Source organism: Babylonia areolata, chromosome 4 (assembly GCF_041734735.1).
Source record: "Babylonia areolata isolate BAREFJ2019XMU chromosome 4, ASM4173473v1, whole genome shotgun sequence".
NCBI classification, from domain to species: Eukaryota; Metazoa; Mollusca; class Gastropoda; order Neogastropoda; family Buccinidae; genus Babylonia; species Babylonia areolata.
In genome coordinates this window covers 50,078,539-50,181,038 of record NC_134879.1, presented here as the reverse complement: position 1 = coordinate 50,181,038, position 102,500 = coordinate 50,078,539, and the positions used below count along the sequence as shown (strand labels likewise).

The window sequence follows — 102,500 nt, the reverse complement described above, 5'->3', positions numbered from 1 at the left end:
CGGGAGTGAAATCCATGCGGAGGAAACCTGGAAATAGAAAGTGCATTTTCCATGTGATCTGGTTCTGTAGGATGGAATTTTTAAAAGACGGCCATCACCTGATGACCGGAGCCAGCGAGATGCGAGAGTAGAAATGCAGAAACTCAGAAAAGTAAGGAAACGTGCCAATCATAAATTTGTAACACAGGAGAGAGACTTTGTACTCTATTCCTTTCTCAATGAAGGAGAGATGTGATATGAGCAGATTTGGGAGAACGGAAGATAAGCCATGCAGCATGGTGTTGGACTCTCTGAAGTCTAGATAACAAACACACAGATGCCTTGAAATCTTCTTTCTCTCCTAGGTGCAGTTATTTATGACATATTTATATATCTTTCTACAATGATGGTATCATAAATAATATACATGAGTTCAGAGGCTTTGTGTGTATGATGCATAAAATAAGAAGCGTGTGTGTGTGTGCGCGCGCGCGTGCATGCATGCGTGCGTGTGAGTGTGAGTGTGTGTGTGTGTGTGTACAATATGTTTACTGTAAAGATGAATATGGGGTGCTTTTGCTGCTGAATTGTTGTTTGTCAAACAGTTATGACTGTACGCAAGTGCACTTTCTCTTACATATCTATGAGTGTATGTCTGTGAGTGTATGTCTGTGAGTGTGTGTGTGTGTGTGTGTGTGTGTGTGTGTGTGTGTGTGTGTAAATGATTGTGATGGCCAGTGCATCATTGTATGTGCATGTTAATCACTTAATCATCATGACATAAGAAAAGAAAGTTGCGAAAGACTACTGAACATGACTGGGTAACTTGTAAATTATGTATACATTGATCAGTTGATACTTGATCTTCGAACGCAAAAAACAGAATGTCTAAGTAACATCCGAGGGAAAGAATTTATATATGGCATGTTTGACTTAAAGCTGTACTGAACAGCAAAATAGACAAAAACAGCAAAAAGTCCTAATCTATAGCTGTGTGCTCAGTCAAAGCAATCTGCTTGGGTATAAAACACAAGCCTCGCGCTGTGTGTTTGCTTCTTTCGTTCAGTGTGACAGACGGCACACCTGTCAATTAAGCGCCTCACTCTGGATACCGTTAGATCACATGTGTTTTATTATTTGGAAGCAGCAATAATAGCTTTTAAAACTTGACTTTTAAGACTAAGAATTAATCAATTAAATGACTAAGAAGACGTCTGCTGTGATTTCGTTGTCACTAAAATAACTCGGTCTCCGTTCGAGACCTCTTCGACGTCTACATCACATCATGAAATATCATTTAAAAAAAACAACCTCACCTTCTGCCCAACTGGAAGTACTTTGCTCTTGCGTTTGAAAGACGGCGATCGGCGGATTTTCCTTTGAGCTTTATCCATGACAATGTGAGGGCCCGGTTTACCCTCACAGAAACATCATCACACACCGATTCTGAGACCACATCAGTCTTTGAATTTCGAACTGACTGTTCTGTGAGCAATGTGTTCTGCGAGTCCGAAGGCAGCTTCCTGTGGACTTGTAATATGGCAGACGGTTGGTTCGTTGTGTGAGCACGCTTCACATCTACTGTTCGATAAAACACTTCTGTTGGAAGTCAACCGTGCCATTACATGTACCGCACATGGTATTTCATTGCTGTCTTATAACGTCACTGATATTTTTCGCATCGTCTGCAAAGGAATGGTGACTGTTCAATGACTTTTCCTGGCAGATGGTCCGACACTCAACCAATCAGATTGGACGTTACTTACATCTGATGGGTTTATATGACGTCAGATAGTGGGCGGTACTTCTGTCCTCTGTTCGCTGGTGATAGGTTAAGCTGAAGTGTCGTCTGCTGAGCCCACTCTTCCTCACTTTCAATATTATTTCTCAGGGAAAATTAGTTAAGATTTTGTTTATGCATTCTGAATAAAATGTTAATATTATGTGTTACACAATAGCTATCGATTCTCAGAGTATTCACTCATGTGTTACTGTCAGGAAACAAAGCATTAGTTGCCATCACAGTATATGATCATGAATCAGCCCCAACCGCTCCCCTTTTGGGTGTTTGTTTTTATGCTTTTTTGCTTTTTTGTTGTTGTTTTTTTTGGTTTTTTTGTTCCCATTTTTACGCCAAAACAGTGTCCAAAATTTATATTCAATTAACAAACACCAATTTTCTTGGTCGATCTGTTCTGTATAAGATCATGCACGTTCCCGTACGCTCTTTCGTCAGGTTTTTTTTCTTCCAAAGAAGGAGAACCAGTCCTTCCAAAACATTCCGCATCTGTCATTATCTCCCTTATATGTCCACAGCGCTCATTTTGCAGAGTTTTGAATGTGTGTGTGTGTGTGTGTGTGTGTGTGTGTGTGTGTGTGATTTCAAGATGATGATTATGCTTTTTTTTTATCACCAATTTGTTGTTTGCATTTCAGTTTTTGTGTGTGTAATACCAATTCATATCCGCTATACACCAATAGGGGTTAAAGGATCGAAAAAAAAAAATCTTCTTGATTCTTGTGTGTGTTCGAGAAGAAACATAGGGACAGACAAAGATGCATGCTGTGTGCAGTCTGCGTGCTTGCGTAGTCCTCTGTTAATGAGAGAACAAATTAGTGGGATTTGTTCACTCACATGTGAAAACAAAAATGAGTGTGTAATCACCCTGTTTAGGTTGTCTGTGTGTGTGTGTGTGTGTATCAGTGTGCATGTGCACATGCATGTGTGTGTGTTCACTAAACTTTAATGCTTTAAAAATTATCCAAGACTGCCTGCTTTGTGATGCCATTTTTTTCCGAGATCTTCACATACATATTAAATCTTGAAGTCATCACCAAGAACAATAATCCCTGTGCTGGATTAAGCTGGTGTCATAATGTGATTCCTGAAGGCCTCCCCTGTCTTGTTTTGCTTTTTTTCCTAAACAGTTCTGTACAGGTTCTATACCTTAGCTCATTGAGTTCGGTAATGGCGCCTGGTGGGTAAAGGGTGGAGATTTTTCCGATCTCCCAGGTCAGCATATGTGCAGACCTGCTTGTGCCTGAACCCCCTTCGTGTGTATACACAAGCAGACGACCAAATACACACGTTAAAGATCCTGTATACCATGTCAGCATTCGGTGGGTTATGGAAACAAGAACATACCCAGCATGCACACCCCCGAAAACAGAGTATGGATGCCTACATGGCGTGGTAAACATGGTCATACACGTAAAAGCCCACGCATATACATACGAGTGAATGTGGGAGTTGCAGCCCACAAACGCATAAGAAGAATGGTTTGAGTATGTCATAAACTATGGGTAACGCATGAATGGACATCATATAAGATTAACAAATATCACACCAGAAACGGTGAATTAGAATAGCTGCATCAAAAGCTATCAAGAGTGTGTGCATGCATGCATGTGTGCATATGTGTGCGTGTGTGACCCAACAAATGTTTATGAAATACTTTTGCATAACTAATCATGTAAATTCTTTGTATGGAGCTTGTTCTCTGCAAAAAAAAAAAAAAAAAAATCCCAGAAACTCACATACTGAACTATTGATTTTCATTCACTGACGAACACTGAGCAATATTACATTTTCTAGAATCCAGCCAGGCTCTGAGTTCAATGCTAAATGAAAATGAACAGATTACAATTTCTCACTGTTGATCTACATAGCAACTTCTCACAACTGGCCTCCTGTAAGTACTAGCCAGGGCTGATAAATGCAGAATCTGATTTTGTCAAAGACTAGACTTAATAGAAATCATCTTGAAGTTGAAATGTTTTTACTGTGTGTATAGGAGAGAAGGGATTCCAATGATATATTTCAGTCAGAACACTGAGAAATGAAATACTGTATCATTCACTCATGAACTTTCACACCAACCAAACAGAATCTCAGCAGAATGTTTCACTTTTATTCATGTTTGTATTATCATTATTTACATTATTATTTCTGTAACATTTGACAGATTATGAATGTATTTGTACATCTCTCTTTTGTTTAAACAAGAATGTGCAAAAGACCAACACAAAGTTATTGCATTCAGTCTCATACAACAGTCTCTGGCAACAAAGCAGCAAAATGCAAAGCTCACAAATCACTTCATTCATATTGGATGCAACCCAGTTTCCCAGACAGCAAGCAACATACATGTGTCCCAGTGTCTCACAGCAATGAGGGACACACACACATCACACAGTAATCACAAGAATCATTCTGCCACCTGTGCCAAAGTCAATGTCATTATTACATGTAAATGCCAAACAATGCTGTCATTACTTTCAAATGCCGAAGTCAATATTACTATTCCTGCCTGCAAATGCCTAGCTTAATACCACCATTATAATTAAGACAGTCATGTCCGACAATGACCATCAGAACAATGCCATAATTATCTGCAAATACCAACGTCAATGTCACTATTTTGCAAGCGCCAAAGTCAATGTTGTTATTACCTACAAACAGGAATCACTGTAATTATCACATGCCCAGAATGGGGTCAAAGCACTCCCCTCCACTGTCATCACTGCCTGCAAATAGGAATCACTGTTTATAGCAAAATGACTGCTGTGGAAACAAGCACTTGCCTCTCCCTTCATTGTTGTCCACTAGTTCATTCATTCACATATACGAGTCGTTTCATTTACATAACGTTCCTGAGGGAAAAGCAGGATGACAAAAAATATCAGAAAGTCCTAGATTCATGTTCCATATCTAACACACTAAATTGTAGAACGGATTAACCGCTGGTGGTGGTGGTGGTGGTGTGTGTACATGTTTGTATATGAAATTTGCTTGAGTGTACTACTGGTGCTCAATGGTGGAGTGGTTTGTGCACATGTGTGTGTGTGTGTGTGTGTGTAGTGGGAGAAAAGTAAATATTGATGCATGTGCATACTTGTCTTGTAAAGAAAATATTCTTACATAATAACTGGATGACTTCAACGTTGTGTATCATCCAAAAATATATACACAAAAATACACCCACAAATATTCTGTTGATCTTCCATGGTGTTATTTCTTCTTTGAATGAAATTTCAGTAAACTAAAAAAAAATGCCATGAATAAAAAAAATCTTTTTCTGTATCTCTTTTGATAATACACATATAAAAATATCACATTACTAGAGCCTTTCAATAACAATTAATAAAATATAGAAATATTTAGGCAAGTTTCTACATCAGTAACTCACATAATTTTATGCAGGCTACAAGTATTTCTGCAATAACTGTTAGATGAACCTTTTTTCTGATGAGGATAATTACTATTGACAGCTGCCACATGCAGAAAATAAATGAAAGAAAATTCAATAATCATTATAGTTCATCTTCATGTTTTATGTGGACTCAAGCTGAGATCAGGGCTGTCACCATAATGGCCATCGTGTTCTTCCATTTCTTTTTTTTCTTCTTCTGAATATGAAGTGGAAATTTTTCAATACAAACCCACACAGGTGTATGTTGTATCTATCTTCAGAAATTTCAAACAAACAAAAATGTGAACAAGCAATGTATATATGTGCAAGTATATGTACCTCAAAGGAAATGCAAAACTATCCCTTATGCCTCACACCAACATTCATTCCACTTCTGTTCACATTATTCACATACTTTGTCTTATAAACTGATGAAAGACTGAAAGTATGTGTAAAACATATATATTTCAAGTGAAGTGATTATTTATTTGAAAATGCAAATGCAGTCTGGATAAATAATTTTTAAAAATCATGCAAGTGAAAATGTACAGGAGTGAAAACACTGAAATAGTTACTAAAAAAAAATCCACTATCAACATGTAAGCACTGTAACTGCATCTGGATGATTTTCATTTTTTCAAAATTTGCAGACACTTGTGAATGGTTTTATCCTTTGTAATTTAGTGTTCTTTCTTCTGTCCTGATTTTTCACACCCAACATGCCTGTGATGCATAAATATGTAAACTACCATTTACAGGTGTCTTTTCTGCGTAAATGTATCTATATGGAAATATACCTAGACAGAGGATTGCCTTCCTGTTTGCCTTGATATATAATAGTAGTTTAATTATCCAAGTTTTACACTCATGTTCTATATTTTAAAAACAACAAACAAAATAACTAAAATCACTGACAAAAAATACTTTCAAAAAGCACACAGACACACGCACACACATACATGGCCTGTGCTCAAAAATAAGTTCTCTCTTAACTCAATGGCACATGTATAAATGTGTCTTAAGAACCTTTGCTTTCATGACAATGGAATTTAATGAAACAAACTTTGACACCTGAGCAATGTTAGTGCACAGGATTTGATGAGTTAAGAGATAACATGCTTTTGAATACAGGCCATGTGTGTGTACATGCATACACATGCACATACACATGCTTGAATGTGTGTTGTGTCTGTGTGCAGGTGTACAACACCACTCCCCCCCACCCCCTAATTACTTTTCTCACCCATTGTTGCTGCTCCTTCCTAACGTGCCCCATCTGTGGCACTTTTCCCACCCTGCACACCCCAGGTCCTGTACGATCTGCCATATTCATTCCATTCTTGCACAACCCAAGCGGAACAGTCCACAGGGGGCTATCAGTGTCAAGCTGCCAAAAGGCCAATCCTGGGGAATAGTCCCCCATGGCCGCTGTTACTTCAGTGATGATCGGCTGTGCAGTTCTAAACATTTTGATATGAACTCATCATAGGCATGAAAGCGGCAGTGAAACTGAAACTGAAGCAAGGATCACCTTGAAAGCTTGGAACAAGGCGGGAGAGCATAAAAAAAATGTTTCCCCTGACAATTCATGAGAAATATTTTCCCATGTAAGATACTCCCCCCCCCCCCCCACCCCCGACAATAATTGATATATATGTTTCCCATCCTTGACAAACAAATAAAGGAACACCCCCCACCATCCCAATGATCAAAGAGGAGACTACTGGAATACTGTCTTTGCCAAGGGGATCAATTCTGGTCAGATATTGCATGAACAGAGTGAATCTGAGCCAGGAGATACGGACACATTCAGTGTTGGTCAGAAATTTGAGCAACACCCTTTTAGACACAATGATGCATGACATGGCACTCAATTCTTGTGATCTTCCTATTTGTGCCACAAGCATGCTCAGCTGTGGTTATCAGCCAGTTGTGGATGAAATTTAAAACAATGATGGGGTTTGACCCCATAACCTCCTAAGTTGTCAATCCATTGCACTGACCAATACACTGACAAAGCTGGTGCACACTGAACATCCATGTTGCACCTCAGAGTTTAACTGACTTTTATCGTCAGATGTAATATTTCAAAAACAACTGAGTGAAGTGTTAACTCACTGACTCAGGGTGAATGCAAACAATTGTCATTAATGCCTCTGTCTGCTAATGTCTGTGAACCTGCATATCCACATGATAAACACTGAACAAAATCAACCACCAAGCATCCTGAACATTACAACTGGTCTTTGTACATGCGCATCTACAATTCACATCCAGTGTGTACTAGTTGCACACCAGAGCAATGATAGTCTGTGTGTGAATACTTTGGTAAACTTTATTTAACATAAACTGAACGACAGACAAGATTTATTCAATAGCATTCAAAACTTTGCTGAAATGTGCAAAACCAAATTCAAAATAATAAAACAAACAGTCCAACACATTTTGTATATCCCAAAATTTCTGACAAGTGCCACAACTAAAGTCATATTCTTCCAGAATGTAATTTTCAAAATATAACATGTATATCAAATCTAAAATGATTGTTTTGATACCTTCAATGTTATTCTTAATATGTTTTACTGATGGAACATATGTGGGTGTTTCATTTACCCAGTTCTTTGTGTATTTTTCAGAAAAAATAATCCTAAAAAATGCTTTTGTAAATACTGAATATCCAATATCTTTATTAATTCCTGAATATTCCTTTCAATTAGTTCTGAGTGAATGACAGGGGTGGTGGGACATGCAGGTTACAGACAGTTGCAATCAATTATAAAAACATGTTTAATAAACATTGATAAATAACTAAAAGCAATTCAATCTTCTGCCGGAATACACTTGAAATTCTCTTTCAATTTTGTACAAATTCATGCAAAATAATTATCAAAAGACCTTTGAAGGTAATGCTGTTTTAATTATTACATTCTATACACTATGCACAGACACTCTAAGAGTCTTGGTCAGTCAATGGGGATCAGTCCAAACACTACAAAGAATCAGTCATAGCATTACTCAGCACCATACTGCACGGAAAACATAAACAATATAACATCATAAATCATTGTCTATTGTTGATTACTAACAGCTTATATTAAATTTCCTGTAAAACTTAACATGTAATGTCTATAATGCTTCAACAGAAGTACTAGCATGAATAAATCCAAACATAACTCTGACAAACACGTCAGTTATGAAAACCAAACACCTGCAACTAATCGACAGTCTGAAAACATTACATGCTCAACATCAACTGTCCTCAACTTAACTATGCTCAATATAACTGTCCATGCAATCAGTAGCACAGACATTTCAGACAGAAATCCAACATCAAAATGTAACGGCACTTCACCAGAGTCTATGTCCACAGAACAAAGTCACACACAAATTTGTGCTTTCTTCCAAGACCAAGCCATCAGTCAAGTCACATTAGTTCATTCACAACATTATGTCCATTTCACCCATCACTGTTACTTACACATGCATCCAACATCACTACAGGTCTGGCACTCAATGTCAGATATTTCTGAAAGTGAGAATGCAAAGGGACAAAAGAAAAGGAAACGGAAACAACAATAGCAAAAAGGTTGGAACAGTGATGCAATATCTGGCACAGAATCTATTTTCTGTTTCATTTAAGTCTAGTAAAGTGAACATTCTATATTTTCTTGCCAGGAATCCAACCACAAGGGCAGACTTTGTGCTGCTTCAGTGTTGCTCAGGACTAACTGTGCTGAATGATTAGAAACAAGACACCACTCCACTGCAGCCCCTTCTGGATACTTGTCAACTCTGTCACACTGTTTCACTGACAATCCCCTATGTGGCAGGAGTCAAGACCACCACTATGTTCAAAGAACTAACACACACTCAGCATACAATCAACTGAAGTCAAATAGAAAACAGCTACCTCTCAGAATACTTCTTACAGCTTCCTACTGACTTGGCTGCATTGGGCCACATCTGGGAAGAAAGCACCTTTTTTTCTATTAAGATAACTACTAACTCACAGAATCCTTTAAACCTGATTCAATAAATTAAAAGGAGAAAGACAGAAAGAAAACTGAGAAAGGACATGAGCACATTTACAGTTCCATTGCAGCACCCAATCCTAGGAAATCTCTCAGGCTCAGACATCGACCATTCTGTATATCATTTACTCCATGAAGGATAAAAAAACAAAACAACAACAACAAAAAACAACCGAACATCAACATTTCATTCTCATTTTCAGTTTCTCAAGGGGGTGTCACTATGTTCGGACAAATCCATACACACTACACTACATCTGCTAGGCAGATGCCTAACAGCAGCTTAACCAAATGTCAGGCCTTGAGTGCACGCTTACATGTTTGTGCACCTACCAGAGTGGATTTCTTTTCACATTATTTTGCCAGAGGACAACACTCTAGTTGCCATGTGTTCTTTTTCAGTGCTCCAAGTGCAAACTGCATACAGGACCTTGGTCTCATCCAAAAGACAAGACACTCACTTTGATTTTCCAGTCAAACTTGAGAGAAAGGGCGAGAGCGGAATTCAAACTCACACCCTCACTGTCTCTCTGTACTGGCAGCTGAACATCTTAACCATTCTGCCACCTTCCTTCTTGACAATAATATAACTGTATGTTCATACATACTATACCAACTTAAATACAACCATGGTCATACACAATACATTAAAACAAAACTCAAAACTGGAACATACACTGATACAGCCAAAAACTGCCAATGGACAACTCAAACTTCGTGGGCACTGCAAAAAAAACAACAACAAAAACCAGAAAAAATAAAAGCACTCTATTATCAGATCCATAACAATACCACCCACAATATTTGATTTCTAACAGGAGGGAAAAAAAACATAGATAAATATGCTGATGGGGCAGAAATGGGAATAAAACAAAGTAAAAGGGAGTGAGTGACAGGAACTGTGTAAGGTGGGGAGACTATTCAGAAATAACTGAAAACAGCCCCTGGCATTTCCACAAGACATTCAGTAAAACATTCAAGCTGACAATTTATACAACAAAATCTACTGAACAAGATATACACTAATTCTAAGCAAAATCAAAGGCTGATCAGTCTGGAAGCAATGAAATACAAAGCAAAACAATAGCACATCTCCAGCAATGTAGATCAGGGACATTTTATTCAACAATTAGGTGATAATTTATCTAAAGGAAAGGTTAACAGTTGCTTTAGATCTGAACAGAGATACTTTACATCCCTAACCTCACATAAAAATATAATTTTCAATTCTTCCATTGGGTTCTGAATGCCTTGAGAACCCCTTGATTGCTTCAAATGACATTTGCACTTTTGCAGTAATGGGATACAACTGATAACACACTGAATGAATTGCCTTCCTTGTGCCACTTTTTTGATGTTTAGTATTTGTCAGTGTGTGTGTGCAACCACTGATCTTTGCCGAGATTGAGTGTTTTTGTAGTTGGTAGTATTATCTGCGTGTATATCCCAGCACCAGTGCTATGTTATGTTGCTTTTTTTTTTCTTTAACAAAACTATGGAAGAAGTGACAATATATCTAACAATTTGTGTGATCATTTCGCACTTGTTGAAAGTGCTAAAGAAATATACAAAATGACAATCAGTCTTCTAACATGATAATAATATGAGAATGATTCTGATAACACATCTGTTTAAGCACAGCAAAAGAGCTTTGATATGACCATGTTCTTATCAACACAAGCAGTAACAAATCATAACTATTTCCTACATGCACAAGCACATTTTGCTGGGAGAAAGAGACAAGGACTGAAAGTATAGATAGGCATGGAAGTTATAAAGTAAAGGCAGGAGTAGAGAATGAATCAATGAGTGCCGGTGCAAGTATTTCTGGTGGACTTGACATCTAAATGCGTCAGAATTCTTCTGATTTACTGGCCAGATAGAATAAATGAAGGAGGACTGTGGGAGCAAACAAGATGGTAGCCTGCAGAAGAAGAGTTCCTCATAGGACACTGGAGCACTCATGACGCTAATGTGGGTCTGGTCTGTCTACAGCTCTGTGTCTTTTACCTTGACCACAGAGTCTTTCTGATGAAGCCCATCAGGCAGAACATGAAGAAAAAACACAGAAATGAATTTAATAAATGGACAGTGTCTGCAATTTTTATAATATAAATATATCACAACATACATATATATAATGGAAGCAATCCGGCCAGCTATTGTTTTCAATGTTTAGGCTTCTTGCATTCCTCAGGGAGCTTTACTGCTGTAATAAATTCCATTTCATTTTGGAGTAAGGGGAGAGGGGGACAGAGAGGGGAGGTACCCAAAGTTAATGTTCAGCTAGAACACAATATCTGTGATTTCGTGCCTGGAGTATCTTTTCTTTTTCTTTTAACATACAAATGCTCAAATAAGCAACTGCCTTTAGAGATAGCATGTGCAACGTAATTGAAAAAGCATGATCTGAACACCTGAACTACATGCACTATGTTGCTGTAGTCATATATAAACTAAGCAGATGGTAACTGAATTTTTTATATTTTATTAGATACACGTTTTCATCCAGCACTTTGCTTGTGACTGCTTCAAATATAAATATTTTTTTATTTAATTAGCTGTGTTTATTATTGATCATATGTGTACATACAACATAAGTGTGTGTGTATGTGTGTGTGTGTGTGTGTGTGTCACTGTGTGTAAGAGCCACATGCAAAGGTCATCTGGATGCCTCCCTGGTGTCCTGAGAGACTCAACACTAAAGCAAAGCAGTATAATTTATATATTAAAAAAAAAACAAAAAAAACAACAAAACCTACTCACATCCATTCACTTTTACTTGCAATGCTCTTCATTTTAATAAAGAAACCATGTCCCATAAAAAGCCAAAATGAAAGAGAGAGAGAAAAATTATCATCAGTATTATCATTATTGTTGTTGTTTATGGATCAGACATATATCAGGCACTACCCAGGTAGGCAGCCTGTTGTGTAAATGACCCCGTGTTTGTAAAACGCTTAGAGCTTGGTCTCCGACTGAGGATAGGCGCTATGTAAGTATCCATATCAATCAATCAAAGTAAAACTCAGGACCCAACTGAAAAAGCAAACACACACAAAAAGAAATGACCCACAATGAAAAGTAACTTTTTTTCCTTCCTGCGTTCTGGGTTGATGATACAAATATTCATGAGTACAATCTGACTAGCTTCAATTCTGTTGTTTGCAGATACTTAAAAAAAAGGGGGTGTGGGGGGGGGGGGCAAACGATCATACATAAATATACAGCACATCTTCATGACCAAAGATCTGGGACGGGTGTTGTGCATGTATGCTGCAAGCTCGCTGAACATCATAAGCTAACAACACCACTGAATATTTTAAAAAGCCAGTGATATAAACATCAACTGTCACTTCAGTTTCTTTGATTTAACCTATCTTTCTGGTGTTTTAACACCCAAGGGGTTAACACTTCTGGTGTTTTAACACCCAAAGGGTTAACACTTGAGGCTACAGATCTAAAAAATTATTCAGTTCAAATGAAATTCCAAAACTAGCCGATTTCTTTTACTTCTTTTTTTTCTAAAGACTTATAACAATTAAGCATTACACAAGAATATCTATTTGGAGCAAAGGACAAGTTATATGCAAAATCTTTGATACTTCAGTCTCATGACATACATTGCAATAGTTAGAATGCCCAGGTCAGCTGATAAATATTGAAAACATGAACTTTGGTATATAAATCATTTCCAAACCACACCCACAGCTCACAAGTTTCTCAGGACATTATTGCATGCTATACTTCCATGGATTATAAAAGAATCCCCCTCCCCCTCCTCCACCCTCTCCCCCCCAAAAAATCATATAATAATCATATTTAATAAACACACTCACCATGACTCACAACAAATACACCACATTGACTTTCCTGCCTTGTACACAAACACCAGTCAGGCAACCAATCAGCCACAGCATCAGTAAAGATGCTCTAGAGCTGGAAGAAAACAAATCACCACTCCATGACCACAAAGAGCAGAACCGCATTTCAAGGGGGACAACCTGGAAGAGAGCCAAGGGGTGTCAGTCCACTTGGTTACAGACTCGAAACACCCAGCAGCACTTGCAGACTTCAGTGATGAGTGGCTCAAGACCAGGAGCCTCCATGCAAACAAAGGAAGATGCCATCAGAGGAACCCATGAGGTCAAAGTTTCCAAGAAACCCCAGAAGCGAGGAGAGAGTCTCTCACCATCACCTGACGGGACAAGACAGCAGAAACCCCTTGCCATTGTGGAGCCACAGGACAGACAGACAGACCAAGCCATCTTGTTGAAGGATACGCATAGCAAGTCAAACAGCTGAGATGGAATACAACTGCAACAAGGTTCACTCCTCCAAGATTTATGGACAGAGTCCCTGCAACTAGATGGATTTGGTCGCTCCAAACAGCCATGGCTTCCACAAGGACCTGCAAGTGAGCCAGGTTCATCTAAGGTTGATGCCCCTATCCCTCAAACAGAACCACTGCTTCCTGATGAGTTTCATGAAATCCAAGAGTCTGGGGACGGCCCAAAAGGGACGGCCCAATACATAATATCCACAAGCCCAGAAGAAATTTTATCCACTTCCATCAAATTAAATTACATGTTTTGCCTTTAACACTTGCACTCCTGCCAACCAATACATTACCAGTCAAAATATACGATACAGTTATGTACAGATTTAAATGCAGGCTCACCAACACTCACTTGCACTCTCACATTCCCTTTCCACACACAGGGTTCACAAGATTTTTCTTATCTGAAAATCTTAAAACTTTTCTTTAAAAACCTTTAAAACCCCAATGGCAAAAAATCAAAAACTATCTTGTGACACATTTTTGTCATACAAAGGTAAAAAGTAAAATAGCTTTCCACTCATTTTCTTGCTTTTTCAAAACCATCTGGCAAATTCAGGCTCTGAAAACCATGCTTTGCTGAATATACATCCAGGCTTAATTAATGTTACTTTTTTGCAAATTAATAGCCATGAAGTATGTCAAGTAAGTCGCAAGCAAGAGGTCAAAAACCCGGACAAAAGGGACAATATTTTGTATGCTGTTTATGCCCCTTCCATGAATCATCATCTGTGACATGAATGAGAACTGCTGTTTTGGTCAGAAAAATCGTTTCGGGATCAGTTTTCTAAAGTAATTATTTCAGTTTCAAATCCTAATTCTGGAGGATATCTTTACTTCTGTGCATCGATAAGAACCAGTCTTTGTTGTTGTCTTTTTTTTCTTTTTTTTGGGGGGGTGTGGGGGGAGTTAGAGCTGGGGGGTGTGGGGGGCGGGTTTGTTGTTTTTTGGTGGATCTGTAAAGAGAGCCAAAACTGAAAAAAACAACAACACATTTTACATACCTTGGTCATTATTTCGAGACTTTCAATGACTTTTGAAAAAAAGGTATGAAATTCTTTAACAAATTTTTTAAAAAAACCTCTTAAAACCTGTATGAACCCTGCAGCTACAGATGCACACACCCACACACACACCATACACACATACAGACATGTATATTTCCATGTTGTAGTTACCATAGCACTTCCAAATGAGAACAGCATAAAGGGGTTGGGCATTAAGATCAACTAAAGAAGAAAAGATAATAATGATGAAATGCCACTACTTAGTGCTATATAAATTAGACAATAAAAAGCACACAAGCAAATAAATTACGTAAACAGACTTTGTATAAATATATAGTATGCAGTTGAGAGAAAAATATACACTACAGAGAAAACAATCAGGTACTGAAACAAATACCAGTGAATAAATAAAGAATTATGGTAATCAAATGAATAAATAAATATATGTAAATGTCTTCTCCTATGTTTAAATAGAAACATAAGTAATAATTACAGTTACTGAATCTATAACAAGTAAACAATTCAATAAAATAAAATAAAAACCTTATGACGAATGCACAAGGGACAAATTATAAAAACCAGCCCATGGCTCCAGAGAATTAACGAACCAGCATATGAATAATGAATGCAGATCAGAATTTTTTCCCCCCTTAATTGTGGTACATAACAATAAATTATCACAGACAATCAGGAAGATTAGAAATTCCAATGGCATCATCACCGATTCAACACAAATTCTACCAAAAGCAAATTAAGTGAAGCAACATTACTGTCTCTCAATAATGTATATATGTATATGAAATGGCATCAAATTAATCCCCATGCATCACCAATTCGAATTAGTCCTTTTGTGGATTAAAGAAAAACAGTATATATTTTCTGTACCTCATTCTCACCATCACAATCTTCATCCTTTATCTTCTCTCAAACATCTTTTTCCCATTCTCTCTCTCTCTCTCTCTCTCTCTCTCTTCCCTCATCCTTCTCTTTCTCTCCCACTTCCCCCATCCTCCCCCCAATTCCTCTCTGACTCTTCTCTCCAAACAAATGAAACTAAAACCACACACACACACACACACACACACACACACACACACACAACCCAACATTTAACAGGAAAAAAACAAAAACAATAAAAGGTATATCACAATCAGTAAACAGTAAAAAGATCACAGGCAAGACAACAATAAAACATCCAACCACTATCACATCTCTTTCAGGTATACATGTGGAAACATATCCTTGGAATTGATGGACACTCCACAATCACAATCCCTTTAGTGCGTGGGTACACACAATGTTCAGTACAGCAAACCTGCTGGAGCCTCCACGTGAAAAGGGATGTCCCTCACCCTGCAGTCTCCATCCACTTCAAGTCTTGAAGACCACCAAAAATGCACATATAGAAACCAGGAAAGAACAAAACAAATCACTACCTCAGGTTGCTCCCATGAACAGGAACAGCTTCCTGGTTGAGAATCACAAACACCAGAGGTTTTCAGAATGGTTTACAAGCTGGTGGGGAGGTGGTGAGCAGCTCCCAAGAATCTTGGTGACACAAAGACCCCACATGTAGGCCTGTGCACCTGCCTCAGCATCAAGTGCTGTGCTGGACTGAGCTTGCAATCACCCCTCCCCTCCTCCAAAGTGATGGAAGAAAAGGCAGGCCAAGCAAAAGGCTCAACCCGTGAATGAGGGGGGATATCACTCGAGCTCAAGATTACTGCGGTGGATAAAAGTAAAGCAAAACTTTACAGCACACGTCAACCCGAAACTCACCTGGGATATCAATCCCAAACCTAAGCTCAGAACAGAAATTGTGAAATAGGAATGAGCAACAGACTTGGCCAACAGAGACAGAGGAGAATGAGAGATTTAATAAAACAAACAAACAAAAAAAAAGACTCTACAGAAGGGAGAGAGATGTAAAGGGTCAGGAAAACAGCTCGACTTGAGATGTGGGCCAGACAGGGGCAAGGCGCCATCCTTTTTGAATCATCCCTTTCCCTGTGATACAGCCATTACTTTGAAAGTAAACCAATTGACTGAACTTATTGCAGAAAATCAGAAAACGAAAAACTCAAGTGCAAGATAGAAGACAAGATCAACAGAAGAAAACAGCCACTGAAGATATAGGATGCAGAAGACAGAGCATATGCTGAGGCAGACAGGCTGTTCCAGTTTGTTTTTCTTCCAGTCCTTCTTATCTGGACCATCCTTATTAACACCTTCATACACTGGTGTTTATGTGTAAGGCAGGAAAGTCAAAAGCTGTGGCATATATTACATTTCAATAATGTCATGAGTCACGGTATACTACAAAACAATAACACACAGTGTTTTTCATAACACCATTCAGCACAAAAGATGAAAGAAACACACTCAAAACTATAAACCAAATCATGCAAGGCTACTGTATAATCATGTGGAAGCAATACTTTGTCTGTCTAATGGGCTACAAAATCACATGTTCAACAATACCTGGCATGCATCATCCCTACAGAAACACAGCAGCTAATAAAGGGCTTTTAAAAAAAAAACAAAAAAAACAACTCATCATTGAATGTTTTGTATATATGTGTGTACTTAACAACAAAAAACAAGACTTTCAAGACTCACTTGTGATATCTGCACTTCATCCAATAAAGCAATCATGAAAGAGAGAGAGAGAGAGAGACAGTAGATTAAAAAAAAATGTATTCTGAATAATTTAGAAAAGAAATTCTTTTTTTCTTTTTTAAGGCACCAGAGAAGGACGTTTGGGTCTGAAGTAGACTTACTCACAGCGCTAAAAAATGCATGGCAACTGCCAACCAAAAAGGAAATTTTCTATCTAAAATTACATTTAAATAACATACTTACCGTGACCCAACTAGTGCAGACTCCGGCAGGGGTCTGACATTCCTGTCCTGTGCAAACTATCTGCCTATGCGGAGAAAACGAAAGTACTACAGCCGATAACCTCCCGAAAGTAGGTAACCTCCCCTTTGTCCCGCTAGCTAGCACCCTCTTTTGACGGCAATATGCCATCACCAGCGCAGCGAGCAGGGAGAACAGGAAGCGGGGAGGACGGGAGGGTCTTAAATTTGGGTCACGGTAAGTATGTTATTTAAACGTAATTTTAGATAGAAAATTTCCTTTTAATTACACATACTTAACCGTGACCCAACTAGTGCAGAATAGCGCGACAAGGTGGAAGGCTCGCCTGTTCTACTGTCTGTGTGCTGCGATGGCCTGTTGTGCAACTACCACTGAAGCGATGCCTCTTGAGCCATCATCCCGCAAGTGTGCAACGTCTCTCAGGTAGAAGTCGATGAAGGTAGCATGGTTTTTCCAGTATGCAGCATCCATGATGTCTTGCAGCCGTGCTGAGTGCGCTAAGGCAAGAGAAGACGACCATGCTCTGACTTCATGTGCTCTGGCTGAGGAGGCATCAAGTCTCAATCCTTCTGTTCTATCGCCAGTGCGCTGCGATGGCCTGTTGTGTGACCACTGCAGAGGCAACACCTCTTGAGCCATCATCCCTAAAGCGATAGAACTGAGGTCCGCAGCTGTATTGTGGGAGAGGTCTGTGGACCACAGCTGTGCTGATAAATGTAGCGCAAAGAAAATCGGGTAGGTGTGTTGAATCCACACTTTACTGAGAGCCCTTCGAATCAAAGGAAGGGAAGGAAACACATACCCTATAGGGTTGTCTCACTTGAGCGCCGTTGAGCGTCAATGCAAGGAGGTACACATGTGGTTTGATCTGCTGATTCCACATCGGTTGTGGGCTGATAGTGGAAGTGTTATATGTGTTTAGAAGAAACTGTGGCACGAGACAGAGGTAAGCCCCCATGTTGGGCTTGCCTTAGGCGTGACAGCCAGATCTGTAGAGCTCCTCCATGAGAGTTGACAGGCAATAGGCACTCCCCCTCCCCCCCCCCTTTTCTGTTGTTGCCAAAAAAGACAGCACTGGCATGTTGCATATGCACAGAAGGGCAGACATTTGGCAACAAGAGACTTGAGGTCCCTGGTGTCTCTGGGACCGGGCTGTGTAATTGCCCAGGTAGGTACCATCACGAAGGGGCATGCGGAAGGCTTGGTGGCTTCTCTACCTGAGTGTGGCATGTTGGACCAACCTGCAGAAAGTTGTCGGCAGTCAATGGCTGGGTTGGATCAGGCTGTGGGAGTGCACTTCATGTGCCCACAGGTCACTGAGTCTCATTCTGTGGTGGAATTCCTAATGGAAGAGGGTTTCCATGGGGAAAAGTTTTGCTGAAGGTTCTTTAGTGAGAAAGGGGAGCAGATCCATGACAGACCTCTGGCTGTGTGTGGTGCGCACTAAGTCTGGGATGGAGGAAAGTGGCTGTAGATGAGTTGTACTGGCCATTTACATCAAATCACTGATCTGACATGCGTTTTCAGCATGGCCAACAGAAAAGTGAGAGCTGTATTATCAGCGGTTTCTGAATTGCAAAGTGAAATCATTAGCAGCTTAGTCCTTCATGAAGGACTAAGTCTCTCAGACTAGAAGTCAAAGTGCACTGGGACTTAGTGCTGTAGCCTTGAGGGCTAACTAGCCTTGGGGATCCGTCCCAATGGTGAGTCCAAAGGCCCTCTTGACCGAGGGACTGGGGATGCAACTTGGGCAAAACACTCTGTACTATAAATTGTATAATCAGATTCCAGCCCGAATAGTCAGGACAGCAGTTGCCTGCTCTGCTGATCTGATCGTCATTGTCATACACGACTGATTATCATATACTGGTCCTAGGAGGACACCAGTCAGCATGGGTAAATCAGGAAACAGCTGCTGTGTGCTTGAGGGATGAAGGTGTCCACCATGCAGGTTATGTTGAGATATAAGGGGGCTGGAAGGAGATGACGAGGTCTTGTGGAGCAGCCATGTGTCTGAAAGACATGGTGCTTACTTCCGAAGTGACAACAAAGTCATCCTCTGACAGGCCCTTGACTGAAGGCTGAGGCTCCATGATGGGATAACCTGCCTAGGCTAGAAACCCCTGGAAGTGTCTCGTTGGAAAGACCATGCTTGAGAAGGAATGCCCCTCTGTAACCACAACAGTGGTTGTGTGTTGAGGCTGAAAGGATCGGGCAGGGAAGACCAAGTGCAGAAAGTGCTTTCGAACGCCAATTGTTTGAGACATCGATGCTGGATCTCTGTTCAAGCAAGGTGATGGGGCGAACTAATGTGCTTGAATGCAGCATCTGCCGTGTCGGTATGAGTGGGCAGAAAGGTACGTCCCTGTGGGTAATGAACAGTTCGTTGTGCTTTGTGAGACGCATCCGTCCTCGTCAATATGCCATTCTCCCGAGTGTAGAGGGAAACAATTATTACCCAGGCCTTCTGCTACTGGTGAGAAGTGTAAGAGATGGACTTCGGGTGATTGTCTCCTGCCCAGTGTGCAGTTTTTGGGCCCGCTAAAACTTCGAAAGAATGAAGGGCACGCATGTCCGGAGTGGCACCTCTAAGTTGGACTGCCTCATCCCTCATTGTACCAGGTTAGGGCATCTCTAGCCCTGTGGGTGATTGTTGTAGGCGAATGAGTTGGGTTGCCTTGTCCCTCCATGCACCAAGAGAGGGCATCCCTAGCCCTGTGGGTGGGAAGGAAGTGTGTGTGGGTCCCTAAGGACCAGCCACTACTGATATGTGAAGGAGCATACATTCAGGTGTGAATAAGGCAGTTTTGTCTGTGAGTGCAGTCGTCCTCCAAAAGCAAGGTAGGGATGAATTTATGAAAATGAATACATATATGTGCAATGGGATTATAAACTTCTATCAACTCAAGTGATGGTGTCAGGAATATGCCAATGACATGACAAGAGATCTAGTCACGAGAAATAAGCGGCTGTGTAAGCAAACATGTAGCGTGCACAGATATACCCAAGAAATGGGTCAATGTGCATAATCCGTAATGGGAAGGCATCTGTGTATGCACCTATATATAAGAGATGTACATACACATATGAATAAAGTGCTAGTATGTAGACACAGAGAGATCTGGGCATGTGAACAGAATGATGCAATTGCAAGTGTGTCTATACAGCATGCTATGTAGGGAATCTCAATGAATAGATGTCTATGAATAGAGACAGAAATAAAATTGTACATGTTAACATGAAAGTCGTATGAACCTATCCCGTAAGCGCACACACATGTGCATACCGAGGGATAAGTATACATTTATAAGTGTAAATAGAAATGTGTCTAAATGTAACAAGATATGGTGTGTGTGTGTGTATATATATATATATATATATATATATATATATATATATATATATATATATATATAAACACACAATTTTTTTTTTTTTTTTTTTGGGGGGGGGGGGGATAAGAAATCAAAAAGAATAGATGGGGAAATATTGTGATTTATTTCCTGTTAATGTGTATAAACGGAAGAGAATGGTAATAGGGATGGTTGCCTGCAGAGGACTGTGTGCAAGTGTGGGGGGATGAAGAACCCCAAAGTTCAGTGGCCAATAGCCTGAGAAACAGCAAGAAAGGTGCAGATGCCAGAAAATACAAAAAAAACTTAGCCGTATGAAGAGCACAGGAACAGGAGCCATGATGGCTGCCGGAAAAAGAGGACGCTAGCTAGCGGGACAAAGGGGAGGTTACCTACTTCCGGGAGGTTATCGGCCGTAGTACTTTCTTTTCTCTGCATAGGCGGATAGTAGTTTGCACAGGACAGGAATGTCAGACCCCTGCCGGAGTCTGTGAGACCCCTGCCGGAGTCTGCAGTAGTTGGGTCACGGTTAAGTATGTGTAATTAAATTAACATTTAAACTGTTTTCTTTTTAGGGCTAAAATTTGGTTACTGTACTCCAGATGATAACACCGTTTAAATCCTGTTATTTTTATGTATCCTGATTATTTCTAATGATACTTTTATGTTCACAGTAAAGGAGACGTTGTCACCGCCCGAGTCACACCGCCAACATGTAGCAGTTTTCTCATATCAGCGCAGACCTGCCTACAGGTGCTTGGATTACCAAAACTCAGTGAGAATTCCTTTTAAAAATGTTCATTCTAGTTAATTACGTATCCATTTCAAAATATTCATTATGCAGTAAACATGTTGATGGTGCAGTCAGTGTCGTATGTGTCCTGTCCAGAATTTATATTTTTTTTCTTTTCTCTTAATTGTGAACAAGAAAAACAATATCATGCAGTCTTCAAAGCCAAATATATGATAAGAGCCCAATTATAAATTTCTGGATTAGTAGTCTCAACGAAATAAACCATACATGATTTGGAAATATGGCTTAGTCCATAAGACTTACAACCTACTATTGGACTGACTGTAAAGATTTTTTCCCCACTTTGTTAATCCAAATTAGGTATTGTCAGATAAAGTATTTCCAGAGAAAATCAATTTCTTAAAGTTTAAAACAGTCACACACACCCCATCCCCCCACAACACACGCAAACAAAGACAACCAAATACCAGATTATAACATGGACTTACTTTGTTTACACAACTTCCAAGTGAATCAAAAAGCTGTGCTCACTTAAGCATTTGTCAATGCCAAACTACCAAACCAAATAAAGCAAAAACAAAACACCTATTCAAAAAATATATTAAAAAAAAAAAAAAGAATGGCAAGACCAGCAAGACCTTCAAGACTCACATGTAATGCCCACTTTACTTTATACAGGTCTATAAGCTTTCCCTGTCGTTATTGATTATAATTATAGCACCCCATGTTTGACCATGACCTTTGACATCTGACCCCAATTTTCAACAGGGATTATGCTGTCACCATGGCAAGTTATTAAAACAAGCTGGATAGAACACTGATGTAAACCAGAGTAACACATGACCTCTTTGCTTTTACAGTTTAGCCAATGATGACCTTGACCTCTCACCCTGCTTGCTAATCACATAAAGGGGATGATTAAAAATGTCTAATTAGTGTTCCTATCATCCTAGTAAGTTTGGTTTCTATATGTTACTTGCAGCAGCCAAAAAAAAAAAAAAAAAAAAAAAAATTTCCAATGGTAAAAACCTACTACTACTACACACACACACACACACACACACACACCAAGATTGAAACAGAACAAAACGCTATTGAAGAGTCTGTTACACTTGCCCCATAAAAAAATGTGGAATCCTATTGAGTTTTCTTTGGATGAATTAGACCTTAACCCCCCCCCACCCCACCCCCCACCCCAAATCCTGGATATTGAAAGATACTGTGAACAATAAAACAAATTCATCATGAAAAACATATTGTACCATGTCCATGTGCAACTGAAAAAAGAAAGAGACAGAAAAAGAGTGAGAGTTTCAGGAAAGACTGAAAAAAAAAAATCAGCATAGTAAGTGTCACATCTAGTTTTTCCCTGTAATTGTAAAATGAACCAATCCAGCTGTTCAAGACAAGCACAGACAGATATTTAGGACTTTTAAAAAATAAAATAAACTCTCTGTTCTTTTAATATTTTCCACCTTAGAAGTAAGATAATTTCTGTCTGATGTCACAGACACAATGACTATTTCCATTTCCTTGAGGCATTTACCAGCAATCCTTTTCCTTCAAAAGGCTGAAAAAAGTTCCAGATAAACAAATGAAGCCAAGATTTTTTGGGGGGGGGCGTTGGGGATGGGGTTGAGGAGGTTTTGTGTGTATTCTTCTTCTGACTCTGAAATGTGAAAAGGGGTTGGAACAACAAACGAAGTAATATGTGCATGAATCTAGAGATATAACATTATACTGATATAAATACTTCACCCTTTATCTAATATATATATATAATGCTTCCTATAAGAACAATAATCATCTTTATGATATTCTTCTCTTTTAATGATTACTAAAAAAAATTTATGTAACTGCCAACTAATCATTATCCTAGCTGACTCTCATCTTCTGATGAGCTGCAGTATTTTGTTTTTGAAACAAATCTTGCAGCATGTAGTCAGATAAAGTCCTTTTACAGAATTTGATACTTTCTGACACCCTGACTACCTGTTTGGTATTTCTCTTCTATTTTTGGCTTATATACAGAAACATTGTTCACGGTCTTTATGCAAGAATTTCTAGAACAAAAATATCATTTTATTTCATAATCACTTCTCAGATGGTTCCTGAAGTACATATAATATTACATTAAAAACTAATAGTAATACCATAACAATTATTAACCGTATACAAATTATGGAACACAGCATAAAATGGATTTGCCTCACACCAGATGTATTGGCGAATACAGATGTATGACATTTATTTGATGAAATGGAAATCAAGATTCTGTCTGCAACCACAAACACCAGCTCACATTTACCCCACCCAACGGTCTGATGCGTTATTTTCAGGAGTGAACCACATTCAGTGAAACAAAAGCACACAATCTTTCATTTCAACATGGAAAACCTTTCTAGCAAGCTTCACCAGCAAGTAATCTTTCATTCTCTTTCTTTAATCCTCATCACTTGAATCATTAAGCACACAATCTTTCATTTCAACATGGAAAACCTTTCTTCAGCAAGCTTCACCAGCAAGTAATCTTTCATTCTCTTTCTTTAATCCTCGTCACTTGAATCATTATTTGCTTGCATCCTTTTGCGGAAATAGCGACTCGCTCTCTTCAGGCGTTTTTTGAACTTGGTGAATTCATTCCATACTGGCTGCGAACTATCTCCATCAGAATCCTGGACAGGTTCTGAACCGTACGTTTCACACGAACTCTCTCTGTTGACAGCAGTGCCAGAGTTCTGGTCATCAGCACTGGCTGTCTTGTCTTCAGGCGGGGCAGCAGAAGCCCCTGACGTGGAAGCTGTTGGTTCTGGGTGAGCACTGGAATTGGAAGAAGGAAGAGAAGGCAGGTGGCCTGAATGACCTGGTCCATCAGACTGCTGGAGGTAAGGACCAGCTTCATGCTCGAACCCCGTTTTGCCTTTAGGGACTGATGAAAGATGGTATGACACAGCATGAGACGTGCTAGCACCACAGTCAGAAGACTTGACATGGTGGGTAGCTTTATCATTAGACACAGCTTTACCACCATCACAGTGATCATTCAAAACAGACTGAGCTTCCTCTTTAGAACTGTTTGAGGCCTTTCGGGCCCTCTTGTGCTGTGGAGAGTCGTCCTCACCACTGTTGTCTGTGTCACTGGTCACTAGCCGCGTTCGAAGTGCCTGCAGTCGCTTCAACCTGTTCACCGTCCTCTGCTGCTGGCTGCTACGTGACCTCAACAAATGACTAACATCCTCCACCTTCACGCTGGAGCGCTCAGCCTGGTCATCAGAGTCTGACTCTGAACTGGACGATGACAGGATGTTGGGGTGAAGGGTCACCGAGGACCGCATGTTCCTGTGCCGCATTTCAGCGGCTCTCATCACCTCCTTTCGATTCTGTGCAATGATTTCAGAGATGCTTTTCCTGTTCCTGCGCCTGGTGGAGGACCCTGATCCAAGCTCCAGCAGATCCTGACCGCTCCCTCTCACCCTTTCACTTTCATCATGCGCATCCAGCACGCGGGAAGCATCTGTCTCCTGGGCAGCCATGACGCTGGCAAACGCCAAAGTGAAGGGCGAGAACTCATCCGAGGAGTCTGAAACATGGCCGTCAGCATCGTGCTGTGCCGACTCACTGTCGTGACCGTCAGCAACAGTCTGCTGGGCCCTGCGGGTCACCTGCAGGATGCTGTCGTACAGCTCTATCTCGTTGGAGGACAGGTCCTCCTCTGAGCTCCAGTACTCCAGCTCCCTCTGCACCAGGCTGTCAAAGAAGGCCATCATGCGGGGGTCCTCCTCCACTGACTGGGAGGAGTAGTCATGGGACATCACCAGACCGCTGCGCAGCACCAGGTTGATGTACTCTTCATGTGTGTAGACTGGTCGCTCCGTGAATGCCTCCTCTGAGTCGGAGTCAATGCCACCACTGCCTTTCTGCAGTGGAAATGGACTCCACACCTGCAAGGAAAAAAACAAACATTTTTGTACTGCAGTCTGAGTGTGAGGATGGGGAGAGGAGGGTGTGAGTCTGTGTGTCTGTGTGTGCACGCGCATGTGTGTGTATGTGTGTGTGTGTGTGTGTGTGAAGAGATGTCAGTCTCAGTGTCTGTGGTACGAGTGTGTGTGAGAGAGACAGAGCCTGACAAACAGACCTGACTACCAGAGTGAAGCAACATCAGCAGAACTCTCACATCTATGCTGCCTCACTTGGTCATCCTGTAGAAGTGTTTTGTTCCTTACAACCTGTGTGTGTGATACGGATATGGTTGCCTGTCAACACAAGTAGGCCAAGACACGCACCTGTGGGAGATCTGCTGTGTGATATCAGTGACTACAGAAGGCACACTGTTGCAAACATTATAGCAGATGTCTAATACTATGCCATTAAAACAAACACACAAAATAGCATGCTTTAAAAAAAAAAAAAAAAAAACCAGCAAGGTTTACTTATACTATTCACAGTAATTGTTATTACATGTATTCAGAAAAGATCATTTTCAAATACCACTCAGCCTATCATCTCTAATACTCTATTTTGAGGGGATATCCAGTTTTCAATCTTGGCCATTATGCTTAAATTTGGAGGCTTTTCTTTTTTCAGTTTACCTGCTTATAATCAAACAACAAATAAACATCATGAATCATTCAAACTTAAGTAATAATATTACTAAACCAATGCTGCTGTTAAAATTTACAATCAGTAACAAAGAAGATTGCCAAAGACACCAACGCATATGCTGACACTGATGTTTTTAACTTGACAGTTAAAAGAACAGTCATTCCAGTGTCACAGTATCAGTAAAAAGAAAAGAAAACACCACATGTTATTTGTGTCTGCAAGGGAGACGCACAAGCATTTACCTTTAACTGTTGATTCATAAAATCAACAGCCTTAACACAGCACTGTCAGACATAGCACACACACACACACACACACATACAAACACACACACACACACACAATTTTTCTTGATCAACATACCTTGATGATTTTCTCAACACCTGAGGAGATAATAATGCCATTCTGATGATTGTACCTCACTTGGTTAACAATGGATCGGTGCCCATGCAGGATCATGTGCGCTTCTTTCATGTACACTCCTGTCAAACACAAAGCAGTGATGGAAAAGGTGTGGACTCTGACAACAAATGGTGAATACACAATCTCTCTCTCTCTTCTCTTTCTCTCCATTTTTCTCTTACACACATCACCTATGCTATCCATCAATTTAATGAAATAATAACAACATTAATAACAACAATCACTCATCATCTTGAAAATTAAAAATTAATCAGTGATAATAATAATCATAACTACTAATCACTAACCTCTGATTTGGATGAATTTATAATAGTTCATAAAAACAAATTTTATACCGATCCCATGAAGCATGGATATTCAAAATGAAAACAAAAACAATGCGACTGGTTCTACATAAACTAAACCCTGTCACACTCGTGTCAAGGCTTCATTTTTCTCTATACATTTTATATTCATTCAGTGTATGCACTGTGACTGCCACTAAAAACAAATTTACAAATGAAATCTAAGCACAGGACCAAAAACATCCCTAAAAATGGACCTTTTGATTTCCCAACCAGACTTTGCTCTCGTTTACTACACTTGCTCAATGTAACAGATACTATTATGAGAGTTAAGATAATGTCTTAAATTACATTACATGTTATCATACTGATACAAATACTAAGAAAGACAAGGGAACTCAGTCAGTATGCAATCTGAGTAGTTTCTTAGGAATTTGTTACCAGGCCACCTAACCTTAGCAAAATTGTCATGCAAACTGTTTCCTTTCTTCAATTTTTTTTTTTTTTTTTAAATCTTTATAATTCTTTTTCCACCATAGGCTACTTCAGACTAGATCAAGGTGTCGAGTTGAAAGAGCTGTTGTTTTACATTGTAACAAAGCTTGACAGCTTCAGCCAACATTCCGCCCATTACAACAACAACTAACCTCCACCCCCTGAGTCGGAACAAGTCCATTTTGTTGTTTTGGCAGAAACCATAGCGTAAGCTTGAGAGTGTAGAGTCTAAAATATTTGGCGCTGTGGAGAGTTTTTCACACAGAAACTCTGCGGTGAAAGAGTTAACTGCATCAGCAAACTAACAGAATGCACTGGCAATAAGGAAGCAAAGGGGAGGTAACCTACTTCTGGAGGTTATCGGCTGTAGCTACTTTCGTTTTCTCCACATAGGGGGGGTAGTAGTTTGCACAGGACAGGAATAAGACCCCTGCTGGAGTCTGCACTAGTGGGTCACTGTTAAGCATGTGTAATTAAAATGTAATTTAACAAGTGTCCTGCAAAGCATACTTTAAGACCGGATGTAAATAATAAATTAAAAATTAAAAAATGCTCACTCTGAGACAAATCATCTGGTATTTTCCACATATACAAATTGAAGTCATCTGATCCAGACAGCACATACTGAAAAAAGCAAAACATAAAAACATTTATTATAATCAGTAAAAGTCTTTTCAATGACACAATAGATATTAAAACAAAATACTCCTTATTCTCCAACAATGAAAAGGATTTTTTTTATATACATGTATATGAAATCTGATACCAAGACAATAAAAAAAGAAAAGAAAAAACCCACATTTCACTGAAAAGAAAAAACAGAAAGAGTATTTATGGAAAAATTAAATGAAAACAAATAAAATCACGAAAACAGACATTGATTCATTAAATGCAATGCTGAAGCTGTTTTTCTTCCTTCTTTAAGGAAGCACAAGATTTTTCCTGTGTCCTAGTTTAGATTATAAACCCTGGGTTCACTTATCCCTACTCTTAAGCCCATTTATCAGTGTTATTCCTGACATCGTATGTAAGTTGTTGTTTTTTAGCCCTTCTCCATATTTATCATGCATCAGTGTGAATACAATGTTAATTTTTTATTGTTTTCTTCCCTATCGTCCCATTTAATTCCAAGCCGCTCAATGTAAGTTCCCAATACACAGCCACACCTGGGTTCATCTGTCGCAATCTCATTTCAGTATAAAAAAAATATCAAAATAATTTCTTGGTAGGAAAATGTATCAATTTTTTATCTAACAATATTGACAAAAATTTAATAAACACGGGAGAGGTGAGGGGGGGAGCAAAAAAATGCAACATTTGCTTTACTTCTGGATCTAAAGAGAAAAAAAAGACTGAAAACACACCAGGTAAATCAACTGCCAGCATGCAAATGAACTCATTCTATCATCAATATCACAACTCCCCTCCAGATTAAAAAAAAAAAAAGGAAAAAAAAAAGAGGAAAGTATGACTAAATTCATACATAGATAAATCAATGAGTAAAAATATAATAGTGCAAGCAGCTGGCTGAAGATGGTTCACCTCATCATTGGGACCAGCAAACGAACAGCTCTTCATGGTACAGGAGTTGTAGTAACCATCGTGATCCAGATCACACAGGGGATTTGTGCTGCCGAGCTCATATAGTACTGGCGGAAGACGTCGCCTCAGCGCCACCAGATGAGTCCCTCTGTTGTTGATTCTCACACTCATGCAGCTCTGCTGCAAGTATCGGCCTCCGTATCGCATCAGACAACTGCACAAAAACAACCAAAATCGGTCTCCCATTTCATGGCTCACAACTAGTACACAGGTACAGAAATTCACTGTTTAATATATGCACACACAAACAAAAAAAACCAAAAAAACCATACACACAAATAATCTGAAGATGAGTATGTTAAGAAAGTATGTAAATAGGAAATTTTCCATCCCCCCTTCACTGCACACACCACCATTCCGATGAAAACAAATCATTAAGGTTCACTTCTGAATCAGATACTCAAAATGCTAAGGGTACACAGAATCTCTCATAAACACTCTCAGTACCCATCCCACCTATCCACACAGAGGCACAGAAATTATTCAAAAAATAAACACACAAACAAAAATTGTTCTTGTCCTTTTCTCTCTCTCTCTCTCTCTATTTTTTTATTTTTTATTTAAAAACTCTTTCAATAAGTACAATCCTAAATATGTATTCTCAACACCAGATTACAAAGCCTGAGCTTTTAATTTTTTCAAGACCCCACTGAACTAAAACACACCACTAAACCATAACCTGATAAGCTTCTCAAATTTTCAGTTGTTTCATTCAGCCAAATGCCACCCTGATCATGGAAAGGTGCAAAAAATCATCAATATCATTCTTGGACAAGAAACTGATATATATATATATATATATATATATATATATATATATATAAATATATATATATATATATATATATGATTTCACAAAATGCATGTGTCAAAAATCAAATTACACCAGGGCCAACATATCCCACCCCTCTCCCACTTTATTCAGTTTGGTGTGTGTGTGTGTGTGTGTGTGATTCTTTTAGTTGGCTTCCTTTTGTATCTGTCATTTAATCTTGTTCATGAACTTTCTGAAACCACGACAGGTCAGTTCAGTGATTGGTTCAGTTCAGTTCAGTTGCTCAGGGATGCGTAACTGCTTTTGAACAAATCCACATATACACAACTCCGAATCTGCTGCAAAGATGCCTGACCATAAATGTAATCCAACAAGCTAAGTCAGACCTTGATGTAAAAAAAAACAAAAAAAAACAAACAAACAAATAAGTAAATACAAATAAAATACAATATAAAATATGAATAAATTAAAAAACAAATATAAAAAATAAAACAAAAATAACATCAATAAGTTCAGTTTGGTTCAGTTTAGTTAACAAGAAATTAACAAGAGAGGAAAGGCCTTCATTACTAAGCTGTTGCTTCATTTGTTCTTAAACCATTACAAAGTTCCTGAAGGCTTGCACTGATAATCACCTGCGAGGCTTACGGATATCCCACAGCCCAACTCCTTCTTTGGCATTAGCGGTGGCAAGAAGTCTAGGTTCAGCAGGATTATACATCACAGCATGCATTGACGACGTGTAGACTGCAAGGACAAATGGGTCTGAAACAAATGGAAAGACCATAATTTTCTGATATTTTCTTCCTCCGCCCTGGCCCATGAGCCTTGAACATGCATGCATCTTATTCACGGATCGTAGTAATAGAATAAGCATTTTCTTGCATGTATCAATATTTTGCTTGCATATGGTCAAAATACAAGATCTGTGAAAGAGAAAAAAATGGGGTAAATTTGTGTTGTCAGGAAACAGTTGAAAAGTGATCAGACTTTTTTCTCCCCATTCCTCTTTATTTCTCTGTTCTAAGTACACACACACAAAAGCTTATGACAAAAATGTATGAACACTTTTTATGGTCAAAACTAATGAAACAGTAAAAAATAACCAAGAATCACCTGAGGATGCAGGTTCTCGGGTGTCATAAACAAGAACTCGGCCATCATCACAGGCACTGGCAAAGATCGTTTCATTGTTGGGGTCAGTGGACAATCCATAAACCGCTTCATCGTGTCGGAACACATCCTCTGTTTCACCACTGACAGACACAAAATACTGTATCTAAATAAAAAAAATCTACAACAAAAATCCACAAAGTGACAAAGATACACTGCCAGTAAATAAAAAACATAATGATTTTAAACATGGGTACACTGTTATCTCTCTTGAACTCAAGGGATGCAATTTCCATGTACACTTCAGTTCCAACATGAATTTCTCCCCTCACCTCACCCCCTTTTCTTTCTTCTCCATGATCATTTCATCACAGAGCTAATGAATACAAGACAATATAACTGTACAATATGGAAGTCTTTTCTTTAAAACTACACAGTAATGGGAGGATGAATTATACTAAAAAGTAAGTGCAAGATGCTTTCCAAAATGCAAACCAAAAATTAATCTCAAGATGTTTTCCAGAATGTATAATGTTCAATAAATCTTGCAACCATTCTGCTTCATAATATTCAGATGTAATATATATTTACCAATGAAAAAAAAAAGTGCAATAATTATTTTTCAATTACTTCATTTATAAACAATCATGCATCGCTGCCAACTGGAAAAGGGCTAAGAGTGGGGTGTTTTACTACTGAGTTGGCTGCAAATTTTGGCCAAACAGCAAAGTTTGCATCAGTCTGAAATGGTACAGTATATTTGAAATGGCACAGTATATGACAGCAGATGCACACACAAAAAAAGGTCTTCAAAATTGTGAAGTCAGCCGAAATCAGCAATATGCATCATGTTTCATCAGTTATATAATCCATTCTATATATTAAACAAAAATGCAATTGTCTTGAATGAATAAGTAGAGAAAGATAAACTATGCAATTAAATAAAATACTTGCACTAGTTACAATGTGAATAACTACAATAAAATGAATAAATAGATCACCAAGTAAACTTCTTCATAAAAAGCAAAAACGTATACACATCTTCTTACCTTTCAATATCATGTAAAACAACTTGCTCGTCATTCCCTGAAAAACAAAAACAAAGAAAACATGAGCGGTAGGATTTAGAAACATGATGAATTGATGATGATATAGATATTCATTTAGCTCCTGACCTCAGTCAGAGACCAAAGTAAAAGAGCTTTACAATAACAAACACAGTCACTTGCACAAAAGGGCCTGGGATCTGACATCTCAGTTTTGGTGGGAAATGCAGTTGGTACTGAAGATGATAACAGGAATCATATGGGACGTTCAATTTCTAAAAAGAAACAATGAAAGAATTCAATGACATAAAAAGGGAACAGACTTTTGCTTATTTTATGGCAGAACAATAATGTTTCTTTTTAATAAAACTGCAGAAATCAAAGTAGATGAATATGAAAACTTGTTTCTCAGTGTATCACACAATTCCATCAGCACACACATTTTCATGCGATCCATCAGACCTGGTTTCAGAAAATATTTTGTCAAAACAATCAGGAGTGGGTGGAGAAGAGGTAAGATAAAATAGTCTTACTATTTTACAAGCACCCTTAGTTTTATACGAGCTATTCAGGTAACCATTTTAAAATGATAAACATACATTGCCTATGCAGTTGTTCCACAATAAAATTTCATCAGTCAATTGACTGGAAACATAATTCTGTGTGTGTGTGTGTGTGTGTATGTGTGTGTGCGCGCGTGCGCGTGCGTGCATAGGGGTGTATGTGTAACATCCAATCTATTCACTTTCAGAACAAATTAAATTAATTGTAAAAACTTTCTTAAGTGATCAGCCTGTATCAAACTGACAAAAAAAGACCTTTTAACAAGATGATTTGTTTAAAATAAATAAATAAACAAACAAACGGACAAGGTTCAACCACACACACTCACCTCCAGAATAGATTTTTGTGTTTGACTTGTTGATGGCGAGACAAAAGATGTTGCTATTGTGCTCTCCTTTCATGGGGACGGGCTCTCCAATGTCTGACAAAGCCTTCTCCACATTCCACAACAGTACACGCCTATCATCTCCACCTGGTACACAGATGGGGAACATATGTTCAGCAAACATCTAGAAACCATTCTGCAGTGTATGGATTTTTTTTTTAATTCATCTACCATATCCTCTGCTGCTCCTATGCTACCATAAGTAACAGTTTCAAATAAAGAAAACCTGTCTAAATATCTTGCACGATGTATGCTGCAGATGTTACTTCATAAGTTCATTTGAAATGATTGCCTGCATCAGCAAGAAAAAAAAAATCCTATGACCCTACCATATAAAACTGTCAATGGAATAAAGCTAATAGCAATACAAATGGCAAAAAAGATTACATTTGTCTGCCTGTATGTGTGGCTGTAATAGTTGTCTTAGTGATTTCATGCAGGCACTAAAAGACTTATCTCTTTAATACTGACTCCGGTAACTAAGAAAATCTCCACGTTTCACTTTTCACCCATCAAAAGCAAAGTTCTCAGATTTGAACCCCTAAACCTTCAAACCTTAACAGTAAGGGACTGATATGTTCAAAATATTGAGATTATACACACACACACACACACACACACACACACACACACAAGCACAAAAATGAAATCTCCAATTTTTTTTTTAATCTGAAGAACGTTTTCACAGATGAATGATGTACTGTAAAAACTGATGTATTAATGGTTTAACTGTGATGTATTTATGTGATGTATACTACTTTATCTCTTGTGTTCTCCCAGTGCTTTCAACCGTATGTTTGTTCATGTCTGTCTGTTGCACACCTACAATGCAAGCTCCACGTAAGTGCTGAAAAGACAATGAGACGTCACGGCACCATCCCTTCTTTTAGTAAGATGATTTCAGTCCATCAGGATAGTTGGTCTGTAGCTGGTGGCACCAGAATTTCTAATGTCTCTTCCTGATAGTCAAACTGGGTGTGTGTACCTGTACAACACATGTCAGTCATGTCATGTCCTCTCGTGTTGAAGTGTTTGGCCACCATCATGTCTTCTTTTTTTCTGTCTGTCTGTGTCTCTGTCAGGGTCCTGGTACGTGCTTAGGTCACCATGCCTGATGTTTGCACACTGCATATGTCAGTAGAATCTTTTCTGTACAAAGTGTCTGTCCTGTTTCACCAACATACTGCACTCTTTCACATTTCTGACAGTCTATGAATATGATGGTTATGTTTGATTATTAACATGTCATGTGGCCCCAGATAAAATAATGTGTTGTTTATTGTTGTTTTTAAATGTTTGTGTTTTTCTTAGATGATTCTGATGCAGTACACATCTTGATGTTTTGCATTTGAAGTGGGCACTGTGCTTTTGTAGCAGCTGTTGAGGTTATTGTTGACAATTTGTAACTTGTGTTTGGTAGTTTACTGGGCATTAGGAGACTTTGCAAATTTCTACAGTTTCACTCTCTGATCAGCATGCTTGGGGGATCAATGAGATCTCTTGTCATTCTTGAGCTGGAATGCAGAACTGGCATGTGTTTTTCAGCCAGACTCCCACTGGGGGTTTTGAGGGTTATATGATTACAGGCACACATTCATAGACCTTTTTCTCTTTATATTTGAGAGTTTCTCCTTTTTGTATGACACTGAGATTAGTTAGAGGTTGTTGCTGTTTTTCATAATAAAAACTGAATATGCAGTACACTCACGATATGTGTACAGTCTAAAATTATATAAAATTATATATAGTTTTTCCACTTAAGTTAAATCACAATGCGGAAAAACATATTGCCACCTGTATGGCATGACATTAGAGAAGAAAGCATTTCCTTTTTTTTCTGTATGTACAATTTTTTTGCCAAGAAAGGTTATGAATAAGAACTCTAAGCTTTATCATTCCTGTTTTGATTTCCCCCATGAATATGTTTCGACACAACTGTTGTCACAAACTAGAAAATTGAGTGTAAGAAATGGAAAGCCGTGAAATACCTGGAGTCAGTGAGTGTGCGTGCGTGTGTGTGTGTGTGTGTGTGTGTGTGTGTGTGTGTGTGTGCATCTGTAAGTGTGGGCAATCAAGCACTCATAACACATATTTTCCCATCTGTGACTGAACATTTTCGGTGCAGTTCACCAATTAATTACTGTCATAAGCAGAGAAAAAAAAAAGGCAATAAAGATAATCAAATAAAATCAAAGTAACAATGTCTAAACTTAGATTAGCAACAACATCAACAACAACAACCAAAAAAAAAATTTATCTAAACATACAAAAACGTTATGACCAGTATTTCTCATTTGATGCTGAATTGGGTCTTTGGACAAATGCCAATTTGAGTACATTTCTAACACAGAATCAATTCATTTATCTGAATTCAAATGTGTGTGTCCTCATTACTCATGGAGTAAAAGCTCGCTCTGTTCAAACTTGTCAAATGTTGCTTCCAAATCTCAAGGGAAAAGCTCAGAAACTTGGGAATAATCTTTCCGATACAAGTGACTGAAACTAAAGTAACCTACTACTTTATTGTGTATATCATCACAGAAGCTGTGACAATCCTATCCTGAGGCTGAAATTCCACAGACCTGAAAAATCAATGCAAAATTTGCAAGCTAAATTCTCACTAAAAGAAAAAAATTAACCTTTTTGTCATTGCTTAAATCCAGACCCAAATTTCACTAAAACTTTGCACAAAGTAACTTCAATGCAAAACTAATCTTTCACAGGAGGATGCAAAACTTTTGACTTTCGCATGCAAACTTTACCAATACTTAAACAGATCCCTGCTCGACTAAGGCAGTATTCCATGAGATTTCCATGAACCAGACCGATTACCTGAGCAAATGGCTTCTTTGTCACTGCATGTAATTCTTGAACAGATCCTCCGTCAAAACCAAGTTCCTAGATCTATCAAGTTGCTGTAAGCAACCTTTCATTGCCTGGGCGTCAAACTGTTGTTCACTCTAAATCGATGCCTCCTTTTTGCTTCACTTTTCTTCCTCCAACAACAGGACTTCATTTAAAATTCTCTCTTTTTTGACACATATTATTTGCTTTTAATGTTCTGGTGCCATGATTGCAATCAAAACTGGCAAGTAAATTTCATGTCAATTCGTGGACGATTTTTTTTTTTTTCTTTTCATGCAAATTTTGTATGAATTCTTCAAAGGCAAATTTCGCAAAAAAAAATTTCAGGTGTATGGAATTTCACCTAAAGACTTGCAGAGCTGAGGCCTTTAGACTGAAACAGCCCAACATTCTAGGTAACAACTATGTTCATAATCATAGCTATCACTTGCACTTGATTTTATTATATATCTAAGAAACAACACCATTGCATCTTACATATCCTTTGATTCCATACTGGTTTGCTTTCTAATGCGTAATTCCATAACGTAAATTGAAATGATTGTGGCTGCGACCACGTACCTCTCAATGGAAGTCTCATTTGTTCACATTGCTTGTAATCGGTCTGAGACTCGCTCAGCATAGTGAAATAGGCGATAAATTCACACCTTTTATTTTCAATACTGATTTTTTTTTAAATGGGACTGATTGCTTGAGTTGTTTTAATCATTTATTGCCCTTTTTGTGGCAGTAACACAGCGGCTAAAGCTCCATCAGGTCATATGAAGTCGTCCCTGTGAAACAACAGATCGAGGACACCATTTTCACAGAATGACCATGTGATGGGATAAAACAGAAACTTAATAAAACATACTAACAAACTTTTCGCTATGTTTCCTTACCTGAGACAATGTAGGACCCATCATTTGAAAATTCAATGGCGTTGACACAGCCATAATGAGCTTTTAAATCGCGACGATACAATGATTGTGCCTTGGCAAATCGTTCTTTCATGAGAACATAGGGAGATGCCCAACCAAAATTTTCTGCGCGTTTGGTCAAGAAACATAGAGGGTTATGCATTGTATAACACCTCTTAGTCTTTTCGTTGTTGCTCGCCATTATTTGCTGCTTTTACGTTTAATCTGTCTTTACTTTCATGTAAGACAACATAAATAACATGATAGACCGGAGACAACTATCCACCTAACCTCCTTCGACCATAACAAAATCGCCTTTGACATCACGCGAGAATATTGGAGTTTGCCAGCAGACGACGGTTTCCAACCACGATCCCCCGCAAATGTCTGTTACCAGCAGAACAAAAGACAGTCATCAAAAGTGTTTACTTTCTTACTTTCTTTCTGACGTGCTGTCAGTCTTTCTTTCATTTTTTTAATATATATATATATATATTGTTAATATAGACTTTCCGCTTATATTTTGATAGCGGATTAGACACTCCGCCACCTTTCCTCACCTCCGCTCCAATCACAACGGGGAAACAACCCAGAGCATGATCTTCTTCACACTACATACACATGTCCTTTGTGTGTGGTGAGGGTGGGTGTGTTGTTATTGGTGTTGTTTTGCTTTAACGGGACATACGGAAACAACAGCTGAAACTCGACATGGTTTTAGGGGGCTCAGATGCAAAATGACTCGATCAGTATATATGTTTCAGAGCAGAAAATAATCATTAAGATGCGACAATGTTAACATGTACAAATACTACGCATAGTTTGGAAAAAAATAAAATATCCACATTTTATAAACACTGCAAAAAGGGGAGCAAATGATCTTGCGAGAAAAAAGCACTCGTGATCGGCAATGAAATACTTCGTTTAAACCAAATACAACCTAGCAAATTATACATGTATGGTATGAATCAGATTGATAACAGAAATGCAAACATCTGCAAAGCACGCTTTAAAAAATGCGTAGGTATTGTAAAAAATATATATATTTTACTCAAATCGGCACTGACGAATTCCAGTGGCTTAAAGAAGGGATATTTGTGGTGCCGAAATGCTGTCAAAACATATTTTGCTCAAACTTACGAATTCCAATGGTTTAAAGAAGGGATATTTGTGGTGCCGAAATGCTGTCAGACATTTCGTGCCATTGCATACCTATAACTTAGGTGTACACGGAAAGCGATACATGAGAAGAAAGTTTAATCATTTACATTTTGATTTTATCAGGAAGTGTTTATTATCTGACAAATTGATGAGAAATAATACGGCCCCTTGTAAAGGGAGATAACTTGTTACCTATTTTACCCACTGGCAAACCTTCGGCGATCGAGTCACTAAAGTCGTCTGCTATGCTGGCCCAGTGAAGATTGTAACCAACCCGGCTACATCAGTAATTCATTTCAGACTAGATATCGCCCTAATAGGTTTACCATTCAGTAATGTTACATTTGTTTCCTTGAGTGATGTGACAGTTAATTACTGACATAGCATTTGACTGATTTGACCCGGTCATCATCAGTTCACGCGGCATAATCAAGTTAATTACCTCCACGAAAGTGTATCATCACAAGTCACTGGGGATGTAAACTGCTTTTGACTTTTTAGACTTATTATGAAGTAGTCTTGTTGGATTAACTTCACTTTAACGGAGTCAACTGAATAAAATAGGTATTTTTCTGTTATTGTACTGTCATAATTATATTCATTTCAGTCACTTTAAATATTCACCGCCTTTGATTCCACCCTCCTCCTACAAGGTTTCCCCCAGCTCGGACCATTCAACCCCCCACCCCTCCTCTATATAGCTCATACCCTTAAAAAGATAACATTAAAATCATGTGTGAAAATTGATACTTGAACAAACTTTGTCAGTCTACATCATTGACCACTCCGGTGGCTTATTTTCGCAGTGTCACGTTTCTCAAAATGTGGGTATCTTATTATTTTCCCAACTATTCGTCGTATTTGTAAACGTTAACGCCGGGACAATGAACACTGAAAATCTCCCAACATTCTCTCTAATATACACAGGCTTTCTTCCACAACTGATGAGGTATGTGAGTGTATGCATACCTACACTGTGGGAGCAACAGGATATTGGAACGTGCGGATGTGTATATATATATATATATCTTTGTATATATATGTGTGTGGGGTTGGGGGTGGGGGTATGGGTATGTGTGTGTGCTTGTACAAGTAAGTGTTCATGTGTGTGTGTGTGTGTGTGTGTGTGCCGTGGAAGCTTCGATACGTAGCCTAGAAATGAGTGTGTGGAGGAGGGGGTAGAGGAGGTGTAGGGTAATGTGTGTGTGGTGTGTGTGTGTGTGTGTGCGCGTTGGGATTCATGTACGTTTATGTGTATTTGACTGTGCTTTCATATCTGTGAAACTGCATGTTTGGTGCATATCTGTTGTGCATGTGTGGGTGTATGTGTGAATGTGTGTCTTCATGTTTTACATTTATTTGCTTATTTATCATCATTGTTGTCTTATTTATTTATTTATTCATTATTATTATTATTATTACTACTACTACCCCGACTGACGACTGATGGGATGTTTCAGGAAAAGAGTCATATATTGGGCGCTGTTCACCAGCCAGGAGCAGACCCGACCTCCCGGCCCAACCCCTCTCTTCAAGTTGCTTCGGGGTTTTTTCTTTTATTCTTTTATGTTGTGATCTTGGACTTCAGCAAGGCCTTTGATACCGTGCCCCATGACAAGCTCCTCCGTCCACAACTGAACTGCAGCATTATGGAATCACAAGCCCAGTCCATAGGTGGATCTCAAGCTTCCTCACAAAGAGAATAATGTGAGCAGTCCTGGAAGGAGAAACCTCGGAGGAGACAGTAGTCGAATCTGGAGTACCCCAAGGCACAGTTCTTGGGCCCCTACTTTTCCTATGTCATATAAATGACTTGCCCGAGGTTGTGAGCACAAATTCCAAAGTACGACTGTTTGCCGACGATCGCCTACTGTACCGAGAAATACACCAGACCACATCTCACTCCAAGAAGACCTTGCCAAGTTAGAGAATGGGCTGGAGAATGAGGAATGAGTTTTAATGCCAAAAAATGTTATGTTCTTCCAACCAAATACTGCTCGTCTTTCTACTACAAACTTGATGGGGAAATCCTCCAACATGTGGATCAAAATCCCTTCTACTGACCTGGGAATACAGATTCCAAACACCGCTCGACCTTGTACTACTGACAAACTTGATAGGGGAATCCTCCTTAATATGCGGATCAAAATCCTTACCTGGGAATACAGATTTCAGCAGACTTAAAATGGTCCACACATATCACAAACATCTGCAGGAAGGCAAGCCCCACTGGCGCTCGGATTCCTCAGACGAAACTCGTCAAGTTGGGCAGCTGTCCTCAAGAGTGCCGCCGTACTAGTGCAGCCTACATTTCGCTCGTTCGATCTGTCCTAGACAACGAAGCCACTGTTTGGGACCCGTACTTGGGAAAAAAAAAAAATCAGAACAGACTTGAGCGAGTGCAGAGACGCCGGGCAGCATGCTTCATAAAGAGGGATTATAAGTCACCGGCAAGACCCAGGATGTGTCACCCGGATGCTCCAGGAGCGGTTTGCCCACACTGCAAGAGCGAAGGAAGCAACAAAGGCTTGTCACACTCTTTAAAGTGATAGAAGGCCAGGTTCCAGCTCTATCACCTGAGGAATTCCTGACCCCTGCAGACAAAACCAAGAGGAAGATCAAAATGAAGACTTACACAGACTATGTGGCAGCCAACATCATCGCCAGGCACGTGCACAACAACAGCTGTGGCTACAAAGCAGTACCTCAGACAAGTTCAGAGCAGTATAAATGCTTATTATTTGTCAGGACAGTAGCAGACTGGGACAAACTGGAGGAGGAGGTTGTACAGGCACGCTCCGTCGCCGCATTTTCTGCAGCACTGGGGAAGGCGGCTTTGGCTGCCTCCCGTGAGTAAATCACCCCCCCACCCCCCACCCCCCCACACACACACCCCACCCCATTTCCCCCACCTTGTTAGTGAGATGCAGCGCTGCAACAGGACATCTTAATTGAGCTCAACTCGGGGTGTCCGTTGGAGCAGTAGACCCCTCCCCCCACCTCCACCCCCATCCCCAGCCTACCCTGCCAGGGAGACACAGTGCTGAACCAAGACATCCTAGAGAACAACTTGATATCAACTGTGTCAGTTGGAGAAGAATATAAAGTTTTCTTATATATATATATATATATATATATATATATATATATAGTTAAGTGAACTTATATATAGTTAAGTAAATATAGATGAGGACAGTTTGAGCTTAAAACAAAAATAAATAAATTCATAGGCTAATCAAGCCATGTGCTCCCATCACCCGTTGCGACGATAATCTGCAAAGGTTCTAGCAAAGGTTCCTGATTACAGATTCCAGAGATTGATCGTCTACTCTTTTCTTATTCTCTGTTTGCTGGTCTAATCAGCTTCTTCTTTTCCAGAAATCAGGTCTTGATTTAAAAATATATATATATATTTTATTTTTTTTTTTTTTTTTTTTTTTTTTGGGGGGGGTCATTTTCTGGACTTGATGATTGGCCACTCTCAAGTTGCTTGTGTTTCGTGCCTGTTGGAGTAAGGAATCTGCCCTTTTAATTTTTTTTCCGGTGTGGATGGATTAGTCCGAGCTCAGACTTTGACGCCTATTTCAAACTGAAACTGGTTTGATACGGATAGTTTTGACACTCCTGTCAGTGACTCAGTTCGTGTCACGCCTTTCGTTATCTTGTGTCAACCAATGTTTTATTTCTTCGACGTGTTGTTGTTGTTGTTTTTTTGTTGTTGTTTTTAATTGGAAGAAGCTCAGGTGGAAAGTTTGAATGAGAACGTTGTGCTGGCCGCGTATGTGTACTCAGTGTAATGTAAATATACGGTGGACCACAAGAAAAAGAAGGAAAGAAAAAAACAGGCCACATAGGTGTAGGTGTGCAATACACAGAGGTGTCTGTCCCCACCTGCACGGCGACACACGCCTGACCTGGCGAGATTTCAAACGAGACAGGTAACGTCCATGTTTGGATTCGATCCAGCTCCTCGGAACCCGGAAATCAACTTTCTTCGAGGATTTTGTTTTTGAAACTCTTTTTTCTCTCCTCGTCATGTGAAAGACCTGAAACTTTAACAATGACTTAAGAAAACGGCAGTGAAGACAGGATTCAAATCGTGACCGTGTAGTCACCGTGTTCAAGACAAAGAAAATGAAAACAAACGGAAGGCAGACAACGAACTGTTGAACAAGCTAACGGCGACAGCTGACTGTCAGCAATTGTAAACGATGAGTCGGGCAGGTAGAACTCGGTGTGATTACTGCCCTGGAATCACTATGCTTGTGTTCGTTTTTATTACGCTGTGGTTTCCTGGTGCCCAAGCATACAGACCCTTCACCCCTCCGCCCCAAACAGGAAACAAACCGATCGTGTCCAACGGTATCGTCTACTACCTCAACCACATACCCGCTCACTGCCGAGAACCGCTCGTCATAACGTACCCGTCCGGAGGTATAGTACAAGGAAAACGGGCATTGCTGGAAAGGGACAATCCCCACGTCATCTACGGTAACATCGAGATCCCGCCAGATGCCTGTCTGTGGATTGAACCAGGCTGTGTGTTGAGGTTTGGTCCGGGATATGGGATCATTGTCAACGGGACATTGATTGCCAGGGTGAGCAGAAATAAAAGGGTTCTGGAGGGGCATGAGCTCAGAAAGAAAATATGTAAAGAATTTGATTTGATTTACTGTGGATACTTATATAGCGCCTAACCTCAGACTGAGACCAAGCTCTGAGCGCTTTACAAACTTAGGGTCAATTTCACAACAGGCTGATTACCTGGGTGGAGCCATCAGATGGTTGCCCATGGTTGCTCATTATTCGTTCCCAATGTCATTCATTCAGATTTCAGGCACACACACATACACACTCAGGAATGTAACATTTTACATGTATGACCGTTTTGTTTATTTGCCCTGTCACGGAGACAACCATACTCCGTTTTCAGGGGTGTGCATGCTGGGTATGTTCTTGTTTCCATAACCCACCAAATGCTGACTTGGATTACAGAATCTTTACTGTGCATATTTGATCTTCTGTGTGCGCATACACATGAAGGGGGTTCAGGCACTTGCAGGTCTGCACACTACTTATATGTTAACCTGGGAGATTGGAAAAATCTCCACCCTTTTATCCATCAGGCGTGGTTACTGGGATTTGAACCCGGGACCCTCAGATTGAAAGTTCAACATGTTAATTACTCAGCTGTTGTGCCCTGTACAAGGAAAACACAACAAAAAATTATGTACACACAATGTATGCACATTGTATGTATTATATATTCACATACATGCATGCACATGAGCCATTTTGGTTTGGAGAAAGGCACTATGGGACAAAGAAAGCTATTGTTGTCATTGTCATGAATCAGTAGCACAGTTAGGGAGTTATTAATTGGTGCCCGTAAAAAGGTTAAAGGTCCCATTGCCTTTTACGTCCATATTGGGGCAGTGAATTTATAAAAATACCCACTGTGTCATGGGCTTGTTATGAGAACTTGGAAGGCAGGGTCCAGCCTTCTTCTCCCACCATTTTAACCTTCCCCAACTGAAGTGGGGTACTCTTTCACACTTGGGTGGAGTGAGAAAATTTGAAGAAAAGTTTGTTTTCCAAGGACACACAATGCCAAAATGGGTCTTCAAACCCTGATCACTGGTGAACACTAGATCAAAAGTCTATGGCATAACTGATACTGCCATGGCACTTCCGATGCACTGTATGTGTTGAACCAGAATAGGCACCACTGAATACCAACCGAGTGTCTCGGCAGCAGTGCAATGTCTCCTCTAGTGTGTGGCCATATTGGAGCCATCATTGAGAGATCTCCATATTGACTAGGTATTGCTGTGAATGGGGAATTTGGAATAATTGTTAGGGGGAAATGCCACTGAGACTGTGTGTATGAAAGATCAGCATGAGGTAAAAAAAAAAAAAAAGCAAAACATAAATGTGTACATTAAATCTGTCTATCCTTTCGGTGATCAGTTGGTGATGTGAACATGAATGAGTACAAATGCGACATGTAAAGTATGTACCTATCCACCATGATTTACAACTTGTAGTTGTACAAACTGTGCAAAAATGGAATATCTAGATAATATTAGGTGGCTTAATGGCAGAATGAATATGGATGGTAATGCATGTGAAAACCCACTCAGCATAACTGAACATTGTTTATGAGTTGAGCACATCAACACTGAACTAAAAAGACCAAAAAAAGTTGGACACAAAATTTGGAATTAGTATCCAAAAAATTGAAATCTCTCTCCACGTTTGATTTTCGGCACCAGTTTTGACACTTATATAATTTTATTTTCAATGTTTTGACAGGGCAGCGAGGAGGATGGCGGTCGTATCACCATGACGAAGGATCGGGGGGAAGACACTGGTGCTCCAACAGGGAACTGGTCATATAATGCCCGTTTGTCTGGTGGCAACACAACACAGGATGGACGTCTGGACCTGTTGTATCAAGGCAAATGGAGAGCCATCTGCACCAATTACCAAAAGTAAGAGAAGAGAATGGGTTAGAGAAAGAGACAGAGGCATGTGATGTTCACACATACACACATGCATGCACACTTGTGCACACACAAACTTGTGTGCACGCGCACACACACACGCACACACATGCACACACATGCACACACACACACAAACACACACACATACTGGTGACAACACACACTCCCATAGTCCCAGTGTCTGAACCAGTATAGCGGTATGTTTATAATTTCTTTCACTGTCAATAGGAAAAGTACCGAACTGGTTTTTGTTAGCAGTTAACAGCATCATGAGCATGGTAGCCTCCATAGATCTGCCAGCACTTACTACTCTGACAAGAAGTAACTTTAGGTATTCATATTGTTGGGCAATTTGAAACTCAGTTCACTGCAATGTATGAGTCCTAGGCATCCAGGGTCAGTTTGAGACAGTTCATATTTTCATGGTGGTTAATGAGAAGAAGGATGGTGTTAATGATATGATGCCATTGAGCTCTGTTCTGGCTTGAGACTGCTCGTCAAGGATGTAATCTACATATGCTTTCTGTAATATTGTACCTTGATGTCAACCAGACCATATATATATATATATTATGTATGAAGTTCAAAAATTTGAGTAGTGTTCACACAAGTGAAGTGATTTGAGTCATGAATTTTTCCAGTCTTAGTCTTCCCATTTCACCCACTAACATATGGCAATAGCCCAGCTGCTAGAGCATTGAAATGTGAATCTGAGGATCCTGGGTTTGATCTTGGTATTGGTGCCTGGTGGATAAAGGGTGCAGACTGGTTTTTCTGATCTCGCAGGTCAGTGTGTGTGCTGACTTGTTTGTGCCTTCATCCCCATCATGTTTTGTATGCAGAAGATCAGATATGCATATTAACCCTTTTACCGCCAGTCAGTTTAGAGTGCAAAATTCCCATGTGCTATAAACACAGAAAATACGGTGTCTGAGAATAGCTGGGGATCCCCCCCCTGTGATGTGTAGAAAATATGGTCTATGCGACTACCGAACTTAGGTAGCAGTAAGTTCATGGATAACAGACGCATGATCTGGTCACCCTTCAGCGACATGGGTCCTCTACCTAAATGTGAGTTTGGCAGTGAAAGGTGATCCTGTAGACCATGACAGTCTTTGGTGGGTTATGGAAACATAAAAATGTTTAGTGTGTGTGCATGTGTGTGTGTGTGTGTTTCACAATATTTTATTTATCGTGGCTTGCTTTCTTTTTCCTTTTCAGTTTCACAGATATTGATGTAAACGTGACTTGCCGACATCTGGGGTTCCTGAAGGGGAATTTCACGTACCACTCATTCTCTCGCAACCTGACGGATTACATGCTGTGGGAGAAGCCGGGCTGCACCGGGAGTGAAACCACCTTGTTTGAGTGTCCAGGTGTTTCCAGGATCAGAGCTGGTGCTCACATCTGTGGTGGGTATACCATGCAGCAAGGACCAGGGGAACAGTCATTTATTCCATGAATCATGTGTTCTTGGAAGGTGGCAGAATAGTTCAGAAGCATATCTGCCAGTACAGTATCTGTGATGGTCTGGGTTTGAATCCCACCATCACCCTTACTCCTGAGATTGACTGGAAAATCGAACTCAGTGTCTAGTCATTCAGCTAAGAGGATAAAACGCGCACTAAAAAAAGAACCCATGACACTGTAAATGCTGTCCTCTGGCAAAATTCTTTAGAAGAGAATCATTCTGTCAGGTACACAAATATGTGTGCATGCACTCAAGGCTTGACTAATTCGCAGGGTTATGCTGCTGGTCAGGCATCTGCACAGTGACGCCTTCTTGAGAACCTGAAAACTTATAAAACTTAAAGGCCCGCAAAGCGCTCGCGAAAAAATCCCTGGGATATTAATTAAAATGCAGGCTCACAATTGGACAGTTTTTTGCCTGACCACTCCTGCTCTGGCTTCACTGAACCTATTTCATTCTGCAAGACATGGGAAAGAAGTCTGGTCTGTTGATATTGTTTACATTGAGCAGCAGTGTCCCAGTACCACTGTTTACTCTCACCCACGCACACTATGCCTCATACCAGTTTACACAACGGTCAGAACCCGAGCTCCCATGCCCCCTTCTACCCACCCCTCTCACTCGCTTTCTCTCTATGCTGGTTTGAGAAAAAAACAATAATGTTGATTCTGCAATACCTGTAAATGAAACTTTTTCAGGGGAGTGTATGTTTTTAATTTTCTTTTTTTTTCTTCTGTCCGATTATGAAACATTAGTGGATTACTTCAAATGAAAAGCTAGATATTTCTGTTTTTTCGTGTGTGTTTTTTGTTATGCTTTTTTTTGAGAGACAATCCTTTTTTTTTTTTTTACTAAGTTTTTTGATTGATAGATTGAGAGCGGATTTCTCCATTTCAAACAATGAATGCCACATTTTGTTATTAATCTTAATAACTTAAATACATGGTCTTCGTCTGTCTGTCCCCGACTGTCACACACACACACACACACACACACTCGCTCACTCGCTCACTCTTCACTCACTTCCTCTCATTCTTTCTCACATAGACAAACTGAAATTCCAGACATGAGCGGCCAGATGCCCTGTGACTTGGCTGGCAGGGTTTTAGTTGTCAGTGTGTTTACTTCAGACTGACGGCGGCTGCTAAACTTAGAACCCACATGAAGCGTATATGGACTGGACTGGTCAGACTGACAGCGCAAATTTCAAATTCTGAAACTCGCTAAGCTGAGAAATTGTGCAGTAGATTTTTCATTCAGAAGTTAGGGCAACATAAAAAGTCTATTTGTTCAAACTTATAGCTGTGTTTGTGGCCTGGCGGTATGTTTATTTCTGTGATGAAAAATTGATGTGGAGCTGTCATTTTCCCCACAAAACCCGAAAAGGAAAAGCTGAAGACACACCTCTTTTTACATAGGTTTTTTTTGCAGGTCTTTAAAGTTCAACTGAAACTGTGTTTTTGGAATAAGTGAAGAGAAAATATGTCATTTTGTCATTGAATGACTAAGGTTTTCAGTCAGCTGAGTTGCATGGTCTTTTTGTCTGCTTTGTTTTTAATTATTATTCTTTCTGATTCCATTAATTCATATATAAGATTTGGTGAGATTAGATCAGAAGTATAGACAGAAAGAACATCAATGATAATGGAGAAAAAAAGTTTTTTTAACAAGTGCAGGCAAATAACATTTGAGTGCCTTCACAATTTTATAACAAAAATTATACAAGTAACAGTAACCGCTTTTTCAGTCTCAGCCCTCCCTTTTATTTTGAAATATGAATTAGGCCTAAAAGTATAAGGTTACTGATGTGAGTACTGTCAGAATGTCACTGTTCTTCTTAACTTAAGGTTGGCAACAGTTCTCTGTTATAGTATATTAAATGAAGTTAGACAGAATGTACCAGCAGCGACCTCCACCTTCATGTTCATGAAGTGAAAGCGAGGCTGAAGTTAGTGACAAGATGGCGGAGGAAGCTGTGCTGGTTCTCTTCAACTCGGACACTGAAGACAAAGATTTTAGTGGATTCAGTGAGCAGGGTGACGTTGAATAAATGTGACTATCCCTAAATTATGGATCTTATTTTCGTTGTGTCTATTTATTATTTTTTTGTGGCACTAGCAGTATTTTCGCTTGCTTTTCTTTGTGTTGTTCCCGCTTGTGTTTATTTCATAACCTACAGTATCGACAGCTTTTCTGTAGTATCAGTATGTGTTCCCATACCAGAAATAAGTGCGGCTTATAAACCGGTGCAGCTTATGTATGTAAAAAGTTCAATTTTTTCCAAAATTTAGTGGGTGCGGCTTATATACCAGTGTGCTCAATACACTGAACTTTACAGTAGTCAACACCTGTTATATTTTGCACCTGTGTTTTTTGTGTCAAATACAGATGGACAGCAGGTTGTGGGGTTTGAGTGTGAGGGATTGCGGCCCGGGCTGGCTGTCGACCACTGGCGCGGCATTCAGTTCTTCAACTCATCATCTCATGATGTGCAAAAGGGAAGTAACATCTTTCAAGAGGAGAGCTGGTCATGGTTGGAGTATCTGGACATTTCGTACCCTGGTTTGGACACCTACCATGGCAGGTGTGTGTGTGTGTGTGTATGTGTGTGTGTGTGTGTGTGTGTCTGTGTTTACATGTGTGTGTGTGTATGTGCACATGTGTTGGCACACATGCACTTGTGTGTGTGTGCGCGCACACACAGTCATGTGTGTGGGTGCATGCGGGCGTGTGTGCTTGTGTGTGTGGGTGCATATTTTTCCTTCTCTTTCACTGTAAAAGTTTGGACCTGGAATATTGTGGCTTTTGTGTATTGCATTGATTTGAATCATAAATACAGAGTGAAATTTTACCAGTAATGATAGCGCACAGTTTATTGGGGACTGATATGTCCCTCCAAAGATCACAAATTCATCAGTAAAAATAAAATTGTTCACATTTTTCATGAATCAGAGCTTTAAGAATAGAAAAAAAAATTGTTACTCTAAAAATCAGAGGTCTGCAGTGATATTATTTGTATATCTGCTAACTTTGACACGGAGAGCATGATGAACCACAATCGTGGCTCTGTTTACATAAGGTCCGAAACTGTTCGGCTATACTCGGTAGTCTTCGTAAAACTGCCTCGTTCTGGTGTTACTGCCTCCCTGCTTGTGTTTGCACAAACTTTGACTGAGTTTACAAGTGCAGATCTCCATACTTTTTGTAAACAATGAGTGACACTGAAGTTGACAAAGCTCAGGAAATAATGACCTTGTCACCAGTGATTATTCGTTTGCTGACAGGGATTCTGGTGAAAATGGCTTTGTTATTTTGACACTTGGGCATGCTGGCTTGCTTGTTTTTCATTCAGTTTTGTGTCTTCAGCTACAACTGGGGGGTGGGGAGGGGTGGTAAAGTGGGTTAGGCATGGATCTATTGCAAACTCTTGACCAAATCAAGCTAGAAAACTGGGAATTATTTTGATTTAAAGCATTCTTGCTGCTTTTGAAAGCAACATGAGCTAAAAGAAAACATTTATTTCTGTTTTTTTCTGTGATTGCATAAAGTATTGTAGATGTGCGCACGCGTGGCATCGGTGGGCGTGTCTCAAACAAAGAACACAATGCTTATAATTTCATTGCTTCAGTTATATTCATATCATGATTCTGCAGCCAGAACATTTTTTTTTACAGTTTAATGCCAATTTTGAGATTTTGACTCTGTAAAAGATGTGAAAATACCTATAAACATTGCGGTTGATGTTTTTGGAAAATAAGTGTGCAAAATTTGTTGATTATATCCTATGGAATATCTCCAACTACATACAGCTACAAGGTACAGTCTTTTTCATACTTTTATCTGATTCTTCATTCACTCTTCTTTCCAAAAATGTATAGGTTTACCTATTTATTCTTACTGATAAGCATACAAATACCCAAAATCAGAGCACAGATAGCGGAGGCAAACTATCCCTTTGTTTTAAGCATGATTTCTGTATGTATGTTTTATTATATCCAGCACTTTGAGAGTTGAAATGAATACTATTTTTGAAGTGTCATGTGTTGTACTTAAGTCATAAGAATGTGTTACTTCTTCCATATTAATTATACATCATTACATGCCTCTTTTTTATTTTTTTATATTTTATTTTATTATTTTTTTACATAGTATTTCTGGAAGCACACTTATTCATGTGTATGGGCGTATCTTTGTGAGCATGTGTGTGTACGTGTGTGTGAGTGTGCCATTGTTAGGTATGTGTGTGTGCATGCGTGCGTGTGCGCGCATGTGTGTGTGTATGTGTGTGAGTGTGCATGTGTGTGTGTGTGTTTGAGCATGCACACACAAACAATGAAATATGTTGGGTTGTCACAGAACATCTGAGCCAGACATTTACTACCCACTGGCAGCAGTCAGCGCCAGTCCTTTGGTGCCGTTGATCAACAACGTCACCATCAAGTATGGTGCATATGACGCTTTCAACTTGACAGAAATAACAGGACCCATCCACATCGCCAACAGTTCTGTACACAAATGCAGAGGTACATATATGGTGATCAAAGTAATTTACACTTTCATAGTGTGCTGTTATGTGCACATTTTGTTTAGAGCTATCCATCACTTTTTGGGGGGATAAAAGAAGTTATAATAACTGAGACAGAGATACTTTGAATATGTTTCTTCTTCAATTTCATTAGTGTTGTGCCTGTTTGTTTGTTTGTAGTTCTCTTCTATCTTGGAATGAAGTGAGTACATTGTTTACACAAACTGTATTGACTAAATCTGAAGTTGTGAATATATTTCTTCTTTGATTTTATGTGATCAACATTTATTTGAAGTTGATTCTGTTATGGTTGTTGCCCACTTGGTATTTTGCATTTCAATAAGCCATTTGTAACAGGACATAGCTTACTTATTTAATCCTGTGCATGACCTGTGGTGCATAAGGCTACCACCACAGAGCTTCACTGCTGCTTACCTTTTTCTGTCTTTGATAGCTTCTTCCCAGTATAGCCGTTCTCCTTCGATTCTTTTTTTTTTTTTTTCTCCAGGAAGTCACTGTGATTGTGCCAGTTTCCTGTCTCTACAGCTGGTGTTGGTTTCTGAGACACTCAGAGTGTTCTACAGGATGGAGTTGTCAGCCCAGCCCTATATATTTTAGCCTCTTGTCCCTGAAGGGCTGGTTGATCACGCTTTTTCTGTCCTCCACCCTTTGACCTGTCTTGCTTGGGTGGCCATGTCAGGAGCAGGAAGCTCCAGCCAGCATCTATAGCTCTCCAGGTGATTGAGGCATGCAGTCCCCCATCCCCTATCAACATCCGCATCAACTTGGTGATTCTGTGGAGAGAGAACTTGGGTCACTGGATCTTTAGTGTCTTCATTGGACTGAATATCATATTGTGGTATTCTTTGAAATGGGCCCAACTCCATAAACCTTAGATATTGGTTTACACATGTACACATATGAAACAGCTTAGGTTTTCATGTTCAGTGGTAGAGAGTATATTGTGAATCAAAAAAAAAAAAAGAGAAAAAAATCTAAGGCGAATGTTAATCATTTTTACATCTCACTGGAAACATACTAAACAGACTTGAATTGGTCAGTTGATTTGTGTTGTGTGAGAAATGGGGAGTAAAGCCTCCCTTGCATGGACAGATTTGAATATGAACAACTTGATGCCTTTCTGTTGGTCAGGAAATGGAATCTTCATTCAGACAGGTGAACAACTTGATGCCTTTCTGTTGGTCAGGAAATGGAATCTTCATTCAGACAGGTGAACAGCTTGTTGCCTTTCTGTTGGTCAGGAAATGGAATCTTCATTCAGACAGGTGAACAACTTGATGCCTTTCTGTTGGTCAGGAAATGGAATCTTCATTCAGACAGGTGAACAGCTTGTTGCCTTTCTGTTGGTCAGGAAATGGAATCTTCATTCAGACGGCAGTGGGCATGACCCTCATCAACATGACCCAGGTCACAGAGAACTGGGGAGATGGCATCAAGTTCTACATCAGCAATCTGACCATCCACGACTTTCAGCACAACTTCTCCTATGCTTCTGGCTTCTGCTTCCAACCGGACCTGGATCGTCAGATGTTCCCTGTGTTTCAACACTTGGATGCCGTTGCCCCAAATGGATACAGAAGACTGTCAGGGCGTGAGTGTATGAGGGTGAGTGTCTGTGACGTTTCTGTCATTCAGTTAGTTGTAAAAAATAAAACAAAACAAAAAACCAACAAATAAAAAGGGTAGTGAGTAGGTGGATAGGGGGCAGTATTTACCCAATAATGTTAGCCTTGTGTTTCACAAAAGTTATCAAATCTGCAGTTTGGTGTATTGTATTGGTGTGTATAGATTTTGTTTTTCACTTCTGTGTCCTCATGTACTGTTTGGTATAATTCTTTATTTATATATATATATATATATATATATATATATACACTGTTACACTATTGTATATATGTATGTGTGTATTGTTTCTTTTGAGGTGCTTAGACCCCATTATATGGGGAGTTTGTACCATATAATACTCTACTGTATATGTCTTGTTTTGTATGATACACTTAGAGCCCATTACATTGGGAATTCATGCCATATAAGCACAATATTATTTCTGGCCAAAGAGATCCAAAATTGGTTTAAATGATCACAATGGATGGAGTTCCAGCATTGCTAGTACAGTTGCTGTATGTAGGTTTGTTGTTCTGGATTAAAAAAAAAAAAGTTATAAAGCATCTTATTTGATTGAGGATAGATAAATTTGCATGCATGCACAGTTTACACCCACATGTACAACACACATGCACACAAATGCATTCATGAAAATGTACATAACTGGACACACACACACACATGCAAACATGGACACACTTATGCATGTATTTTTACAGCAATCATTGCTCCATTTATCAGTTTGTATGAACATATTTTAGAAACAATTTCTGTGTTATATTTTACTTTATTTCATTTAAAGAATTTCATATTAGCACATTTAAAATAGATTCTGTGTAATCATTTCGGGGGGATGTTTCACTGTTGCAGCGCTTCTCCACCACCCTGGACAGAAATGTCAACCTTCATTTCCTGATAATGGAGAGTGATCCTGAAGCATCTGGGAAACTAATCGTGTATGATGGAGGCGGAAGTCAACAGAAAATTGGAGAGTACAAAGTGGCTAATGGGTCATTTCCACAGTCTGTGCGCACCATGACAAATGTCATGACCATCCACTTTGAGTACCGCCTGCCACCCAGAGGATGCAAGACGTTTCAACCCTGCATCAGGTTTCTCTTGAGGCTGACGACAACGTATGGTTAGTGTGTACATGCTTGCTTGTTACTGAAGCCTGCGTTTTGGCATAATGCTTACAAGACTTGATTTATTCCTTTAATGTTGGTTGCAGATAGTTTCCTGTGTGCCAGTGAGCATTGACACTTAACATCAATTGACAGTGTGTACAATTCATTTTCTGATACATGGCTGCATAAATGATCAACACAAAGGATGGTTTAAAAAGAAAATAACAACTACTCATCTGTAAAAAACTTGTGAAATCAAGTCCAGACAAACTTGAAGTGTTCGTTTAAATTTGTGAAAGTATTATCTTCTGTGTTGTAAAGATATCAATGCACATCTATAGATTGCTAACTGTGTCATAAGTTCTGTCTTTAAGAATGTTGTTTTTGAAATCATATTCACAAGCAATGCAATTTATTTATCCAGAGTTCTTCAACAGTTCAGGGTTATCAATAACACCCAGACTTCATATCTAGTTTCCTGAATACTTAAAAAAAAACGAGTAGTTATGACATCTATCTTTTACCTGATGTGTGGATGCTCTTAGAAATATGTGAGGGAGGAGCCTAGGGTTGAAGATACTCTAGGTGGTAACAAAAAACAGTTTCCTGAAGCCTTTGTGTGTATGTTTCCAGGTACTGAGGAGGAATTCCGGCTTATCTACTCAACTATCAATGACAATGTAGGTTATGGCGTCAACGTTCAAGACATGCGAAGCAAGGTGTTCTTCAACACAAGCGAGGTGTCCAGAAATCAGTTTGGTGCAGGTATCCGAGTGTACAAGGGTGCAGGTGAAATTGTCATCAACAACACCATTTTGGAGGGCAACACTGCGGCCGGCATAAACATCACTTATTCTGGTGGCTATCAGCTTATCAACAACACTCAGCTGATCCGTAACAAGGGTTATGGGGTTATCACAGAATACCTTCAGTTTAACCAAACACGTGTCGAGTTCATGCAGAAGGTGGAGATTGTGCGAGCAATGTTCCTTTTCAACGAGCTAATAGGTCTGAGAATGGGGAACTACTGTCGTGGTGGAGCGATTCTTGTCAACGAAAGCCATTTTTCCTATAACCAGGATGAAGCCATCGAATACCTGTCTTGTAACATATCCACTGGTATGAGTGGTCCCACCAATTTCAGCATAGCTTTTACTGAGTTCAAAGGAAATCGTCGCCATGCAGTTTTGATGAAGCCTCTTTTGAACACAGTTGGAATCATCACCAACTGTTCCTTCTCCAATCACAGTTTGGGAGTGATACGGATTGACAATGGCTATGATCTGCTCATCAGTAAATGGTACAGAGAATTTCCTGTTGACTACAACATCTTTGAGAACACATTTCAGGAAAACAGAGGGCGATATGCAGTGTACTTACGCCTAACAGATGGCTCTCCCAAGCACAGAATGTACTTCAAGTTCAACACTCTCAAAAATAACTACATTCAGGAATCTTTCATGTACACCAATCCTCGCAACCGTGCCAATGCAGTGGCTGTGATTTCATCAGGAAACGTTGAGTTCAAGCGTAACATTCTGGCCAACAGGGAGCACTCTGTACGGGAAGTGGCAACACACCTGTTAGACCCATCAGTGACAATCAATGCTGAGGAAAACTACTGGGACATAGAGATTTACCGACCGTCTGACTTTGAGGTGGTACACATGTCAATCTTTGACCAGGATGATCGATACAACCTGGCAAAAATTGACTACTTCCCGGCGCTGAAGATTGACCGGGTGTACGAAGACCAGCTGACCCATGAAGTTCCAGAGTAAGGTTTTGTTTTGGTTGGTTCTTTTGATTTTTGTCTGTCCTTTTTTAAAAGCTTTTTTCTTTGAAGTTTTATCTGATTTGGTTTGATCATTCTTATTGTTTTTCCTTTTATTCATTCATGATAGATTTGTTTGGGTTCACTTTATTTTGACCTGTGCAGTAGATTGCTTGTTATTTATCTGTTTCTTGTTGTGGCACAATAAAAGTGCAGGAACCTCTGCTTTTATTCCAAGTGTAGAACAAATGTGTGGGCTGGGGCTTAAGAGAAAAACATTTACATGTTACATTGATTTAATAGTGGTATGATAGTTGACAGGTCAGAACGTGGGACATTTCATGCGTTATGGAATCATAGATATGTGCAGCATGCACCCACCCTGAGAACAGCGTGCAGCTGAGACATTTCTAAGATTTCTGGCTAGCTGCTTCATGGTCTGAAAGCAATGAAGAAGAGAAAACTGATGTAGAGCTGTCTGCTAGTGACAAGGACTGGTTTGGATCTGAATCATGATGTTGCAAACAAAATCATGAATTTCCATTTCATGGAGAGAAAAAAAGTTGATAAAAATTGTTGGACCTGTTCTTCCTAAACTTTAAGAAATAAGCTTTAATAGAACATAGACATTTTGTAGTATTGTACCTTTTTTCCTTCTGCCCTTAAACTTTTATTTCTCTAAAATTTGAACACAACTTATTTACAAATACTTTGATTTTGATTCCTAAATTCCCACTAAGAATACCTTATACATGGCTACCCCCCCCTGCTCCCCCATCTTTTCAGTGAACTTCATTTGGGTGGGCAAATACATGGAACTTCACATTAATATCATCAACTAACAAGGATTTGCTGTGTGCAGATACAGATGAGATTTTACATGAGACAGCAACAATATGTGAAACTTTTAGGATAATGTCAATCGACTGCTTCACAGTAATACCACTGACTGACAAGGATTTGTGCTGTGTGCAGGTACAGATGGGATTTTGCTCGAGAAGGCAACATCATAGGGGGTCTGCTAGACGACAATGGCTTCACGGGGTCGCAAGGCCAGACGTATTACGTGGACCGGGACATCTACGTGTTTCCAGGGCAGACTGTCACGCTGCAGAAAAGGGTCACCTTGGAGTTTGCTCCCTCTGTGGGCATGGTGGTTCATGGGTGAGCTTTAAACCAGAGAGTTTTTGTGTGTGTGTGCGTGTGTGTGTGTTTGGTTGTAACAGAAATCTGATTTTTTTATTTTTTTATTTTTGCTTTAAGAAATGTTGGTTCCTTGTTTTTTTTCGTCTTCAGTTCCAGTTTTGGAGAAAGCCCAAGCTTGATTAGAACTTATGTTGAATTATGGTGTAGGTGTGTGTGTGTGTGTGTGTGTATATATGTGTGTGTGTGTGCATGTATGTGTGTGCATATGTGCGTGCATGTATGTGCATATGTGCATGCGTGTGTGTGCATTTATGTGTGACATATATGACATTGTTTATTCGCACTCATAGCACTAAAAGAACTATAACATTTGACACATAGTGTCATTCTTTTCTTGTCATAAAATGACATAAGATCTTTTGTGATTTTGCATGTGAGTTACAACACTGTGAGTTACAACCTGTTGTATTTATGCGCATGACAAAATAGTAAAATAAAAGTAAATTATGTACTGAGCAGGGAAGAGGAAGGGAGCTTTTGGGATTGAAATATTTCTGATTGTGAAAGAGAAATAACTGTATAGATGTGCTTACATACTTGAACATCCTAGCTTTTGCTCAAATGTTTATTTTCAGCCGTTTGAAAGCAGATGGAGAGAATGCTGAAGGAGCAATTAACTTCAAAATGTGGACAGACCCTGATTTGTTGCCGCTTAAGAACCGCACTGCCTCAGTTCGCCTTTCCAATGGGTCTGACTTATATGAAGGTCGTCTGGAAGTCTTGATTGATGATGAGTGGGGAACAGTTTGCAGTAAGGTAAATATAGTGCGTGTGTTTGTGTGTATATGTTTGTGTGTATTTGTGTGTGTGTATATGTTTGTGTGATGAAGGAAAAAAAGGTTGGGGAGAGAGAGAGAGAGAGAGAGAGAGTACTATCAGTGTACATTGAACACATTCATAAGTGAATTGATACAGCTATACAGTCAGAATCTCACTGTATTAACAGTGCTTCACTATTGAAGAACAGGTAGTCTTTTCCATCACTTCCATTTGTGTGTCAGACAGCAGACAGTTGACTTCCCTTTAAAGTTTGCTTGGTGAGCTAAAACATTATTCAGGTTTCTTTTTGGCATATTACTGCATGGAGGGATACGCTGTTGGTCTCCAGACGGGATGTTCACTGTGCCTTCATGACCAAGCAACCTGTTGTTGTTAGCAGGAGGTATAGGCTTAGTTGATATGAAACATTTTGTCAGAAAATAACAAATAGAACTCTTTTCTGCTTTATCTTTTCTCCAATGATAGTTGTCGTCATGTTCACAGTCAAACTGACATACACTCAACTCTTGTAAAATTAGTTTAAAATATGCCTTATTCTACTAAGGCTACAAATAGAGATTTGGTCTGTGCTTCTGTACATGTTAGGAGGGAGGAAACCTGCTTGCATCTGGTGCTCTCTGCGACAACATTCTTTTCGTAATAAGCTTGTCACTTTGAGGGATCAGGAAAGTCTAGAACTACTAAGCATAGGCGCTTTCGTAGTTATACTTGTAGGATCCTAACAGTCACTTTTTGCCGACAATGAAGAGACAGGTCATCATCACTCAGCTGTTCCAGATCTGTCAAGACCTAAAAGAGACCCTCCCATCAGTTGTGAAGAATCAAAAGGAGGAGTCTGTTCTGTGCAGACTGCGCACAGGGCACAGTTTTCTTAATCATTTTTACTTGTTAAAGGGGGAGGAGGCCCCTCAATGTAATCCCTGTGATGAGTCTCTCACAGTGAAACACATGCTCATTGACTGCTGGGATCTGCATGATGTTAGACTCCGACATTACATGGCAGATTCTCTGAGACCTTTGTTTTTTGATGTCCCTCCATGGGAGCTATTGGACTTCTTGAAAGAAGTGAACATTTTTTATTAGATTTGAATGTTTTACATTCTGGAAGGTTTTTTATACTGTTTGAATGAAAAGCTTGAAGCAGTGACTGGTTTTTATTGTACTTTTTTTTACCCTTGACTTAAAGCAGTTGTTAGTGTGGCGATAGCCTTGAGATGGCCTTAGAGGTCATCAAGGCTGTAAGCACCATAATTTAGTTTTTGAACATCTTTCTGTCTTCTCTGGGACAGGGCTGGACAGACAGAGAGGCCTCCCTGGTGTGCCAGCAGCTGGGGCTGATCTACTACCCTGACCAAGGAGCCTCCTCCCTTCGGGTGGTGGCTCCCAAGGAGATGCGTGTGCTGATGGCCTGGGTGGCGTGTGACGAGGCCGATGAGGACCTCACTGAATGCCGAGCCATCCACGCCCCCGATATCAACTGTGACCACAACCAGGATGTCTACCTCCGATGCCAAGAACCTACCTGGGCAGGTAAAACTATGGTGAATGTATGTGGTGGTGTGTGTGTGTGTCTGCATGTGTGTGTGTGTGTGTGTGTGTGTGTGTGTGTGTGTGTGAGTGCTTTGATTTCTATGCAAAAATTTTCTACTAAGGTGTTGTTTTTTTTAAGCATTTATTGTGTTGGAAACATTGATTGTATTTCCAGCATAATTATATAGTCTGAAAACTTACTAGCTGTGGCAAATATTCAGTGTAGTCATTGGCTTGTCTCTCATGATAAACAGCTCAGTGTTTTTAGATAATCTTTATCAGCATCACTGTGTTTTTTTTATGCAAGAAAAGGATTAAAGGCATAATGAAAAAATGCAGTGGAAGCTGATGGATTGTAAAATTTATAACAAACACATAGATATGAAAAACAGATGGTGATAACTTAATTGCTTCTGCTATTATTTTCTGTTGAAAGGTGTGACATTGGCTGCCACTGCTCGCAACAGTCAGTATGATGATACGCAAATCCGAGCAGTGAACTTTGAACGAGCAGGTCTGTTGGACGCAGAGACCATGAGCTTCACGCCTGCTTTGCGCATTGATTACAACTTCTACCAGATAACAGCAGTGTCCATTACTGACTCTCTGTCTGATGGGATCTGCATCAACTACATCCATCCTTTTGCAGAAGTCCGTCTGGAATCTATACAGGTAGAGCAATAGTTTTCTGGAATGATTTGTATTTTCTGGTGATGGGCATGTGTCATAATGTTGTAAGTTATTTTATTCTTATTTGTAATTGAAATACATTTTAGATAGAGATACTATGCTTTTTGTAATAAGAATTGATGTACAAATTGTATATCTGAGGTATTTCAGAACCAGGAAATGATGTGAAGTCCATGAAAGACAATATTATATGTGTAAAACTGTTCTTGTGCCAGTGTCTTTGCAAAGCAACTGGTTATACTGACACTTTGAGAAGCAGGCTTCTATATCGTGTGCTGGTTGAGAGTCAGCTGGTTATACTGACACTTTGAGAAGCAGGCTTCTGTATCATGTGCTGGTTGAGAGTCCTTGTTCTCTTTCATTGAACATGTACATCACAACATATTCTACATTTTACTATATTTTAGAGTATTTATTTAACCCCTAGGCTGCCTATATGATGAGATAACTCGTCATCACCAGCATGTACGCTTCGCTGCCACAATGGTGAGATAACTCGTCATCGAAATAATCAGACTTTCCCCTGGTTTGCATTCAGTTCGTTGACAAAAATGCTGGTCACTTTAGCTTGGGGAATCTTTCTAGATTCTATTCATGGCTAGAAACCCGATCTACATCATGAGGCAGTCCTTTATTTGAATGTTTTGGTTGGGTCACTGTTGTGTTTTGCCTTGCTCCTTTCCTCACTCGCTCATCAAAATGTCGGACTGACTCCGTGCTCAAGACAAGCGATTGTGGTGAACTAAATCAACCAAGATTGCTTTCTTTAGCTGATGTTCAGAAAGAATTGAAGCATAAATTCGAAGGAGAAGACAGTGATGAACATTTATAGGACAATTTGATAGAAAATAAAGGGAGCAATCAAGAGAGTGGCCAAGATACGACTATCAGTGAGTGATGCCAGCTGCACAACCATAGCAGACGACACAAACTAACTGAATTATTAGCAGGACACAGTGTGAGCAATTTTCTTGGCACTCAGCCAACGCGGTCTGATGAGAACTGGATAAAATGATCATGTAAGAGGGGTGAAGAGGAGGGGGGTGGAGACTGAGGACTGAGGGGGTGTGGTCTCACATCCATATTATCACTTGGAGAAGTCACAGTGCATTGTGTATCTGTCTCTTTTCAACAAATTTTTATTGTGGTTGTTCTATTATGATTTTGTGTGTGCAGATATCCATTTATTGTGATGTTTTAGTGCAAATTACCTGACTAATGTTTGCAATGAACAAGTTGAAAATGTGACAAAAAACAAAACACTGATTTCAAAACAACAGCATGTCACTAAAAATATATAAAATGGGAAAACATTACGTGTTTGTATTCTTTCTTCATTTACCTTTCAGAAAATACATACTTTTATGGGTCTTTCTCAAATAACAAAGAGCACAGAATTTTTTGAAAATTTATACCTGTTTTTTGTGAAAAAACCCTGGCAAATAGATTTCACTTATTTTCCTGGCAGTGAAAGGGTTAAATGTTTATTTACTTATTTGTTTATTTTCTTTGATTACTTTATTAATATTTTCATTTCATGTTAATGTTGTATACACACCTAAGGAAAGTTCTCAAGGCCTGACTGGTGCGCTGCTTTTATGTGCAGATCAGGCTTCTGCTTTTTCTTTTCTTTTTTTTTTCCTATGCAGATGTGGTGTAGCATAGTATGGATCAGTCTGCATGCTTTGACCCCTCCTTGAAATTGAAACTGTACATCACCATTTGTAATGACAGTGTTATTGTTGTGAGGTTTGTTCATTACACCCAGACTGAAAAAAAATGCTGTTAGGACATTTTAAACACTTTATTCTATTCAGCAAGAGGCGACAGTACAGAGAGGTCTTAACACAAAGAGAGTGAGGTTTGGAAGTGCCGGGAGGGGCCACTGCATGCAAGGAAAGGAGTAGTGAGGCAGAGACAAAGGGAGTGGTACTGTTAGCATGGGAAGGGATGGCAGTTTACCTTCCTTGACCTGTGGTGCCAGAGTTATTTTTAGGGCTACTGTAGTCCATGTGCTGGCCAAACTCCACAGTTAACTACAGGTTAAAACTGGGTAACCAGAACCAGCAGGCTTGTTGTGCTTCAGATCTATAGTTAACTACAGGACAAAACTGGGTGACCAGAGCCAGTAAGTGTGTTGTACTTCAGATCTATATTTAACTATAGGACAAAACTGGATAACCAGAACAGGTGAGTGTGTTGTACTTCAGATCTATATTTAACTATAGGACAAAACTGGATAACCAGAACAGGTGAGTGTGTTGTGCTTCAGATCTATAGTTAACTACAGGACAAAACTGGGTAACCTGAACCAGTAAGCGTGTTGTGCTTCAGATCTAAAGTTAACTACAGGATAAAACTGGATAACCAGAACAGGTGAGTGTGTTGTGCTTCAGATCTATAGTTAACTACAGGACAAGACTGGATAACCAGAACCAATATGCATGTTGCGCTTCAGATCTAAAGTTAACTACAGGACAAAACTGGGTAACCAGAACAGGTGAGTGTGTTGTGCTTCAGATCTATAGTTAACTACAGGACAAAACTGGATAACCAGAACAGGTGAGTGTGTTGTGCTTCAGATCTATAGTTAACTACAGTGGTGCGATGGCCTAGAGGTAACGCTCCACATAAGAAGCGAGAGAATCTGAGTGCACTGGTTTGAATCCTTGCAGAGTCGCCATTATTTTCTCCCCCTCCACTAGACCTTGAGTGGTGGTCTGGGTGGCGCTCTCAGTGTAGCGACACGCTCTCCCTGGGGAGAGCAGCCCGAATTTCACTTAGAGAAATCTGTTGTGACAAAGAGACAAAATGGGTAACCAAAACTGGTGCATGTTGTGCTTCAGATCTATAGTTACAGGACAAAACTGGGTAACCAGAACCGGTGAGTGTGTTGTGCTTCAGATCTATAGTTAACTGCAGGACAAAACTGGGTAACCAGAACCAGTTAGCGCGCTTTGCTTCAGATCCACAACAATCACGGCCACGGTGTGGTGACCCGCTACCCCCGCCTGCACATCAGCCATTCCAATGTGACCCGAAGCGGCAAGGCGGGGTTTCTGTATGACCCCTTCTTCAGCGAGTATGAGGCTCTCAGTGTTCGCACCATGATCCATGAAACACGGCGCAGCTTCATCAACGACAGCGGCGCACTGAGTATTGGCAACGGGGACATGACCTTCCTGCTGTGTCCTCCCGGGACGGACGATCATGAGGACAGGGTGTACACCAAGGAAGTCAGCACAGCGTCCAACACCTACCGCATCGTTGTGCAGGTTTCTGAGTTTCTTCTCTTTGAATTAATGCCCGGTCATGTGTACTTTGTTGTTATCTGACATAAGAAGTTATACAGTGGCCTCATTCATTTATCATATGTGGTAATTGTTTATTTGAATTAAGGATAAATTATATTGTGTCCTCATTCATTTATCATATGTGTTAATTGTTTCTTTAAGGATTATTTGTAATTGTTTCTTTTGATTTAGGATTAATTAAGGATTCATAAAAGATTTGAATTAATGCCCAGTCATGTGTACTTTATCGTTACTATCTCACCTGAGAAGTTACATTGTGGCCTCATTCATTTATCATATGTGGTAATTGTTTCTTTAAATTAAGGATAATTTGTAATTGTTTCTTTTGATTTAGAAATAATTAAGGATTCATAAGAGGTTAGTTTCTTGTGATTTAGGATTAAGGATTCATGGGATTCACAAATTCTAACGTCTTTGCCTCCAGGCTCTAAATGTAGATGCATGTTAACAAGTGGCTTGTAAAGAAAAATGATAGAAATTTATATAGTTTTTTAAATATTTTTAATAAATCAAGTACAGAGAGAGAATGGAAAGGTTTTACAGAGGGTTGAACATGCTTCAAATCAGTCCCAACTTGGCTTTTTTATGTTTGGGGTCAGTACAAATGGTGGGAAAAAGAATATGTAACATTTCATTTGTCACTGTTTTTTAAGTGGATGAACGCACAGGTGATTATTAAATCTGAGATTCATCTGTGTTATAAAATATTAAATGTTAAAAAGTTTCTCTTAACATGGAATGGCGGTTAAATTTTCTTGACAATTGTTTAGAAAAACAAAAACAAAACAAAAACTATAGTTTGACCCCTCCTCTTTACTCTTTCCTGTTAGAAAGTCAGCTTGGAATTGAGTTAGGTGCATTTGAGAGATGCCTCACGCACTTTGTAATGGTAAAGTTTAGTTTATGGTAGATATGCTCACTGTTATATGTTAAACTTTGGTGTTCTTCCTTATGTTGCTTTTCATAGATCCTGGATTTTTTTCCTGTACGGGAGATTGAAGAAGTGACCATATTTGATGCACCCAAAACTAGTATCGGCCCCAGCACCAAACGCTGGCACGTTCCACAAGACCTGGTGGACTTTCCCATCATGTCAACAACAAGAACAATCACTATCCAACTTAGAGTCAGAGGGATACGCTCTGGTCGTCTGGCCTTTGCCGTCCTGTCACGTGAGAAGTTTGTCCTTTACTTGAAAGAAATAGGTTTATTTCATGATCATGAGGTTTGTCCATTACCAGAAAGGAATAGGCTTATTTTATGATCATGAGACTTGTCCATTACCAGAAAGGAAAAAGTTTATTTTATGATCAAATTTGTCCATTATCAGAAAGGAAAAGGTTTATTTTATGATCATGAGGTTTGTTCATTACTAGAAAGGAATAGGTTTATTTTATGATCATGAGGTTTGTCCATTACCAGAAAGAAATAGGTTTATTTCATGATCATGAGATTTGTCCATTACCAGAAAGGAAAAAGTTTATTTTATGATCAAATTTGTCCATTATCAGAAAGGAAAAGGTTTATTTTATGATCATGAGGTTTGTTCATTACTAGAAAGAAATAGGTTTATTTTATGATCATGAGGTTTGTCCATTACCAGAAAGAAATAGGTTTATTTCATGATCATGACATTTGTCCATGACCAGAAAGGAAAAAGTTTATTTTATGATCAAATTCCTCTATTATCAGCAAGGAAAAGGTTTATTTCATGATCATGACGTTTGTCTATAACCAGAAAGGAATAGGTTTATTTCATGATCATGAGGTTTGTTCATTACCAGAACGGAATAGGTTTATTTCATGATCATGAGATTTGTCCATTACCAGAAAGGAAAAAGTTTATTTTATGATCAAATTTGTCCATTATCAGCAAGGAAAAGGTTTATTTCATGATCATGACGTCTATTACCAGAAAGGAATAGGTTTATTTCATGATCATGACGTTTGTCTATAACCAGAAAGGAATAGGTTTATTTCATGATCATGAGGTTTGTTCATTACCAGAACGGAATAGGTTTATTTCATGATCATGAGATTTGTCCATTACCAGAAAGGAAAAAGTTTATTTTATGATCAAATTTGTCCATTATCAGCAAGGAAAAGGTTTATTTCATGATCATGACGTCTATTACCAGAAAGGAATAGGTTTATTTCATGATCATGAGGTTTGTTCATTACCAGAAAGGAATAGGTTTATTTCATGATCATGAGGTTTGTCCATTACCAGAAGAGAAAGGAATAGGTTTATTTTATGATCAGATTTGTCTATTACTAGAAAGGAATAGGTTTATTTCATGATCAGATTTGTCGGTTACCAGAAAGGAATAGGTTTACTTCATAGGTTTGCCCATTATCAGAAAGGTATAGGTTTACTATGATCATAAGGTTTGCCCATTATCAGAAAGGAATAGGTTTACTTCATGATCATAAGGTTTGCCCATTATCAGAAAGGAATAGGTTTTTTTCATGATCATGGGGTTTGTCCATTTTCAGGAAGGAATATATTTATTTAATAAAATTTGTCCATTACTAGAAAGAAAATAGTTTCTATCATGATCTTGAGGTTTGTCCATTATTAGAAAGGAATAGGTGTATTTCATGATCATGAGGTTTATCCGTAAGAAAGATACAGCTTTATTTCGTGTTCAACGGGTTTACACATTAGAAAGGAGCAGTTTTATATCACAGTCTTTGTTGCTATCTGGAAATGATTTGACCAAAAACAAAAGTTTGTAAATGTCTATACATTTCTTGTCCTTTGGATCCCAGGATGTTAGATTTCAGTTTCAGTTCAGGCATTCTGCACAGATTTAGGCAGACAGAAGTGCAAACTGAATTAAGGTATGCAGTTCTGTGGCTTAAACTGATTTCTTAAACTTATAATTTTATGATTTGACAGGTGTGGCATATGCGGTAAAAGGGCTTATGAACAGTAAATTATAATATTCATAAGTATTTGAGTCTTTCCAGTATTTACTTTTATGTTTGGTAATGTTTTATTTTGGTGTCATACACTGTGTCACTTAAACTTTCTACTGACTTCATGAATGACATATTGTATTAAGAATTAACTAATGGTTTTTGCAGAGCAAGCAAGCACAGATGCTCTGGTGCTGAATACCACAATCTACAACAGCACTTTTTTGCATAATGGACAAGGCATACAGACCAAGCACTACAACAGCCCTACCAACAAGAGGTTGGAAGTCTTCCATCGCTTCCGTCTGGAATCGATCACGTTCTTACAAGTCCATGTCCATCACAGCAAGAAGGAAGCCATACACATGCCCAGTGTCACCAAGTTCACTGATGACTACATCCCTACTTATGAAGACATGACTGTTCCTGAAAGAGTTGCCACCATTCGCTACAACATCTCATTGTGTAAATTCCTGGGCAACAAAGCTGGGATTTTAGCAGAGCATAACCATGTAGATTTTGCCAACAACGTCTGGCACTGGTACATTGGTGATCTCACAACCTTTGAAAACACTGAGCATGGTGGCGTGGAAATTGAAGTCCCCAGGGTGAACGATTTCAATGAGAGGATGAAGCACAAGGTGACTGTCAAGGAGTGTATTTTCAAGAATAACTGGGACTTTGCTTTCACTATCAAGGGCTACTACGCCGATGTGCAAATCGAGGACAATCGTTTTGACAACAACTTGTGTCGCCTGGGTCTGGTCAGTGTGTTAGGCATGGAAAAGAACATGAGCTTGGTCAACAACAAAATGTCCAACAACGTGGGACGCCACATGCTGGACATCAATATCCTCAGTCACTCAGAGTACTCCGCACCGGTCCAAGGGATCATGGAGAACAACACCATACAAAACAACAGGTACGAGGGGCTGGATCCTCCTGGTTATGCAAACACTCCTAAAACGTTTGCTGTGGCTTTTAAAGGTGTACAGAACATGACAGCCAACAGAAACCTTTTCAGCAATCCAGATCTGGACTATGAACTAATAGCTGGAGTCACCGCTCTGTCCCTGGGAAATCCTGTGAACGTGAGAGAGAACTACTGGGGGAGGACTGACTACAGTGGTATTATGGAGAGGATCTTTGACTTTGATGACTGGAACAACTACGCCATAGCAGATTTCTTTCCGTACCTGACAAGTGCAGATATTAATTCTGATCTTTCTTCAGGGGACCCGGTGAAACCACCTCTTGACACTGATCGTCTGGGAGGACGAGTTTTGGAGGATGAAATTCTGGCCTACAAGGCCACTCCATATATTGTTGAAAGAGATCTGACCATTATGCCGGAAGCAACACTCACAATATCTGCTGGCACTGAACTCCAGTTCCTTCCCAATGTGGGAATCTTAGTTTTGGGTCGACTGGTTGCAAAGGGGCGGGAGTATAACCGTATAAAGCTTAGGCCGGTGCAGTCAACAACTGGTCCTGGTATCCCTCAGAGAAAGAAACGAGCTGCAACTGCCACAGTCAGACTGATGGGGGATGGCTCACTGTTTCAAGACGCTGGGTTCCTGGAACTTTTCAACACTTCCACCAAGACATGGAACATGATGTGTGACAGTCAGTTCAATGAAAAATCGGCAGAGGTTGTTTGCCGTCAGCTTGGCAAGGAAATAATCAATGTCAGGGTCAGGTTCACCCATCTCTATGACTTCTACATCTACAAGGAGCCCCAGTACTTCTTGAAAGAGTTCTGGTTCGAGTCATACTTCTGTCGTGGTGACGAGACAGATTTGCGACAGTGCATCACAAGATATAACTACAACATGCAGCAGTGTATTCAAGCAGCCAACTATACCTTCATTACGTGTGGGGAAAGAAACCTGGAAGCTGGGCAGAAGTACTGGGGGAACGTTAGGTTTGCTTCCCAGTCCTATCAGGAACAGCCACTTGAGGATGACATCGGCAGACAGGAATCTGTTCTGGAGTACGTGGACATAGAGGGTGCTGGCATGCTGCATGGAGAGAAAATAGGAGCTGTTCAGACCACCTATGTCTCTCCACGCTTTCAGCACCTCAACATCACTAAGTGTGCTGAGAATGGCTTTGATGTCATTGCTCCACGCAGCATCTTGGACATGACCCATCTGAATGTCTCCAACAATTTGGGCTTTGGATTCAATTTCCTTGTCCTGAATGGAGAATCCAGTGAAAGAGACTCATCATTCCTGTTACTTGGTCCAAGTACAATTCCATATTATGTTTTTGGATTGGTGGAGATGTGTCGTATGGAAAAAGAAATTGTGCTTGACACAAGAATGATTCTGTACTACAAGTATGGACCGACTGTGAGGAACTGTGTCAAGATCATCCGTGGTAGTAACCCTCACAGCCGCATTGGTCTGCGATTCCTGCAGATGAACATGTTCCACGAAGACTTTTCACTCAATGTTGTTGAAATATTTGATGGCTGGGAAATCAACCATTCGTCAATGATGGCTGAGCTTATGGCCAACACAAGCAGTGACAGTCTAGGACACCTCTATAAGAGTAGTGGCGACACACTGACGATTCATCTTCATGCCTCAGTCAGCCATGGGACATATGGATTCATTGCTGAGGTTGTTCACATTCCTTTGACGGGGCTAACCTATCCAGGTAATTTCTGTTGTTGTTGTTTTTTTTATTTGTCTCCATTACTGTTTGTCTAAATTTGTAAAGTTGTAATACTTAGCTGATTATGAAGATTTAGAGATGTAGTGTGGTTTTATTTGAAACAAATAAAATTAGATGAAATAGTTACCATTCCCTGAAAGTTATTATGAAAGGATTTATTAATTGAGAATGGACATTTCAAGTGTTGTTTTTTTTTCATTCATATCTTGATTTTAGCATGCAGAGTTAAAGACTCAGATTACATATAGTCTCATATGTACTGGCAAGGTGTGGAAACAAAAAATAAAAGTGCTCAAAATATCAAACTCACCTAAATCAGTAGAATGTATAAAACCAAAAAAAAGTGCTCAAAATATTAAACTCACCTAGATTTATAAAACTATCATATTTAAATGTAATTTTAGATAGAAAATTTCCTTTTGTGACCAACTTAAGGGTACAAAACATATTTTACAATCTCCTCAATCCCAAAGCCACAAAGTAAGTCTGACATTGACTGCTTCCGCCATTACATGTTGATAAACATTTCTGTTCTGTAATCAGCATGCTGGCCAGGTTCATAAAATAGAAAAAATGTATAATTTTCTTGTCACAACAGATTTCTCCTCTACTCGGGCTGCTCTTCCCAGGAAGAGTGCTACGTCACAGCGCCACACTTTTTTTTCTCCTCATCTGCAAGTCTTGTCTTTACTATCAAATCATGTTTTTTTGCAGGAATTTTACCTTGAACAACCCTTTTGTTGTTGCTGTGGGTTCTGTTACTGCACTAAGTGAACATGGGGTCTCAGTTTATTGTCTGATCTGAATGACTTGCACGCAGACCACCAAAGTCTCGTGAAGGGAGAGAACATACTGCCCAGTGTGGGATTTAATCCCATACCCACACATTCTCTCACATCCTAGGGCATGGTACTACTAGGCCAACACTCCACTATGTGTGTGTGTGTGTGTGTGTGTGTGTATATATATGTGTGTGTGTGTGTGTGTGTGTGTGTGTGTGAATTTCAGATAGCAACTACAAGCACACTTTGTCCAAGTCCATCTCCACCAGGAACCAGGATGGTGCCTTGCAGTACAAAAACGTAGGCGAAGTCAACCCATCGTTTTTCGTTGACCATTGTTGGATGGAGGACAATGGAGTGGCCATCCTGAACCTTACCTCACCACCAACCATTGACATTTCTCTGCAGGTGTGCTTTGTCTGTGCATTGTTGGTGTGAGTTTTTAGATTTGTCACTTGTTAAAACAAGGTGCTGCAGCCAAATATTTGGCTAGGTGTTGGACTTCTGATCCAGTGATCTAGGTTCAAGGCCCCTTTTCAGCGTGATATTTTGTCCTTTGGAAAGGCACTTTACCTCACTCCACTCAGGTGTGAATGGGTACCTGACTTCAGTAAGTGAAGGTTGAAAAGGTGGAAGGGGAGAATTGGGACCTTCCTTGACATGGTGGATATGATTTCACTGGCCTAATGGCCTTAAAAGGCTGTGGAACCTTAACCTTTTGTAACATTTATTGCAACATTCACATGACACACTGGAGCAGATTGGAGGATTAGCTTGAGATGTAGGGTCTGACAGAATTGAGGCGGAAGAAAATGACTTTTTGGATCAGCAGAAGACAAATGTTTTCACTTTTCAGGGAACCTTGCTGTTCCGTTTTGCGAGCAACTTTGTGTCCCGGAACAAAGGAGGGATGTACCTGTCGTTGCACACCAAGACCATTGCCACAGCCCTGCGCGGCAACATCACCAACAACGTCTTCAGCTTTGGCACCAACGGAGAGGCCCTCAACATCACTGGCCATTATTATCAGCGGTTGTACATTTTCCAGGTGGGTGCTACTGCTGTTTCTATATATAATATGGGAGTGCTGACAGCGGTGGGAAACAAAAATGAAACAAGCTGGAAAAAAACAACAGATTGATCAAATTACCTCTTTTTTGTTGCTGTTGATTTAGTAAAGATGACCAGAAAAAGTTCACTGGGTTTTTTGTGTGTGTGGCTTTCTTTCTTTACTATTTTTTAATCATTCAATATTTAATTACAAAATTACTTGATTGGTCTCTTTATTTTTTTTTTCAAGTGATTTGAAGATTATACCAGGCAGCCATACTTCGCTTTTGAAGGGAATCACAACAGTTAACCCTAAGTGTTTTCTTCTGTTCACACAACTACATCTTCAACAACACTGCGGGAGACTAGTGTTTTTTTCTCCTGTTCACAGAACTATATCTTTACCAGGAGACTAGTTAACCTTGAGTGGTTTCTCCTGTTCACAGAACTACATCTTTAACAGGGGACTAGTTAACCTGGAGTGTTTTCTCCTGTTCACAGAACTACATCTTTAACAGGAGACTAGTTAACCTTGAGTGGTTTCTCCTGTTCACAAAACTACATCTTTAACAGGAGACTAGTTAACCTTGAGTGGTTTCTCCTGTTCACAGAACTACATCTTTAACAGGAGACTAGTTAACCTTGAGTGGTTTCTCTTGTTCACAAAACTGCATCTTTAACAGGAGACTAGTTAACCTTGAGTGGTTTCTCCTGTTCACAGAACTACATCTTTAACAGGAGACTAGTTAACCTTGAGTGGTTTCTCCTGTTCACAGAACTACATCTTTAACAGGAGACTAGTTAACCTTGAGTGGTTCCTCCTGTTCACAGAACTACATCTTTAACAGGAGACTAGTTAACCTTGAGTGGTTCCTCCTGTTCACAAAACTGCATCTTTAACAGGAGACTAGTTAAACGTTAGTGTTTTCTCCTGTTCACAGAACTACATCTGTAACAGGAGACTAGTTAGCCCTGAGTGTTTTCTCCTGTTCACAGAACTACATCTGTAACAGGAGACTAGTTAGCCCTGAGTGTTTTCTCCTGTTCACAGAACTTCATCTGTAACAGGAGACTAGTTAGCCCTGAGTGTTTTCTCCTGTTCACAGAACTACATCTGTAACAGGAGACTAGTTAACCATGTGTGTTTTCTCCTGTTCACAGAACTATATCTTTACCAGGAGACTAGTTAAGCCTGAGTGTTTTCTCCTGTTCACAGAACTACATCTTTAACAGGAGACTAGTTAAACGTTAGTGGTCTCTCCTGTTCACAGAACTATATCTGTAACAGGAGACTAGTTAAACGTTAGTGTTTTCTCCTGTTCACAGAACTATATCTGTAACAGGAGACTAGTTAAACCTGAGTGTTTTCTCCTGTTCACAAAACTACATCTTTAACAGGAGACTAGTTAAACGTTAGTGGTCTCTCCTGTTCACAGAACTATATCTGTAACAGGAGACTAGTTAAACCTGAGTGTTTTCTCCTGTTCACAAAACTACATCTTTAACAGGAGACAAGTTAAACCTGAGTGTTTTCTCCTGTTCACAAAACTACATCTTTAACAGGAGACAAGTTAAACCTGAGTGTTTTCTCCTGTTCACAAAACTACATCTTTAACAGGAGACAAGTTAAACCTGAGTGTTTTCTCCTGTTCACAAAACTACATCTTTAACAGGAGACAAGTTAAACCTGAGTGTTTTCTCCTGTTCACAAAACTACATCTTTAACAGGAGACAAGTTAAACCTGAGTGTTTTCTCCTGTTCACAAAACTGCATCTTTAACAGGAGACAAGTTAAACCTGAGTGTTTTCTCCTGTTCACAAAACTACATCTTTAACAGGAGACAAGTTAAACCTGAGTGTTTTCTCCTGTTCACAAAACTACATCTTTAACAACACTGGGGGAGACTGGTTTACCCTGAGTGTTTTCTCCTGTTCACAGAACTACATCTTCAACAACACGGCGGGAGACTGGCGGGACGTGGTCCACATCCAAGACGTGGTGGTCAACTACACCTACAACTACCTGGACAACAACACAGGCAACTACATCCTCGCTACTTACAACAGCAACAACCAGAAGGCGCAGCAGGAGTTCACGCGGTCAGGCTTCCTGCGAAACAACGCCACGGCCCTTCTGGAAAGCACTATCAAAATCGGGCGAGGACGACCTTTCTTTGAGAACAACTACATTGTCAACGAAGACAACGACTTTGAAATGGAGACGTACCCGAAAGTCGAGTGAGTTTATGCCACTGCTTTTTAGAATCTGTTGAGTTATAACTTTTACTTGTTTTATTTTATTTGACATTTGGATTCCAAGACAGTCTCAATATATTCATTGTTCTTTTGATTATAAAAAATGCAAAGTGAACAAACTATTTTGCTGATATTTATAAACAAAATATCTTTTTTTTATATTGTTTTGTGCTTTTTTGTGTGTGTCTTTTTTACTTGCAGTCCAGTTTTAACCTTTGAGACATTTTTTGTATTTGAATCATTGATAATTTTTCTTATATTTACTGAATCATCTGTATATCGTCATTTAATTGATGTAATTATTACTCATTTTTTACGTTTATTTGCCAATGTATTAATTTATTTTTCATTTAAATCATAATGGTTTGATGAACAATTTGTGAGGACTTACATTTTCTTCACTTTGTTTGACAGCACAACAGATAGATCCATCAGTGCCAAAGATAACTGGTGGGGTTCTGAGCTTCGCTCGTACATCAACGGTAAGATCTGGGATGAGCTGGACGACAAGCAGATGGTGGCTGTGGACTTCTGGCAACCCAAGCTGGACAACAGGACTGTGGTGGATGAAGGTACGCCTTCTGTGTGTCTTCTGGGACTGAGCTTGTGCACATGTCTGTATGGGGCATGGCTGGCGTGCTGTTGTTGCCTGTGTGTGTGGGAAAGAGGAGGAGGGATGATAAGTGGGTACGTATGTAAGCGGATGAGTTAATGTGTTGCAAGAAATGACTTTGCATTTTTTTTTTTTTTTTCTTTTTCATTTTAGTATTAACGACTTGTGATTTTCTTACCTAGCCAACTTTGATGCTGTTGATTAAGTTAATGTGACATATTTTTTCATCAGCAGATATGTTACAGAAATGATTGCATTTCATATGTTTAATGTTACGTGTGTTTGAGGCAAAAGACAAATTTCTGCAAGTTTATAGACAATTAAGTTGTTGTATCTTGTGTCTGACACAGTGCTGTCTGTGACTGCTTCCTTTTTGTCCATGCCTTACTCGGCGTTTGTTCTGGTTTTCAAAATGCTGATACCGAAATACTTACATCTCCCGATATTTTACCTTACCTTGAATGATCAGCTCCAGAGATGACACATATTTTCAGCTCTCCACATGCACATATTCCATTCCTCCACTTTTCAGTAATATGTGTTATTTTTGTTATTTGAAAAAATTGTAATTGTGTTAGAAATTTTCATTCCTTCAGTTCTCCTGTCTCTTCAGTTTTCATCCAGCTGATGTGTAAATGAGTGTTGCTGCTGTCAGTCTAATGGAAAACTGGAAGTACCTTAGAAAATGTGGTGATTATTTGCAGGCAAGTGTCCCCCAGGTTGGAAGGTGGATAATGAGCGGTGTTATCGCTTCATGGGGGGTGCTCTCCCCTACTACCAGGCCCGAGACTTCTGCAGGGTAAGTGTCTGAAAAGAGTTTGTGGTCCACATGTTCAGGAAGAGGATTGTCATTTCTGAGATCGGTGATTTATCACAGATATGCTTCATCGCTGAACATTGATGTGTCAGTTTTTGATAAATCTACTCAGAACTGTTACAATTTTATTTGGTCTTGATTGTGGAGAGTTGCAGCCCATGAACGAAGAAGAAGGGGGAACAAATGAATCAGTGCTAAATCGTTCTGTGTTCAGGAAATTGGGGCGTTCCTTGGAGAGGCTCGAGGCAGAGAGGGCTTCTACAATTACCTCTTGCGACTGATGCGAAACACCAACAACCCTGAGGAAAGAGTGTGGGTCATGTCTGAAGTGGGATCCAGCCGCTGCAGTGCCCTTGAGTACTCTTATATTGTGTATGAGGAGGACTGCTGGAATTTGCTGTACCCTTTCATCTGTGAAAAAGGTTGGTGATTACATTATTTGAATGTTTGTTTTATATACATGCCTGTATGCTTGAGCACATTGATTGTGAAATGGAAACCTATATGTACATGTCTGTATGCTCAAGCACATTGATTTTGAAATGAAAACAATTTTCATGTAGCCACGTGCATGCAGTCTCTTTTCCTGCTTAACTTTTGATTTCATTTCAAGCATACTGCAACATTAAAAATACAAACAAATAGTAATGTTGGCGTCTGAAAATGGATGACTGGTTGACTCATTCACATCATCAGCCTGTACGTTCAGTTCAGTTCAGTTTCTCAAGGATGCATCACTGCGTTCAGACAAATCCACATATGCTACACCACATCTGTTAAGCAGATGCCTGACCACCAGTGTAACCCAATGCACTTAGTCAGGCCTTGAGGGAGAATACAGTACAATAAAAGAAAGAAAAAAAAGAATAGATAAATAAACAAGTAAATAAAAATTGAAATAGAAATGAAAAAAAAGTAATTACAAAGAAAAGAAAAGAAGAAAAGAAAAGAATAATACTATGGATGATATTGATGCTAATATAAATGAATGATAAATAAACTCTGTCAGTAAAAGGGGGAAAATTGGAAAGTGAACAGGCATCATATGGGAGGGATGGGGAGCTTATCTAGGGAGATGTTGTTGGTGACTAGGAATAATTCAATATCAATACAGTTACTAAAATGAAATGTATCTTGATGAAAATTGATGAAAACAATCAATGTGATGTGCATATGAATGTGTGGGCAGAATGACCATGTACATTTTCAGAGAAAACATGATGAATGTGTTATTGTTTTTGCAAGTCGAGAGAAATAGACTTGAGAAAACAAGAGTCGGGAGATATGGAAGGATGGGGTTGGGGAGAGGAAGGAGAGAGATTCAGAGACTGCAGAGAGAGATGGGAGTAGGAGGGTGGAGGGGATCATGCTTGTTCCACAAATTGACAGAAACTTTCTAGAATTTGAGCAAAAATGAACATTCAAGCTGGAGCACCTCTTTGTTAATGTTTTAGACCAACTGCAACTTGAAAAATACACACTTGTGCCCATTGCCCGTAGATCATGACAGATCGTTCCTCACCAGTCCCCTCTTTGAGTTATTGCTTGCTTGCTTTACCATATAGAAAAAAAATCCTTCGAGGGCTGGATGTTAAAAAAACAACAACAACATTGTCTTGCTTACTCTGTTACCCTACTCTGTTAGTAGAATGTGTTCAATGAGATTTATTCTATGCCCAAATGTTGTGCCTAATATCGATCAGTTAATGTTTTTTTTTCCAGGCATTTGGATTTACTTTCAGATTTCTCACAGGCTTCACTTGCATGAAGCAAATCAACACACACACACTGTCTGCAAAAAAAGCAACAACAGTGTTGTGTGCTATTTTCTTTTCCTCTGATTTGATCTGATTGAGAATGCAATCATTCTGTTCTGGTCTCTGTTGTCAATAACAGCAGAAGTTCTGTGTTTTTTTGTTGTTTTTTGTCCAGCAAGTTGCCTTTCTTTTGGTGGAAATTGTGATGACTAGGTAATGATGTATTGATTTGGTTAGTATTAAAACATGATCTTTAACTACACACACTTTACCATGACCCACAAGTGCAGACATGGGCAGGAAGTCCAGTTTCTGTCCTGTGCAAACTACTACCCGCCTGTGCGGAGAAAACGAAAGTAGCTACGGCCAATAACCTTCCAGAAGTAGGTGGCTGGTCCTTAGGGACCCATACACACTCCCTTCTCACCCACAGGGCTAAGGATGCCCTCTTTTGCTGCAAGGAGGGACAAGGCAGTTCAATTTCTTTTCATACGCTTATGCAGTTCCAGAACTAAGCATGATGCCAAGGCAAATGGATGCATTCTTACTCTGAGGACAAACCCTTCATTTATTAGATCTCTGACTTCCCTCCACAAGGCACTCTGAACACCCCTCTCATGCACAAATCATCTCTCCCAGATTTTATTATAGAAGCTTCCTTCCTCCTAAAATATTCTCTGCTTGATTAATGAGAAGAACTCAAGAAGATAATTGAAAAAAAGCCAACAATGCCACAGAACTGTGTATGTGTGAGTGTGTTGTGTGACTGTCATCACTCAAACATGGCAGAAATGACTTTTATAGAAAATATTTTTTAGACGGTTCTGCTCATTTACTACAAAGCTCGTGAATGCATTATCCTAAGAAAGCAAAATTTAAAAGATTAATTTAAAGTAGGTTTTTGTCATTTACCTTTTTTTTGTTGTTACTTATTTGCTGCAGATCCCTACCTATCTCCCCCTGGTTGGTTGGAGTCGTCTGTACGAGCCATGACCATTGGCATCGGTGCCGGCATTGGTGGAGTTCTCATCTTAGTGGCAGTTATTCTGGGTGTCCTGTGGTGCGTCAAGTCCAAACGTCGTGAGAGGGAACGCTTTGAACGCACCGCTTCTCTGCGCTCCTCGGTCCGCTCCTCCATGCGCATGTCCAAGTCAACGCTCACGATGCTCTCTGAAGGGCACTCTCGACGCCGAATCAACGAGATTGACATCAACTCTGAGGCGTCCTCAGGGGCAACTAAAGCGTCCAGAGTAACTGACGGTCTGAATGGAAGTATTGCCAGCCTGAATCAGGTCCAGAGGAACGGAAGATACCCTGCTGCTGACCGGAGCTTGGGTGATAGACGAGGTGCAGAGAGAAACCGGTGGCGCGAACGTGAGGAAGAAAGAGAATATGCAATGGAGAGAGAACGAGACATTAGGAGGGGCAGGAGGAGGAGGGAAGATGAAGAAGAAGAAGACAGCCGTGAAGATAGGAGGAGAAGGGAAGAGAGCGAGTCTGAAATTGACAAAAAAGAACTGGAAGACAGTGAAGAGGATGACAGCTTCGATTCTGATGAAGATGAGGAGGAAGGAGAGGAGGAGGAGGAAGCCCAAGCAGCTGCAAGAGCCCGGTCAGAGAATCGTCTGTACCACAACAATGGTGTTCCTTTGCCAGGGTTGGGGCCAGGTGCCCGGCGACTTGCACGGTCCCGTGATGATGTTTATGATAACCAGTTTGTTGAGACCAGCCCCACAAAGAGCAAGTCCCTTTCCAGCTTCAGCCAGCCAGCTACTCCGGACGAGTCTCCAGCAGGACATATCTTTCTTCCTCGCCACTCAGACCTTCCTTCCCCACCACCGACACCACGCTCACAGAGAGCTTCTCCACCCATGGGACGCCAGAATCCTGCTCCCCAGGTAGCTGCTAAACCTTCTGTTCGACCCAAACCCTCAGCCACACCCACCTACCTGCATCCAGCTGTGGGACAGCTCCGGCAGTCCCCTGTTCCCTCTGAAGGATCTGTGCTGTCGGCAAGTGGCCGACCTTCACCTCTTCCACGCAAAAACTTTGGAGGAAGTCAGGGATCGATTCCACGAGAAATGCCCTCACCTTATGGTGCCAGCAGAAATCCAGATTATGAGAACCAGGCAGCACCCTTACCACCCAAGCACAGCATGGGTAGCCGAGAGCGTTTGCCCAGGTCACATGACACATCCTTCAATGAACCCTATGACTACACACCCACCACTCCACGCATGAGTCCCTCCCACCGGCTGCCAAACCTGCCCCGATACAGCCCCCCTCTGCCCATGGAAAGGCCGCCAGCATATGACGAGAGTGATCACTATCCAGCTTACTCCCGGTATGAACCAGACTACAGATCTCATGGTCCTGCAGACTCTTACATTCCTTCCCAAGAGCCCCCTGAACAGGATGTTCAGTATCTGCCTCGCAGCCAGCCTCACAGACCCCAGTTTCACGGCAGCCGTGATCGGCTTGGAGGTAGTCATGATCGACTGGACGGCAGTCGAGAGAATTTGAGTGGCAGCAGAAATCGCTTGAACCAACCCTACAGTCCAGCTGCATATACACCAAATGTCCTGTATCTGGGCAGAAATAATGGCGATGGAACACCACAGAGACCAGAGCACCTGGAGACAGAGATATAAGATTCTCTTAGATTGTGTGTGAGAGAGAAGGGGAGAGGGAGAGAGAGAGAGATGAGATTAGGAATGAAAATCTGTAAAGGTCAGATAGTGCAGTCGAAATCCTTGCTTCTGAATACATATCATATGCCACTGAAAATAACATTCACATTAAACAGAGTTGCACCAGATAAACACTTTTATAGTAGAATGGCATGGACAATTTATGCTGTAGTAAAGACCATGGTTTTTTTTTTTTCCTCTTTGTATGCTGTTGAAATGAATGAAAAGGGTGGGGGAGAAAATTTGCAAGTAAGTGTGCAAGCGCTGATGTGGAGTAATATATTTAAGCAAAATGTGATTGGTATATGATTATGTTCTAATATTATGAATAAACTGTACCTCAGTGTATGGCAGCAGTTACATGCATTGCAATTTTAATAAAAAAAAAAAAAAACAACCTGTAAACCTCCTAAATGATAGTTATTGAAAGCAGGTTACAAAACAGAAGGGTTGTGCTTTTCTTGTATAATCATGTTAGTGAACTGTTATTTTTTAATTATTTTGAATTTAAAGATCTTGAATAGGTTCATAATCGAATTTATTTACAATTCAGGTTATTTGATCTTTGTGAATCATTGTGTATTTGAGTTTAAATTTATTGTAATCAACCAGAATAATGCATATGGACATGCGTTTAAACATGTTACAAATAAAAAGGTGGCAGCAGCAGCATGAAAATAACTGGCCTTTGTTGTTGTGTGGCTCTTTCTTTCATTTTTAAAGATGTTTCTTATGCTGGGTATATTATTTTACATGTCATTTTATGATTACTTAGAATTCTGATGGCTGCATATATCGAGAGAAACATGCTTTTATCGTAGCTTAATACTGAAACAGTATTGATTTCAAGTTAAGATAAATCAAATTTAAATTGCATATTTAATTACACATACTTAACCATGACCCAACTAGTGCAGACTCCGGCAGGGGTCTGACATTCCTGTCCTGTGCAAACAAATCAAATTTAAATTGCACAATTCCTGGGATAGACCAGTTTAACTCTTGTTATATTTAATTCATCTCTGATTATTTTGTTAACTTATTAACTTGCATCTTGGTATTCTTTATCAAGTTGTTGCCGTCATTGTTGGCAACATCAGTTACTCACCTCATTCATTCCTGACATCAGTTGTAATGCTGAGTCACCTTCATCCTCATTGATTTGTAGTTGTAATCATTCTCTACTTTGATTGTAAGATTGCGTCACAGTGTAGTCATCAAGTTCCAACTGTATACTTTGTATGCATTGAGAAAAAAGACTCATCATTATCATTAATATTGTCATCGTCATCAAAGTTATTGCTGTTCTTTGCACTGTTGTGAGACAGCATAAACTTCACCATTTTTTAAATAGTATAAACCATTGTATGTACATTTGTTGCTCGGACGTTTATCATAGATTTTATATATTCGTCTATGCTAATTTTATGACTGATCTCTCCAGTAAATGTTGTAGTCCACAGCACAGCGAATAATGAACTACTCTGAACATTTGAATTGTGAACGTGATTGTGTAAACAGAGACGTGAGGGGTGGGGTTTGCTCCTACAGTATGCATTTGTGGCAAACAATCACCAGCATTAGGAAGTCTTTCAAACATTGACTATGGTGCATAGATATTGGAATGCTGGATGACTGTGAAGACCTTGACAGAATAGGAAGAGAAGAAAGGTGTGGCAGCTGGGAGTCCTTATGTGACTTATTTTCCCCTTTTTTTGTAAGGATACATTAAAATGGATGATGAATAGTCATGTTTATTCATTTAATAACTGTAAGGAGAGGGCTGGTCATAAAAAAACAACTGGCCAGATTTGTCCATCTTTTTTTGTATGTGAATCTGGGTCTGACTTTTTTCTGCAATGAATTTTAGATTATTTTAAATTGTGATAGAAAACATCAGTTCATTGAAAGAAAACAACAACAACAAAGTAACCTCAGATCCTGTCAGTATGAGCATTAACCCCTTCAGTGCCCAAGGATGGAAATTTCCATCCCTTTCCCGTGTGCAAAAAAGTGCCCTGGATGGAGGTCTCTATCTGTCATTGTAGGAATTTTCCTGTTGCAAAATCATTAAAATTTGTGATATTGTCATAACTGGATAGTATGCTCATTTTCCTTTCAGAAATTGTAAGTTATATATATGCTTTCTTTCAGTAGTTTGCATGCTGGAGTTTTAAGAAAAATTAAAACCCTCCATTACCAATACATCCCTTGAGCATAAGCTAGGCACTGAAAGGATTGATACCTATTTCTATGCATAAATCAGTGTGTAACATTCCATGGAATTACGCTGTTCACATGGCTGCTTATACAAGGCCTGGTGCTTGGAGTTTTTAGCTCATGGATTTTGAGTATGTGTTTACTTTGTGAAATCTTGATTATTTTTAGTGTGTGTGTGTGTGTGTGTGTGTGCACTTCTGAGGGATGATTCAGTGATTTGACTGTGCTGCTTGTATTTGGTGAACCAGAAATAATAATAGTTTGATATAGTGTCGCTGTTTTTCTTTATTTTTCTAGTGCTGAAGATGTATGGCTTTTTTTTTTCTTTTCTTTTTTTATGGTAGAAACAAGTTTATCAACATATCAGAACATTCATATCAAGATGCACTATTTTGGATGTCACAGCTTTTCTCTGAGTACTGTTATTCAAACATTCCATGGATTTTTTTTTTCTATTGCCTTGAAATCAATGCAATAAGGCTTTTTTATTCTCTTGTATACGTGTACACAATGTACAAAATGTGTGTTTTTTGTTGTTCTTGTTAAAGATGATTTTCAATTTTGTACATATAAATTGATGAAATTGAGATTTTTACACATGCATGTATATAATCTTATGTCCAATGAGTTGCCTTAATAAAACCAGTATATATTACAGTTTATTAAAAAAAATCAGTGAAAGAAATCAGTGTTGTATTAGAAAGGCGCAACAGCTGAGTGGTTCATTTGACTTTCAATCTGAGGGTCCTGAGTTCGATTCCTGGTGACGGTACCTGATGGGTAAAGGGTGGAGATTTTTCCATTCTCCCATGTCAAAAGATGTGCTGACATGCTAGTGCCTGAACCCCCTTCGTGTGTATATGCATGCAGAAGATAAAATATGCCCATGAAAGATCCCATAATCAATGTCAGTGTTCAGTGGGTCATGGAACAAGAACATACCAAGCATGCACCCCTCTGAAAATGGAGTATGGCTGCCTACAGTGTGGGGTTAGAAACGGTCATACATGTAAAACCCTTGTGTACATTAGTAAACATGGGAGTTGCAGCCCATGAATGAAGAAGAAACTGTTGTATTAATTCTTTACGTCTACACTATCTGGCAACTGTTTTGTACAGTTTGACAAGTTCTGTGATAAACTGGGTTTACTGTGCTTGTTTGTAAAAATGATACCTGAATGAGAGAAACAAATTTGTCAAAACGAAACAAAATTTTATATAACCATGGAAAAGAAATAAGTAATTACATACCTTTTTTTCTTCACCCAGCCCTGGGCCATAAATCAGAAAGATGCCAGGCCTAACAGATGCGTCTTGGTTCTGAATAAGCCATGAAATTTGGCCTCCAGAGCAAACTCGTAGGCCTAGTTTGCATCAGTTTGACATGGTTCAGAATGTGACTTGAAACTAAGGGAGATAATACAAGTGGAATCAAACTCTCTCAGTGAGTTTAGAAAGTACAGGCGATGCCAATATTGGCAATTTACAATTGATCAACAAACTATAGAAATAAAGAATGGGAGGGTTGGGAAGGGTGGGGGTTGTCTGGCAAGGACAATTACAGTTCGGACAGAGAAGTAAAACAAATGGAGAAAACACACACACCCACAGATCAAAATATATAAAATGGAATACCTTATGACCTTGACCAACCAAGGCCATATAGAAAGATCACAACCAACAGATGTTACTGGTGCCTTTTTCTTTTTTAAAGTAAGTTTATCGCCTTTTTGGTTTCTTTTTTTAAATAGGTATATCAAGATTCCTCAAGCCCCACTGACCTCTCAGCAAAAATATTTAAGTACTGTTCACATCACCAAGCCTTGATACGAATTAAGATTAGATGCCTGCCATTTTATATCAACCAATATCTTGTTTATATGAACTGCCTTCACAAGTTTATAAACATCTTTTTTAATATAGAATCTTAAAAATGTCAGTTTTGCATGATTGGGTGTGTGTACAAAGTATAATGCAAACGTTTCATATACAGCATGTCAAGATTTTGTAATAAAACAGACTTTCTATGCATGTTTGCAAAGTGTTGCCAGCAAAAGAAAGAGACCGAGAGATTGGGATGGTATGGGGGAAAGTCTTAACAACTGAAGTGTGTGCTAGTCTATCATCCACACACCAGCAGTGAGATTTAAAACTTATTAAAGTTATAAAAAGATTTTTTTTTTTAATTTAAAGGTGAAAAAGTCATCACATTTTAGATAAAGTTCCAAAATGTTTCCACAATTCATTTTTACTAATAGAAGTAGCAAAGAGAAATTAACTGTTTCAAGTACCAAAGGAGATGGGTTTCTCTCTCCCACAGTGATCAAACCATATAAATGTTTCCAATTCATACAATACTACAATCAAGAAAATAAAATAATAGAAATAATGCATTGTGTACTTTACAAAATCATGGTCATGATAGATCTCATGAGATATCTCCATGCTGTTTAAAAAAAAAAAAAAAAAAAAAATTCTTTCCAACCTCACTTCTCAAACACCTGTAAAATCATGAAAAAATAATCATTGTCTGACTGGTTGAAATTGGTAAAAAAAATTTTTTTTAAGTAAAAAGTTCAAATGAGAAGGAAGAGCAGAAGCCTTTTTAACAGCCACACTTAGAATTTAGAAAACTGGAAAATTGCAAAATCATACACAAACACAGACACAGTAGAAATTAGGATACATACAAGTGCATATCAATATAAAAACTTGTGCATAGTCACACATGCACACACTGCATGCACACACACACAAGTTCTCTCTCTCTCTCTCTCACACACACACATTTGAACAGAAGCCACATATATGTGGATGGGGCTGATGACTAGATCTTCAGGTAGATGGTTGTTGATTGCACAATTCTATTTATCAAACTGGATTTGTTCGATAGACAGGGCAGTGACTGCTTTGGGGAAAAAGCTATTGGCGAAGCGATTGGTTTTCGTCCTTAAACTTCTGTACCATCGACCAGAGGGGAGCAGTTATCGATCAGTTTTAACCAAGCCCAGTTGTAATAAAAATGATCTGAATTAAGAGCAGAACTTCCATACTTCCATTCAGAGCACAGATCTATAAACAATCTGTAAATTACTGAATAAATCAATATGTGAAATGTTGAAACAACCAATCAGACTCTCTGTGCCAAATGAACTTCTAATGTGTGATCAAAAAATATATAGCTTAATATTAAGATTGCACAGACCTCCAAATAATATGTTTAACACGCACATTCGCTACACAGTAATATTCTCTCTTTCAGTCTTTGTATGGGTTCACACACAATTCACATTCAGTTCCAGACTGAGTCATTGATCTTTATTTCACTTGTTCCATACTTTCAGTCAAAATTTCACATACAATCAAAAACAAAATTAACAAATTTGCTTACAATGTTGTCATGATACAGTCTGACAAATCCATTGCAATGACAAAAAAACCCAATAAAAAACAATGTTGTCATGATACAGTCTGACAAATCCATTGCAATGACAAAAAAATTTTAAAAAAGAAGAAGAAAAAAAGCATGATACAATAATAATGACAGTACAAGATTCTCTTTGTTAAAAAGTGCTTTGTTTGCCACGGCTCCTTTCATGGTTGAATGAAGTCTGCTGAGTGCACTAGTCTAAATGGACATTATCAGAAAATGGAAAATAAAGATTTCATGAGACAGAAACAATTGAGCTGCCAGTCAATGATTTGCAGCTGGATGCAAACTTATTAAAACCATGGAATGATTATAACCCCCCCTCCCTTCCCCCCCAAAAGTTTACTTTTGCAAATTTAAAACATGCTCATAATCCTTAAAAAAAAGAATGTCCTCATAGATAACGTACACCATCATCAAGCTTTTCTGTTTTATTTGTTGTTGGCTCCGTTTTTTAGGGGTTTTTTGTTTTTGTTTATTTGGGTGAGGGCTTGGGGGGATGGAGAGGAGGGTTAAAGTAAGTAGGAAGGGGATGAGATACAATTTCATGCAACACACACATCAGTATAGACAGCATTCACAGGAAAGAGAAGCCATAATACATGGACCTTGAAGAAAAAAAATGAAGTTTACTGTGTAAAAAAAGAAAACATCAAAAACCACATGCCAACCCATACACACTTCTCAAACAAATTAATAAAGCACCCACAGCAGCTTACTCTTCTAAGGTGGCACAGAAAGTCTTCTACAGTGGCTTTCTCTTAATTTTGTTTTCTTCTCCAACCTCATTAAACTTAGCCTGCCATGGCAGTATTTTGTAAATTCAAACATTGACTAGAATTCATGGAATGGTTCTGAAGGGTTAGAGTTGAGTGCACACTGGGATACATAATCAAAATGGTCAATGAACCCTGGGGTTTTCCTGGTCTTCAGTAAAAAAAGAAAAAAAAAAGAAAAAAAAAAGATGTCAACAGACTCTGCCAGAAGCAAGGAAAGAAACAGTTCTCCTTTAGACAGTTTCCAAAAATCATCACCATGGAATCTGTTGACTGGATTTTTTTTTTTAATGATAAAAAAAGAAGAAAATAAATCTACCAATACAAGAGACTTATACAAGACAAAATTCAAACAACTCCTGACATGCGCCATAGCTGAGTTTCTAGAGCAATGGATTTTCAACCTTGGGGCCTTGGTACGGAGGGTAGAATCAGCATATGATGGAATCTTTCTTATCTCTGAGGTCAACTTATGTACAGATGTGGTGGTGCCTTTATCCGCTTTGTGTATAACATACATGCAGAATATCAAATAAGCATGCCAACGATCCCACAATCCACGTCAGTCTGTCACAGAACTTTAACATGTCATACCCAGAAGTACAGTAACCATTTATCATTCGATCACTAATCACCCAGCTTGTCCAGCCCTTAAAAATGTTTTTTTTAAAGTATGGCTGCTTACATGGCGTGGGGAAATGAAAGTCATACTTGTAAAAGTTGACTTGATACCAGCATGGACGTTTCAGTCCAAATATGCAGAAGGAAAAGAAGACATAACTCTAGCTGGAGGTGAACTGAGCATCCTAGTGAGTTACTGTCACTCCCTGGTTTGAGTTGGCAGAAGAGACTAATATGAGATGATAGCTGCCAAGATTACTGTGAAACAGAACAAACTTTGCAGGAGGCTAGATTGTACGTGAAGGCATTCTTTCACAAACTGACAAAGGATATTCTATGTATCCATTACTTCACTTTATGTCATATTACTCTATAAATTGCTCTGAACTGACTGAATCTTATGTTTCACTTCATAATCGCTTTAATTAAACAACAAATCAGTGCTGCCAAAAAAAGGCAATTTTTCATGTGGAAAGCAAATTATATGCACCTGCACAAATATAACATTTGTTTATTTTTTTTAAGTGCATTAAGCTCTTTGTTCAATGGTAAGCTCTTTGTTCAATGGTACAGATCAAGCATTTTATTACAATTCCAAGACTTTTCCAGACACTGAAAGGCAAAAGTGCCAAAACATATTTTCTAAGAATTTTCCAGCCTTGGAAATGGTTCTCTCATTTTTCCAGGTCTTTTCCGGACTTCCATGACTCATACGCTGCCTCTAGAAGGTTTAAAAAAAAACAACAACCCCAAAACACTAATGTGTATACAAATATGTATATATACAAGCTAAGCAAAATTGAAAAAAATGACACACACACCCTAATATGGCATACAAATCAAATGTATCAATAAGCCTTTGTCTTATTAATAAGTCAGTATTTATATCTGGCACAATACACACTCTTATCAGTGCATCCTGTATATGGTCCACACTCACTCAATTCACTAAAAAAAATTTACTTCTTGTGTAAAGTCTTAGTTATGCTCAAGTTTGGTTGTCGATACTTATGACGTTATGTGCACGTGTGTGAGTGTGAAATTATGCATGTGTGTGTACCTGTCTGCTTAATAATGTTTTTTTTCTTTCTTTTTCTCAGCATCTGGCTGCTGTAAAGAAAGCAAACTGAAAAGACTTTGGCATATATCATGTTAGTAGTTTGTTAGCACCGTTTGTTTTCTGTTAATACCTTTTGGTATGGATCTTGAAGAAACTTTTTTTTTGGATACACCGAGAAACAGACTGGGTTAGAAGTAATGATGAACTGCGAATGATAGAATAATACGTTATACCCCTCAAAAAATCCATGATGTGTGCATATATAACCACCGTTCACATAGGTGTGAATCCTGATGAAACTTTGAAAAAAAAAAGTTTCTATACACACAGAGAAACAGACTGTGTTAGAGGCAATGATGAACTGCCTAATGATAAAATAACACTCTCAAAAAAATCCATGCTGTTGTGCATATACAACAGCCAAACACACTGGTGTGAATCCTGGGGAAATTTTTTTTGTTGTTTTTGTTTTTGTTTTACAGAGAAACAGACTGGGTTAGAAGTAATGATTAACTACAAAATGACAGAATAATACCCCCCCAAAAGTCTATGCTGTTGTGCACATATCACAACCAAACACATTGGTGTGGATCCTGAGGAAACTTTTTTTTGGGGGGGGATACAGAGAAACAGACTGGGTTAGAAGTAATGATAAACTATAAAAATGACAAAATAATACCCCCCCCAAAAAAAATCCATGCTATGTGCATATATCACAACCATGCACACGTGAGACACGGACACCCTGTCATTAAGAACTCACTTTGCAGCTTTTACAATCTTTCACTTTGTCCTCATTTTACATTGCTGTCTTCTCTGCATGGCAGCTTGCCTTTTCTTCTCTATCTCTTCCTGTGAACACTTCGGCTGGGTGCCACTTGTTCCTTGGCTGCAGGAAGCCTGTGTCGCCATCTGTTGAGCTGCCTGTGTCGCCATTTGTTGAGTTGCCTGACCTGAAAATAAACAATCGATGGAAATAACGCATTCTGCGGGTGATTACAAACATTTTCTTAAAAATTCAACTTCATAGCACAGATTTGTGCAACAATTGTGCGCCATTTATCAAATACAGTTGAGAACTGCATTTCAAACACATGCATGCTCAGGTGTACTAACTCTCATCTTAAACAATATCAATCTTTCAGTATTTCACACACATGAATGATCATCATGCTTTCTAACTCTCATCTTAATTTTCCAGCTTTCTTCTGACAACTATAAGTCATTTTATTTAAGCATGCTATTAAAAAAAATTCTGAGACTACTGAGGCTCTGCACTGTTCACTCAGAACCCTCCCGACCCCCAACCCCCCATCACTCTTCTCCTTTGTGCATGTCTAAAAGTACCACAGACATGGAGGGGGAGGAGAGAGACAGAAGATGAGAACAGAGGGAGTAGACTGGTATCATGAGAAACTGGAACCTGTACACCTACACTGGCTTCTGAAACGCATCGTGTGTGGTGGCCCCACCCTTCATCCACCTCACTGCTCTATAAGGGACCTTGTCTTTTCTAACCACAGGGAGCATAGTTAATTGTTGATTGTTGCTTGTAGTCCAACCGACTGCGCAGGGCCATAGGGAGCATAGTGTTTGGTGTAAATTACCTGTTAAAAATGTTTCAATCTTACACTGTTTAGAACTTTGACTTGCTGATCAAACCAGGACAGTACTCTGCTGATATAAATCAACTGAAATGCAACAGAGGAAAATGAATAATTCTGTGACATAAAACTGCCCATTCATCAGTTCCTTCTTTTTCTTGAGAATTAAGAAAAAACACCAAAAAACACCCCAAAAACTCTGCATGCAGACCAGATACAAATCACCACATACAGTTCTGCCATAATCACAACTTGTCAGCAGTGACCACATGGCTGAGATACAACCATACATGTTCACTATCACCTTTCACACTGCTATCTTCAAATCTTGAGAGATAAGAAGGAAAACTGCAGGCCAGGCTTTAAACATAAATAATGTGTTGAACACCTGACACTATCTGTGTCACTGACAGAATAATGTGAACTTAGGGGAACTCAGAAAATTTTTTTCTTCTTCTTAAAGATGAAAACTTGGTTTCCCTTCCCCAATAAAGCTGATGCAGTATGGTTACTATTTCTTCTTCATGTGCATTCGTTACCCACAAATCCTACAATCACTTGAATACTGTAAGAGAGGGATTTTAAGCGTTTGACCATTTTGTTTTTTTTTACTTTGCCATGTAGGTAGCACTCTATTTTCAGGGGTGTTAATGCTGGATATGTTCTTGTTTCAATTCCCCATCCAGTGCTAACATGGATTACAGGATCTGATCCTCTGCATGTGTATACAAGCCAAGCAGATCAGGCACAAGCAGGTCTGCACAAGTGTTGACCTGGGAGGTCAGAAAAACCTCCACCCTCAACAAACCATGTGCGCCGAAACCGTAAATCGATCTCAGGACACTTGGGCAAGAATCCAGTGCTCTAACCATTTGGGCACCGTACACACTGGTTACCATTCGGGCACCGTACACACTGGTTACCATTCGGGCACCGTACACACTGGTTACCATTCAGTCCAGATTTCACAGACATCCCCTTTTTCAGTTCCATCCACACTGACTTACTTTCCACCTGGTCCAGAATGGCCATGATCTGTGATTCATAGAGAGGGTCATCATCCATGAGGTCGTCATCATCACCACTGGTCAGTTTCAGCTGGCTGCATGACACGTCTGTACAGAAACATTCGACACTTGTTGATTTCAGGTCTTCTTCTTCTGCGTTCACTCGTATGCACATGAGTGGGCTTTTACGTGTATGACCGTTTTTACCCCGCCATGTAGGCAGCCATACTCCGTTTTCAGGGGTGTGCATGCTGGGTATGTTCTTGTTTCCATAACCCACCAAACGCTGACATGGGTTACAGGATCTTTAACGTGCGTATGTGATCTTCTGCTTGCGTTTACACACGAAGGGGGTTCAGGCACTAGCAGGTCTGCACATATGTTGACCTGGGAGATCGGAAAAATCTCCACCCTTTACCCACCAGGCGCCGTCACCGTGATTCGAACCCAGGACCCTCAGATTGACAGTCCAACGCTTCAACCACTTGGCTATTGCGCCCGTCGATTTCAGGTCAATAACCCCTCCTGCTGGTTTTGTACCAGGTGTTAGTTAACTTGTTCACGCATCATGAAATTATGAATAGCAACCTGCAAACTGAGGGAAAGCTGAGGAAAAGTGGTTTCAATGATGAGTTCACACAAAGAAAGCTTTGTGTTCTGCATGTACTGTACTTTTTTGACAGCTCATTTTCACTTGCATCAGTAAGTTACTGGTCTCTTGTTCTACATGACACTGTGTACAAAGTTTCACACTGGACAATGAAAATGATTTACAGTAAGCAGAAAACGCAAACATATTAATGCCTCTGTAATGATTATTCAGTTCCAGGAATAGTCTTGTATCTGTTGAGAAAGATCACCCTCTAAATAAAAAAATAAATAAATGAATTAAAAAAAAAAACAACCTAAGAAGAAGAAAATGTAAGAAATTGGTTTCATGAGTGATTCAGTGATGCATTTGTTGCTTTCATGTCACACTCACAAATCCAATAAATAAACAAGCTGAAGTAGCTGAAAAACCAAACAAAAAAACAAAAAAAACAACCAGAGAACCTTTGTAGAAAAACAGGAATCAAAACTTCCCTTTTTTTTGTTCAGCAGCTAGGAACAACATAAAACACTCTGTTTCATTTTTTGTGTACTGTCTCCAATGTCAGTCACTGCTGCTTACATTCACAATACACTAAAGTGTTGAGGTAAACAGGTTAAAGAACAAAACAAAAAAACATGAACAAAAAACAAGCACTGTGCAAACTGGGTACATTTTTTGTGTGGTGGTTTAAGGGGTGGGTGGGTGATATGGAGGTGAGGGGGGAGCGTTATCAGTACAATAGCTTGTTAATCTGAGAATTAATAATGTCTTAATGATGATGGGCTTTTCTTTTGCATAGTTTGCACACAAGTGTGTAACTGTGTGTGTGTGTATACGCACATGTGCATGAGTATGCCTGCTCATGTATGTGTATGTGCCTGTGTGTGCATGCATGGTATGTGCGCACATGTGCATGCATGTACATTAACACTGAGATGGAAAAAAACATACAGCTGACATACCCAGAGAAGATGCCTGCACCGTCTTTCCACCCCCAGAGTTCGATGAAGGCTTGCTGGGGATGGAGGGCGGTGGCCCAAACCTGGCCTTGGGGGCAGACTGCAAGGTGTGTCCAGCACTGTTTGCTGTCGCTGAAGGTGCCGGCTTGAACGTGAACTTCCTCCCTGAGTGAACAGGTTGATGGTTCACTGTGTTCCCTGCGGCAAGAGTGCTCAGCGGCCTCCCCCTGTCCCGCTGTTTCTCAGCCTGACAAGGTTCAGCGCCCCGTGCACACGACGAAGATGACCAGCTGTGTTTGCTGTTCTGGGCTGCCTTGCTTGAGACCACCTTGGGTTTTGTGGAAACTGCTGAACCGACTCTCTGATTGTGTGCTTTCCTACAACTTACCGTGTTGCCGTTTGAGGTCATTGAAGAAGTTTTGTTTGCACCTTCTTGAAGTCTGAACTGTTTGTTTTCACAGTGTGCAGGGCTCTTGTCCCCTTTTGAAGTACCATGTGCCACGGTTTTACCAAGACGGCTTTGTACTTTCTTGACAACAGGGGACTCAGAAAACGAGGAGTCATATTCACATATCTTCGCCAGCATCTCAAAATCGAGGTCATCAGAAAAGTCATCTAGAGGAGCACCACCTGGTTTGGCTGATGCCAGAGTGGCTGGGCCAGAGAGTTTTGTTGCAGCCTGCGTGGGGAATTCCTGTATCACCTGACTGGCAGGCATACCACAGGGTTCTGCCACTGTGAGAAACAACTCATCGTCAGACATATCATCACTGAACTTATCACTGGATGCATACATCTGTCCACCTTTGACAGCTGGAGGATTGACTGACTTTGGCTTGGCCTCATCACTGACCCCAGAGTGTTTTGTGTGAGTATAATGTTTGCCCATACCTTCAGTTTCTGAGGAAAACACTGAAGAATTAGATGGCTTCTTTTCCTCCAGCTTGCCACTTCCATGTCCATTCTCTTTGGTCAGACCACCAAAAACTGCATCATCCTTTGTTTCAACAGATGCGTCCTCATTTTCATCAGCTGTACCTGAAGAACGAGCACCAAACAAGACTCTGGGTCTTGCTATAGGTTTTAACACTCTACGGGTTACATAGGTGGGAGGTATCACCTCTGGGCTTTGTGAATCCTCCGTACCACTGTTGACACCAGCATCATGTTTTTGAGGAGTGCTAGAGGTGCAGACTTCTTTGCTCTGGCTGGCTGCTTTCTCTGCCAGAATGGGTGTGCTTGTCTTGGAGTGGCTTCCTTTCAGGAACTGGTAAGGGTCCTGTGTAGCAGCAATGATGAAAGAGTTGTTTTCAAACAGGTCGTCATCCTCCCAACAGTCTTCATCCTCATCCTCGTCTTCCTCAGGGCTGTCGGCGGCTGCAGCCTGTGCACTGGTACACGGATCACTGAAACAGAATACATTTCATATCCTTCACTGAACATGGCATATGCTTTAGAAATGGAACCTTTTGTCTGCAAATGACCTTAAAATTCGTGCAATCACGCATAACAAAATGTCTGACTGTATTTTAGCAGCTACTAGTTGAAAATCATTTCTTTTTGTCCCATATACATTTGTACAACACCATCTCCTGCACTGACAGAATACATCATAAAACAAATGACCCAAACCAATGTATGTCATACAGTTACATTTGGAGATATAGATATATCTGTACAAACCATTCACACACCCACGCACACACACGTATATTTACACACACACACACACACACACATATATATATATATATGTGTGTGTGTGTGTGTGTGTGTGTGTGTGTGTGTAATATTTCCATAAAAAGCAAATACCCCCTAAAAATATCTGGTATTCTTACCTTTGTTTTTCTTCTCTCTCCTTTGCTTCGAGTTCTGTCAACAACAACAACAAAAAAATCAAGTATTAATAATAACTGATGAACAACAATGTATCAGCATAACAGAACTATCTAAGTCTTAACCAATCATTGTCTCAGCATTTCTTGTACTAAGGCTGGTCCTCCAATTGTGGAAAATGTAGCACCAAGCTGCCGTGAATCAACAATTCAACAATGTATTTTTCCTCACAATTCTACCAACAGCAGACAGTCCCAGTGCTATTTCACTAAGCTTTTATTTCCCTGAAATGTAAGCCTCTTTAACTCACGTCAAATCCATCTGCTTCCCCTCGCTATGTGGTGATTGCTCATTATCTGATGCCATAAAATGATAAAGTCATTAAAAAAGAAAAGAAAGGAACAAAATGTGACAGCTGAGAATGGACGTTTGGAGAAATCAAGCTATCAGACATTGAAAGCATTTACACACATACACTGAGTCACACACACACACACACACACACACACACACACACACACACACAATATGAAGCAGTTGGCAAAGAACAGATGATTAGTCTGAAATAAAATACAACTGAAAGTACAGAATGCTTGGGGAAATTAAAAAAAAAAAAAGAAAAAAAAAAGAAAAGAAAAATGATAGCAATCACAATTTGCAGACACAACAAGAGTGACGATGATAAAAGCTATTACTATCACTACTAATACTGAGTACTTAAATCACTGAATGGCTCCCTCCATCTCTTCAATGTTCGGTAGTTTCTGGAGACATTGCAGTGGAGTTACCTTCACACCACTCGTCCACAATCCCACATACACAGCAACACCTGGGCTCATTTACCTAGTTCATATCATAACTATGGTTCCGTAGTTAAAAAAATTAAATTTAAAGAAAAAGAGAGCCAAAACAGCAGACGAAAGGAATATGTCTAGGAAAGATTTAACTGTTTTAGAAGACCCGTTTACTTTATCACTGAGACAACCAATCTTCTGACAGAGCAAGGAGTAAGGAACTACTTTTCTGACTTACCATTAACTCAGGATGAATACTTTCCTCCCTTGCTTTTCCCTACAGATGACGCATTTGTCAGGGTCAGGAGAAAAAAAAAATCACAAAAAATACAAAACATAAAGTAACTGAATGAAACTCACTGTACTTGACCCACTGACCCTCTCCTCTCATCGTGTGTATGCCCTGCCCCCCTACATCTTCGCTGCCCTCAGAAGCTTAGTCACTGTCAGTACCTTCCTGCTGGTAACCATCTTCACTGCAGATACTTTTTTTAAAAGTCTTCATCATCCTCATCGATGTCGAAACCTTCAGTTTGAAGCATTTCAATCACTTCAGCAGTAGTAAAAGCCGCTGACGTGATCTATTTTGCTCCAAAAATTTCCGCTCGTATCGCCTGTGATGCCATTAGCTTGTCATGCAGATTAGCTTGTCATGTGGGGTGCCAAAGTCAATGGCTTGCAGGCGAGTGTGTTGTTAAAGAATCTCATGAGGAAACTTTCCATTCAACCCTTGACACATTCGCAATGCCCAGTGTAGCTGTGGTTGTTATGCTACCCCATGAGGAAAACGTGGAAAAAATTTTAACTGTTGAAACTGCTATAGTGTTCTGTCATCCGGAACTGCTTTTCACATCAGGAACGCTATAGCGTTCCATCGTCCAAAGTGAGTTAAACACTCAATACTTGAAACAAGGAAGAAGATGAGTTTGAAAAAACCACCCTATGTGAAACAGCAACCAAGTTCACATTACCTCACCTAACAAATCAATCATCATCACAAGCATAAATTAGCCAACACACATAAACTTTTAAACACCAAGAACATGGGCATGGCAGACACCAAACGAAAAACAAAGATCATGGGAAAAGGGCAATATGGATCTTTACAGACATATACACTGTAAAAAAAGATTTCCTTTCAAGTTCATTCTCACCTTCTCTCTTAGCTACAGCTGTAAGCATCTGTCCAAAAAGCTCTTTTCCACGTTCTAAGTCGATTGCCACTTGTTTGCGTTTCCGGGCCAGTCTGTGTGCAAAATAAATGAGAGATAAGATAAGATAAGATAAGAATAACTTTATTATCTCCAACTGGAGAAATTTGGTCAGGTGCATTATCACAACACAGGAAAGTAAACAACATGGGCACCATAACTGTAAAAGCCAACAACAGCCCCTACAAATATTACGAAGATACAAATGTAAAAAATATCACATACATCGTTTCATACATACATCCACACACTGCAGGTAATAACTAGTATTCTTAATGTAAAAACAGAAAGAATTAAGAAACATTATTTGAATATAATTATAAACATAGCCTACTATACTGCACATTGATTATAATAGACAGATAAGATAAGAATAAAGATGAATTGCGGAAAACCACAACCAGCACACACCCACACCGCACCCCCCCCCCCACCCCACACACACGGATAACTTGATTAAACAAGAGTAATAAACATATGTTCTGAAATAAAAGCATTTCACATATTCGCTTTTAAAAACATTGCAATTAATTATTACATCGTAATTAGACATAAGTTTGCACAGTCATTGATTATAACTGGAATGTTGGGAAGGAACTCCTTTTTTTCTATTCTAAACCTAAAATTTGTCTTGACTAGGTATTTCCAGAGACCATGATTTTGCTAAAAGTTTACCATGGACATTAACACTCACACGCACACACTCACAGTGACACACACAAACTGTAACAGGGTTATCACACAGACTCACTTTGTTTACAAACATGAACCAATAAATAAATACTGGGAGATTAGGTCATAATGCAAAAATGGAACATAAAACTGCAAAAATAAATATATCTCTCAGCAAAAAAATATGAGATTCTGAAGAACTGAGAACCTGTTGCATAAAACAACCAAAAAACAAAAAAACTAGTGAACAACAGAAAAACAACAACAAAAAACAACCACACACACACACTAAATCTGTTGTATGTGTAAGAAGCAGAATAATAATGTCAATAAATAACAGTTGTAAAAGATAGTCAAGAGATGAAATTTCTGCAAAAATAACTATTAAAGAACATAAAGAAATTAAAAAAACCACCTTCATTCACCAGTGAGGCTAGTTTTATGGCCAGTTTTTTTTTTCTGTGGAATCATAAACTGAATAACTGTTTAACTTTTTTTTATCACCAATTACAAGTCATGTTTTTCTGCCCCCTTCTCCCAGTTTGGGCTTTTCTGTCTTTCTTTCTTTCTTTCTTTTAGATAAAGGAAGGGTGAAAGGAGGAAGAAGGGAAGGACCAGAAGGACAGACTGAAGCATGTTTAGGTATCAGGTATGATGTATGAAAGAATGTATTGTTTTGCTTGGTTTAAACAAGGCTCACAACACACATACAAATGTGTGTTCCTGACATATAACCTCTATTCATTCCGCTGATACCCATGAGGGAGCGCAGAGTGGGTTGGGTGGTGGTGGAAAGAACTGTGAACTTTCAAAGCAAGGTGCTGGATAACACTTCATCCCTTTTAACAAGTGTTTGTGACGACAAGCATGAAGGCAGTGAACAGCTGTTATCAGAATGTGACAAGATGGGACATTCAGGTCAGGTAATCAGTCACAATACTTACTGCCATTACTTCTCCCACTTCAAATATAATCTGTTGAGGTAACTGATCAACACCTGTCCAGAATACACAAATTGATACAAGTTTATTAGTTACTATACTTAAGATCTTTGCTACAGGAATTAATGCACTGGGCTGAACAGTCACAGGGAACAAAAAAAGAGCCAAGTTCAAAGGATAGTCATTCAAACTCCAAAGATTACTTTAAAGTTGATCAAAAACTGGCCTGTCCTGTCAAATGCAAAAGTCAAAAACATATTTCTTTTCTTCACATTTAATTCTTTACATGCTTTATCTTGGTAACTCACTTTTTCTGCTTCCTCTTCTCAGCATCGCGAGGCTTCTTCCGCATACGTCTTTGCAAAGCAGCTCGTAGCAATGGTAGCTGGATTGGAGGGGACGTGCTGCGTGTATCCTCACTTGGCTGAAGACAAAAAGCATAAAAAAACTAAATTTAAAAAAGCCCACATAATTAATGATAATGCCTGCTTGCTCATGCACAAACACATGTAAAGTGTCGAAAGGCAGTGAAATGGCCACAACTGACTACTTGTAACTCTAGAGGATGTCTTCAAAATGTGCTGCTGGCTAAAGAAGTGGTTAACAATAATGACACCTTGTGAAGTGCTCTTGTTCAGTCTGCTCAATGTACCTTGGTAGTTGTCATTGAAAAGTTATTACCCGGATAACATTTTAGCAAACTAAAACTTAAAAAAAACCAAAAAAACATCACAGTCTGATGCCCTTGTTTGATTACCATCATATCCACAAACCAAGGATAAAAAATAAGTTAACCACTCTCTGGGCACAAACCCAGAAACAGAGAGAATCCATCCAGCCATCTGTCTGCCATGATGGCAAACTTGCTTTGCTGCCACAGTCACATAACAGGCATGCTGATAACACATCTGCAGTAGTAAATGTATAACACGTGAACATGCCGCAAGGGAAACACCCGATTTATTCCACAGCTTTATTATTAGACAAAACATCATTTAACTGGAAAAAAAAAAAAAAAAAAAATCAGAAGCACTCACCTCTTTCACAAATTTGATGAGCTCCTTTATGTTGCTGTTATCTTTTCGTACCCCTGCAATTCAGAACTCCACAACATAAGCTTATTAAAGTTAAAGACTAAATGAATTAATCAACGTTCAAAATTCTATTGCACGTTTTAAAGTACATTATAACATATAAGGAACACTGGAATAGCTTGGGTCTGTTGAACAGGCAATATGACCAATGGAAACAAGATAAACATCTTTTGCAATGTCATCCTCTTCACACTAACTGACTAAGCATATACATTCGTAAATAAAAAACCAAGTACACACACACACACACTCTCTGTAACTCACTCATATAAACACAACACTGGCATAGTTGCAGACTGGTTTTTTTCTATATTTTTTTTCTTCTTTTCACTCATCCTTGCAAACAGGACGCTTCAAGTACAATCAAGCATAACTGATTTTTTTTTTTTAAATCAAACTTCAAAGTACAGTAAAAAAAAAAAAAAAAAAAAAAAAAAAAAAAAAAAAAATCTAAAAAAAAGAGAAAAGAAAAAAAAAAGTAAAAACAAAAAACTTCCAAACATGAACAAAACTTCAGATGGTGAACAGGATTTCTGGATGCAGATTCATTGTTTGATTGGTGTTGTTTTTTTTTTGGGGGGGGGGGGGGTGGGGGGGGGGGGGTTGGAGACACTACCTTCTGCCCCCTGGTACTTCTATATTTAATTTTATGTGCACATGTTTTTTTTTGTTTTTGTCTTCAAATTTCACTGTTCAAGTTTGACAACATATCATAAAATAAATTACTCCAATAATGGTGCTGGCAATGTGTACCAGTATTTCATTTTCCAGAAATAAGAAAGTATTCAAGAAAATGATATTTCTGTATTTGGGGTAAGGTTTAATTTTTTTTTAATTTCATCTTCCAAACCCAAACCCAAAGAATGTTCATCTCAAGCTCTCATTCTGAAGCCAGACCTCTTCCTTTTCAATATGGCATTCCCCAAGGTTCAGTTCTTGGTCCAATACTATTTACTAATTTAGTCTGTACACTCAGCCTTGAACATCGATGTGATTTTCACAAGTTTGCAGATGACACTGAACTCACAAAACCTTCTTCCCTAAGTTCTTTTCATATCCTTCACAAAACCATATAGATGTGCATTGCTGCAGTGAAGGAATGGATGGTGACCAACAAACTCAGACTTAGTGACGTCAAGACAGAAGCCATACTTATAGGCTCTCTGTCTGTGCTTAGTCATATTTCAGACCATACCTTGACTGTCTCCAATGCTGAGGTCAACTTTCAAAATTCTGTCAGAAATCTGGGTGCATATTTTGATTCAGCTCTGTTCATGCATGACTATGTCAGTAATTTATGTAAAACTGCAAACTTTAAAGTAAACTGTGTTGGTGTACTTTGATTTTGCTTTTCACTTCTAAAGTTCACTGTGCTCATGTGCTGTTGTGTGGTGTAGTGCACAATATGTACTGTTTCATGTGAGGCACTTAGAGCCCATTATATGGGGAGTTTGTGCTATATAAGTACTATATTATACCATTATTATTATCAAAGAAAAGGTGACAGTTACATGAAACTGAAATCAGAGTTTTTTAGTCACTGAATATTTCCAGATTTCATGTTGTGTTGTTGTTTTTAAAAATCTTAATAAAACCTTAAATCATGTCATCATAAATCTTTTCACAAGTTTTATCACTTAAATTGTTATAATTATGGGTACTGTAGATTCAAAATGCTATAGCTACTTTAAGCAGGATCTGGATGCATTCAAATTCAAAATCATTACATTACAATATTAAATACTCACGTCTTAAATATTTTACAGCATCTGGTGAGACACAATCCCAATGGACTTCCGTGACAACATCCCCTGGCTGAGAATTGAAATCTGGCAACAGGTAGTTCCATTTGCTTGGTGTGGGATCTTGGCTGCTCTGCCTATCTGCAAGATTTTTACAAAGATTATTTCATTTTGATCAAAACTCAGACCATTTAAAATTCATCACTAAAACTTGGAACAAAAGATATTAAGATTAAAAAACCAACTCAACCAGTAGAGATGTACTGGAAGTGATTTAAGAATGCTGTACAAGATCAAAATAAAATGAAATGAAAATAAAACAAGATACTACAAAATGAAATTACAACAATACTTTAGTTTAATAGCCATTCTTGCCAGGTCTCTGACTGGAGATAGGGAGAAAAAACAAACAAACCAATCCTGAAGTAATTTACTTTTCAGGGCAGTTCCAAAGAAAATGTGCCTGTTTTTAGAACAGTTCAAACAATAGCCAGATAGGACTGGAGAACATTGAGAACCATAGGAAAGTTGGCCTACATGTAAGTTGTAACACATCCACCTACGAAGTGTGAGAATCTGAGCGCACTGGTTTGAATTCCATAAGTTGCCAGTATTTTCTCTCCCTCCACTAGACCATGAGTGGTGGTGGCCTGGACGCTATTCATTCAGATCAGATGATAAACTGAGGTCCAGTGTGCAGCATGCACTTAGCACACATAAAAGAACCCACGGCAACAAAAGGGTTGTCCCTGGCAAAATTCTGTAGAAAGAAGAAAAAGGTTGGTACTCTCAATGAAGCGACACGCTCTGCCTGGGGAGAGCAGCCCAAATTTCATAAACTTAAAGAGAAATCTGTTGTGACAAAAAAATGAGTAATACAATACAATATTACAATGACACAATATTGAGACATCATTAAAATAAGTTGATTAAAATGATTTCATTTCTAGAGAGGACATCAAGTTCAAAGACATGATACCGACCATGTTCATTGCAGACTGCAGTTTTTGTTGCATGATAAATGCTAGTTATAATTTACTATTTGTTCTGTTTTATATAACAAGTAGTTCCTTTTCACCAGTATAAGTTTACTATCACTACTTCTAGTTCTTGTACAAAGTTCTACAACTAGTACAAGCCAAACTATCTTAATCACAGACACTGACAGTGACACAAATGTAAGAGGGTTACAAATCACACTGAAATACTGACAATGAACAAACCAGTCACCAGGCATAAGTTGATATAATGATAACATTATGAATATATATGAATGAAACAGAAACAAATCTGAGACAGTGAGAGTAAAACAATCAACAACCAAAGCATGCTCAACAACACACACACATGCTCGCATACCAACATTCAAAGACCCACATAAAAATGAAGAAAAAACAGTCTATATAACTTAATCAACTCTGTGCCTGCCTGCTACTGCTAGGTGGGTGCCGCTGTTCACCGTTCTCCATGTGAGCCCGTCTACTGAGAGTGAGAGAGAAAGAGAGACAGAGAGTTTGCCCCAAACCAATTCGCCTCCAAGCCAGCCAGTTTGCTCCCATACCACAGGTCGTTTTGCCTCATTCGCAGTTGTTTCACCCCCAACCAATTCAGAAAATATAAACGTTTAATTGTGTATTGTTTTCTTTGAATTTGAGAAGGCTAGTGGTACTGGTAGTAATAATTATAGCCAAAACAGGTGATGGCTCGAAAACTGAACTGGATCAGTAAAATTGCATATTAGCCATGCCACCTGCTAAGTTTATCCCTTACATAGCCTGGGGTTAATGAAACAGAATCAGTTTCGGGAATGGTTAATTAAAAACCGTAAAACAAGTAAGAAGGATAATAGCAGAAACCCACAACATGGAATCTTGGGTTTCTGATGACAGGAATATTGACAGAGAATGGAATAGTGAGATAGAACTTTTCCTTTTGAATTCAGAATGTAACCACAAATAATGTGAGCCTATTATTTATTTCATTCTGTGTGTATGTGTAACCAGAAAGAGTGTGTGCCTGTGTATTTTTTATCCTCAGGTGTATGTATGCAAATAAAAACATAAAAAGTACATTCTGTTTTTGTCCTTATTGGAGGAACACACACACAGTGACACACTTTCATTGGTATCAAATGTGCATGCGATATCACAGTCTGTAAGTGATATAGAACTGTCTGAACTAGGCAGCTAGGGGCAAAATGACAGCAAAGGGGGCGAACTGACTAGGAGCAAACTGACAATGGGGTAAAGTGGTTGGGGGCAAACTGACAATGGGGTGAAATGACAGGTTACCAATCAGACAATTTAATCATGATTTGCAATTTCCAGACTAAGCAACAGCCGCTAATGATGGTGTGATTGTGAATGTGACTCTGTGTGTGTGTGTGTGTGTGTGTGAATCTGTGTGTGTGTGTGTGTGTGTGTGTGTTAAATGTGAAACAGTTGATGGCTTCTCCCCCCCCCTCCCCCCACTGGGCCCACCATTCTACCCTCTCCATTCCATCACCTAGGAAGGTGGGTCATGCTGCTTCGTCCTCCCCATTATGGTGTCAGAATGGTCAACGTGATGACTGTGGACTCCTAACAGGAAGAGGAAGAAGAATGTATATTCTTAATGTTAAGAAATAGAATCCTACGAGAACAATGCAACAAATGAGAATATTAAACACGTGTGTGAGAGAGACGATGACAGATACTGGGAGATTTGAGAAGAGGGGCTACACAAACCTCCTATACTGTCATCCAATGAGGTGTTTCCTGAGACAGGAGTCCGCGGGGAGGATCTGCGTTTGGTGACAGGAGGTGAACGGAAACTTGGAGAGAGGAGTGCCGGGGGAGTACGAGTATCACTTGAATCTGCTCTGGTTGGACTTTTCAGTTCAAAGGTGTCGTCGTCATTTTCACTGATCGGATTTCTAATGTTGTTAGCTTTTTGCCTCCTCTTCAAAGAAACGCGTTGCTTTGACGCCATCATGTTTTGTCATCTGTCACCTGTTGTATGCGCCCACCAACATTACATTGTTACAAAAAGGGTCCACAACTGTAGAACAAGAAGAATGGAGTAAAAGCAGTCACGGTCGATAGTCACTGTACTTCATTTGAAGTACTACACTGAAACGCTGTGCCAAACACAAACACCTTGTTTAAGAAAAACATACACGAACATTATGGACACACGGCATCCTGGCATGTACACAAAATCTTGACACAAACTTCAAGTTAAATTCAAGCGCTTCTCGAATTGAGCAAAATGAGGTTGACCTGTTTGAGAATAAAACAAAATATCAGCTTCAAGTTGATTTGATTTTTTTAAACTATCTATTCATAAACAGCTAAACAACTAATAGAAATAGGTTAAAACTACATAAAAACAACTTATAGTAATACATTAAATAAGAAAGATACGTTTTCTGTTCTCTGTAACTGGAAAACATTGGCCGTGTCGACTGACTTCGGTCCTATCCGCAGATTCAGAAACATGCTAAATTACCGCATGTATTGTCCAGTTCCACTTTCAGTTTCAGTTCCAAGGAAGCGTCGAAGCATGCAGACTGATCTATCAGCGCAAAACCACAGTTGCTTAAGAATACAAAGGACTATATGTAATATAGATATTAGAGCATTGTGTAATGAGTGTGATGGCTTCGCCACTGCGGCCCGGGTCACCGTCACACATACACACACACACACACAACCAAGACCCTTCAGTTGCAGGTGTTTTTTACCGACTGATGAAGATCTTTCCAGAAATGACATGGTGCGGTTTTAAGATAAATCTTAAGTCTAATCAAAGGCACTAATATCTCAGCCCGGGGAATTCCAGTGTCTATGGTCAAATGATGTGTCAGTTTCCGATATTACTGAGGGGAAACTCCAACAGTCAGTGTTTGGGGAAAAAAAAAAAAAAAATGGGGGGGGGGGGGGGGGGGGGGGGGGGGGGGGGGGGGGTGAATTTTACTCGTGCCTCAAAGGCCGCCCCTGGGCCGAGACTGAGACGACTGAGGCACTGAGAACACCAACAACTGGTAAGTACCGGCCGTGAGGGACTGATTACTACAAAAGATTTGTCATT

General features: G+C 39.4%; 4 protein-coding genes across 7 annotated transcripts in view; 1 reads left to right on the top strand and 3 right to left on the bottom strand.

Moving 5' to 3' along the window:
- LOC143281273 (uncharacterized) overlaps nucleotides 1–1,699 on the bottom strand; it is a 134,198-nt gene extending 132,499 nt beyond the window's left edge. For 2 of the 4 annotated variants that reach the window (XM_076586395.1, XM_076586396.1), the window contains exon 1: nucleotides 1,296–1,699. In XM_076586395.1, the coding sequence (XP_076442510.1) occupies nucleotides 1,296–1,373 (78 nt within the window). In that variant the 5' untranslated portion in view covers nucleotides 1,374–1,699. The remainder of the gene's footprint in view (nucleotides 1–1,295) is intronic. The other 2 variants (XM_076586397.1, XM_076586398.1) reach the window with 2 other exon arrangements.
- Nucleotides 1,700–22,758: 21,059 nt separating this feature from the next.
- LOC143281272 (DDB1- and CUL4-associated factor 5-like) lies at nucleotides 22,759–37,038 on the bottom strand. Its single transcript, XM_076586393.1, has 9 exons — nucleotides 36,571–37,038; nucleotides 32,768–32,911; nucleotides 31,879–31,915; nucleotides 30,833–30,972; nucleotides 30,352–30,481; nucleotides 28,882–29,095; nucleotides 27,897–27,963; nucleotides 26,501–26,619; nucleotides 22,759–25,476 (listed from the first exon to the last, which is right to left on the bottom strand). The coding sequence occupies exons 1-9, from the start codon at nucleotides 36,788–36,790 to the stop codon at nucleotides 24,082–24,084; spliced, it is 2,466 nt and encodes an 821-aa protein (XP_076442508.1). The 5' UTR covers nucleotides 36,791–37,038; the 3' UTR covers nucleotides 22,759–24,081.
- A 4,319-nt stretch (nucleotides 37,039–41,357) lies between these two features.
- LOC143281271 (protein bark beetle-like) lies at nucleotides 41,358–80,775 on the top strand. The gene is made up of 22 exons (XM_076586392.1): nucleotides 41,358–42,347; nucleotides 44,065–44,243; nucleotides 45,480–45,670; nucleotides 48,118–48,313; nucleotides 50,086–50,252; nucleotides 51,627–51,880; nucleotides 52,751–53,021; nucleotides 53,641–54,784; nucleotides 55,757–55,945; nucleotides 56,563–56,743; nucleotides 58,057–58,297; nucleotides 58,734–58,969; nucleotides 61,954–62,262; nucleotides 63,269–63,473; nucleotides 65,392–67,887; nucleotides 68,914–69,095; nucleotides 69,544–69,735; nucleotides 71,677–71,975; nucleotides 72,408–72,565; nucleotides 73,311–73,405; nucleotides 73,638–73,845; nucleotides 76,123–80,775. The coding sequence occupies exons 1-22, from the start codon at nucleotides 41,961–41,963 to the stop codon at nucleotides 77,829–77,831; spliced, it is 9,489 nt and encodes a 3,162-aa protein (XP_076442507.1). The 5' UTR covers nucleotides 41,358–41,960; the 3' UTR covers nucleotides 77,832–80,775.
- Nucleotides 80,776–83,386: 2,611 nt separating this feature from the next.
- On the bottom strand, nucleotides 83,387–101,617 carry LOC143281270 (uncharacterized). Its single transcript, XM_076586391.1, has 9 exons — nucleotides 101,156–101,617; nucleotides 98,436–98,570; nucleotides 96,631–96,683; nucleotides 95,902–96,017; nucleotides 93,924–94,015; nucleotides 91,978–92,011; nucleotides 90,143–91,545; nucleotides 88,589–88,696; nucleotides 83,387–86,930 (listed from the first exon to the last, which is right to left on the bottom strand). The coding sequence occupies exons 1-9, from the start codon at nucleotides 101,400–101,402 to the stop codon at nucleotides 86,761–86,763; spliced, it is 2,358 nt and encodes a 785-aa protein (XP_076442506.1). The 5' UTR covers nucleotides 101,403–101,617; the 3' UTR covers nucleotides 83,387–86,760.
- Nucleotides 101,618–102,500: the final 883 nt, after the last annotated feature.

Coding starts and splice junctions, on each gene's coding strand:
- LOC143281270 (XM_076586391.1), bottom strand. CDS start 101,402: ATGATGGCGTCAAAGCAACGCGTTTCTTTGAAGAGGAGGCAAAAAGCT. Junction 96,684..98,435: donor TGCTGTAAAATATTTAAGAC/GTGAGTATTTAA, acceptor TCTGAATTGCAG/GGGTACGAAAAGATAACAGC. Junction 92,012..93,923: donor AGCTGTAGCTAAGAGAGAAG/GTGAGAATGAAC, acceptor TGTTGTTGACAG/AACTCGAAGCAAAGGAGAGA.
- LOC143281271 (XM_076586392.1), top strand. CDS start 41,961: ATGAGTCGGGCAGGTAGAACTCGGTGTGATTACTGCCCTGGAATCACT. Junction 58,970..61,953: donor TCCGTCTGGAATCTATACAG/GTAGAGCAATAG, acceptor GCTTTGCTTCAG/ATCCACAACAATCACGGCCA. Junction 69,736..71,676: donor AGCGGTTGTACATTTTCCAG/GTGGGTGCTACT, acceptor TCCTGTTCACAG/AACTACATCTTCAACAACAC.
- LOC143281272 (XM_076586393.1), bottom strand. CDS start 36,790: ATGGCGAGCAACAACGAAAAGACTAAGAGGTGTTATACAATGCATAAC. Junction 32,912..36,570: donor TGGGTCCTACATTGTCTCAG/GTAAGGAAACAT, acceptor TCTGTGTACCAG/GTGGAGATGATAGGCGTGTA. Junction 27,964..28,881: donor TTGCTGGTCCCAATGATGAG/GTGAACCATCTT, acceptor TGCTTTTTTCAG/TATGTGCTGTCTGGATCAGA.